The 144,179-nt window shown below is 40.0% G+C and overlaps 8 protein-coding genes and 1 long non-coding RNA gene across 17 annotated transcripts; 5 read left to right on the plus strand and 4 right to left on the minus strand.

Annotated features, from left to right (window-relative positions):
• The first annotated feature begins 275 nt into the window (after positions 1–275).
• Positions 276–1,754, plus strand: LOC143174711 (uncharacterized). Of its 2 annotated transcripts, none has more exons than XR_012998942.1 (3): positions 276–365; positions 738–1,268; positions 1,362–1,754. It is a non-coding gene; the product is annotated as an uncharacterized LOC143174711 (long non-coding RNA). The 2 variants fall into 2 exon arrangements; XR_012998941.1 differs by having other exon boundaries at positions 283–365; positions 663–1,268.
• A 35,698-nt stretch (positions 1,755–37,452) lies between these two features.
• Mcad (Medium-chain acyl-CoA dehydrogenase) lies at positions 37,453–42,031 on the minus strand. The gene is made up of 11 exons (XM_031990904.2): positions 41,671–42,031; positions 41,424–41,502; positions 41,146–41,313; positions 40,958–41,058; positions 40,790–40,870; positions 40,562–40,692; positions 40,376–40,484; positions 40,150–40,290; positions 39,782–40,057; positions 39,058–39,704; positions 37,453–39,000 (listed from the first exon to the last, which is right to left on the minus strand). The coding sequence occupies exons 1-10, from the start codon at positions 41,683–41,685 to the stop codon at positions 39,552–39,554; spliced, it is 1,254 nt and encodes a 417-aa protein (XP_031846764.1). The 5' UTR covers positions 41,686–42,031; the 3' UTR covers positions 37,453–39,000; positions 39,058–39,551.
• Positions 42,032–42,319: 288 nt separating this feature from the next.
• Positions 42,320–44,242, plus strand: LOC116433133 (metallophosphoesterase domain-containing protein 1). Of its 3 annotated transcripts, none has more exons than XM_076369067.1 (6): positions 42,320–42,658; positions 42,742–42,814; positions 43,022–43,166; positions 43,238–43,514; positions 43,608–43,834; positions 43,896–44,242. In XM_076369067.1, exons 2-6 carry the CDS (start codon positions 42,743–42,745, stop codon positions 44,021–44,023), a joined length of 849 nt encoding a protein of 282 aa, XP_076225182.1. In that variant the 5' UTR covers positions 42,320–42,658; position 42,742; the 3' UTR covers positions 44,024–44,242. The 3 variants fall into 3 exon arrangements, with proteins under 3 accessions (XP_076225182.1, XP_076225181.1, XP_076225183.1); XM_076369066.1 differs by having other exon boundaries at positions 42,343–42,658; positions 42,742–42,865; positions 43,896–44,158; XM_076369068.1 differs by lacking the exon at positions 42,320–42,658 and having other exon boundaries at positions 42,801–42,946; positions 43,896–44,234.
• A 1,412-nt stretch (positions 44,243–45,654) lies between these two features.
• On the minus strand, positions 45,655–53,129 carry Prps (phosphoribosyl pyrophosphate synthetase). Of its 3 annotated transcripts, none has more exons than XM_031990929.2 (7): positions 52,966–53,129; positions 51,319–51,526; positions 50,424–50,607; positions 47,831–47,854; positions 46,479–46,702; positions 46,086–46,419; positions 45,655–45,998 (listed from the first exon to the last, which is right to left on the minus strand). In XM_031990929.2, the coding sequence occupies exons 1-7, from the start codon at positions 53,030–53,032 to the stop codon at positions 45,906–45,908; spliced, it is 1,134 nt and encodes a 377-aa protein (XP_031846789.1). In that variant the 5' UTR covers positions 53,033–53,129; the 3' UTR covers positions 45,655–45,905. The 3 variants fall into 3 exon arrangements, with proteins under 3 accessions (XP_031846789.1, XP_076225179.1, XP_031846790.1); XM_076369064.1 differs by lacking the exon at positions 47,831–47,854 and adding an exon at positions 49,050–49,121; XM_031990930.2 differs by lacking the exon at positions 47,831–47,854.
• On the plus strand, positions 51,667–56,085 carry Ubc4 (ubiquitin conjugating enzyme 4). Its single transcript, XM_031990932.2, has 6 exons — positions 51,667–51,844; positions 52,079–52,490; positions 53,520–53,672; positions 54,036–54,118; positions 54,199–54,362; positions 54,426–56,085. The coding sequence occupies exons 2-6, from the start codon at positions 52,428–52,430 to the stop codon at positions 54,560–54,562; spliced, it is 600 nt and encodes a 199-aa protein (XP_031846792.1). The 5' UTR covers positions 51,667–51,844; positions 52,079–52,427; the 3' UTR covers positions 54,563–56,085.
• Rfwd3 (ring finger and WD repeat domain 3) lies at positions 56,013–59,163 on the minus strand. Of its 3 annotated transcripts, none has more exons than XM_031990928.2 (3): positions 58,831–59,163; positions 58,160–58,306; positions 56,013–58,078 (listed from the first exon to the last, which is right to left on the minus strand). In XM_031990928.2, the coding sequence occupies exons 2-3, from the start codon at positions 58,287–58,289 to the stop codon at positions 56,595–56,597; spliced, it is 1,614 nt and encodes a 537-aa protein (XP_031846788.1). In that variant the 5' UTR covers positions 58,290–58,306; positions 58,831–59,163; the 3' UTR covers positions 56,013–56,594. The 3 variants fall into 3 exon arrangements, with proteins under 3 accessions (XP_031846788.1, XP_031846787.1, XP_031846786.1); XM_031990927.2 differs by having other exon boundaries at positions 58,928–59,155; XM_031990926.2 differs by lacking the exon at positions 58,831–59,163 and adding an exon at positions 58,556–58,779.
• Positions 59,164–59,184: 21 nt separating this feature from the next.
• Positions 59,185–65,303, plus strand: LOC116433151 (uncharacterized). The gene is made up of 20 exons (XM_031990934.2): positions 59,185–59,333; positions 59,414–59,607; positions 59,899–60,273; positions 60,474–60,586; positions 60,652–60,848; positions 60,930–61,090; positions 61,174–61,445; positions 61,507–61,683; positions 61,870–62,189; positions 62,264–62,299; positions 62,367–62,563; positions 62,719–62,955; positions 63,432–63,485; positions 63,547–63,778; positions 63,847–63,995; positions 64,069–64,170; positions 64,230–64,439; positions 64,583–64,765; positions 64,831–64,980; positions 65,077–65,303. The coding sequence occupies exons 2-20, from the start codon at positions 59,572–59,574 to the stop codon at positions 65,278–65,280; spliced, it is 3,405 nt and encodes a 1,134-aa protein (XP_031846794.1). The 5' UTR covers positions 59,185–59,333; positions 59,414–59,571; the 3' UTR covers positions 65,281–65,303.
• Positions 65,304–65,422: 119 nt separating this feature from the next.
• On the minus strand, positions 65,423–71,218 carry LOC116433145 (uncharacterized). 2 transcript variants are annotated; one of them, XM_031990922.2, is made up of 6 exons: positions 70,869–71,218; positions 69,464–69,829; positions 68,864–69,394; positions 66,232–68,726; positions 65,925–66,133; positions 65,423–65,842 (listed from the first exon to the last, which is right to left on the minus strand). In XM_031990922.2, exons 2-6 carry the CDS (start codon positions 69,813–69,815, stop codon positions 65,710–65,712), a joined length of 3,720 nt encoding a protein of 1,239 aa, XP_031846782.1. In that variant the 5' UTR covers positions 69,816–69,829; positions 70,869–71,218; the 3' UTR covers positions 65,423–65,709. The 2 variants fall into 2 exon arrangements, with proteins under 2 accessions (XP_031846782.1, XP_031846784.1); XM_031990924.2 differs by lacking the exon at positions 70,869–71,218 and having other exon boundaries at positions 66,232–68,357; positions 68,625–68,726; positions 69,464–70,218.
• Urm1 (Ubiquitin-related modifier 1) lies at positions 70,541–73,370 on the plus strand. The gene is made up of 5 exons (XM_031990933.2): positions 70,541–70,739; positions 70,816–70,880; positions 70,940–71,021; positions 71,408–71,456; positions 73,136–73,370. The coding sequence occupies exons 1-5, from the start codon at positions 70,696–70,698 to the stop codon at positions 73,202–73,204; spliced, it is 309 nt and encodes a 102-aa protein (XP_031846793.1). The 5' UTR covers positions 70,541–70,695; the 3' UTR covers positions 73,205–73,370.
• Positions 73,371–144,179: the final 70,809 nt, after the last annotated feature.

Here is a 144,179-nt window from a genome sequence, read left to right on the forward strand (position 1 = left end):
TATTTCTCCGACACTTGGCCCGTATCTGCGACAGATGCCGGGGTGGCAACAAACAACGATGCGGTTCAGGTAGTACTGTCGCAGTAGCACATGTGTAGAACAACAAGTCGCGAAATTATTCAGGACAGGTAGAGTAACATGTAATGGCTACGCCGTGAGCAGTATTTCCCATCAGTAGATAAGTACATTCAAGGTCAGCCGCAGTGCAGCAGACCGTTTCAACGTTACACGCTTTCCCCGACGGTGGTTCTTTATCGACTGCTTCAGTCAATAATCGGTCAACACACGGTATACTGCTTAAGGGAGCGAGCAGGGGTGGCTGGGGGTTGAAGAGGACCATTCCGTTTCAATTCGCTGGTAACAAGGTACGTCTACATGAAACCAGGTTCGAGCTAAGCGTAACGGAAAGTCTAACACCTAAACGAGCACGGAACAAACACTGAAAAAGAGACTTCTCATTTCGACTTTGTCCTCTTTTAACGAATATATAATTATAGTCCCACGCAACAAGAACTACAATGAAGATTCGATAAACTCATTTCCTTTGTAACGAAGTACCATTAACGACAGAAAATGTCCACGTTCCAGTTTTATTATATAACAAGCTTCGAAGGTTGCAGATTCGCGTGGAAATCAATAGTTTGATTATGAAATGATTACAGCTGAATGAATAGAGATCAACCCCTTCGGTGCGCGATATTTAAATGAAACCGACTCGAAAGAATTCCATCCCACAGGAAAGTGAAGGTATTAAAGCGACAAGTTGAGTGGCTTTATTAAAACGAGAAACGCGAGTGGATGAATGAGTCCAGCGCCATTGAAGCTCCGTCGACGCAACGAAGGCTAGAGATCGCGAGGGATCGGTGAACGATGATAATTTTCACGGCGTGCCAGGTCCTATCAACGGCGAAAGGACCGTTCCGCGAGGCGTTCGATCGTCGCGCCTCGCCGACGCGCAAGAATGGAGCCTGATCCGCTCAATGCCTCCACGATAAGCAGTCCGATTACCGTGGACTATTTACGCGAAGTATCGCCCCGCGGATCGACTTATTTATATCCTTCAATGTTCCGTCCGTTTTCGTTATCACGGCTGTATCGTCATCCCATTCTTGCTTTCGAGGGAAGCGGTGTTTACAACCGACGCGGCGCGCGTCGCGTTTATCCTACTACCGGGTTTAAGAAACGGCAACTATAAGGCTGTTGATACATATGAGCCACGCATTGGACAAATCGACGAACTACGCAAAATAAAGATTAATAAAAGTGATGCAAGTGTTATTATACATATTGATTGAGACAATTTTGCCTTGAATGCGAAGTCGAATCGTTATAATGGAATTTATTTTACTTGATTGACACAGGTACAGCTACCGTTTAACGAATATGGAAAGTACATGGAATAATATATTTTTAAAGCAACTTTTATTATTGCAATTTTTACATGATCGAAGAGTTTTTATTATTTCGTGGCACCGAACAGTCGTAATGAAATTTATATTAAATATAAAATGTTACGAGCAGGTGAAGCGCTTTAATGATGAAATCTTGAAAAATCCAAAAAGAGGAGTTAATTAATAATACTTTGTGAAATAGTTGGTGGTAATTGGTAATAGTGTAACACAAGAATTTTGAAACCAAGTGTTAAGATTAATTAATCAGTCTTTCTTTTTATCTTTGCTACAGAAACAATAGGTGCTACACAAAACATTGATATTTTTTCAACGTGCCAAGAATATATAGGAAACTTGAAACAATTCTGGAATGCCTTTGGAAAATGTTGCAACACGAACTTTATTGTTATCCCTTCTTCCAGGCACTTTCTGTATGTATCTATATCCATAGGATATTAATAAAAAATATTTTACTCGTTCAATAAATTTTGATTTCGTTGCTAAGATGGATACGAATGTTACTAGTCATTTGAAGCACTTAAAACACGAAGTGAAACTGTAGAGTTTGAAGAATGACATGCCTGGATACAGAGAAATTTCATTCATCTGCATATTCGTTTCAAAACATTGTAGCATTGCGCCAATTGAATTCCTAGCAACCAGCAGATTAAGCCGTCGACGTAATTGCCATAAATAATTAAACGATCATAATGAATCAGGCTACGTGAAAAACACTCTGAAAAGTTTCGGAAACTTCGAGAAAGTGTACCCGCTCCTAGCATGACAAATCGAGCATTTCATGTATAATCTATCGGCCGAGTTTCGCGGACTCAAAGTTGCTTCGTCATACGCTATAGCTAACGCAACTTCGACTTCCCACGAATGCGGCGAAGTGTAAGTTCACCGAGCACGGCGCAGAAGCAGCGCGGCGCCTTTAAATCAAGACGCCCGGTGCTAAACGGTAGGAAACGTATCGTTCGCGGGGAAAGCCGGGGCTCGCTTGCCAAAACCGGAACTTATTCAACAACCTGTTAGCTATACGTAGAGCGGAACGGTGTATATCAGGAAACTACGGGGGAAGAAAGTTCCCGCGGCCCGAAACTTCGATAAATATTCGCAGTTCGCACATCGCGCCCGGCGCAATTTTCTTATAGGCCGCAATTTCGCCTGCGTGATGCATGATTCACGATGCCGCGGATTGCGTCTTGCTACTCCGGTTAACTCCTCGCCCTATGATTTCTTTCCCAATTGCGCTGAACAGGGATACCTTATTGTTTATAATTCATTAGACAAAGAGGAACATTCTGCAGTTATTCTATATCTACGTTTGCTGGGAAACGTCATAATTAAGACTAGAAAAATAATATTCAATTCGAACTTGGAAGGAAGTGATATTTATATTTGTTGAATTCTATTTGAAATCTTTACTACGAGTCTAATATGATATTGTAGGGCAAGAAATTAAACCTTTTGCCAATAAGAAATAGGTGACCAGCTTGTATCGTAATACAATACTATGTACCCTATTTCCACAAAATTGATTAGTCAATCAAAATTTCTATTATTTCAGTTTCGATGAATGTTGTAATTATATTAATGTTCTTTCCTTAATATTAACACTATTTCTACCGAAGGTGTCAAAAGACACCTTTTGAAGTTTGAATTTAAAATTATTTTCTCAGTTTAATAATTTATCCTCAATTGAATTTTGGACATTTCCTGTAGTTAATTTTACAATCGTTATTGGAAAAGTCGAAAAGTCAATTCAGAATATACGACTAAACTCGGAAAATAATTCTGGTATAAAATTTCAGTTGCCATTTGACACCTTCGGTAGAAATAGTGTTAAGAATGTTCGGTATTGTATGAGGATTTGTATAAATCAAATGTATCTAACCTCTGCAGTAGATAATGAAATAAATAATCATTGTTATGTTAAAGATTGATATACGTTGAAATTGGTATAGTAAATCGATCACAAGTATCGATAGTTACATTGTCAGATAAATTTCTATCTTCACGAGCAAGTGGATTAACAGGTACGAAGTAATTGTTTTTGCATCACACTGCGCAAGACTCGCGTGCCTCGTAATCTATTGACGCCGCACGTAAAACGATTACGTTGATCGCAAACAACCGGCCAGGTGAAACCCGGCGGAGGCACGGCGGATCATCAAAATTTCTCGCGACGCTCGCTGTGCATTCGGCGGGCAGGCATTAATCTTTTCCCCGGTAACGAGGGCTCGGTTGCCGCATCGGAGGGTCTAACCGTGTCACGATCTAAAGGTCAGCCTCTTTCCACGTAGCGTCGGATCGAAGATCGTTGTCTACGTTTTCGACTAATAACAGCCTGCGAAAACCGCCGTTTTTTCGCGTCCCCTCGCGCCGAACAATGGATCATCGAAATCGATACCGCCACCTCTATTCAACGATATCGCATGCTCATAAATAGGCAGCTAATAAGGCTTCAATTTTCCTTTCGGTTCGCGGCTAAGCTGTTGGCTCCTCGGTAATTCCCTATAATTAGCGAATCTTTATGCACTTACAGCTGAACAAACCGTTAAAAAAGAGACAAAACAGAGACAAGCAATAGATTCTGTATAGTTCCAAGTGAATATTCATTTTCAACACTATTTAACCCCAGAACTACTAAATACTCCAAAATGACCTATTTCCGAATTCTTACAATTATTGAAAAGACAACGGATGCTTCTTTAAGAAATTACTAAAGAAATTTAATAACATGCGACCTGAATCATAAGCTAATTGAAACTTTAGCACTTTTAGTATCTACAAAAAAGTTTTCGAGAGTTCGGCAACAAGACTTCGAAGAATCTTTTCCACTCCTTAGCAGTTCTATTGAACACTGTCTGAAAATGCCCCTACACACCAAAATGGTAATTTGCTTCAAGATCCACAGTCCACTAAGAATAAAAGCTTCCTTGAATAAAGAGCAGAAGGGAACACGGGACGGAGAACGGAAGCGCTACCAGGTGCCTCGAGCTCGGTAAAAGTGGCCAGGTAAGGTGACAATCGACTGGCAGACTCTGGCAAATTAGATTTCCCGATCGAGTAGGTTCCGAGTGCGGAGGTCGCACGCTAAAGGAATAAAGCTAGGAAGGAAGGAAGGAAGGAAGGAAGGAAGGAAGGAAGGAAGGAAGGAAGGAAGAACCGGCGGAATGAGGTCGTGTTAAAACTGGGCCAGGTTTACTCGGTAACTATGTCACCGCTATTGATCTGTCATCCACCCACAACCTTCTACCGTGCCACTTATCGTCGGCGTAGCCCCGCAGAGCAAACTGTTGCGATAGTTTATTTTCATTTCCTATCTTTCGGTCGTGTCCCAGCGTAATCCTTTGTAATTTTCTACGGCGATCCTGTCATAGATCTTCCTAAAGGGCTGAAGCGACGAAGTGAAAAGACCGAAAGCGAAGAATTTCAGACGCTGGCCACGAGGCAGGTTCTCAGACACGCGCGCAACCGTTCCCTTATTGGTCAACGGGTCTCCTCTTCGTTTCCTCTTTGCGCAACGGGCTTAGGAACCGATTTCTCTATTTCGGGTTTAGGAGTTAGGACAGCGTCGGCGTCGCTCTTTGGTAACACCGGCATGAGGAGAGGGGGGAGGGGGACTACGAAACGCTCTCTCGGCTACTTAACTATGCCCTGTAACTCTTACCTAGTTTCCTAATTGTACGACTCTCGAGCTTTTTTGGTCGCTGGCCATTCCGCCGCGACCCGCCATCCCGCCCGTCCCGCTTTCCATTCTCCTGGAAACGTGTTAACGCGGTAATATCTTCGGAAACCGTGCGCGCTCGCTTTCACGGCCCGTGGAATCTTTGCTCGTGGCTCCACGCTCGTGCATTATCTAACCGGTGGTTGTTCCATTGTTCTACTTTTGAATATGTCGGAAATACGACTTCTCGGTGGATTTGTCTGTAATCGCGTGGAAGCCGTTTCGAGAAGAGTTCGACACTAGGACTATCAGAGGGGTCAAATGATCTGTTCTTGATTCCTTCTTTTTGCGATTATTGGAGAGATAACAAATACTGCTATCAGGAATTACCGAAGAAATCGATTTAGCGATACGCAAATTGTAAATTAATTGAAATCTGAATAGACGCACTCTAAGAGTTTCCATAGATGAATTTCATAAAGTCAATTTGATTAGTTGTAGAGTTAAATGAACAATAATTCGAAAGAACCTTGACATTTTCGAGATAAGATCTTTTCAAAATTCAGGTTTTCGTTCACTGTTCAGTGAAAATGAGAATGTAGAAATGAGAGATGTAACAATCGCAAATATAATATCTATATAAATAAATAATCACGGCGTTCCTCGCATTAAATAGTCCTTAAAACCGAAGCGTTCCGCAATCTCGTCTTATCGCCGTCCGATCGGCGAAAGATAAAACCGTTTTCTATCGTTCGCGCAATACTTCTAATGTTCGATAATTTTTGCCATCGGCGCGTTGGTTACGCGATCGGCAAAAGGACATGGAATCGGAATAATTTCAATGAAACGGGTCTCGACCGCGCGAGCACCGGCCGAGATGTTATACATCTGTTTGCCACGCCCTTCGCAACACCGACGGAGGAGATTAACGTCGGAGAAACGTCGACTCGATCAATCGGTTTGTCATAATGGCATTTTTCCGACGTCGGAACGCTTGTATAATTGACCTTTATTTCAATGTGCACGTACACGCCGCATTCCGCGGCGTAACGAGTCGCGTAAAAACCTTTTTTCTTTTTCTTTCCGTTTCGTTCACGGCTACCGCTCGCGGTGCGGCCGCGAGCGCGAAACAACCGTAATCCTCGAAACCATTATCTCGTTACGGTTTTCCAATCGGGTGACATTTCCCTTTGAAGCATGCGACAATGGCGCGGTACCCAGGGACCGTTGCACGCGCGCCCTGCCATTCATAATATCTATAATTTACCACGGCGAGCCGACACCTCCGCCGGCGAAAACGACGCTCGTCTTGTTCCGCGGTGGAGATTCGATACCGTAATTACGAAAGGTCGCGAATAACTGCACCAAATGTTGCCCATCGGTTACATTGCACCCTCTCCGTTGCGCGAAGAACAATAGGCAATATTTGCGCCTTTAACTGCTGCCTCGTGATACGTATATAGTCTAGTCCTCGTCTCAATAAAGGCGAATATCATTCATTTTTAACCCTTTGAGCGGTGAATACTATGTTGAATCCATGTTTCGCGTGGACGGAATAGTTATTTGCATGGAGATCGATGAATCATGTTAATTTGTACAATGAAGTTGTAATTGAATTGTAATCGTAATCCTTTCTTTACGTGGAAAATCAAATGAACGTTATAGAATGTATTTTACTTTATTATTATAGATATAATTATATAATATGAAATAATATAATCTTTATCATTATATCAATTTTTATACGATCAAAAGAATTTTTGTTATTCCACAGTAGTAAGCCTACCAATAAGAAAATTAATTTTAAACATAAAAGGTGAGTCGATCGAGCGCATCGACAATGAAATTTCAATAATTTCAAAAAATTCAACTTATTTGAGAAACTCGGTTATCGTCTTGTGAAAACGAACTTTCGGATAGTTCTTATTTGCCGCGAAGTCCTCGGAGGAGGGTAGTGTCACGATCTTTCGGATCGCTTCGGCTGGAACTTGTCTATCCAGGAAACTCGATGATTGCTCGGTGAAACGCGATGGAATATTCATCGGATTCCGAGCTTCTTGCGGTGGTTTTTGCCATCGCGATCAAAGTCGCGAAGGCGCGCTAAAGATAGCGCCCCGAGAACGTCGTCCGCACGAAACAGGAATAAAAGCCGGCTTGTCGTAGGTGTGATTTTTTTTCTCTTCTCTTTCTTCTTCTTCTTCTTCTTCTTCTTCTTCCCTCCGCCGGCGCGCGGACACCGTTTTCCATGACATAAGTGTTCCAGTTTACGCGCCGCGCGTCCTCAAGACGCGGTTCGCCTTGCGCCGCGCTTGAGGCAGGTCGGTAATGTTAGCGCGTTGCGATGTGCATACGTCGCGCGCGCGCGCGCGCGCGAGCCTGCATTACCTTCGATCCGGCTGGCTCGATAACGCAGCGAGAGGAGAGTCGCGATCGAGGCGAGTTTTTCGTTTCGGCGACGGACGCGGTCTGCTTTAACGCTGGATCTAACACTAGTACTAAACATTTAATGCGACTCATATGTAATCGGTATAAAATTTCGATTATTTTCAGTTTTTTCGGATATTCGTTATATCATTCAAGTGAAACCATTTATTTCCAAGATCATTCCGAATGTTCGATGCTTTTAAGGTATCAATAATTGCGAAACGAGAGAATCAGAACCAGTCAGTTTGTCTGGTACGTAGTTCTAGTGTTAAGGATTTTGATTGTACGCTTCGTTGTGTACCTGGATCTTGGAAGTGGAGCTTCGAAACAAAGGACCAGTGTACGAATCTAAAATCTAGTATTACTTCTTCTTTCTGAATTTATCGTATAAAATCTGTTACGTTTCTATAATTATTTGACAAAGCTACTTGGGATCTTCATTCTTTCAATGTTTTCATTCCGATTTCTCAACTGAAAGGGAAGAATTCATGCGAAACAGTACCAAGTGTCAAACTGTAATTAACACTAAACGTACCGACTTTGTACACATCCACACGTAACCAGTCAAATAACAAGTTATAAAATAAAGGTAAACAAGTTAAACAAATGTTTTTCGTCGAAAACAGAAACAAAAGGAAAACGGAAAATTAAGAAACCGATTAATCGGATAATATAAGAATCGATTTAATATCAAACGAACGACGAAAAGCGGAGGATTTTAAATCAATTTCCTTCCACTCTTATACTCTCGTTCAATCCAAAATAATTTCAAATTCGAGCAGAAGAAAGTCGCGTGTAATGTAAGTGTGTTTCTAGTTTTTCAATAATATTTCGAGTGTGCGGATAAATTCAGAACCGCAGCAGGGTTAATGAGGGAAGATAGAGAAAACTGGTTTCGCGCGCGCGCTCGCGTCAAAGAAATCGAAAGTCACCGCACCGGCGGGAATAAAGGAAAAAAAGAGTGAGTAACGCCGGGAACGGGCCCATCCGAGAGACTCTTACCCGGCGGATCGTTCTTGCGGTCGAAGCCAGAAATGAAACGAAACGAATTTTTGATGTCCCAACAATCGCCGACGATTTTACCCCGCCGAACTTCTGTGCTGGAAATTACATATTGCGTTGGCTCGTTGTACGTTACACCGGTTAGGTCCGTTGGGAAACGTGTAACGAGATACTCGTCCCTTTTTCTTTTCATTTTTTCACCGTACGAAACCGATGTTCCTCGATCGTTTTATTGATATAGATTCTCCTGAAAACGGACACTGTCACGAAACGGCATTGTCGTTTTCTGCGGACGACGCGGCGACGCTTCTTGCGGTCGACTCGAATTTTCGTGTTTCGCTAACCAGCAGCCGCATATTTCGGCTGGAACTGTGCATTGAACATTCTGTACACCGCGTATTATTATGTCTCTTTATATAGCAGTCGCCGCGTTTATCGAGAACCGTGTAACGAGGATCTCGTTCCTTTTTTTTCTTTTACCTTGGAAGTCGCGTTCTTCGACTGATTTACATACCGCTACGGTTTCTCGAAAAGAGAAGTTGCTGCAGAAACATCATCGGGCAACACGGATATGATGAGCAAGATGCGCTCTTCTCGAACGAACACAAAATCGTACGAAAGGAGAGCTTTAATTGGGCTGTAACTTCTGATTCTTAGAACGCGATGAGACACGCGAAGTTACCGATGAGAAATCACGGCGTATGTCCCGGTGATTTTGAACACACAAAGGAGATACGAATCGAGCTGTAACGATCTACTGAATTTACCAATCCCGATATTCCCGCTTCTTTCGTCATAACGCGTTAACCTCTTTTTATAATCACTCTGAAATGAACCGTTTACATCTACGCATCCCGTGTTTCCTAATAGAAAAAAGAGGGAATTAGAAAATACTATTGATGTTGCCTTCTATTTTACTTTCGTTTTAATCAGTTTAGCTACTGTGTTGCTGAGAGACCTCTACAGCTGCAAGCTACCGGCTGATCCTCTAAAGAAACTCTTATCTTGCAGTGTTGTTTCACACTTGTAGCTTATTTCGAATAGAAATTGGCAAGTGCAAATGCTATTCCAGTCCTTCGAAAATTAAATGTTATCTTTCTGTTACGAACTTCTTATTTTTAAAGCAAATGCAGACGTTAGAGAACCATGGCATACTATTTCATTTCTAGTAAATTATTTATTTTTACGGTACACAGTTTAACGCATATCGAATTTTATAAACGTACTTTCGTACATTTCTTTCTACGCCCTCTTTGCAAACATCAGCCACCTTTATGCTCAGCCACCTGGTTTTAAAATTTGATTAAAAATATTACGTTTCATTCCGTTCATTTAACTTTCTATCAATTCCTATATTTTCCGATTAATCAGTTTTTCAGTTGTTGTCTCTCCTCTTGCTCCTATTCCCTCTAAGAAAAATTGTACTCGAACTTGTTTACCTTTATCTTGTAGCCAAATATTTGACTGATAACGGTAGGAACATACATAAACAAAGTTTCGGAACAGTCAGCGTTAAAGAAATTTACAAAGATAAATAGTTCTCTTATGTGTACAAAGAGGTAAACAAATTTGTTAATTACAGCCATCGGTTTCTTAACACATTACGTACAGGCTAATTTTCAGGAAACTGAATTGTGCGGATGGCAATTTTCATCGAGATCAATTTATATCACTATACATACAAATACTCAGATACCATATTGTCATGTAATAAATGTAAAAAATATTAAATTCGATTCGAATTGATTATCTATTTAAAATATATTACAGGACAATATGATATCTGAGCTTTTGTCTTTATAAGGTGTCTTTATATACAAACGAGATTTCTCGTTGCCAATACGCAATGTGTTAACTGCTGCGGCGCAGCCATAGTTCGTGTATGACCGGTGATTCAGCCTGTCGCGAACGTGTTAATCGCGAAAGAAGTCCTGGATCATGGGGTTGACAAGATAATTTCTTTTCGCGCGTCCGCGAAAACAGGCTCGGCGTACTGAACAGCCTGTAGAACGGGTGAATACTGTATAAGCACGGCGGCGTTAAGTGGCCGTTATTTTTAGATCGCACGGCCGAGTCAAACGTTCGGGTAATTGAGCGGCGGCGGTGATTTCTGTGCCGTGATTTGCATAGGTCCGCTCGCTTGCTCGCTTGCTCGCTCGTTCGCTCGCGTGTTCCGCGAAAGAAATTCGCGGGTCGAGTGGCCTGATTCTTTTTCAGTGGCGGCTGACCGGTCGAAAAACCGAACGCGGATCGGCCGCCTTGCGTCAGAGACACGTACAGTCCGTCTTATAGGAGCACATCGTTGTTATCTGTGAAACTTAATGCCTAACGAGAGAGAGAGAGATTGTGATAATGTAAACAGTTCTTTCAAATAGGCATCACGTAACGTCTCACTTTCCGATTGAATCGGTGTAAAGAACAATCGAAGCGAAAGTATCGAAAGAATTGAATGAAAATGATTGGTTCCTTAGGAGGAATAGATTGAAGGGAACCTGTTAACCCTGTAAAACCTGTGTAACTTCGAAGTCACTACCAATGTACTGGCATCTTGTCGATTGATCTCATTTCACATAGCAAAGTGGCGAATCAAATGAAGTAATTAATTAACAGAAACTTTTATACGCTCAGGCGTGAAAGTTCAATGTCACTGTAATTTCTAAATTACAAGGTGTACTCGTTTTGATAGAATTATTCAAACTATTGGACACGTTCTTAATTTGTATTTGCAGGATGATGTTTGTCAGTTTTATACTCTATACATTCTTTTTATAGTCACAATGATTTCCTACAGTACAACTGTAAAACATGATATTTAATATTGTACCCCGTATAACGCATCAATTAGAGAAATATTGAAATAAAATAGCTTCGTTCCTCAATGTACGTGTGATCTCTCTTGAAATTAGTTTCGCAAAATATCTTTATCTCATCAGAAAATGTGAAAATATTTTTAGTGAAAAACGTCACAGTGCAAAGGGTTGAATATAAGAATTGTAACTGTAATCGTGTTCGAAAAATGTGGAGTTATTCGTATCGCGCGCTGGATTTGTAGGAAACACGAAAGTTGTCAAGTAGTAATAGATAGTAATAGATAACGGCGGAGATTAGATTAATTGTTAGGTAAACGAGTACCGGTATTTTACATGAATTTTCCACAAGAAATTCGTTACATATTCATCGATTTTTTCGGAAACACAGTCGGTACGCTGTTCATAGACAGACTATATATCCCACGCGGCCGCCGCGATTATGACGTTACGCTTTGGCTGGCTGATCGATTGCGTTCTCCACGGATGGGAAAAACGCGAATCGAAAACGGTATCATTACATCAGGGTTCTGAATAAAAATCGTATGCTGGCTGACAGTGATTCTAATTGATGGAGGTAACTCGCAGTTAAATGCAAATTATCGATCTCGAACGATACTTTATTGTACCTTAGACCTCGATATACACGTTCGGCGTGGAAGTTTAATTTCTAGATCCGATGATAACGCTGTCTCCTTTTTATCCCCCCGAGCGAAAAGATGAAAATAAAAGAGAGTGAAAGTTACGTCTCTTATTTCTTCTTTTCCTTGAATCCGTGGAATGTTTGCCGAAGGAAACGAGACCGAGGATATTTTTTCGATTTGGTTTCCGCAGCTTTCGTGGCTGCCCGTGTTTGTTGGTTTAGGAGAGGAGGATGGGTACGCGCGCCGGCTGCGCGGGATAGATTAAAACACAAAAATTCAATTACGTTATCTCGTGAGAATGGATTTCGGATTGCAATAAACCCGAGACAATACAACACCGTCACAGAGGATCAACTTCAAACCGCGATAAAGTTTCTCACACAATGCAACGCGTATACACAATCAATGAGTCACTTAGAAATCTAACGGGAAAAGAGAATCTAGAATACGGCTCGCCGCTGCGCACGCATTAGAGAATTACGATCTAGGTGGAGACCGAAGCCGACTCGTCCCACGAGGATCGAGATCGGATGCTGGGCCGGTGTCTCCATCGATCATTGAATGCTATAATTACCGTCCGAGTAATAAGAAAACGGCAACGATTTTTCCATGATGCAGTTGTCACAGAAACTCTGATAAGTAGCATGAGTCTTTTCTATTTTCAATCCACGTTGTTCTTATTGTCTTAAATATCCGTCTAAATTCAAGTGAAACATTGAGCTCCAATAATCTAGCAAAACCTTTCTTGCAACCAATCTTATAGTCAATTGAAAAGTTACAGTATTATTACAAACAAACGGAAAAATGTGGAGAGTGGTATAAATAGGACATCCAATATGCACATCTACTAAATGTTAAATCAAAATATTTTCGAAAACCAATTCATTACTCTTCCAGGTTATGAAGTGACTGATCAAATCGCTCTCTTTTCCCTTCCGCCGCAATTCAATTTCCACTAACAAACATAATCTGGTACAACCTTCCCCTACGATACGATGGAAACAAAGGGTAGAAATTTCCGAGGAACGACGCTCGTAATCGCGATCGGTCGTTTCGAGTCAGTGGGATATTTGCCTGATCTGGGCGGCCGAAAGTCCATTTTCAAAATTTTGCAGTCTAGATAGGATTTTGTTTAAGACAGCCGAATATGTGCGGAACATTGTCTTAATAATTTTGTTATCGTTGGAGCACTCGAAAAGTGCTGAGCTCCCCCGACAATTAGGCATTTTTCGATTACGCGTTTTACGCTTGAAATTCCTCGCAGTACTCTCCATATGTTTTATACACTCCGGGTAAATGTACAATTATACCTTTAATAGTTAATTACCGTTTTACCGTGAATCTTTATATAAATATTCACATTTTAACATAGACGATACATCATCGATATTTCTTACAATTGCACAACTTGTACCTTTTTCAAGCAAAGTTATACTCAGTAAGGTTTTGAGATTGTGACCCAAAAATAAAATGCAGTGTTTCGGAAAGCCACTTTCTAAGGTAATTAAGCTTAATACTTCGAAACAAATTTTCATATGAATTCATATTACTCTGAATACTACAGCAATTTACTAATTCCTTTGACTTTCCTACCTAGTACACGAAATTTACAGAAAATCAATAAGTTAAACAATTCTACATTATTTACGATATACATATTATATACTATATTATTGTACACTACATCATACAAAGTATGATAAAATATGAAATAAATTTATTCTCATTGTACCACACGATTGCATATTATTATGTATCATTATATTACACTCGGATACTTTCTTGCAAAAAGTCGATATAAACCTGTCTTTAATTTTGGCCGGCCAGATCGAACAAATACCCCACTGCGGCGCTGGCGATCGTGTTTCCCTGTGCATGAAACGAGGCGAGCCCGGTCTCGCGCGTGCCTACGCCGCTGACAAAGACTCCCGGAGGCGAAAGCCAGAGACGGGGACGCGTTTCGCCGCGGTGGAAGCGAGGCGGAGATAGAAACGGGACCGAGAGGAAAAAGGCGGAGAGGCCGGAGCGCGCCCGGGCACTCAGCTTTCGTTTTCACCCAGCCTACTTGTTAATCCGGTGAGTCAATAGTTGTATAACACTGGAACTACGTTGCGTAATACGGCGTTGGTTTCCCTCGCGACCTACTTGCCCACTAAACTAGACACACATTCTTATCCACCGGTAATCCGTCTCTCCCTGACCGTTTCTAGGCGTTCCGCGCGCTGCCCGGTGTCAGCCGGCGTGCTCCCGCTGAAAAACGCGACGCGGATTGGCCCCGCCCTTTTCCCATCCTTGCCCTGCGACTTTCTTCGAACCTGCGCTCGCATTTCTTCGAAAAGTCTACCGTTTCGTTGTTAATAGGTAACTAGGAAAAAAGAATTCTATACTCGTCCTAGGAGTTACGTTTATACCCTAAGAATGAGAATTGAGCTTAGACGTTGGAGTACGGGGGGTTGTAGAGGTTGAAATGTGTAAAGTAAATTTTAAATTGAGATTTTCGGTTGGTCAATGTTGTCACCATTGTATTCAGGACTTAATGAAAATAGCGTTCATTGTAGGATTTACGTTTATACCCTAAGATTAAGAATTGATTTAGAAGTTAGGGTACATGACGGTTTAGAATATGATATGTGTAAAGTGAATTTTAAGGTGAAGCTTTCGGCTGGATCATGTTACTACTTAAGACCTGATGAAGGGACCGATGGAATTGCTTTATCAATTCAAAGTTTTAATGATACAGGCATCCTTAAATTAAGTCAAATGGAAATGCGAGTTACAAGATCGACTTCTGAGCCTACCAATCTATAAATTATATCTATATTAATTATATCTAATTATATCTATAATTTCCTCAAATTTTCCATTAACGAATACCACGTTAAAATCGAAACAAAACTCAACTGTTCCTCGAACCGTATTGCCTCAGTGTAGACAGAATGTTTCTGTAAGTAGCTTGTCGGAAATTCTTGCGGCAACGAGGAGTTCCCCGGTGTTGCTTCAATGAGGATGCGGCTTTAGGGACACGACCCGCCCGTTACGACACCCGCCGGAGAGAGCCCTTAGCCGGCACACACCGCGCGCCGCGACCAAATTTCGCTCGATCCCGAGAAGAAAATAGATTACGATCGGGCGGGGGGAATTGGGAACGGCCGCGGAATGCGATGGAAATAAATTTTTCGGGGGTCCCCGGTTTATTGATGGGACGCGCCGTATACGTGGGCTGTTTCGTCTGAACGAGAAGTTTTCGGAGTATACGGAGTTCGCTCTTCCCTTTCAGCCTTAGAGATAACTTCTTCGACGAAACACTGGACTTTCATTGTTCAAAACGTTTAATAAATTCCAAACGATAATTAACTTTCGTCATATTCCAATTAATACTTTACCTTATCTATCAAATAATATAGGACTCGTTTATTCAATTTTCATTAACGACTTGCATAAATTCAGACTTCTTTCGTATCAACGTTGAAATTAATTCCGAAACCCTCTTTTCCATTTCCCACGGAACACAGACCGCGAACACGATAACATCGAGCTGGACGAAAAAATCCATTTCACAAAATCGGATAGATCCTATCTACGGAAAGTATAAAATGAAAAAAAAGGGGGGAAAAACCAAAATTTACGATTCGCATTCGATAGAGTAGATCCCGAGCGGTCGGCTCCGTTTTCCGCGGAGCACGATGAAAATGCGATAACGCTCGGTCGGGGATCGAGCGGCCGATACACGATAATGCGGCACGATGGTAATCTGAATTTCATTCAGACCATGACCCAGGGTAAGAGTGAAAAATTATCAACGGCTTCCATCCGCGGCGGCGTGACTATATTCGCCGCTGCGTACCGGCCGCCTCAAGGACCAACGCGACGCGCGCCGGCCGGCCGGCCGGTCGGCCCGATCGCCGCAAAAATTCGACTTCAAGGCGGAGATTTCACGACACGCCGAACCTTCGGCACGGTTTCGACGGCGACGACCTTGAGCCCGATCGCTTCGATCCATTTCGGAGATATCGCGAGACGCTTTTCAGCGCCGATTGCCACAGACGCGGCAAAAAGCTGCGTCGCGTCGCCGCGCGATTATCTCGGCGATCGGCGCCCCTCGATCTTAACACATTGCGGCTAATTTTCAAAAAACTGAATTGTGCGGACGGCGTTTCAGTAATATCAACTTATATCACTGAGATCAAGTTATGTCACTGTAGATACAAAAACTCTTTTCTCTTATCCCATTTTCATGCGAGAGATGCTTTGTAAATTCTTGATGACTTTTCTTTTAAAGCGGGAGAATTGGATATTGATGTGTGAGGGAAGTTTGAGTAATTGTTTCGTTAAACTGAGATATAATTAAATGCATTTCCTTTTTTCGAATGAAACGGATAGGTAGTAATAGATTTTCATAACGAATTACGATTTCTGTAGATAAATAAATCCTTGAGATTATAGGCTCTCAAGCAGCTTTCTCGAATGATCTTCTAACTCCGACCCGATTTCTGTTTTCACGGAATTCGTCGAAGCCCTCCAAGGACTTCGAAATCTCTGAACGAGGTGTCGATGATTCATTAGAGGCGGAACTATCCTAATGATCCGAAGAGAAACACGGTTGCGCATGGGTATCCACGGACACTTTTTCGTGGTACAGTTGACTAATTATTAATCAGAAAGCCGGACGGATATATGATCGCCTGCGAGCGTTCCGATGTCGATATTTACGATTCCTCGGAAATCGTAGCAGGAAGTCGGCCACCCAGAACTGGAGCTATCGAAAGGAAAAAATGCGAAGGGAATTGGCTGCGAATTGCTCCGGAGAACGAGAACTATGCGCCCTGTCGGCAGAGTGAATATTCAATGAACGCGATAAATAATAGGAGCACCGGAAAGCGTTCGATCATCGCGATCGATTCATCGCGATCTATCTTAAGCTCGCATTCAAATATAGAGCCCGGTGTTCCATAGTCAATGGTCGTCTCCGGGTTCGAAAAATCGCGAAGTCACGAAATCGATGGCGGAACGGGGTCATCGTGGACACGCAATCAAATCGACTGGATAAGCGATAAACGCAACGCGCCGCGCCGCGCCGCGCCGCGCCATGGCCCGGCCAGGATTACACCGAACGAATGAATTTCGCGGCGATCGATCGGTTTACCAAACGGCTGGCCAATCAGAATATTTTTCACGGAAATACTTGTGAAACCTGCTAAATTCATTTCGCAAAAAACTGATCAGGGGAAAAGTTTAAAAACACGGCTCCTATAAAACTTCAATCTTGATTTCTCTTTTTTTCGTAACTGAACAACCGTCTCTGCCAGTTGTACATGGAACTTAACGGATGATTTTCACTCGCAACTGTCGAGGCTCTACTGTGATAAATAAAAACCACCCTTTGCTTCTCCTAATTTCAAGATTAAACTCCAAACTTCGACTTTTGCTTTCCAATTTCCGTCTCGATCGTTTCTACCAGCCCTAAATCGAATTCGGCGAATTATTTCCATTAGCAATTATCGAGGTGCTACTGTAATAACACCATTCCCTCCACAGTTCCGATAAAATTAAAGTCCAACCTTGTCATACCCTCGTTCTCCATTTCTTAACAACTTAACGATCATCTCTGCCAATGGCGAGTGAAAAACAAACGATTTTCACCGACAATTATCGAGGCTCTGCCACAACAGACTTCGTTCAACGAGCATATCGTCTCGCCAGCTGAAAAATGGACTCGCTGGGAATGCAGGTCGCGTAACGAGAATAATACCGGAGCGGTAAGGAAGAAAAACGAGCGAAAGGGGTGCGGGGGATGGTGGAAGAAGAGAGACGAGTGAAAAAAGCGCGGCAAGAAAATAGGAACGCGGAGGAAAGAAATAAAGAAAAGGAGTCGCGTGAGTCTGCGCCGGCTGACTTATTAACGTCGGTATTGAGATTAAGTTTATTCAGCAACGAGTATGCCATGACACACTAACCAAGTGGTCGAGACCCACTTAAGCTACCGGGTGACCTCCATCGAAATGGAATGGATGGGGTGATAGTGCGTGGTGTATTTTAAGCGTGTGCTATACGCAACGCTCACGGAAAGCGTCCCGACACGAGGCCGTCCGCGGCTGTCCTTCGATTTTCAAACGGGAAGACCATTAATTGCCTGCACCGTGCCGCGGCTCGGATTCGCGTTGGACCTTCGAGGAAACGACGGCTCACTCTCTGTCTCTCCCTCTCTATCTTTCTCTGTCTTACTCGGTTTGCACGCTATGTACACACATACACGGGCGTGCAACACGCGTTTCGCAAAGGCGAAAGATCGTTTATGGATCCTTCACCGTGCGCACCGCGAAAGAAAATATCACGCGGTCCACGTTTCGTGATCGCGAAGGAACTTTCGTCATGGTGTAACGCGGATCTTTTGGCAGCTAATAGGAAAGAGGCTTGCGACCCGGAAATTCGAAGTTTTAGTTGAAACTCGTTACGTAGATGGATCTAATATAACGCGGATGGATAGTTCCGAAGATTTTGAATTTTTAATTTTGAAAACTTTCCTTTAATCTTTCTCGATTAAATCCTTCATGTTTAATCGTTCCTTGAATCGCGTCCTATAAGAAGTTTAATGTTCCACTGCCAAATTTCATTCACCAAGTCGAAAGTATGTTTATTTGTGAATTATGAAACATTTTTATCTGAAGGATCATCGGAAACTTTAGGGGATGATTTCATGTTTAAATAATCAATTTCTAGTGGATTAGATTTCGTCTCGAAACCCGTTCGAGTAAAACGTCGTGCGTCGTTCGTTTCAACGAAATTTTGCTGAAGACCAGCGCGTATTCAGGCGCGGGCAAAAGAGGAACAATTAGAAGGCGAAAGAGGAGAGTTTACGAGCACAGATTACCGGGTCGCTCGGTTTCACTTTCAACGGGGCGAGCGCGCGCGAGGTTTCGGGCGCAGAAATCGGGCGCAGCCGGGCAGTTCCGAGGATCTTTGGAACGAGAAAGCGGCGATAGTTTCGCTATTTGAAGGTCCGGCGAAATTACGATAAATTTCTGGCCTTTTACGTAATCCGTCTGAGCTGACAGCGGCGCGGCGTTATTTTCAAATGGCGGCAAACCGCGAAATCGGCGAGGAATCGGACGAGCCGAGCACGTCGCGACCGACTCGACGGCTGAAGGTAATTAGAGGATTATCTACACAAATGACTTTATCGCCCGGTAAAATACCCAGCACTTTAGAGCCTTCAACGTGATATATAAGCCAGATATCTACGCTAAACGGGCACCGTTACTCGCCGTGTTTTCTTTAAACGGCGTTCACTGTTCAATGCTCGCTGGAAGGTCTAGGTTCCGCGAAAATCGTGATCACTGTATCCTCCATTGAAGATCGAAGTCGTTGCTTTCATTCAATAGAATATACCATTGGCTAAATCTAGTTCACATATGATTTTTAATAAAATCGAAGGTTTCAAATTGTAAACGAAATAATTTTAATAGTTTCTTTTTTCAGTATTTTCAAACTTCCTGCTTATTTTTGTTAAAGATTCTTTGAGATAGTTCACGAAACTGTATCACGACTGGAAATTTGGATAAACGATATTCTTTATACATTTACGACAATGAAACCCGAGTTATTAATATTTTTGATTTCGTAAGTGGACGTTAGATGTGAGAAGTAGAAAAGGTTAACCACAGCCAGACATATGGACTACTATCATGCTCGTTGAAATACTCGGTTTTATTCGGAGAATGAAATTTCTTGCAAAAAAATTCAATTTCATATTTTCAATTACAGCTGGCGCAATGAATGACCGCGCGAATGATTGTATCACCGTCACGGCCACACCCAGCACACGGTCACGCACCAATAAACGAGTCGGCGGTTGAAAATTCATTCATTTCGCAAGCTCATCGTAAAACTCATCCAGGCCACAGAAAAAACCGGATCAAACGAACCCCGTAGAAACGTCGGGCGGCTTTAACCTCCGCTTAATTCCCCTAATTGATCGAATTAGTCAAAAACTGATCGGTATGCGAGCGAAGTTGATCGTTTCGCAACGGAGCGTAATTGCTTAACGAGTCGATTCGTTGGAAAAAAAGAGAGAAGAATAAGAGGACGTTAAAATAAAAGGGACATTGAAAACGGTGTCGGGAAGGTGATCATTTTAGCGCGTGGACATGGTAATCGATGTTAGTCACTGCTATTTCAATTTCAAATGATCGCAACGAACATTAAACGATAACATGTTCTATACCTTAAACGCCGCACACTTTAAACCAAAATAGAAAATATTTTATACTTTACACCATTCCAACCTACACATTAAAATATTACTCGATCCAACCCCTAATACCAAATCAAACTTATACCAACTACTTCAACCTAAATTGAATAAAACCAACTGCTACTTCAATCAGCAATATTCAACGACTACAAATACAAGATTCCTCGTCCGTACGAACTACCATCACATTGACATTCCAATTTCAAATTTTATCTACCAACATGTCATAAATCCCTATGAAATCCCCACCCTGTAAAACAACGAATCGACGTATCAGTGAACGGAGCCGAATAGGAGAAGAAGAGATAGCCTTTTCGGATCCTTAGGTATCTTGTCGCGGGGTGCATTAGCTAACCGAATACGTGTACATTTCTTACGCAAACTAGCGAAAGTAGGCGGGAGCCGCTCGGCAACGGGGGGAAAAGAGACACGGGGAGGCGGCAGTCGGTCGCATAGCCGCAACGTGGATCGCGTTGATACGTGACAGCGCGAGCGAGTGTGCGTTTCGGAGCCGATCGTGTTGGGGAAAGGGTTGCGAAAGCCTGCCGAAAGCGACCGGCTCGCGCCGAAAGCGAGAGTGGAGAAGCCTGGGCCCGGGGAGCCACGAAACGGCCCGGCAAAGACATATCTGGGCCCCGGGTACCTATATACCTACGCTCACCGGTCAGGCCTTAATTAACACGTGCTCCGCTACGTGAGTTATTTATATCGGCAACGATACATCGAAAGGAAGTGTGTAATTGGTACGCGGCCACGGGAACCGTTTTTCGTTTCGCTGATCGATAACCCTTTTGATCATTATTTTCACCGTTTACTTCTTTTCTTCCTCATTCGTCGCGCTAGCTCCCGAGAACGTGGCAAACGTGGCCCGTCAACGAGGCAAGGTACTTTTTAGTCTTGAAATTGAGGTGTAGGTTGGTTTAGTTTAATGTTAGTTTTCGTTAATTGACGTTATTAACGTAATTTTTGAATCGAATGGATGTTTCGATTAAGTTTGGTCTGGTGGTGTATCTTTAGGAGTTGATTGTAGTTCCCTTTTATACTGAGAGATTATTTACACGTTGACCGCCACGGTCATCGATGACTGAAACGTCCAAATTACTACGAAAGATTTACAAGAAAAACACTGATGTTGAATTAAAATGTTTAGTAGCATGAGTAAGGAAATAATAGTATAACTTAAGAACTACGATACTAAACCATTAATAACTAATGCTAATGCCTTTTGCCTTTTGTATGATACGATAAGTAATGTCATCAAACGCTTTAAATTCTCGTGGCGATCAACGTGTTAATCTTTTGCACTTGAGGATGTTTTTCATTATAAATATTTATTACTTTCTGATGAAATATCGGCGATACTTTTTGCAATATAAAGGATGATCTTGCGTGAATTAAGAGAGAAAAGCAGTTTATTTCATGCGGTGTTACATTATATAAGATTTAAGTTTGCAAAGAGTTAATGATTTTTGTAAATTTATATCAATGTTTGTTACAGAAATTTTTATGTACTACAATGACGCTTGTAGACTCGTAGTTCGGGACTGGACGTGTGATTATAAAGAGGATTGGACGCGATTCTGCGAGCGTTTCATTGGTTAACGTCCCTCCCCTCCAGCGCCAATAAGAAAGAGCGATAGGAGTACCAGTGAGCAAGTGGTAGGAGAATGACTCATGTATTTCATTGGCTGTCTCTTTCTTTCGCTGTAGGCAAGGTTGAAGCAAGACCTCAGTACTGTCAATTAACTTCGTGACGTAGCGGGGATGACGAAGTCATCGCGAAGAGGAAACGCGACGTAAGTTCGAATCTTTTTCCCAGAATGTAGCGATTATTTAAGAAAAATGTAGCACAACACTTTCATTCAGCAATAGTGAATTCGGAGATTGTCTACTTCCTTTCCTTCGAAAGAGAGGAACATCGATGTCCAATTACAATCGAACTTCCCTTCGAGTTTTATCGACGCTCGCGTTCCAGACGCGTTCAACAAACAAAAGCCGAAGTACTAAACACTGTCTGCAAATAACGACGGATATCTTGCGCACGACCTTGTTGTCTATCCTGTAAGCGCTATCTAATAACATTCCGTGAATCATTACAGTCCGTTCTGTTGACACGGCAAGGTGGTTATTTTGAGTAACGATGTTTGAATGTCGCTAGAACTAGCGATTACATGAAAATTGAAATACTTTACACGACCGTTTACCCGCTCGTTTATTTCAAATCGTATTGTTGACACTTTTACAAATGAATCCTACCTTCAAAACTCAAGACTAAAACACTGCGAACGTCACAATTCTCTCACCTTGTCCTATTACCTCCTTCCAAACTCTCATACGCGTATTGGTAGTAACGACTTCAATTACGACACTAACCGAAATAACATTCGAACAGCCGAGAGATTCATTAAAAAGAAATACTCCCACAATTGCAGCGGATCCAAACAAATTACATCCCTGCAGAAACCAAGTAATCCCAGAATCAAATAAAAATGGCAGCTGACCGGCGCAGCGGGTCACGGCATTAAACGAAAATGAAATTCCCGGGCCTCTCGAAAGCCGCGCGCGCTGCCCCGGAGTAAAACACACGTGCGCGTGGTACGAGGTCCGGGCCCCCGTGATAGAAACCCGTGGGCAATAAAATTTTTAGAGGTGCTTCGGTATCTCCGATTTACGAGGAACGATGTTGCAAGACCACGGATGGGCTAGCAGGAAATATACGGCGGAAATTAGTCGGGGTAAGGAGCGGGCGCCTTAATTCGACCTCGTTAAGCACGAGGGACATTAAAGAAGAGAGACGACCGCTTTTTATCGCCGCCCCCTTTTTTCTTCGGGCGCGGGCACGGCTGGAAACCGGCCGGCCGGCGGGTTGGGCGAAAAGAAGAAAGTGCCGGCATTGAAATCGCCGCGCGCGGAAAGGAAGCAACGGAACGGGGGAGGATGCGCCGCCGCCACCGCGGTTTAGATCCGTGGACCATGACCAAGTGATAGTGACTTCGAGAATCAGCTGACGGCGTGCCGCGGCGCGCGGCCGCGGAGCTTACGCCGCATTTAAATGTGTTCCATTTTATGACGGTGCCGCGGAAACGGCCGCCTACCCGGCCCCGGTTCGACAGTCGCTTCACGTACCCGGCCGATTCGCTTGCATAAATCATTAGAAAGCCGCTCGGACGAGCTACCATGTGCCGTGATCGTTTTGTAATACAGCTGAGCCTCGATTACTCGATTTAGTCTAAATGCACGGGAATGGTTTGAAGTCGAGTTTGCCGCAGGGATGATTGTTTTGGACCGATGTGGAGAATCATCTTGCAGGGTTGTTTGCGCATGATCATTTTTATGGGATTTATGTGGATGATTGTTTTGGAGAAAATATATGACTGAAGTAAGTTTTAATATTGAGCGAAAAATGGTCAAGGTCAGGCTTCTGAATGGAGTACATGTTTGATGTAAAAGCGAGGAACGTTTTACTGATTTCTTGAAATGTTGAATACCTAGGCACAATAACGATACTATGCGTTTTGGTAATGCAAGGTGAGGTTCTGGAGTAAGTTCCACACAGCTCTGCGAACACGAGGATAATGAATCCTTATGTAATTTGGTAATCATATATAACTTAGGATGTTCTATTGTAGTTAGTTAAGCTCCGGGGGTCTTGCAGTATCTTCACAGAAAGTCCAATAACCTGTTTGTTCAGCAACTCTGAATTTGCGAACTTAAAGTGCTCTAGCTAAGAGAATTTCGCTTAATTAGCGAGCTAGAAGGATGACGACGAGAATTTCCCTATGTGTTCGACGTCGGATGATGGTGGAACGGTAAATACAACGAAATGTTACTCTGATGAGAATAAAATACCTAATATCGCGTTGGACACTATCTAACTCAAACTCTCAACAAGTACCCTACAAATACATCCCCTATTTTTCTAGTGTACCGTACAATTCACCCAAAATTCACCTTCAAAAATAGATCCCCCTCCAAACTACCCTAGTCATCTTCTACGCAGTTCCTTAAGCATCAGTGAAAACCAGTAACGAGAGATTCATCATTGTTCGAGTTGAAAACGGCGAACGTTACCAAGGTTCAGGTAACAAAATCGCCAAAAAGGGGTTACGATGCGCCCGGTCGCCCTTCGATTGCTTCGTGTTCGGCCAGGTCGTCGGTGACCTTTGTCCCGAACGGGGATACCCCGTTTCGCGTGCAGCCGCGGCAGCGAATGCACCGATCCACCTACGTCCCCCCGCCCCTCGGCCGGGCGAAAAGATAAAAAGACGTGGCGTCCTCGCCGGGATCCGCGCGAAACGGCGGACAACGCCTGCGCCAACTGCGGGAGAGGTGCGAGAAGGCGCGAGCTACGTCCACGTACGCCGGCCGAGGGAGTAGGACGGAGGGAAGGTGGGGGAGGGTGAGCCCCCGGTGGGAGGCAAGGATTCGTGTCATTGTCAGTGGGTAATCAGGTCAGTGGGCCAGTGGGACGACCACTTTCAATTTCAGTCCTTCTAGCTGTGCAACTCGGCGTGCCGCGTCGCGTCGCGTTATCTCGCGCGCGCTCTCGCTCTCTCCGTCTCTCTCCCGCTGTCCTCGATGCGTTCCTCTTTTTTCAGCCGGGTCCGCGGATCGCGCGAGCTTCTATTGCCGCGACCGACCGGAGACACTCCGTAAATGCGCCACCTCCCGACCGTCGCCCGTAGAGATGGGAACGATACGCTCGTAAAAGCTCTGCTCCGAGCTGATTTTTTGGGGAAAAGGTATGAGTTTACGATAAGGATGGCAGATGTCTGTTACAGGCTAAACACGCGTAGCTATATTGTCAAAAAGGACTGAAACTATAGCTGAGATAGCTAGAATGCTAGGTATTTGTAGGCTGAAGTTAAAGGCTGATAAGGGAAGCATAACTTGGTTACCGGTTTAGGATTTGCGAACATAGTCTGCTTTTCGAAAGAGGACGGAGTATTTTGTGTGTTGATCAATGCATTGCTTTGAAAAGGTGACGTGAGGCTGGTCGAAAAGAGGAAGACATCTTTGGCTAGAAGTTCAGCTGTAGGTCGCGGAAGATCGCTGGCTGCCTGACATTTATGGAGATGGTAACAAACCTTATAGAGAAGGTATGCCGCGAAGTTACCAATAATCCGGGTACTTTTGATCTCGGTTCGATCTTAGAACATAGAACATTACATTGAATACCTCGTACAAAACCAAAAATTAAATACCCACTCAAGCACAGGTGAACTACTGGACTAAAACCCGCATATTAGTCATTCACCAAGGTACTCGCCAGGTAACCAACTACTCAAGGATTCACTAAACTCCAAAGAACATTACTAATCGCATTCAAAACAAATCCATCATCCCCCAAACAAGCTTTACCCGTTACAAAAGGTTAGCCGAATACCCGCTCATTGTAATGCCAATCAGGGACTACCGAATAATTACCGGGGTCCGGTATCGATTAGAGCCTCGAAGGCGGTAATTGAATCGGTCCCAACGGTGGAGCAAGGGAAGAAGACGGGCCTCGGTACTGGCCGAGGCGCAAGGGTGGGGGGCACGGAGGCCCGGACACGCGCCAATCGCGTCACGGTACCACCGGTTGCGAGCGAGCGAGCGAGCGAGGGAGCGGGTACATCTGAAACGTGTAACGAGCGAGAGTGATAGGGAGAGTGACTGTCGGATGGACGCGTACATGCGGGAGAAAGAGGGGCCTCCGGTGAGAGGGGGAAGGGGGAGGAAGGGATGATGCACGCGCGATCACGCTCGTACACGTTCGGCTGGTTCGGCTCTCGCTTGCTCTTGCACGCTCGCGCGCGAGCAAGCGATAGCGGAAAGTAGGACGCGTATTAAAAACCACAGACCGTGTCCCGTGGCGTCACTTCTCGTGCCTCGCCGCGGCGCGCCGGTATTACCCAATCGAATTCATCATAACTGGCACGAGAAACGAGCGAGCGGAGACCGACGAAACGAACGAAGGGATGGCTTGTCGAATTGGACGCCGTCGTATAGGGGTGGGGAGAACTACGCGGTATAAAAGAGAGAGGCTTTTTCGGCGATAGATCGGCAATCAGCGCCGTAGCGCGGCGATCGACGGAAACGTCGTCGCCTAGCCGCTCACGGTCTATGATAAAAGACTTTCGATTTCGGTGGTTCCGGATGTGTGCCGCGGGATACCCTTATGCGGGTACAGTCGGATTGGAAAGTATTTCGGTTGGACAAAGACTTTTCGGTTCTATCCTTGTCTGATGTGATTGCGTTACATCTGAATGGACGTTGTCGTCGGATAAATGTTGTAGGAGATTGCTAATAGTTTCTGAGATAGGTGGGTAATAAATGGTTCGACCAGTTTTGAAATTGTTCCACGAGCTCCTTTGAAAAGCTGGGGATCCGTTTTTGGATCTTAGATCTGTTTGATTTATGTATTGTAGCTGTCTATTAAAAATTATAAAATTTTCATTGAACTGTGTAATATGGATCACACGTACGCAGATTATGAAATTATTCAGCAGAAAGTAAATCATATTCTTCTTTTAAAAGATTCACAGGAAAACTGAACGACCACGAATCGTTGTCCAGCTCGTGCAAGAATTTTTTACACGGAAACTCCAAAGAAATATTACCCGGCCGCTAAATTTAGCGGGTGATCGAAACGAGAGCAACGCCATGGCGTGGCGATCGCGGGAATCAGGGAAGGTGCGAGCCGCGGCCGGCTACCACTCGAATCGATGATCCTTAATTATGTTTGAAAATTAAGCTGACGTTAAAACGTCGGCTACTGAGCGAATTAATTTTCCTAAGGAATTGGGTCGCGGCCTTGAAACCCGCCTCGCAAAAGCTCGAAGAATGTCCGTTAACTATATTCGGCCGATCGATCCTTCTTTAACGATCAGATAGGCTCCCCGCGATACTGTGAACTATTTTATACAGGGTGATCCGTCGGCAATGGCGCTAACGATAAGAACGAAGTTTTATTAGTCGAGAACGTCGAACAAAATTTTCTCGGGCAGATCTCCGTTCTCCAAAGAGCCAGATTTACTACGATCATAAAACAGCGTCGCTAACTCTACTCCTTCATTTCGAAACACACCCTAAGCTACACCCCTGCGCAAACAACTTCTCAAGCAAATCGATACGACTTAAATCGTTAAAAGAATTTCGACAAATCTAGGTTACAACTGCCTCGAGGAGTTAAACTCAACAACGATCAAAGAAGGAAATATTCTCATTAGGACGAAAGTTACCTAATTAACCGTTTGCACTTGATAGTTTTTTACTGGAAATATTCAGCATTCTCTCATGAGATCAAGAAACAAAGTTATTCTATATCAATATGTCAAATATCGGTGCGTTATACAAAGTTGAACGTTATAAGAATAGAATTCTCTATATCGCATCAAGTTGCGACTAAGAGTACCCTATCGAGTGCAAAGGGTCAAGCAAAACAAAAATTCCAATAAAGCCCGCATCGACTACAATATTTCCCTTTTCTAGCTAAGAATAGTTTCCATGCGAACCAGCAGTTCCCTCATTACTTTTCAGAGGAACCAAAAATACACCCTCGACGAACGGATTGAAATTGTCCACAGGATCGATTGCCACGTTCAAGGAACCGATTAGGGCGAACAAGACGTTCCGGGGGTGGCGTGTCGCGGCCCCGTAAATTTTGAAATGATGTCGACCGATCTGTCGGTCGATGGCGGAGAAGAATCGTGACCGTTGGGTGAGCCGTGGAGCAGCAGTTGATCGTCGCCGGCCCGTTTGAACGGCGCATGGTTGAACAAATCGAACCGTTTCCGTAATGCTAAACATTTTAACACCCTCGTTCACGGCGGCGACGGCGGTGGCTGGTATTGTCGCGCATGCGTGATGGGATATAGCGATTCTTATATGCGGCGATCCTTTCGGCAAGCCTTTAGACGTTGATACCGTTTGGGGAGGGCGCCACAAGTTAGGAGAAGCAATTTGGCGATACGGGAGATACATATATGGTCTACTTTTCGTTGCCGGACGCGATGCAGTCACCGTTCCCGCGACAGAGAGGGAGGGAATGCGGAGAGAAAGAGGGAAAGAGAGAGAGAGAAAGAAAAAGGAGAGAGAATGTGACTGTGTGAAGTATAAATGCGTTTCGTTTGCATTTGCAAATACAATGCAATTATGCAACCGCGCCGCATGCAATTATATGTGTTCCCAATAAATCAGTAATGACGAAATAATGATTACTAACCCCTTGGGAATTCGAGCCTGGATATTCTGGTGTACTTTTACCAGCGGCGATTTTAACATAAATTATACTTTTAAAGTCAACTGTACAACGCGGGTATATCGGTGACGGATAATTGTAAATTTTCCTCTCTTTTTCCTCTTTTACTCTGTCTTTCTGTTGGTAAACACAATCCCTCGGCCGACGCGCTGCATGTTTGAGGAGCTCACACGAATTGTGCTCGCGCAGCTGTTTGCTCGATTAAGATTTCACGGGACAAATATTGGGTTGTTTATGACAGTGTATTGTTTCTTTCGTTAGCGCTTCGGATTCGGCTAGCTGCGGCGTCGATCGAACTTTACATCCTCGGGAAGATGTTGAATCAACCCCTAGAAGAGTCTCGAAAACTGGTTCCTCTTCTCAAGAACCCAAACATTTACCCAAACGAATATGAATACTTAGAAACCTCAAAAACATGGTGCAATAACTAATTTTTTTGAACTCTTTCCCAAACACTTATCCTGAACTAAAAATATAACATATTTCTAATATTATATTAAAAAAAAAAACAAATTAAAATAAATGATTAAATACAAAAAAATTAAAAATAACAAGACTCGCAAAGTCTTTGCCGAAAACGAGTATCGCGATGTCGCATCGCAGCGTCATTAGGATGCAAGGGGTGTGCGACGGCAGGGTTGGGAGGGTCGCGAACGCAGGGGGATGAACGTTCTAACTGATAAATTGGCCGACGTATCTACACCGGTGCCGCAGCCTGCTGGGAACGTTGAATAATAATTATTGTTGTTGGCTGGGCTTGGTGTTATTGAGTTATTCCAATGCGAGTTTATCAAAGTGGGTCAAGCGATTCAATAGCGACCGCCGCGGAGGAGAAACGACCCATCGTCTTAACGTGGCGTGGGAGTGTACGTACGGCCGGTGGAGCCACTTACACACCGCGCCACGCGCGTCACCGATTCGCTACACACTGGCGCAGACACGGCGCGAAACGAAACGAAAAGGGAGCAGAAAGGAGCAAAGGGTATAAGAGAAAGGGAGAGGGAGAGAGAAAGAAAGAGACAGACAGAGAAAGAGAGAGAAAGAAAAAGAAAGAAATATGACGAACGCTTCCAACCGTAAAAATTGCCGCTACCATCGGGCACATTTTTTACGATCGCGACGACTGTCCTCTCATACCTTCTTCTTCTCTTTTTCGTTTGCTCCGGGGCATAAAGAAGAAAATGATTGTAAATTATATTCCTCTCCCGAGATTATTTTTTCTCCAAGAGTTAAGAACCGTGTCGCGCCGAAACATCGACCTAACCAATACGACTCGTGCGTTATTCCCCCGGTTTCGGTATTCGTGACGAGTTTGCTTTCGTGGAAAGTATTGAACACGTTGATGCTGAACACTCCGTGGAAGTATTCCAGCTCCAAAGTTCCAATGGTCGGTTACGTAACCGTTAATCTCTCCAATATTCGCATTCGATACATTAACGGATAGATAGTGCCGTTCGAAACTCCGCAGACTCTGCCAGAAGCCCCGAATAAACCAGACGTTATCTGATTAAATAGAACGCATGAAGGGAACAAATGTTTATTCGAAGATTCGGATGCATCAACGGCGGGTCGAATTGAATTATTCCGACAGCCTTGTCCGTTTCGTACGCTTCTGTTTCGTACGGCGTCGCGCAGGATGACTCACGCGTTTCCTCTTCGACACTGTACACCTCGGACCCGTTAATTATCATAAATCTGACTATAACCACGGTGCACAAGAAAACGAAGGCGCAGGTCGGACGACACGCTGCGCAGAAACGGATTTTCTGCGGTTCGCGACTCGTAAACAGAACACGAGTAGACAGTGATGCTAATTGAAACTTTTTTTAGCTACAATTTACGTTTTCTAAAATTCAATAAGAAAAGAATTTATATTTTCAGTGAGCTCGTTACTCTTGGAACAGTTAATTCTTAATTCCAAAGTGTTTAAACATATTTGAAATAAAAATGGATATTCTTCTTGCCCTCTGAGTCGAAATAAAATGCTACCCTTATTTCAGTTTCTCTCTTGCAGCAAACGAGTAGGATTAAAGTAAGTAAAATGTTACTGCAGCAATTGCTAGAAGAGTGTTGCAATTAATTTCATACTAGAAAACCGCAATAGTTGGAATTGTGCTTGGCAAAAAACAGGCAATGGTTAGAGAAAATGGTTGAATCTTCATGGTTTGCAGGCAGCGCGCAGCAGCCACGCGCAAAATGGTCGCTGGCTCGTAGGATTTTTCGCAGGTAGCTCGAAAGTAATTATCCGCTTTCCATTAGCGTTCGCAACAGGTAGGAACGCGCGCGACCAGCCATAAATTCCCGTAGGAAAGCGAGCTCGACGGACGACGTCACTCCCGGTGAGAGTTGGGACAACAGTGTCAACGGTTGCACAATGCGGACAAACGGAACGGAGACGCGCCGCCACCCTCTCCGGATAAATAAGCTGTACGATTTAAATGAGTCCTCTCAGAAGCGAAACGAACCGTCGTCGAAAGCCGTGAAGACGTCGAGGTCGGAGAGGAGGGTCGCGTGGCCATTGTTGGACAACTGCCGTTGCCGAAGTAATGGAGAAAAAGGAAAGTGAGTCTTCTGGAAACGATTTCAGCTGCTTTACGTCTTTCGCAGGACTACGCTCTGGTCCGAATAATTGAGGGATTGTTCGTGAAAGACGGTTGCTTCATCCTCTTTCTCCTGAAGATCTCTGTGACCGGTCGTTTACGAAACTACCCCTATTTAGAGAATGGCTGGGATTCAACTATAAACATTCTGCAATTTTATTTCGTATGATTCGTCAAACTTTATGTTTCTTTTTTCAACTGATTATTTCAATCGCTTGCTAATAGAAGTCACTTTACGAGCACTGTACAAATGATCCAGAAACACTAAAGATCCACTGTCTAGCAGTAACTCTTCCACCAGCACATCTCCGATCGTATCGGATTTTCTCTTACGTCGAAAATGTACGGTCTAAAAGAAAGTGTACAAACAACCCTCGAGTCCACTGAAGTTTCCCAAGGGAGACCAATCGCGACACAAACCAAACAGAGAAGAATACCGACGCTTCAGTGAAAGTCAATATTTACACGGTTACCTAATTTCCAATTGTGTACCCGGCGCGCCTCACCCTGCTCGGACCCCAGAATACCTTGCCCCCCGGCACCTGTGACCCCGTCCCGGTTCACGGGCCCGTTTTCGAGCCCCCGACAGAGCGGATCATCATGATTTACTGTGCACAAACTGCTGCCCGGGGATCCCCTGTCAGCAACAAGTGCATTTCGGCGCAGCAGGTAGATGTTGACGTGACCCGTTGTCAAAGAGGGGTGCGCAACATCCCCCGAAGGGTGGGCCCGTTTATCCTAGCGACGGATTGCGTACGATTCGTGCCGGGCACGTGCCGGCACGCTTACGAAAACTGTTTTCCGTGAGCGTCCCTTTTCCGAGGCACGGTCCGCAAAGTCGCAGTTAGCTTTTACGGGGCTAATATTTCACCCCTCCTGGAGGGAGAATTGCACTAGTCGTGAATTGCGCTCGCAATATCTTCCTCTGAGGCCCGGGAATTGTCCCGGGTGAAATACGAGTGTTATAAAGCAGTAGAAATTATTCCGAAGTGTACTCTAACGCGAGGATAAACGTGACGGTCGTTTTTGCTCGGAGGAATGATTGTCCTCCGTCTTGGCCGCGAAATGGAACAGTCCGGTTGTAATAGTTTACAACTATTTTCAGTGCGAACAAAGAAATTCTCCATTTTAAGAGTAAAAGGTGTATCGAAATGTCGGTGGAAATAGAATATGGAAAATGCGAAAATCATTTTCATCCATTTTAAGATTGAAACATTCTTTAGCCTATAACAAGCGGTAGCGCGTTACGATATTACATTCATATTATTTAAACACTATCTACAAACCGACAAAACCCGAGAACCCTACACGATTAAACGCCACACGGAAGTGCTGCAATCGAGACCGCGGGCGACGAAAAAAAAACCAATTATCAAACAGAATTTCATCTCCATCCTCTTCCGATCTTCAGGAACGATACAATCAGCTGTAACTCGATGCACGCACACTGAAATTAGCGGTGCGCCAGATAACATGGGAAACGACACTGCATTATCAGCCGGAAGTATCGTTCCGACTCGTTTGCGGTGATTTGATAACGTAACTTTCCGATTCGCGGCGTTTTTCGCGATCGGGCCGCGGAACGATCGCGATCGCGGGATGATCGTTTCGCCCGTTGTTCCCGATCGCAGGTACCGCGGACGCAGTCGCGTGCTGTCCATCCTCGGGAGTTTATCGAGCGATTATCGCGCGGCCAAGGGAACAGGTTGTCGGAGACGATTAAAAAAATGGGTCTATGTTACGGAGACGCGGGAACTTATTACGGAACCGCGTTGCATCACCGAGACGTCGTCGGTGAAAGCATCCCGCAAGACTCGCGACAAGGCTCTACAAACGCGTCCTCTCGGCAATCTCAATTTCAATGGCTTGTCTTCAGTTGAACATTGAACGTCTTAGAAATCAGAAGAAAATGTTAACGAAAATCAGTAAGTAATCCTTCAGACACTGAAACAGATTCTACTTTTATTTTGATTTATATAATGAAACAAATATCGTGGGGAATCCATTTGAGTGATGATTGCGAATACTGTTCGCTTTTAAGGAGTTCATACGCACTGGGTTACAAAATGAAACATTTTAATTTTAATGTGAACTTTAAAATTTGCCTTCAATTATCTACATGACACATACCGCAGAATATCGTGTACACTTTTACTTTCATTTAGACGAACACGAGAACCACTCTCAAACGAAACCGATCACGAGACCTGGAAATTTCTCTCTGTATAAACAAAACGTCGCGGCGTGTTTTGACTTCCCCGTTAAATGGAGAAATTTCGGAAACTGGCCAAGTGGCCGACCCGAAATGGCTCGTTGCTCGTCAAACATTGGGAGTGTATTCAACATGCGTTGACATTTGTTTAATATAATGACCGCGTCGATCAAAATGGACATAAGCATTTACGTTCAAATAATCTTAATAAAATTTACTATACGTCACATTAACGCGTTCCGTAAGTGTTAAGTCTAGAAAGACCCTAGAATCGGGGCCACTAAAACGACAAGCGACTGAAAGGCACCGCAACATCCCCATCGTGACGGTATCTTGAAAGGATCTTGTGGACAGGGGAGAGGGGTTGTGTCGGCCAATTCTTCGCGTTCTTTTCACGCGGCGGACCACGAGGCGTGTTGCGTACGAATCGCAACGCCACGCTTGAGCGGATTTAACGGCAGCTGCGTTCGGTAGCGGTAGCTGCGGCGATTGTCGTATGACGCGCGACAGGGAGAGGGACGGTCGAGAAAAACCGTATTAACGTCCGCTACACCTAATCGGCGAATCGGAGAAAATGGAGTGCGAACCGCCCTTGAGTCTCGACGGAGGAGCGCGCTATCTTGTAACGAGCCCGCGTAATCGCGCAATGCCAAGCCGCGGCTAATTATCCACGGTTAATGCTGGCGAGAGCCATGAATATTCATACTTGACATCTTTATCGCGGCCGGAGGAGGAGCGGTGGTGCAGGGGGGTACGGCAGAAATTGGAGCTGTTACACGAGGGTCCCTTTTTGACCCACCTTCCGCCGAATCGATTGCCGTGTCACGATTGAGGAAATTGAACCGCTGCTCGACGATGCACTCGTCCAAAGGTGAGTATTGTTCCGATAATAAATCGGTTCGTCTAAGCTCGTGTGTAGGCTGATCTTTGCGAATGGTTGTTAATCTGTTAACGGAGGATGATGAGTGTACTCGTAGTCGCTGTAGGTTCAACTGTGTTTCTTGTATCATTGTCAGTTTTTAAGTTACGTTGTTAAGTTCGCAGGGATGTGAGTTAAAACATATTTATAATACACTCGTTGTTGGAATAATTTATTTGTATCTTTGTGAGCAATCATGGCTGAGAAATCAGGTTAATATGTCGGTTTCATGACGAGTGGGTTTTTGTGGTAGATGTTCCGTTTACCGCCACTTTCCGTGGAACAAAGGCAATTGTAAAAATCCTTTACAATCGACAAGCAATACCATTCGAGTCGCAAGCGGTCCCGCATTTTTACAAATTAGAATATTTTCAGCATACTTTCCCCCTTGCGTAACAATCATTTCCTACCTCGTCCTACTGCTGCGCAAATTACCGCAGCTTAAAGCTGCCAGCGTTACGTCGTTTTACCATCAGGTGCTAACAATAAGAAAGTCTCTTAAGGCTTTAGAATACAGACGCACAAAGATTGTCCAATTAAACCGTGGATTTCGTCACAGGTTCTAACAGTGTTATTTGACTTTAATTTTCGATTCAAAAACAAAAATTTCCCTCGAGTTAAACGACCTCGGAAAAAGTGAAATATCTTTCTACGCAAATTTCATTTCGATACTGTTGCAAGAAAAATGCAACAAGAAATTGCTTCGATCTGGACCAGAATGGCGGCCTAGTGGTAAACGACGAGAACCAACCACCGGAGACGCGCGAAGTCTTTTCCGAAGCGGGCAGCTGGTCTCGGGAGGCGAAGCGACTTGTTTACCGAGTAATTAGATATTCTTGCCCGCCGGAGCACTTTGACACGGATTCGTGTTCCAACGGGACGAGGAATGGCGAAGAGGGAGGGGGTGTCCGAGTTACCAAGTCGTGGAGTACTTTTACGAGGCGATGCCTTCGAACCCAGCGCAAATGTAGAAACGAGACGAAAAAAAAATTGAAAGAAAAAACAGTCGTCGACTGATGAAACAGCGAAAAAGCAATAACCGTGTATTGTTAACACGTTGTATACCATGGGGATCACCGGTGACCCCGAACCAAATCAAATTACTGTACTTCACTAAATTAAATGTCGACTATTTTAAAATATTTCTATATCATAAATAATGCTACCTAATGTGGTGATATTCACTTAGATAAATGTATAATAATAATAACGGAATTCAATCAAATGATTTAATATTATATTTTTCCCATTTTGTGTATTTCGCTGTATGAAATCGTACGGCGTTCAACGTGTTAACTTTACACTCGAGAGGTGACTCACTCACCACCTCATTTCATATAGTAAAATTATAAAATTTGATATTCAATATTATACCTTACATAACGCATCAATTTGAGAAATATTGAAATAAAATAACTTTGTTCCTCGATGTACGTATGATTTCTCTGCGAGTTAGTTACACAAAATATCGTCTTTAAAATCGTTACGAAAACGTTGAAATATTTCTGGTGAAAAATTTCCGAGTGCAAAGGGTTAAAAAAAAACTCGTTTCGCGATTTATTGTCGATGTATGCATAATTTGGAGCGTGGCGAAGGGAGAGCAGAACGAAGGGTCGAACGGGGCGAGAGGAAGAGGGGAGGGGCAAGAGGCGTACGCGTCGCCGACGTAAATAAAGGCAACCGTTGCTCGTTTCATCGAATCGCTATTTTGTCCACGAAGGGTCGGTGCAACGCTCATAAAGAAACACTCGAAGGCTATCCGTTCTAAATCTGAGGCAGCGGGACGCCCGAGCCCGTTCTCGCCGCACCGCCTCGGAATTTGCGCCGAAACGCCTGTTGCGCATACTGCACGGCGCGGCCGCCGAAACCGCGAACGTTTGAATGGCCGCGTTCGAAGCGTCACCCCTCGCAGCCGGTTAAATTACATCGTCGGCAAGGGAACGCTTTCTTTTTCGACATAACACACGTCTGCAGGATTCTTGGCTCTTCTGATGTTTTCAGGTAATTTTTGGAACAGTTGGTAAACATGATTATTGTTCGACAGAAAGGAAACAGGTTATTGAGTTTGTCTTTCGTATTGCATGTTACGATTAATAATATCCTTCCTACAGTCTTCTGTTCGAGCAGGTCTATAGATCGCCTAAAAAATTCATGATCCTTCCCCGAATGTTACGTTTACTTCGACCTGCACTCGAGATCGGGCTTCCTATCATCATCAGTTTTGAGGTTAGTTTTTAAGGTACATTCGCCGCTAAAAGTTACGGGGCGCAAAACTCGTGAGCCCCGTGACAGTCCGCTAACCGATCATCGATGGACGAAACTCATTCCTGAAAATTTTATTACACACAAGTGAGGATACAGAGTACGGTGTGTCAATGTGTCCTCCGTTATTGTTGCTCCTCGCGCGCGAAGTCGAGGAGACGTACGGCTCGCCGTGGCTGTCATGGAGATTACGAAGTGATGAAATCGCTTAAAAGAAAACATCGTGCTCACACGTTGCGGCAATGAGGAAGAATAAGACCGCGTGTAGGTACCTGTAACTTCGGAAGTGGACCGAGTCGAAGGAGCGAGCGAGATCGATGCACAGTGGAAACGTGCGAGGAGGAAAACGAAAGAGGCGGCAAGAGCGAGCGGGAAAAGAGATGTTGCGCGAACGAAGAAGCGAGAAGGAGAACAATGTGGAACGTTGGCGGGAGAGGGAAAGGAAGAAAGGACGAAAGATCGCGGGACACGGAGATGGAGAGAGAGAGGGAGAGACAGTCGAAAGCGAAAGCGAGAAAGAGAAAGGCTAGCAAGAGAGTGAGAGTGAAACAGAGATAGGGCAAAGCCAGAAGAAAGAAGGGAGGTTTGGCAAGCGGTACGCTCTACGGCAACAAAGAACTCGGGAGAGCATAGAAATGAGTTGTTGAGGTTACCTGAAGCATCGTTCGCTGGCGGTAGATCGGTGACCAGGCTAACCCGTGGTCGTGAATGTGATTGCTGGTGCTGCTGCTGCTGTTGCGCCTGTTGCTGCTGTACCTGATGAAGGCCCGGCTGCTGAGGTCCCGTCAAAGGCAGATTGGCCGCGGTGGTGTTTTCAGTGAGGATTGTCGGTACCGAGGAGGAGGAAGATGACGATGATTCCGTAAGGGCCGTCGCGGTGGTGTTCTCGAGGGCCGTGTGGCCCCCACCTTCCCCTGTCCCTGTAGCCATTCGGCCCTCGTGCATTCCAGCAGACAGACAGACGGGGGTCCCTCCTCCTGCACGTCGTTCCCGAGCGCACGCACTTCTCTCGAGGAACACCTACACTCTCTTACGTGTCCTCGCTCTCTTTCTCACCCCCCGTCTATCTATCTGTCTGTTTCGTTTTCTTTCTCTCTGTCTAGCCGAGAGAAGCGCGCGCTCGGTCTTGTTCCTTCTTCCTCTGTCTCCCTCTATTCCACGGTTTCGTCCCTCTCCGTCCCTCTCTAGCCGTCTCTCACTCTCACTCACCCTCTCTCTCTCTCTCTCTCTCTCTCTCTCTCCCCGTCTCTCTCTCTCCTTCTCTCTTTCTTCCTCCTCGTGTGCGCAAGCTCTCGCTATCCTCCTCTCTTTTTACTACTACGCTCCCCGCGCCGGCCAGCGCCGTCTGAGCGTACCGAAACTACACCGTCTCTTTCAACCAAACATCGGTATATCACACAACAGCGACATCACACACGCCCGCGGAAAAATGAGCCCCGCGCGGATTATTAACCTCCTGTCCGGCGGCCCGAAAAAAATCGAACGTTAGACAAATGTAGGTCTGTAGGCCACTTCACTTACACTTTGCATCGGGACGGGCACTCCCTTAGTCAAGCGAGCGTCCGGCGCACCGTTGCGCTCTGACAGCACGAGTTCCAGGACCGTACCCTTGCCTGAAAGACCCGGGAATCGTTTTCCGTATCACTGCCACGGCCCGAAATCACTTTCCTCGGTGATCGCCTGTCGATTGATGCCATCGTTCAACTACATCTATGAATCCGCCGATTTCACGGCCTTGCGTTCGACGTTAATGCAGTGGGAAAATGGTTTTCGACTGTACTGCCGTACCGCAATGTTATTTATATTGTGCACGTTGTATTTGTAAAGTTCAAACTGAACGTACGGTACAAATGTTGAGTATAATATTTTTGTAATCTATTCATTACTCGATGGTACTTTCATTTCTCCTTATACTTTGAATATTTTGGTGTGTGAATTCTTATTGCTGTGAAAATATTGTTTTTCTCGACCACTGAAAATATTTTTCTGGAAGCCTTCATATATTAAGACTTACATAAGTATTAATTGAACGTAATATTCGTTGCACATGCGATCATAATTTTCAATGAAAATAGTATTTTTATTATTCGCACATGTGTGGTGTTAATATTTTGAGGTATCTGTACATAAATTCTTAACAGTGTTTTAGAAAAATAATCTATGATCCGCAGATTTTGATAACAATGCAAATACTTCCAATGTATAGGATATTGCTGAAGATATTTGCACCCGTTTTGAGATTCGCAGGCACGGTAGTGGGTATCGAAAGGGAAAATGCTATATGAATGTCATAAATGCCACTTATCGAGACGAAGAGTTTGCAAATGTATTTCGTCGCTTCAAATACAAAGTCTCAAGCGCTCGTATTGCTTCGTAATTGTTCGTTTTTAATTATCTGATATCGAACAAGAGTAGATGGGGGAAAGTAATTCGAAAGAAGGAACGTATCGACCACAGTTTTATATGGGTACCAGACTTTACTAGTCACGGCACTGTGTTCCAATAATGTATCGCGGAAAGACGCAATTTCCGAAGGATTTCTCTGCTCTCTCGTGTTTGCAAGCATTTAGAATCTGCAAATTGAAAGCCTGTCAAATGTGTTTTTCGCGTTATAAATGTTGTCAATTTACCACTGTCTTAAATACGACGATACTGTCTAAGTAGGTCAGGTGTCACAATATCTGGACGTCCTATTATGGGGCGCTTTTACACCGAATGTTGCATAACTCGTCACGCACGACTTCACCAAATATAACCATGTAAAAACTATGGCCTGACGGACATAATGCGATGTAATCCCTTTTCATTGTACAATACACTTGACTAACGCTTTCGGACAACGTTTGCAGCGCTATCTAGCATGGAAAAGCGCGAAATATGAAACACTGAATTATCATATCACACATGTAATATTTTTATACTATTTTATTCAACAGTAATGTAAATAATGTGAATATGGATAAAATGTAAGTATTGCATTACAATGATATAAAAACATTTAATTCCAATAAAGAATACATACATTTGTATAAAAATATATGTTAATACATTGCAACAATAGTGAAAAGCTTTTATAATAATTGACAATAAAATTCAGTACTCATAATTAACATTAATACATCTGTTATGCATTTCTTTGTTTAGCCGCGGAGAGAAGAGAACGAGAAATAATCAGTCTTTGAATTTGAGCTGTACCCTCATATATTTGATAAATTTTTGCATCTCGCATCAGTTTCTCTACCGGATACTCAGTATTAAATCCAGCACCACCAAAGATCTGTAAAACGTCCGAAATATAAAATAATGATTTTAAATCAAGTTAATAAATATATTTCGTTACGTGTTGTTACATACCTGTACAGCATCCGTTGCACATTTGTTAGCTACATCCCCACCATAACATTTTGCAACACTAGCAAGTGTTGTTGCTGTTGGAAGTCTTCGATCAGCTGCCCAAGCCGCCTTCATCCAAGCAAGTCTAGCTGTCTCAACGCCAATCATCATATCTGCTAAAATAAACGCTATTGCTTGATGATCTGCTATTGGTTTATTGAACGTTTTACGTTCCAATGAGTATTTTGTAGCTTCATCCAGTGCTCGTTGAGCTAAACCAACAGATGCGGAAGCTACCTGTGAGAATAATAAAAATAATTAAAGAAAAACAATATTTAAACTACTTCTATATTATTTATCGTTTAAAAATGCATCATTTTTTATTATACCGCTGGTCGAGTCTTATCAAAAGTTTGCATTGCAATTTTAAAACCTTCGCCCGGTTTGCCTAAAACATTTTCTTCTGGAACACGTACGTCCTCAAATGTTATCATTCGTGTATCGGAAGCTCTTTGACCCATGTTAATTTCCTGCACGTACCAAAATAAAATTATTTCATAACAAAAAATAAAATCATCATAAATTTAATAACTCTGATGCGATGAAAATATTCACCTTGCGGCCAGGTGTTAAGCCTTCACTATTTCGTTCAACAATAAAAGCTGTAAAAGCTTTACCAGCTGGAGCTTGTGGGTCAGGATTTGATCTTGCTAATACAAAGTACCTGAAAAATTGTTAAATACATTGTAAATATTGTAATATCATTGCTGATATTGTAATTTTGCGATTAACTGATTTTACCAGTTAGCAACACCACCATTGGTTATCCACATTTTTGTACCATTAAGAACCCATTCGTTTCCTTTCTTTTCAGCTTTTAATTTAACACCTGCTACATCTGATCCAGCACCAGGTTCAGTAACACAATAAGCCTATAATGTTTACAATATGAGAATAAAGTTTCATGCCTTCCTAATGTATACAATTAATTTAATTGTTAACTAATTCAGTTATATTTAATTATCATACAGCCACAAGTGGTTCTTCAAGAAGTCTTCCAAGATATTTTTTCTGTTGCTCCTTTGTCCCAGCTGCAATTACTGGAGCTTGCTATATATAAAATATATGTTACGTAACATATAAAATATGCTTCTATTACTAAAATTAAGTTCACCATTATTATGTAAGAAGTCTTACACCTAATCCTGAGCCTTCTAGTGCCGTTGATATTCCTGTACAACCATAAGCAAATTCTTCAGCAACTAAACATGCAGTAAAACATCCAAGTTCCATTCCTCCTATAATAATAACGTTTTGAACATTAATAATTTTTAAACATTTATACATCACAGATTGATTTAATTTCTAAAAATTTATAATTATACCACAATGTTGCGGAATCTCTTTATTTAGAAGTCCCAAACTCCATGCCTTTTTAATAATATCCCAAGGATATTTTCCAGTTCTATCATGTTCAGCAGCAACTGGGATAATTTCTTCTTTTGTAAACTTTCGTGCTAATTCTTGCATTTCTTTTTGAACATCTGTCAACTCTAATATAGAAATAAAATATATAAGATTAAATTGTTATAAGTGAAACAGTGAAATCCAAAGAATATGTTACTATAATGCAATACAATTACAATATATTTATTGCACTAACCAAAATTATATCCTGTAGAATGTTCTGATTTTGATGAAAATGGTCGCATCAATTTTTGACATGTTACAGTTTTTAGTATCTATAAAACATATGTGTTCTTAATATATTAGTAGTAGGTAATATATGATTACGTATACATCTTTATATATATTGATAAATACTGTATTGTAACATTATTTATGCGAAAGACATTCAATTGTTTTATTAACTTGATTTTCCTTTTATATTTTTAAAGTGGTTTACTTACCGATCGCGAAAACATTTTTGCAATTCTTTCTTTATACTGTACTAAAAACGTTCTTGAAAACGAACTTTCTACAAACCAGATATATTTTGATATATGACCGGATTGTAAAGTACTTATATAGGACACTTGTTTTATCAGTTATCACTAAATATAAAAACGATGAACACCGTTAACTCTTCAGAACTCCAGAATAACAAATAACAGATGCTAAAGTCCAGGCAAAAGTTTTGCTGATCAAAGTACAATTTGACGTTATTAAATTGTGATCAGTGTCATATACACTTTTTCCTGCATGGACATTTCAATTCAATTAATATAGAAAATCACTTTCCGTATTACACGTCATTTTATATCTGTGTATACATATGTATATATATACATATATATATACTTAAGAAACCTTATAAATTGCTGATTGGTTACTGCTCTGATGATCTGATTTTACAATTAAAATTGATATTTCGATATTGAAATTAAACGTTTTATTAACCAACCGAAAAAATAAAGAACAAATTAATAACTTAATAAAATTACACTTTTTTCTAATCATAAATAATTACGAATGATTCATAAATACATACATTTTTATTACAGATTTTCAAAAATTACAATTGCCTTTCAATATACAAAATCATTTTTTTATACTAACATATAATACTAATAATTAGATTCATATATAAAGACATATTGGCCTATATAATTTACGAAATTCGGCGCGAAACTTTCGATTATATTTTTAAAATTTGTATATTTTTAAAACTCTCAACATTGTTCTAAGAATTTAAAAGATGAGGAGTACTTAATAGAAGAATAGTTAACAGTAGACAGTATAACATGTAACAATATCAAGTAAAAATTACGCATTCGAGTTATAATAAGAAGGCAAATAAATGAATGTAACCCAACTTAATATAGTCGTTGATGATATAATCGCCAATGTTTATGAAATACATGTATAAAATAAAGTTAAATTAATCTGTTTATACAAGTAATTTACTATAATATTAGTTAATTTAAACTTATGACTTGAATAACATTGGAATTGACAATTGTATGTTATAATCGTTTCAGCATGAAGATAGAGATTCATCCATTAACAAACAATCCTACGGCAGCCTGGTGTGAATTGTCAAAAGAACAAAAAGTAATTAAAATAAATGCTAAGCTTCCCACTACCGAAGCTCCAAATGATAAGGTTAAACTTTAAGATTACATTTTATCGTTATAACGTGTTCGCTTAAATCTAACCTAGAAGTATTGACATGTTTGTCCTATGGTTATGATCATATTCATAATAAAAAGGAAAAATGAGTTTCAATGATTAATAATACCATTTAATTTTATATTTTAGCTTCGTGTTGTGTGCATGAGTGATACTCATTCTTTAACACCATTCATAAAATTTGATATACCTATGGGAGATGTTTTTATTCATGCAGGAGATTTTACAAAATGTGGTAGTTTACAAGAAGTTATAGAATTCAATAATTGGATTGGTAAGCAATTAAAAAATTAGTATATTTTAAAAATTTTCTATATTAATATATTAAGCAATTTTTTGGTGTAGGTAATTTGCCACATAAAAATAAAATTGTTATTGCTGGCAATCATGAACTTAGTTTCGATTCTACATTTACTCATCCATTTACCCTACATAACAGTGGAGAACGTCAAAAACACACAGGGACCAGTATTTTGGATAACATACCCACATTGGGAATGTCTAAAGATACTTTGGCAGAAGCCATACAAACCACTAATGTTAAAGATTATTTGACGAATTGTACTTATTTAGAAGATTCTGAAATTACAATACATGGAATAAAAATATATGGTACACCATGGTAAATATATATACGTACTAATTTCATGACATGCTATTCAATAGAAAAATAAAATATCACTGGCATTTTATAGGAGTATTCTTTTCTTTTCAGGCAACCAGAATTTTGCAAATGGGCATTCAATGTACCACGTGGAGAAGCCTGTCTGTCAAAATGGGACATGATACCATCAGATACAGATATTCTTATAACTCATACCCCTCCTGTGGGACATGGAGACTTATGCTGTAGTGGAGTACGAGCGGGATGCGTAGAATTATTGTCTACAGTGCAAAATCGAGTGAAACCAAAGTACCACGTATTTGGTCACATTCACGAAGGTATGTTTAATTTTGTTGTGGTTGTTGTTAAAATGAAATAATATACTCCATTTTTTAATAGGATATGGTATTTCATCTGATGGAAAAATAATATATATAAATGCATCGACATGCGACTTAAATTACTTGCCAAGTAATTTACCAGTAGTATTTGATATAACACTACCATCTGGTTTTGGTAAATCATAAAAAAAAAAAAATGAAAAATATAGTAATTAATTTCATAATTGTTTTCCACGCGAATAATGTTAAAGAAATAGGACGTTTAACTTATTATCAGTATATTTTTATGATCTTTTCTACAAATTATGTTTCTTTTCTATACTAGATGTCTTATTTTAAGAAATGAAAGTTACAAAGCAGATTTAATAAATTATGATTTTGTGATAGCAGCATTTACATTGTGATATTAAGAAAGTACTGAAATTGAATTTGTCATATATAGCGTTTTTTTTTTTATAAATATAAAAATATCGTGGTCATTATAGTATTCTTATTTACATAAGGTAGTATGTAAATAGAATATTTTTAATACTTAAATAGAATTTTAATTTATGTTAATTTAGAATATTTTTGACAATGTGTGTTCGAAGGAATTATAGGAATCTTATAAGACTTGTTTTATAAGATTCTTATAATATTTTGTTAAGTCGTTGCACATAATACTATAAATTAAATTATTCATTATATTACACAATCTTACTGATTTGGAAGCTTACATGTAAGATCTTAATTGTATCATTAATCGCACAAAATATTTTATAATGCAATCGCAAATACAATTTAATAAAATATAATAAAATTTGAGTATTATAGTGCAACAAATAGATCGTAGATTAATATATCTAGTTAATAGCGGAAATTGAACTAGTCTATTAATTTGATAATCAACTAATGAAATTATTGTACTTGAGAACACTTACTTCAATTACATTTCATACGAAATTGTAACTTCTATTACAATAAAGTATTTCTACATAATTGAATATGGTAAAAGATTAGAATTATGGCATTCAATTAAGTTAATTTTATACTAAAGTCACACAATAATCCTGTATATAATTTTTCCAATATATTAATACAAAATTATAATTGCATTTTTGTAAAGATATTTATTGTAATACCAAATTCTTTAACAAGTGGTATTGCTTTTCGAATTAAAAAAGGTTTGCATATAAACAATGTTGCATGTATATTGACTTATATTTCCATATTATATTGGTCCAAAGCTAACTGAGTAGGTGACTGTAAAGTCGGATTTCTCTGTTAAATGAAGACAGAGTATATTCTGTAATAGAAACATGTTTGTACAAATAGCATATTTTTGTTTCCTTAACAAATTATGGTAGTAAAAGATACTCGAAAAAAGATACGTTTTCTCAACATTATTTTTCTATTGAATACGCTGTAATAGATACGATGTATTAAAATATAATACCACATCATATTAGAATTGTAAAAAGCTAGTCTTATCGACATTTTATATTATCATGTGAAAAATTTAATATTGCAAACTGTTTGCACATATTTGTAAAAATGAGATATGCCTCTAATGGCGCAATTATTTTGCATGAATGTCCAGGTACATCCATGGAAATACTTTCTATCCTGAATTATTTACTCAGGACGAATGTAACGTCAGTTCACATCACGATAATAGATGTATTTCATTTTTAACGTCTCGAGTATCATTCAAATTATACTCTAAACCAGGTAATAATGTATTTAGCACTTTAAGTACCAGCCTAGCGAAAATTTAATTATTTTCAAACAATTTCATTCTGAGGATTCTTGTTTATAACTATTAATTATCAACTTACTTCTGATCAAGATGGATTGTACATTTTATCTATCTAATCTCTTATTCCCTACACACATCTATCAAAAACAAACAAAAAGAAAAAGGAGAACATATGATTCACAATTCAAAGAAATAACACTAGTACCTATTTCAAGACTTTTGCTGTGGGCAAATTATTTTAAACTAAACTATGAATAACAGTAAACACATTTGAAAGGAATACGCTCTCCTTACACAGTTTCATAGAGTACATTTTTAGGAGATTTGTGTCTAATACGGTACATTTGAAAACAGGTACGATACAGATTCACCATTGTGAGTCCGTCTTACAGCTTCGGCAAACATCATTGATACATCAATGCACTAAAAGAGATATGAATTATATATTCCACTGAAAACCCCTATTATTAAAAAATACACGTTTCTTTTGTTAGTCATCATCTATCTTACCTGTATTTTTGGACAATCTTTCATATGACCATCTTGAGGAATAGTATTTGTTACTACAACAGCTTCGAAACATGCATTATTAATTCTGCTTATTGCTGGACCACTGAAAATACCATGTGTCAAAATAGCATAAACTTTTGTAGCACCGGCCTCCAGCAGTTTTTCTGCTGCGTGACAAATAGTGCCACAAGTATCAGCCATGTCATCTACTAGGATGGCAACTCTATCTTTTACATCTCCAACTAATACCATACTGGCAACTTCATTTGCTTTCTTCCTTTCTTTATGTATAAGCGCAAACTCAACGTTTAATCGATCAGCGATGGACGTTACCCTGATCAAACGAAAATCCGTTAATACATTTATTTATGAGAATTGTAAATTTTGGTGTACCTTTTAGCACCACCCGCATCCGGAGAAACGATAATACTATTCCGCCATTCAACAATATTTTCCTTAATCCATTTTAACACTGCAGGTTCAGCAAATAAGTTGTCAACTGGAATGTCGAAAAATCCTTGAATTTGACTAGCATGCAAATCCATTGTAATGATGTGATCAGCTCCTGCTACCGAGAGCATATTTGCTACCAATTTTGCAGAAATAGGTGCTCGACTCTGGAAAACAAATAATTGAAGATTTCAATTTCATAAATTTATGCGAGTCTCTCAAGTCCATTTGCAACTGGAAATTGATCCTGCAATTTGAAAAAAATTGCTGTTAAAAAATATTTGTAACATTGCAGAAAAATTATAAATCAAGAAATAAAGTAAAACCCAATACATTGTCTATAAAGAAGACACATCAAAGAACAAAATTCGAAGAATTAAGTCTTTAGAGGGGACAAAATATGAATACAATGGCTATATTCAAAAAATATTTGTTATAAGTAGATTGTACATGTGTACGTAAGAAAAATTAAAAGAAAAACAGTACGTTGCAAATGCACCCCAGTTAGACTCAACAAAAACTATAAGTAAAGCAGAAATCAAACTTATAAACGGAAAATGGAACACAGTGCATTTTGATTCTTAAATTTTATGTAAGGAGATTTTAGGATATATGGAATAATAGAATAAATATATCTTCTTGCAAGTTAAAATTATGACAAAGGAAATAACAAACAGATTAATAAATAATTATAGATAAATCTTATAACAAAATAAAGTGCACAGAATAAATGCATTGTGCTCAGGGAAATTACTTCAATTAGATCATTTTAACCAACTTGTCTGTTGAGAGCATAAACTTCACAAAAGCCGACTAACGTTAACACCTTAAAAAAAAATTGTGTTCACAAATCATTTAATTGGCTTCGCATACTATTAATAAGGCGACACAATCACAATTTTCTGTTGCCAAAGCACTATTCTGTTAATTAGATAGGCAAATTTTTTATTAGTATGTTTGGACAATAACATTTTTAGCAACATAATAATTAGTACCCATATAACATACAGTTGTGTACCCCGTTATATGTACATGAATTATTAAAAATATATATATAATGCTATTATATTAATATTTTGCCCTCTCATTCAAATATCAATACGCTTTGACCAAATATTTCATTCATTCATTCATTCATGGGGGTACCATTGTGCCATACAGCAACAATTATAAGTTTTGTTAGTCCTACAAAGAAAATTCTGTAAGAAACTAAAAAGTGATATTACAAATCGAATTGTTCATCGAGTTATAGTTACAAACGCTTCACTCGACAATCTAATTGCTCTTATACTCACTGTAGAGAGGTCGGGCACAAAATCCTGAAAATACCCAACTATTCAGAAATTGAATACCATGTATTACAAATCTTTTATTAAGAAGACATATTTTTAATAGTCTTATAATACAATTAATTAGAAAACTATGTTGTATTTGAAAATTTATTTGAAAATTGCTTGTCTAAAGCCAGGGTTTATATTATTTTATTTGTAAATATTTAATGTATATTTACAACGTAATTGCATTATCTTGGTAGTATTGCATGCTCTATTAAATCTTCATAAAATTCATTATTTTTCCTATATTTATCTTTTTAAAATATTGTATCATGCGGTAAATAATATTTTATATGAATCATAATAATAATTCGTTTAATTGACAAATTTAATAGAACAAAACATATTCAGTATGCAGTGATGTAGGTCTTACAATATCAACGCACTTAAGGCCCCCCTCGATGAATACTGATTTTGCAATGTTCAAATGGGTTATCAAACTTCTGATAACCCCAGATTATTTACCAGACGCAATGCTTCAGCTTATAATGTATTTATTGTTTACTGCTTCAGTAATTTGATTTTCAATACTAGAGATCAATGTTGCTCTTTAAAAGAAATAAAAAGTACTGTCCAGAATTTCAAGATGTTTCATTATAATTCATAGTTTCTTTTACATGTAAAATATAAAATGAAGCACTGCAATAATATTAGATGTATGAATTAACTGACATTACTGTTTACCAATTATTAATTCATGCATATACGCGAATGACTGAAACATTTTTCATGTTGAAAATTGATTTCCAAATTTTTAGAATGGTTTCTTAAAACTTTTTTAAATGTACAGTTAATTTTTGCAGTATGATGAGTACCCATAATTTTCTGTGTGCATGCTATACTATATTATCATTTCAATAAATACAACAGTCAAACTGATCCCACTGTAGAATTGCGTGTTACTTCTTACATAATATAATTTCCAAGTTGGTTCTTATATTAATATTTGTTAGCTACTTTTTATAGAAATAATATCTATTATACAGGACACAATGAATATTGTATAATTTAATTGTATCATATGGTATATCCCAATGAAATAAGCAAGAAAGTTGCAAGCATATTTTATGTGATGATGAAAAATCATGTTTTGCGTTCCAAAAATGATATTGCTCCATAGATCTGTTGCAAAAGCTATATAAAACAGTAAACAGAGCATAAAAAGACCGCTACAAGTTACCCTGAACTTCCACTCGTTTGACTTCATGACAATTTGATTCTTAGAATTTGAGTTGTCACCTCCATCACCGCCCTGTGAAGATATCATATAAAAAAAAAAAAAAAATTAACTTCTTCTTAAACGTTATACCCATCTATATCCAGAGATACTCACATTTTAATCAGATATGTTTACAGACAAAAATTAATTAAATTATAATCTATCAGTATTATTGAATTTTTGCAGTATACACAGAATATGAATATTGTGTCAAAGACATTTATTTAAACAGATGAATACACGAGAAAGATAAAATTACAAAAAGATATGGCCATGTAATATGAATACGAATTACAAATCTAGATTAGAGGCCAATTATACTATTTTATAAAAATTTCAATTGTATTATTGTTTTTTTTATAAATAGCCATTTCATTTACATATAGAAAGCAGTTAAATTGTACAGCTGACCTTGGATTTACACGGGATTTTCTTTACGTGAATTTCTTTTTTAGGCGGTAGTTTCTATACACAATCTGAATTTAGTAACACCAAATAAAATATTCTTTTACATTCTGAATTTTTCATTCACATAAAACGAATCCAAGTAGAACGGATATTCGTGTAAATCGAGAGTCTGATGTATTAATTAAAAGCATATATCAATGCAGGACTATTGAATACCTAGAATATCAAGTACTGAAGCACAGTTTTTATCTACCAGTTGTTTAATTTTACAAGTCTTTTATATTCTCACAGTTTCTCAATTATGTTATAGAATAACACTGCAGTATATTATCATTCTTTTTTTTTGTTTCATAACAGTATTAAATTTTCTTATTAAGTTAATTGGAAAAATTTATATGTATATATATATATATATATATATTTTTAAATAGCATAATATTAAATGATAAAAGAAAATATATATAAATGTGTGAATACATGTACATATAGATGAATACATATATAGGCATTTATATTAAAACAGATAACACATGTAAGTTACATCAACTGTAATAACAATAAAAGACTATGACACGATTCAAGTATGATATTCATTTACATACAAACTTTTCCTGACCATCAAATTGAAAATAATAGAAATTCCCAGGCACAACATTTTAATAATTATTTTACTACATTGTGGTAAAAGTACATACGTGTGTGCGTGTGTGTGCATGTGTGTGTGCGCGCGTGCGTGTGTGTATGTGCGTGCGCGCGCGCGCGCTAAAAGGTACCATGTAAAGGATAAAACTGTAAGATCATAACTAATACAATTGTAATTATATTAATTTTAACAAATTATTCTGTTAAGTTTTTATGATTATATTGTATTAGATCAAAATAATACAATAATATATATTAGGTTTAATACTTTATAAAGCAGCTTACCTTATCCTTCTTATCTTGTCTCGCGTATGGGAAACAGGGAATCACTGCTGTTACACGTGATGCTGAAGCAATTTTACATGCATTGATCATAATCAACAGTTCCATCAAATTGTCATTTACTTCTCCACTTCCACTTTGTACAATGTACACATCTTCTCCTCGAACGGATTCTCCTATTTCCACACTGTAGTACAATTTAATTCCAAATAAAAATATTTATAATTAAATTATTTATAATGAAATATTTATAACTAAATTATAAAACTAAATAATAAATATTACACAAAAGTATAATTAATTCGAAACTGCACGTATATAAATAGATTTCAAAATTTATTTATATTTAATTTATATTTTTAATCTACTTATGGTTAAATATATATTTTATGTACCCAATAGTATATTTTATTAAGTAATTACTTTACAAGCTGTAAATTGGTCTTTGTTTCTTATACTTTCAATAAAAAATGTACTACATAATGGAAAGAAATAAAACATCAAATTATGATGTGGCAGTTAAACATTTCTATTCGAGTTACGTGCGAGATATGCTCTTCAACATCGTGTCGTGATACTCATAAAGATTCATTAACGTTAGAATTCATTGGAATCATGTATTAATAATTGTACTAGTTGACCTTCAGCTTAAACGTCGCGGTTTATCAGTATACGGGGAAACCGGCCTAGCGCGATGGGGTTGTTTGTACACTGGTAGGGATGATAAATTAACGAGAATATTAACAGTATAACGCCAAAATGCTTCAAATACTCTATCCATCGGGAAAAAATATAGTAGAAAGAAAGGATATAAATGAAATATCAGATGACACGTGGTCGAAGGCTTAGTTTAAGGCAATGACAATAACGTGGTTATAGCGGTGAATGCGACCATTACCATGTTTCGAGGTTGCTAAATTTCTTGGTGACAACTTTTCCAATGTCTATACCGAGCCTGTCGACGATACGCTGAGCCAAATCCGGATGCGACGTGCCACTAAAGACTTTGATGTTTGGCATTCTGCTTTGCAAAAGACGTCCGCGAGAATTTTCTAAGTTTGCGCGTAACAAACTCTTGGCACGCACTGGCTGGGACACAGGCATCACTAAAACAGAAACCACGGAGAAACTATCCAATCAGAGAGCATTTCTGAAACCGGATGTGACGTACTACTATGTTCCGCCCACTAAATGTCGAGCATAATGCGTCTAGAAGAGTCCTCTGTGACCGCGTAAACGTATTTCTTATCATATGTTTTTTATTCGTTATTGGCTAAATAACACAGTGAAATAAACAAGCTAATTTGGCAATACGAGGAAAATTTATAGTACCTCCATAAGTAACATCAATTACGTTTGTCATGATCAGAGCAACACTTAATCACACATTTGCCAGCGTTATCAACAGTCAATTTTGAAATGAAGTAAAAGTTCAAATTATATTTTTTAAAATGCACGCATATAGTAGATTTAATTAACCGTTGGTTATTTTCTGTAACATTTGATGATAACAATTTAGTATTCTATTACATTATTATATTTTTCTACGCTATACGAAAATAAAAATGTAATTAAGTTTTCCTTAAACGTATTGAGGATTTTTATGCAGTCTTTTTTTTGTATGTATTTATGTAAAATTTTTGTTTTAAATTCTATAGATAACCGAAGTCTTTTGGAATATTAATATTTAATATTTGCAATTTGGCGCCGTTATAACAACGACGTGAACGTAGACGAAATTCAAAAGGGTGAACACGAGCGGGTGACAGACAACTTGTTCCATCAATGTGGCGCCGGCGGTGATTGAATGATAAATTGGATGTGTCCGTGAGCGGAGATTTTGGCATAGAGCACGAGTTAGAACGATCGTTTTTCTGAGTAGAAAGAGAGAGCAAATTCGAGTACGATTACCTGAAAAGTTCGCGCACGTTGACGCTCTCAGAGAACTTCGTTAATCTATTTGAATGACGATGACAGTGTGCTGACCGTCTCACCGATACGGGAGCTATGGCGAACATTGCGGCGCAGAGAATCAAACGCGAATTTAAAGAGGTTATAAAAAGCGAAGAGGTGAGTAAATATTAGCTTCGCACGATTTTAAGAAATACGATTAGTCTTTCGTCAAATGGAAACATTCAATTCACTTAACAATATTTTTTGATTGTATGATATTGTCCCGAAGAAATTTGTATGGCGTGATAAAAATGTATCGCAATTCATTGGCTGATAAAATCACCGCGAACAAAGCGTAGGCACCTGTTGTATGGTATTTTCGACTGTCATTTAATTTAAAAATTGTTATTTGAATATACCGAAAGGACGCGTGTATTGTATTACGTTAAACGAATTTTTGTATTCATTATTTTCAGTTAAGAAGAAATATGACTGTACATAGCTTGCCTGCACATTACAGAGATACTTCAATGAATTAAAAGATAATTTAATTGTGCGTATCGGCACGAATTTTGATTTCTATTTAATTTTGTTGTTAGCCATCTCTTTCCTCTTCTATTTTTATTAAATCTTTGTTTCGAATGGTACGTACCATTATAATTCAGTTTCTGGGAGCACTGGCATACTTGTTTGGTCTTACGTTGGTCTAGGAGATCCATTTTGTATGCACTCTACATATGTTTTGATATTAATGTTTTCACATGTTTATACATACACACGTTGCGTCAATATGTCACAATCTTCATATTATGATCATTTTCTCAATTATCACTATGAAACAGTACGTCACTTTTCTTATCAATTGTTGGTGTCAATAGGTCAGTGGTTATATTCTGTACACATTTTGAAAAAAATACAATTCTTTATAATTTATGATAAAAACTTCTTCACTAATATATCAAATGATAAACATTTCAAGAAAATATATAATGTATATGAAATATGTATAATGAAGTAATCACATAATTTCATGGATCTTTAGTTTCAATTGTTTATATCAGATGAATTTTGTGTTATGGAAATTATTGATATATTCAGTAATATGAGTTCTTATTAAAAAAGATCAGAGTCAAATTGAATATATAATAAACAAACTTCTTAAGAAAATATTTTATGTACTAATAATTGTTGTGAATTGTGTTGCAGGTTGCAAAATGTGCGATAAAGGTTGAATTAGTAAATGATAGTTATACTGAATTAAAAGGTGAGATTGCTGGTCCACCAGATACACCGTATGAAGGAGGTAATTTTGTACTCGAGATTAAAGTTCCCGAGACATATCCCTTCAATCCTCCTAAAGTAAGCACTTTGTAAGTCAATATGATTAATATATGTTAATGATAAAGAATCAGTTTTGCACTGCATAAAATTAAGGAGGATTAATATAACCTAAAACATGACAAAGCAATTTCCAAGTTTTCTGTTCTAAAGTGGACTATGTTTGCAACTATTTTTTATCTAATGTTATTTACATAATATCATAGTATGTTTCAAATGTTACAATATTGCAATAATTAGAAACATTTGATGTATAATTAAGTTTTTTTCATAATACTTTCATTATTTATTAATTACATGTAAAGTGTAATAAATTAGTATAGATCTATACGTCTTTTATGGAATAAATACTATGTATCACTAAATATTTAATTTTTCTTGTAGGTGCGATTTATAACAAAAATATGGCACCCTAATATATCTTCGGTAACAGGTGCCATTTGTTTGGATATATTGAAAGATCAATGGTACGTAACTACATTGTATAAACTGTAATTATTGTTCTGATAGTATAAATATATATAGTATTTAAAATATTCCATTGAAGGGCTGCTGCTATGACTTTACGTACAGTACTGTTGTCATTGCAAGCTTTATTAGCTGCGGCGGAGCCGGATGATCCGCAAGATGCAGTAGTAGCCAAACAATATAAGGAACATCCAGAAATGTTCCGTCAAACTGCCAAACATTGGACGTTTGTATATGCAGGTGGTAAGTATATATGCTCTTTAAACATTGATAAATATTTTAGTCTAATAAATGAAATAATTGTAGGACCAGCAAAGATGCCTGATTTAGATGACAAAATAAGGCGACTAACAGATATGGGAATTGAGGAACACAATGCAAGAGTTGCTTTATCCTCTTATAATTGGGATTTGGAACGTGCCACTGAGCAGCTTTTCAGTTAGTGATAACTGTATAGTTAATCTGTCATATAAAAGCACTGCTCATTTTGTCATTACAAAACTTCTGTAATACCACACCCAAGTATTGATACCATAGCAGTTTCATAATCAAATTCAGCACTTGTAACGACAATATTTCAATGGAAAAAAAACATTCACGGGAAATTGATTTAATATCCTTGAAATAATAGTCATTTATTTAACTTGTAAGATAGGCATGAACAACAGTAATTAATAAAATCTGTTAAGTCCAACTTGATAGCCACAGTTTAAAGTCAAATCTCATCAAGTAAAATTTCATCTTTCGTTTATTAAAATTTTAAATAATGTTATTTAAGCAACGAAATTTTTTATTGTTACAAGGAAGAAATAATGCATTTATCAAGATTTTTTTTAACGGGAAAAAGATAGATTTACGTGTTAAACATTCATTAAATCTCTTTGTATAAATAATTATATTTTTACATCTTTCATTGGCCTTTCCTTTTATTTACAAAGTTACATTTCATAAATGGGTTCATTCGTTTTCTTTTTTCAAATATTAGTAAAGACGTAAATAATTTTTGCATAGCGCAGTATTTAGTATTTTTCTGTGTTTGTAGACAAGTGTCTATGCATTATGTCCTTTTATATCAATAGGAAAATAGTTATTATTTTGTAACTTGATTATAAATTTTATAATTTTCTTTACATCACTTAGAAGTTAATTAAATCTGATTGTACATTATTGAAATAGACAACAAATAGTTAGCGTTACATAAACTTTGTAAAAAGAATCTTAAACATAAATGCTGTATTATTAATATTTAAATTTGTACATCTTCAGTGATCAATTATAATTTAGTGCTCTATACTTTATTATATCAGTTCTGTATAGAAACTGGAGATGTACATTCCATGTTTAAAAAGCAAATTACACTCTCGCATTATTTGACTTGCAACTGATCATAATAAACATAACAATACAAAAACTTTAAAAAACATTGTTTTGCAAGTCACATTGAACTTTCAGTTTGAAAATTTCAGAAAATACAGTTTTATATTTGATATATATGTAACAGTATTTATAAAATTGTATGGTTTGTGAAGAACTACTGGTTTATAAATAATTTAAGGAGAAATTATGATGATCCATAAACTAAACAATAAAATACCAGCACATGTAGGATACATTTCAAACTTGTTTAAAACACTATTTGTACAGCATTATGCATATTAATTCCATACATGTTACATAGATTTTTTAAAAATATAACTAAATAGTATCATGTTTCTGGCAGTGTTAAAGAAAAAGTATTATAATTTTCTTTTACATCTTTTTATAATTTATATGGAGGCTGTGTTACAGATGTGTTAATAGATAATGAATTCTAGTTAAAGTTTGATTTAGAATTACCCATTTTAAATTAATAGGTATACATGGGTTGATTTGTGAAAATAATTAAATACAATCTTTAAACATTTCAAATGTAATTTAATATTTCAAAAATATTAATAAATAACTTTTTCAGTACTAGCATTGAAAATGCTTATACAAAAGTTCCCTTTTAACATATTGATTTTTACTATATGAATAACAATTATCTATTAAAAAATATATACATGTTAATCTTAAGTTCAGTACATTTTTAAAGTTATTATAAATTACATTACTTACATTTATATATAAATATACTTATTTTTATTATTATCTTATTTTTAAATATTGTTTGCAGTAGTCATAAAAAAATACTCAGTGCAGATGTGTATTATTATAGAATGGTAACTTGTAAATTTATTTTTACTGTCCTCAGTTTAAATTACACGCACGCACACACACATATGCATACAGAGAGAACTTTTGTACTATCAATAATAAAAGACCCAAACTGTACTTGTAACAAACTTTCATTTTTAACTATGTACATCAGTTTCTATCACATCTTTCATGCAGAGAGATATTATTCAGACTTTAGATTACAAAATGCATTAAAGAATTCAATACTGGCAGTCAGATTGTTTTTATTAAATTATGATTTCTATGCTATGTTGATTCTTATCCATGACTATAAATCCTAACTTTTTTTGCAGAAAGTGTTGATAAAAATAAATTACTATTAATGTCAACTGCACACATATCGATAACAGGGTCAGACACAGGTAGAGTATTCACTTGTTTTCCAGTAGACATACTCCACAAAGATATGCAGCTTGTGGATTCTTGATGTGCAGCAACTAACGTATCATTCTCAATGTTCACGTAACATGGTCGAGATAATAATTGCTGAGAATTACCAGCATGGAACGTGTGTACAACATTACAAATGGTCGATTCGTCGTTACCCTTTTCTATGGTACATACTATGTGTCTAGCATGAGGTTGTCTTGCATTTGGACGGGAAGATATTAAAGCATGATTATTTTTTTCATCATAACATACAGATACAAATGGTCCTTCAAGAAATATTTGTTTAGGTATATATTTCGACTCTTTCTGTTCATACGCATAACATGTATTTAAACGACATGCAATGAATCCTCCTCGACTGATGCCACTTCCAGGATTAGAGGGTACTGTCGCCAGAGAAACTACAGGCGATCTGTCGCCTGGACTATCTAAAGTTTCTATGGCTCCAGAAGTTTGTCTGATATCGAATTGTGTTATAGATCCGTTTTGTGCACCCGCGAAAAATATATTTGAATTATCACCTGACCAACAACAACTCCACAATGGAAAATCTGTTTGATAAGTATGCATGATAAAATGATTTTGAATGTCCATTAATTTCGCGCACTTATCAAAACCGACACTAAGCAATATTGACTGCTGGGTTGTATTAAATGTAATGTCCCTTATAGCTTGCGAATGTAGAAAAATAAATTGACGTGGTTGAAATTTGTCGGCATCGATTTTTTTAATCCCATAACCCGAAAATAATGTATTTACTGATTTCTGAGAGACAGCTAGGAATCCATGCCATGGATTGTAGTCCAATACTCGACAACCGCCATCCTTACATATTTCTATGGATCGATCTAAATGAAACTTTTTAATCGCATGTTTAGTAATACTCTGACTGGAATGCACACTTATTTCTGATTGCCGACTTTCTAATTCAGATATACGGTTTTGCATACTAACTACTTGTTGCTCAAATAATTTTTGTCTAAGCATGTACTTTGATAACTCCATTTCTACGCGATTTTTTTCAGCTGTAACATTATTTAATTGTTCTTTCAATTGATTTAATTCAGCAGTATCTATGGATGTTAATTTCTTGGCATACAGCATTCTAATATCTTTAGCAGCAGCTTTTCTATTGCATTGAGGGCAACGACGATTTGCACTAGTACAAGAAGTTTGTAGCCACCTTAAAATGCAACTATATCCAAATAAATGTCCGCAGCGTAAACAACACAAACGATGCTCTCCTGAACTAGTCCATAGGTCCATACATATAGGGCAAGATTGATCAGAATCAACATCAGACTCATCTATAATTTCTTCTTTTGCTTTCTTTGCCTTTGATTCGTCATCTTCTATAGCACCAGATTTATATTATATATTGATAGTAGGCTATACTAAGCTAATATATACATATTAAATATGAAATAACTTACTTGTGTCTTCTGGTTCGACTTCAATCTCTGCATTATTATCAGCATTATCATTATTATCGGCATTATCGTTGTCATTGGCATTTTCATTGTTATCAGATTCTTCAGAACGATCTTCTTCTGTTCCTTCCATTTGAGGTGCTTCTTCACCTATAGTATTCAATGAAAAATTATAAAAATATTAAATTTGTACTTTAAATTTCTTGTTTATATTTAAAATCATTAAAACTTGTACCACAGAAATTATTTACAATACTTAAGATTTTATAACATAAAATTATATAAAGGTAGTTTAATAATTTCTATGTATATTTATAGACATTTGTAGACATACTGACAGTACAATCACGATATTTTGTTATAAATTCTACGCATAACTGGTTTATTGTGAACACTTACTGATCTCCATAACCTCCATTTTATAAAAATGTAAAACACAATATATACGTATAAATTTGACAAAAAATGTACGGTTTGTAAATTGATTAGATTTCTTCTTTAAGGAAAAGACACCAATATCTTTCTTTCTGTGCAATGAAAATGGTATGTCGTTGACAACAACAAAGTTGTTTACACACAATGGAATTTTCGCATGACCTTTTCCGAACGAAAGTAATATGTTAATCCGTTCAAAACCCTACATTCACGTCTTATACAATAAATGTACTACTTACACTATTGTTTATATTTACTATCAATTTATTTCCATAAATTTTTATGTCTTAATTTGATGTATTTATATCACAGACTTCTCTTGATGCTTGTCCTTACCTTCTTAAAACTATGAAGTTTCTTACGACATGTAAAATAGTGTAATTTATTACAATTAACTAAATAATAGGATATATTGCCTCATTTTACTTAAAAAAGGAGAAAAAAAAACATTCTTCTAGGTTATTTAGCTTGTACCACTGAACGACGTAAGCATTATTATCAAATCCAATACACATGTGTAATATGACATGTACTAATTATCAGTTATCTAAAACGTTAAAAAAATTTCCTTAATTACTTGCTAATTCATTTAAATATTTTCTGGATTTTAAAATCTTATTTTTTCTTGTTAAAATTTTGATACAGGAAAAACATGTACACACATTAATAACTCGTAATCAAATACAAAAATAAATGAAGCATGCTTAATATGCTTATTTGAAGAAATTGAAGGTTTCCCTAAGTAAGTGACACATTCATTTAAAAAAATGTTTTTATACTTTCGGAAAGTTTCTTAATAATTAATACGAATCTATATTATAGTACAAAAATCATATAAAAATACGATTTCGAATAAGAAAACTGGGAAATCGTTCGACGCTATCTCGATATCAACACCGATTCCTCATCAAGTAGACGAGAGGAAAATAATATCATTTCCTAACTTGCGGTAGTACCGGAAGAAATTTCGTCGTTGTTTGATGCAACGGTGTTGTTTCGAAGGTAAAATAATGAAGGTAAAATGTCTGTTATTGTTTTTACAACATTGTAATTGTATTAATATATATAAAGCAAAATGATTTTTGCCAGGAATTTTTGGATAGTTCAATTTTGTTTCGTTTCCAGAAAGTTGTAGGGACTAAGAATGTGATGAGATTACAATACTATTGTTAACTTTATAATGTTCATAATGAAAGAAAGAAATTTTCGTGTAATTCTTACTCTTATATGTTAACCTAAACAAATTTTAATGTACATCCAAGTTCACAATGTATACATAAATAGAACATTTTAAATAATGATTTTAGAAGCAACGACCGTGCACGTGGAACGCATCCCGTTCAGCAAGTTTACCGTCATCCTTCCTTCAAAGTTCTTCTGTTAAAAGAAAAAATCTTCACGACCTAAATCATCGCCGTTTGCAGCGGTCGGGTCCGAAATTACAAATAAAAGCCGCGAAATACAGTAACCAATCGGTTTTGAAGAGAGATGCATTTGGTTCGTTGGAATCTTTGTTCGATTTAAAGAAGCCTCTGAATTTACCTGAGGTATACTCATTGGCGGTCGAATGCCATCAAGAGATTCCTCCGTTTGAATCGGGAAATCTCAAAAATACAAAAAACTTGGTGGAATTTCTGCTGTTGCAACAAGAATCTGACCTCGAACCACACATTCTCAAACAGGTGTGATGCTATTATTATCGGGAATGATTTTCATATGATTTCAAATGATAAATTTTACAGAGTTTTAAAGAAGTTTCTTTATAGTTTAAACTAATGATTCTTAATCTCTCAATATACTTATTATTGTGCAATATATTCTAACTACAATAAAATATTTATATTTAATAGTCCCTAAATGATTAACATTAAATGTTCTGTAGACTTATGACTATCATAAAAATAAACCGGAAGCGGTCAAAGAGCAGCCTGGCGTTGATTTGACTGAATTGACAAAAATTATAAGTCCAACCACTGTGAAAGAAGAATCACCAATGTAAGCTATTTAATTAAGATTTCATAATGTTAAATCATTTGATTACTAAATTGATTTAATCTCAGCATGGCTGAAAACGAAGTAGAGAATACAATGGAGAAAGAACCTGAATCTGAACCCGAACCTGAAGTCGACCTCGAAGCAGAAGGCAACGAAGAAGTTACGGAAAAAGAGGCCGAATTGGAAGTTCAGGATGTCAAAGATTCAGATGTACTCTCAGTGCAACCTCCGGATTTTCCACTTCCTCCTGGCGTTGGTGAAGGTATAATAATATTAACAATTTCTAATAATAATATTATATATAATATTAATATTATATTAATAATTTTAATTCTTTATCTAGGTGCTCCCATGAAACCTGGCGGTCGACGGGACTCTGTGTTGAGCTCGTCACTGTTGACCGATCCTGCTGCATTGGAAGAGATGAAGAAAGCTGACGAGCGTTGCGCCGCTATCATGAAAGAGATTGAAGAATTAAAGCTCGAAATTGTTACACTCACGGAAGTAATTGTCCAAAAAATGAAGCTCTAAAAAGCTGTCGAATTTCGAAAGATTGCTTTTAGCTCTGTTTCCAACATGGTTTGTAGAAAAAAGAATTGTCAGAAGAGGACACGCTGCTACTTAAGACTAAGCAGGAAGAAGTAATGACAAAACTGGCAGAAATCGAAGAAATAACGCGACAGCTGCAGAGGACATTGGGTCTGACTGATTTCTCGAGCCTCACTTTCAGTAAAATGTTTGACATGCTGCCGTACCCGCATTCGAAAACTAGCAGGATAGTAGAAGACCCGGTAGAAGATAAAGCACCAAAGCCAGAGGATCTCTTTGATTTACCTCAAATAGATTATCCCGAAGACAAGTGCGTCATAAAATTGTTATTTCGAAAAATTATAAGCTATTCTATCTTGCCATTCGTTTAGACTACCTAGAGTAATTGTCTGCGGGCATACGGAAGATGAAATTCCAAAAATCGTTGTGGCGGACAGCAAGAAGAGGGGAAAGGATAGATCTTTGAAAAATCTGACAGGCAAATTAACCGAATCTTTAACCATGCAAGAGAAATTAGTACTAGAGAATGCTCAGCTCGAAGGCGGCAAGTAAGTTTCTCGCATTTACAGTCTTTCTATTTTAAACACCCGATATGAGATGAGAAATAATAGAGAATCGTGAGGAAAAATACATGAAAATCGTATCGGTTTACCCTGACAACGAAAGCGTAGACTTTAGCAAAATTATGTGTCCACATCAGTCAAATGATCATGATGAATACATTCGATGCGTAGATACAAATTAGAGGAAGCATTATTGGAGAAAGACACCGCTGTTGAGAGTCTTCAGAGGAAGGTATGCGGGCTGCAAGCTGAAATGCGAATAGTCGTGAAGGAAAACACGGAATTGACCCGACAAATAGCTTGCTTGAATCAACGTATCACCAGTCCTTGCTGTTACCCTTGTCCAGGTGGAAATCAGTCTCCAAGATCAAGCCCATCTCCTTATCGGTCGTTTTCGTACACCACAACGGTACAACAGGACGACGACTATTGTCCGTGCAAGTGCTGTCTACAGACTGACACATCGACACCATACGGCAATTCCTTGTGCGGTAAATAGATACCGAACGATACTTCAACTTACAATATTAAAAATACAATTTTCTTAATCTACTAAATTTTACAGTAAGAAGAAATAGTCAAACGTTTTTGAACAGTGCTGGTGAGTTATGTTCATTTACACAGTATTGTTTCTTTTATACTAATTAAAAACTGGCATGTGTCTATAGATTCACCCAGACTCGCAGGTGGCGCGTCAAGGACAGGTGCTTTAGTTGCAAGTAGTGCTTCTTCACAAATCAGCGAAATGTGCTGTCGGAGTCCTGCTGCTGCCAAGCAACCATGTCCACCGCAACCACCTAGAGGAATGTGTCCTGAAGAATTAGAGCATCAGCTTGCATCTTATGCCAGCAATAATAAACAACTAGTACACCCAAAAAAAAACATAATTTAACTCTGCTTTAATGGGATGCACTTAGAGGATTGAAAACAAAATATTAGTCTTTGATGTGAAGTTATCATAAAGGAATAAAGTATGTCAATACTTTCTTGGCTCACTGTGCAGCTTCAGAATGGTTTTAGGAACAGCAACTGGGCAACATGGAATGCGAAGTGCGTAACATGCAGATAGAACTTGCCAATGTGCAACGGGAACGCCAGCAATTAGAACAGCAACGTAAGTTGCTGAAATGCACCGGTCCTTGTGCACCTTGCGGTTGCTGTCCACCTCCTTCGTCCATGTCCCATCAAACTTCCGGATCGCCACCTTACGCACCGCCTGTTCCAATTCTACCATCGCCTTCCATACCTCTTCCCAAGGTATCCGTACAATATCTTGATCAACTTGATCACGTGAATCCACAGAACAAGCTATTTCACAGTTACATCGATAGTCGTAAAAATTATGTTGCCGTTGATCAAAGTCGATGATAGTCAATGGATTCAGATAATTGTTCACCCAAGTAATGTTACAAAAAAATTTTGTATGAAATAAACATATTTTAGAAAAAATCTAAATTGTTTTTTTTCGACCATACAACAAGGTAGCATTATCCTGTGCGTAATTTATAACTGAAACTTTACAACTTCCGTTACATTCTAAATATGATTATTTCATATAAGATTTTATATAAAATTAGTACCTTAAATTATGTACAGTATAATGTAGACATTTATTAGATTAGTAGTATACTATATGACACGAGCTGCAATAAGATCCCTTTTTTTTTTAATTTTTCGTTTAGCTCAAGTTTCTCTTCATCTCCATAAAATGATATGTTTTCGATCAGGCACAGATGCCGCCCGCGCCTTCTTCAACTTGCACCGGCCCTTGCGTGACTGCGCCTATGGTAAGACTATAACTTTCTGCGAAATTTTTTAACGTGTATTAAACCGAATATTTAATGAAAGGGCGCTAGCACGTGTCCTCAGCAACAGCTGCGCGACCTTCGCGAACAGTACGCACGTCTTCAGGATGATTACAAAAACAAATTATGCGAGGTTTCGTGTTTAAGAACAGATGCCGAGAAACTGAAGCAGCAAACGCGCGAAGCAATTGAAGAAAGAGAAAAATTAGACATCAAACTAGTAGATGCTCAAGAACGTCTAAAAGCGATCGAGGCTGAGAAAGATAAATATGAAGGTGACCTTGCACTTCATTCGAGTCGAAAGTTGTAATTGCTAATATCTAAACGTTGAAACCAATGACAGGTTTCAAGGAACAAATGATCGAACACGAACAACAATTAATAGTAGTCAAACAACGTTTCCGGGAGTCGCAAGACGAACTGGAAGAACTGCGATCGCTGATCCAAGATCAAGCCGCCCAGCTCGAAGATTATCGCAATAAATACTTACAGGTCTTTCTTGTTGATACGTGTTATTTTAATGGTGTGCTACAGGCATGTATGAAAATGATAACTGAAACGACAGGCGCAACAACAAGTGGAGGAACAACGGCGGCAGCTTGATCTCATGGAAATGGATAACGCGCGAATGAACGAAAATGTGACCTTAGAAATTGGTCGGGTCAAGGTGCGCAATAGATTCTAGACGTCCATTTGCGTATATACATTCGATTGTTCTCTTCATAGAATCAATTTCAAGAGAAACTTGCCGAGCTCGCGCCATTGCCGGATCTATTAAAGCAGACGCAGGTGAAGCTGCAGGAAGCGCAACAGATGCGGTTGGTCGCTGAGCGAAATTGCGAGGATCTATCGCGGGATCTTATAGGGTACAAAGATAAGGCGCAAACATTGCAAAATCAGTTGGATGTTCTGCGCGCCGAATATCAGACTCTTCAGGTTATTGTCTTCCAGTATTATAAAATAATTTACTTGATTAAAATTTGTTGAACCTTTGTACAGTTCATGATTCATCAAATACTATTCATAAGAAACATTCTACAATTATGTACAGCTTCTAACTCATGAGTTATACTTAACAGGAGGAAAGAGGAAGTGGCACAGGGCGATTCGAGGAACTGGAGAAAAAGAACTCGGAATTGCGGCATGAGAATGAACGTATGAAGAACACGCTTGCCAGATTCGAAGAGCACGAAGCGCAGTTGCAGAAACGCATCGATGAGAAGATGCATGAGATTACTCAGCTAACGGCGATGCTCGATCAGGTATGATGTTGTATTTCCGTCCTTATGAAGTAGAAAATAATTTTTTATGTGCTCTTTCTTTAAAGGTTCGAGAAGACTCGGCAAGACAAGTGGCGAGAACGAAAGAGAGATGTGATACTGTGAGAAGATCGATGCAAAGTCAGATAGCAGATATGGAGAGGCAGTTGGCTCAATGCAGAGCCACTGCGAGAGCTGCGCAAAAGGACAGGGATGAGGTAAATTTAATTTGTTTAGAAATTAGCAATGTACAACTTAATGTTTAAGACTTACTTTCTTGGTTGTCAACTGATTTTCCACTTGATCATTTATAGATTAGGCAAAAGATGCAGGGTCAAATAAATAATCTCAACGAAGCGTTTGAACAGGCCCAAGGTCGTATAAGATCACTGCAAGGCCACGTAAATTATTTGAAGACATCCTACAGTAACATCTTCAAGGGTCAAGGGGAGGCTCCGCCTGGTGTTTTGCCGGGGGAGGCCGGTTCAGGATTCGACTCCTGTGACTGCAATTATTAATACGAAATTAATCAGTGTGTTTAACAAGGTTCGTTTTGAGCACCACATAAAATTTTCGTTTTTATATGTAAATACGACTACACCACTACAGTTAAATTTCTTGTTGTTGAAAAAGTGGTACATGTCAAACTGTAATACGATATAAAAGAAATGATACGAAATTTTATTTCAATGACCAGATGCTTTATAAATTGAATCGCCGCGATACAAAACCATTCACTTGTATGGTACAATGCAGTAGCTTTCTCTTTCTTTAGACGTGGATGCGTTTTATTTAATAAATCGATCACGTACTGTTTATAGGCAATGAAGTAACCAAGGTAAATAAGAATGTTTGATCGTAGTGCGTACACCTTGACTTAACGAAATTAAGAAATAGTGATCTGTACAAGGAAAAAGCACTTAGTTTAAGAATGATAATAGTTTCATTTAGTTCATATCAACAGAATGAAGCATATTGAGCATGTCGAGAATTGCATCTGAACGTGATCGCACTCTTTCCATTTCAATTCGGAATTCTTCAAGTTGAGATTCGATCCGTCTTGCGTATGCATGACAGCATCTACAAATAATTTCCATAAATAATAAAGATACGTTTTTAGTAATATATATTTTTAATTATTTGAAAATTAAAATTAATTTACCTATCATTGCATTTGGTGGAACTCGAACATGTTGGCTCAGGCGTACGACTTGGAGAAATATTAATTTGCCCATTCGTCATGTAAGTTTGTTTTTGCTGCAGACCACTTCTGTTAACATTTGTAGCTCCACTACGACAATCTCCACAACCCTTTAAGAGATCCATAAGAATGCCTCGCACTCTTTTGCCACTTAATCGTCGCTGCCTTGTCTGGATATAAAAAGTAAAAGGCGAAATAGTTTTTGTGGATAAAATGTAACTATGATTATGTAAAAGATTGGCAATCTAGTTATTTTGTATGTACTCACTTCAGATGTTTCATTCGATTGCTTTACTGGAATTAAAAGATCTTCTTCTCCATCATTTAAAAGACTATGACTACATGATTGTCTTTCAGAACAATCATGATTATGTGTATTATTCAAAAATGATTTACATGTACAAGTAACATCTTTACTCGTGTTACAACATTGTGTTACATGGGGACTACCGTTACATGTATTTTGTACGGAACGTCGACACGTTTTATTGTACTTGCAAACTACTTCGCCCGTTTCGCAAGTTGCGTTTATGATGTTTTCATGTAAATGATTACTCGATTCCGGCGTAAATGCGTTCTTGCAGGAATTTCTTCGTATTCCTTTAACGTGGAACTTATCTTTACTATGATTAGGACTATCGTTGTACACCTGTCTTTCATGATATGAACCGCAGTTACAATCTTTGTTTACGAATTCTGCGTGATGCGTACAACAGGAATGTGATTTTTCTTGTGAACCCGAAGTATTTTTACACGTTGACCATTCTTTCCGATGTTTTATGGAATCGCAATTTTCGCAAGGAATTGCGCAGCTGCTTGGATTTGAATGAATATAGCTATGTCTCTTATTACTTACTTCATCTGATAAGAGAGGTGATTTTACTGTATTTGACGACATAGAGTGGCAGCATTGAGAACCACTGGATTTAGTCAGCCTTAATGGGAGCTTCTGCTTTTTATGAGTTGAACACATAAATGGACTACCATTAAATCTAATTTGTGGTGTTTGTTGAGAATAAAGACTCGTCTTCTTTTCTCTGGATTTTATAGACACATCCGTGTCATCTTCGTTATCACTAGACGATTCCTGAATAATCTCTTTACCCCAAACACTAATTGTACCATTTATTTCAGACATTCTTACTTCAAGATTACCCAATAAGTATGGACCACATTCTTGGATGCAATTTTTTTCATTTTCTAATGCATCCTTTGTTGGTTCTTCTGCTTGTATTAAGAAACTTCTATTTTTGCTATTTTCATCTTCTCTATATATGAAACACTTCACATCATTGTCATTGTTAGTAGCCCCTTCCTCTTGAATGTCCATAGATGAAGAATCCTCACTGTTTCTATTGACAGATGAATTCTGTGATTGCTCTATCTTTACATTTGGCTGTCCTTCTGAATATTTTAACTCCATATTTGATGCATTAGTATTTTTCTTTTCAGATTCTATATTTGTATGAGGTATTTTAAATGGTTGAACAAAAGTGGAAGCACCAAGCATATCTGCTGCTTTTCGTTTCTTAGAAGTTGAAGCATGCATTGAAGAATTGTATTCTAAATTCAATAACTGATCCATTGAATTTTCACTTGTCCGTTTCTTACAATTCCTAACCAAAGGACTTTCAACTTTTGTTTTGCCTTGTGTTATGTTGGAAAGAGTTTGTAAGATTCGAGATGAAGTAATAAATGTTCGTGACCATGGATGCGGTAACTTTCTTGGAGTACCATCAGTGAGTACCATACTATCATCAGAATTAAGAATTTGTGTCAAATCTGGCGGTTTAATGGATATACCTGAACTGCAAGGAGTTTCTGCCCACTGATCAGTACTTATTGTTGATGCAACACTACTGGTAGATATTTTATTATTTGTATCCCCTGCAGTTACAATTACTTTTGGATTAGATCCAGTTTCTACAATAGCTTCAGTTTGCACAGATGCAATTTTCATTTCACGTGTTTTGCTCTCACTTTCATATTTTGCTACCGACTTCTTTAAAGCATCTAATTCTTGTTTCATTTTCATATTTTCTGCCAATGTTTTTTGATACGCATTTCGTATTTGATTAAGTTGAGCTTTAAGTTGCACATTTTCTGCTGCACTTGCTTTCGTAAAATGTAAATTTTCTGGTTCATCTTGCATTACTCTGATACTTTTAACATTTGCAATTTTTAACGGACAACTGGTATTGCTGTTTTCCATTTCTTGTACACTAATCATCTCTGTGTCATTATATGTTTCAGGCTCATTCATTTTTCCTTGAATGTCGTGTTTTTGCTCGTTCAATTCTTCCTTTTGTTCAGAGTTTGATATACCATGCAAGTATTCTTCGTAGCTTAATGTACGTAAATTGAAAACTGTAGGTGCTTGCTGATGACCGTTAACTAAAGAAGATTGATCCATATTATTAAATTTTACGTTTTTATCTAATGTATTTTGATATTCAATATGATGTGCATTAACATCTACAGAACCATTTCGTTTTCCTAATTTATCATCGTAGTTTTGTGCACGTTTTTCATTTTGAATATCACTGAATGTATTCATGTTACTGTTTCTTCGAATATGTTTAAGCTGATTTTCAGTTACTTTGATTTCAATTTTATTATCACCATTTTCTACTAGTTGTGCTGAATTATAAATTGAATTACCATTTTCATTATTTTCTTCGAGTTGCAAGTCCTTAATAGCCTTCTCTGCATAATCTTTTATAACTTTGTTTGTTATTGTTGGCTTTAATGGATCGGTGTCATCTGTAAACGAAAAATAAAAATTATATTTCTTATATATTCACTGTTAAATATTATTATCCATGAAAAATTGTCTTATTTTTAACTTTCATTCCAATATATACAATATCCAAAGTCTAATAACATGAAGATTCCCTTACTTTGATTCTCTTCGTGATTTTTATTCGTCAAACATTCTAGCTCTTTAATCCGCTTTTCCATTGACTTCCTTGTTTGTTCCTTAATATCTCTAATGTATTGTTTTACTTTACTTTCTACATGTTGATATTTAAGCGGAAACATGTGTCTTTTGTGAGCAGCATTAAATGCAACAGGATTCGGTTGTAGGCCTGAATAATTTTGTCTAAAGATATTTAAACTATGCCTCTTCTTATTATAAGGAGGATGTGCATTATTTTTAGTGAAACTTAAATCTTGTAGCGATAAACTTCTTTCTTTGTGATGTTGCTTCATTCTAGTGTTTAGGACAAAATCATCCGATGCTCTATCACAATATTCTTGTTCATATTCTGTTTCAATATCCTCATCATCATCATTGTGTAATCTCATACGATTTCGGTCATTGTGTAATCTCATACGATTTCGATCATCGTCATCCTCCTCATCTTCATCTTCTTCATCTTCTAGCATTAAATTCTCATGATCATTTTCAAGATCCATCTCATCCATATCTATAGAAACAGAAATCAACATAAAGTATATAACCATCATGTAAAGAAAATTCTTTGTTGTTTATATACCTTCACTGTCTGCATACTCATCTTCTTCTTCATTATTATAAGGATGATTACTCTCCTCCCCGGAAGATAACACATAAATGCTGCCTCCTCCTTGATCATCACTAGGATAAGGGCTTCGGCTGTGATCCTCTTCCACTGGTATCCTATCTTGTTTTGTATTAACATCCGAATCTTCGCGCCTTGATGGGGTTGATACACTAATGTACGACGGCATTTCTTCATCTTCTAACATAGGCTGTTCCGTTTCATTGTTTAATATACTTGCTTCATTTTTACATTGTTCACTACTGCGAGTTTCAGCATTCATTTCTGTTTCGGTTTCTTCCGAAGTATGTTCGTTTTCTTCCGACATTGCGGATGTTGATACTAAACACGTGATATATTATAATAATATACGTCTCTTATAATCACAACGATTTTAAAACACCGTGGATTCGTACTGAGGGTACACTACTTGTTTTAATAAGCATTTAACGCGTGCGATCATACTTTCCCGACGACCGCCATTACAGCTGCCGCCGATGGCACCTGCATTTCAGTCCGTTCGCGTATTCTACATTTTTATCAAGTCACTTTTATGGTACATTCATTTAGATGAAATCAAAATTTTCCGAATTAGGCTTAACCAATAAATCTTGTCGTTGGAACAATAATTATTAAAATGGACAACTTGCTCAGAACGTCGCAATTAAGTACATAATTATTGCAAGACTAATGACCTGCGAACGTACAGGGGTGTAGTTATGTTGTATATAAGGGGCACTTGCTCTACATTTCATTACATTTCTTTATTATATACTAAATTAATAATAATTTAAAATATTGTTTATTTACATTCTTAAGTACAGTAATATATTTGTAACAAGTTCTACACCACTTAATAAAAAATATTACTTTTTTCTTTGATATGCACAGAAACACCGGGTTGTTAATTACCATACGAATCGTGTGCGCATGCTTTCATAAAGTAGAATAAAAATTTTGAAAAAAAGAAATAATATCAAAATTTTTCGAGCATAGTACTTCCTTTAATGATTATTGAATATCAAAATTAATATTTTGCCGCGTTGAAATCGTACACTACTGATGTCTTGAACGGAAGGAATGTGGAATTGAACCGCAATGTCACTCACGTTGTTTCTATGCGTGTTGAACAATTGTTTTTTGTAATCGCATGTAAATAGGTGGTAATATAACTATAAAGTAATACACCGCAGGAAAAATTGAATAAAATGTCTTCAGAAAAAAGTGAAACTTCCGTCAGCATTGAATTCGGGTAACGTTAAAACTATATATAACCCAACTTTTCTTACAGTGGTATCGAGTCTAATAAATCACCCGCTAAATTTCAGGGGAGGGGCAGAACTACTTTTCGATAAAAAGAAAAATTATGAGGTGAACTTACCTGGTAACGACTGTAAGTTTTACAGATATTTTATAATAGGATTTTTTAATTCGCCACTTTAAATATTATAGGGACTATACAAAGGTTACTCTTTTGGATGAAAGATAACCTCCTGAAGGAACGACCGGAACTTTTTCTACAAGGGGACACTGTGTAAGTTCTCAATTCATTCGATAGTTTCGTATTAGTGGCGTAAATATTCCATGCAACATTTGCAACTGTTGCATGGAAAAATTTCCTGTGCAGCACGCGCAAAGTTTACTGTGACACACGTATAGCACCAACAACACAATACGGTATATTCCACTAATTCGGTCTTGCCAATTCGACCTGTATATTGCTAAGATGGCGACTGGCTAAGAAGTCCAACGGTAGTAATTAAGATGGCAGCACAATTCAGTTTCGGTACTAAATATTAAAAGAATTCCGGTTTCTTAACTTGCTCCTATTATTCATTTTCAATTTCGTAGAATTACGATTCCAACAAATTAATCATTGAATTCGCACACCATACATTATATTTTTCTTTATGTACACAGACGACCAGGTATCTTGGTTCTTGTAAATTCCACAGATTGGGAATTATTGGTGAGTAAAACAATTTTATTCAAGATCCATTTATTTTTTAACTCTACATTCGAGAAAATCGAACCTTTATTAATTAAAACATTGTAAACTTGGAAATGTTATTGTCATGAAAAGAGGTGACATTCAATCGAGTTTGAGGATGACCTTAACCCCTTGCCGTACAATGACGAGCGAGACTCGTGATGAAGATTTCTAAACCAATTTAACAACAATCAATGTTGTTCATTACCCACGGATCAAAACAAACAGCTATTTTGCTATTATCAATTTATTATCTTCAAACGAAATTTCCATTTCAAGTAGAATGGAAATTTTTGCTGCATTTCTTCCAAGTTGTTGATAGCAAAATTTTACACGAGCTTAGTAGCGGAAGTAAATAGTACATCAAGGGGTTAACGAAGAACCTGTTTATATCATTACACATATTCTCTCGAACCATATAATTGCGTTGCCTTTGAATTTAAAACGAGTACAGCTGTATTCGTTTATGCGGTTCACTCCGTAAAATGTAAAAGTTTTCCCAGACAATGCGGAGTATCCAATTCACCCCGCGCGGGAACCCGGAAGCGGTCCCGCGACCCGTTTCGCCGTTGGGAAACGCAATAACGCGTTCAGCGTAATCGCGGGACACATCTGCGCGCGACATCTGACAAACGTCCGGTGAAAGTATCTGCTCGTCGAGTTTTTTTGCGAGTCATATAATCGACCCACGGTGTAGTCGGCCCGTAATATCTGCCGCCCTGTTGCGGGGGAGGGGAAATAAGAGAACAACCATGGACGCGGTCGTGAAAGGGCGCAAATGACCCGAAGGCACGCCACACCCACAGCAAAATTATCATTTTAAATTTGTAAATGTACAAAACGCGAGTGCTATTAGGATGTGCTTCCTGAAGCATCCTTGAGGAGAATGGGGCTTCGCGGGGCGCGGACAGGGGGTGGTAGGTGTAGAGAGCAGACGCGGGAAAGATGATGGCTTTAGCCATTATTATGATAATACCAACGTTTCCCGAAGCTTCTCTCGTATTCCTCAACCGACGTGGCCCGACTCCTTGCCCTTTCTTCCTTTTTCCACCGCCGCGTTTTCGCAGCATTATCCTTTTTCCCCGGCTACAGCGTCGTTCGTGAACCTGCTTACTCTCGCTCCGTTTTACATCATTTTCGGCTCGTAAATTAAAAGGGAAAGCGTCGTTCCGACTACGGGCTCGCGCATTTTCACCGGCGTCATGTCCCCTCTTCGCGCACCAGCTTTTTCGCGATTCGTCAAGTTTTCTCCGTACAGCGGCATTAAATTCAAGTGGATAGACTGTTGTTCGTTAAGGGTCGCCGAAAGAACTTCTGTGCATCTATGTAGAATCCTAGTCGCCTTCAAGAAAGAATTTAGAGTTAAATGATCATGGGATCAAACTGCAAGTTTATCAAATTAACACTAGAACTACCAGATGGGTCAAAATGACATTTCTGAGTTTTTTTACAATTACTAATTCAGTAATAGCAAAGCTGAAATACAACTCAATTGAAGTCTTAGTAAACGCACGCTTATAGTTTTCATAAAGAAATTTGTAAAAGTCAGTTTAAGTGATTGGTAGTTCTAGTGTTAAACGTTCCAACTGTTTCTGATGTTAAACTATTATTTTTGCTACATCAGGGTTTCTCACTAGTAACTTTATCAACATTTTCAGGGGGAAGCGAAGTACAAATTATGCTCCGGTGACTCGATACTGTTCCTATCTACGTTACACGGCGGATAGGAGGAAGTGAAGGGAACGATGGCAGCGGTCAATGAAGAGGAACCAGTTCGAGCGCGATCCTGTCTCAGTTTGTTCGTGGAAAGCAAGAGTCTTGTATGCTGCTGTACCTAGACGCGGCTCGCGCGAGTGGGCGCAACGTCGCGAAATAAAATGATCATTCGCACTACTTCGCAGGTCTCTTCACGATGCCCCGTTGTAACTGGCTGTAATATTACGGCTGACACTTTGGCCGTTTTCCAAGGATCCCTGTATTATTGCTCCACCCTGGCTCCGTCTTCTCCCGCGTACCGCCGATGAGCCGCATCCTGTCCCTCGTCTCCGGCGAAGCCGCAGCTCGTCTGTGTCGGTGCCCGACTCCTACGGTTTTCACGCTCGTACACAGCTTTGCATGCATTACTTCGTAATTAACATTCGCGGGTAGGCGGTGGTGGATGAGGAACGGTGTAAGTTTAAGAAGCCCGTGGCCGGCTGTAATTCAATTCGCTGATGGGCGGCTGTAAATTTCGAGGCTTGCGTTCCCCGTCGCGAAACTTCGGCTTCTCGGCTGCCCGATAAAAACGGAATTAAGTTCGCGTAGTTGCGCCGGGAAATTAGTTTCAATGCGGCTGGGATTGCGCCGGCCACGGATCAGACTCGTCGAAATTTAGCTGTTGCTCGCCGGTAAGTCTATTAAAGTAACGGACCGTTGCGCCGCGAGTTCACGGGGAAAATCTTTTCTGGAGAGCAGCAGGGTCAAAAAACCGGGGAAACAGAGAGAATAAGAAAAAAAAAATGGGAAAACTTCCGCGAACTTTGTATAATTAATTACCGGCCGTGGTTCTTTACGGTACACGATAAAGATCGTATCGAAGGTCTCCCGACTTCCGGCAAAGTTAATCAACCCCTGGGTTCTATGATGTCTGCGATTCCGTCGTTTCCTCATCGATCGCCCCGGCCAGCGCTTTCAACGCCGGACTCACACTCCGATTAATATGATCCGCGGGCTACGACGCCGCCTGCGAGCCTGATTTCGCGATATCGAAGCCAATCGGCCATTAGGGGATCGATCGAGGCGCCGGTCCGTCGTATTATACACCCGACGATAAACAGTGGCACCGATTAATCAAGCCTGTCAAGCGCCGGGAAAATGAATGAAAAGTGGTTGATCGGCATCGAGTGGGAACGAGCTACGATCCTCGACGTTCACTTTTCAGGCTCGTTTGAAATATATACGATCGTATAAAAAACATTTCAGCGAAATGTACTCGATACGTACAATTCGCCGACGAAATGAAAGCAAGTTATCATGATACAAATGGGTTTTCTTCTTTAATATTACAAACACGTTCTGGACCACTCGATCATTGATCTCTGACATCTAGATATTGCGACGTAGAAAATTCTGTAAAACCGAATAACTCACACATTCCTGTTCGTTGGCTCTGTAAGTGGAACTAAACCGGAACTGAAATTTATAATAATTTGGAATATTAACTTTTCATTTGACACATATTAAATTTACCAATCGATTGATTGGATAATTCTGAATTTCGAGGCGACAGCGCGCGTATGCGTATTACGTGCACGAAATACATTGTATTTTCCGGGGAAACGCATGGAGATGCGAAACGCATCCCCCGTGAACCGTAGTGTCTCGATCGCTAATGGTTCGGCGGGGTTGGATGGTCCAGTGATTAATTGTGTCAGCCATGATTACATTACAGAGGACGCAGTTCCACTATATTATATGCGATCGTACATGCGTGTATCTCGCGGACGGTCTGTTACACGCGCGTCGAACGCACTCGCGCGTGTCAAGTGGACGTCGTAGGTGACTGGCTTGTACCTACACATCAGGCATGTAACTAAACCCTTTGCACCGACGCGTTAGGAGACGCGGCTGGAAAACGTTTGAGGACAGCTTCGCATTGCAAAGTGTGTGCATGCATATTACAGGAGCGCCGGTTCGCCATTCCTGATGGCTGATCCTCAATTTTCCGTTCGTGGGGCCTTGAAAGTTTCATGCCGTTTCTCTCCCCCTCCGCGTTTCCATTCGGATAACTGAAGCACGTTCAATTACCGAGGGGAACGTATACGAATTTCTAATTAACTGCTTCCCGGTAAAAGCGTTGTAAATACAGCCCCGATTTCGTAATAGAAGCTACGGTGAGCTGGCACTTCCGAGGTGGCGCAATTCAGATTCTCCTCGACGAGGATGTAACTAGAATCGCGCGTCGCAAGCAAATCGGTGATTTAGCATTGAAGGAAATAAGGATGTCTCACTCAATATGAATATTTAAATTATTACAAAGTCTTCTAACTTCGTATTAATATCTATTTCTTATAATGTCACCTTGTATTCTACATTAATCGTTTGCTCTCGGAGCTTTACTAGAAATATCCAACATTTCCTCCTGAGATGTAGATGATATTTTTCAAATCAACTTAACCGAAAGTCACACATAAGCCAATTAAACATTAACCTTTATAATCTTGCTTTGGCGAGTCAAGTGGTGATCGCCAGTCGCCATTCACGCCCACTGCAACGTTCTCCAACACTCGCGATTCAAAGTGAAACAATAAAAGTTGCTAGGGAAATTCCAAACGAAGCGAAGATCCAACGTCGATTCCTCCCGCGACTTACCCCATTAGCGTCTTAATTTCCCTGGGAGCCCGGCCCCGGAACGTTCTCAGCTAAGAAATTTTCCAAATTTCCCGATAGTCATGCCGAAGTTCGCGTATCTCCCGATTCGGTCGCAGGAATTAGGGAACGAGGAGCACACGCAGTCCCGCCCCGAAATTAGGCGGGTATCCCGCGAAGATGAAATCGGACGGGGTATCGTGGGGGAATTAAAGTTTCGCGTCGCCCGGTAACGGTTGTTTCACTTTGAAACGTGGGTATAATTTCTGTTATCTTCGAGCGGGCCGTTGCCCGCTGCGAAATATAAAATAATAAAGGCCACAGCGAAACCGGACCGCTGCCGGGGAAGAACTTTGGCTATTACGGTGAAACAGTTCCGCGCAAACGCGTCTTCAACTTTTAACGGGCTCGCCAACCCTCTTATTCCTTTCGCGGCTCCGCTCCCCTCATTTCCCTTCGCTGTCGCGAATTTATTTCTCCCCGGCGATCGTTTTCAATTGTGTTCGGAAAAGGGAAACGATTGCCCGAAAGTATTATCGGTTTGTAACGAGATGGAGATACCAACTTCCAACCTCCCGGCCACTTGCCTTTCCCCCTCTATTTCTTTTCCGCCGTCGGTTGGAAATTACTAAGTGCTTAGTCGCATAATTACATTCACCTTCTTCCTCTCGCGACGCCATATTTATTTCAGTTTACCGTCCGCCACCCCGCCATTAAGGTGCTAATCCACTTAATTTCTTCCAGGCCTGGTGGGCACTGTTTTATTCTCTTTTTCTTTGTGTCTTGACGCCTACGCGTAGGTACGTTGCAATTAACTCGCCCGGCGAATCCGCGAAATCCTATTTAGTTTAGCCACCTGGCGAAACTACGGCCCGGACAACAATGTGTCCCGGTTTAGGGTCGAGGCGAGGTGACTGCGCGGTTTTCGTGGGATTTTTTAAATGCCGCCCCTCTCTAACAGTGATTAATGTCGTTCGGTGATTACGTTGTCCGGGAAAAACGCGCGGCAGACAGCAGCGACGGGTGGTTTGTTCGATACGTTCGCGCGCGGTACTATAACTTTCCTATAAAATTTTCTTTGAAAGTTTACTTCTCTTCTCTCCGTTTTTTACTTTCCTTTGAATCAGAGAAGTCTGTGCACAGTTTCGCTTGATCCATGAATTGCAGGTATTTTTGTTGCTCGGATGTTCTGCAAACTCGCGTGTTGTGTTGTTTTATGGTGCACATTTCGGCGGTGTCGTATGAGTTATTTTGGTTTTTATGCCCGCGTTCAGAATAATCCTAAGATTTAGGATCTGCGTGTTCCGAATATTTTTTGTGGGTGAAGTTTTTGCTGCAGTGCCCCGAATATGGCTGAAATGCAGGTTTTGTATCTCCCATGGTGGCTTTGCTGTTCCCCGGAATACTATTTAAAGCAAAAATGATTTTCCTAGCATTCAGTGATGTTCATTCAGAGGATACTTCAATTGTAGCAATATGAATTACCTAGAGATATTGTTACTTTCTCCCGGCGCAGGTTAATTATATAAGAATAGATACTCCCGAACGATATATATATATTAAAATCAATGATCAATGACAAATCGACTACCAGTAAAAAAATACTCGCAATAGTCTACTAGCAACGATTACAAGAATTCTCTGCACTTACCAATCTTAGAATCCTACTCGAATTCTGCCTCTAACAAGTTCGTGTCGCGCATATCAGGCCAACGTAGCGCCAAAGAAGGATTCTCGTAGGTCGGTTTAAAATTGCAAGCCCGTGCCAGCTAAACGATGCTGCCCTACGTCACGTACGCTTTCGTTTCCCTTCCTATCACTCCCGGAAAAGAAATCGAACGGGATTCATCAGTGAAAATGAAGAATCCCTCATGGATAACACCTGCCGTCCGCATTTGGCACCGACGCCAGGATCATCGTCGAGAGGAACCAGCTCGTCGTAGCCTATATACTCAGCCTTGTTTATTAGATGAGCCCTAGAAGGAATGGTCTAATCGGCTAGCTTTCATCTTTTCTTATCTCATTTTCGGTACTAATCTGCCATTCGTCAATGCAAATACGCGTAACTACACTGAAAACAGTTATGACATCAGTTTCAGTCCTTGGAACAGTTATGAAGAACCCAGATTGAGTCATAGTTGTTATTGGGTATATTGGTTCTGAGCTACACTGGTTACAGTCCCTCTATAACTGTTCTCCATAACTGTTTCAATCAAACAATAGTTTCAAACAGTTACTTTCTGAACCTTTTCCATACCTATATCAAACCAATCAAAACTATGAACGAAACACACAGATAGAGACCTCTTTTGCACCTGTGCCGTCCCGGGGCACTTCTCCTGAACAACGCTGAGTAGTGTTCTTTCACTTGGCCGGCCAGCCTCGGCTTCTTTCGTGCTCGTTTCTTCACCTTTCCGCCTCTTCCTTTCCACCCCCTTTTCTTCGCGGCAGTGTCCCCAAGACGCGCGGCCCCATCAGCATAAAACGCGCTGTTTTATGAGCCGTAGCGGGTAGACGGTTTCGTGTTACATCTTCCTCAAATGATCCCTCTTGTTGCCTCCGCTCTATAACCGGGGTCCTTATGTTCGCCGACTCCATCGAGAGTTTCGGCGATGGCGTTGTTACCGTTGGCCCCACCTATTACGCGATTCCCTCTTTTCATACGGCCCCACCGTTCCACGGGCGGCTCACGAGTCCCATTCGAGCCGTGTTTTTGTCGCTTATCTTTAGTCACTGGTAAATTGTAGATAACCGGTGGCGCGGAGGGTTCCATGGCGCGCGACACTGGCGAGCAGAGAACGTTCTGTCGGGGAAAACTGAATCGATAATGTAGATTGAAATTGACTGAGTTAGAGGCTTGTTTGTTTCGAGCTAGGTTTTGGGGGTTTATTAATTGTAGACGCGTGATCGTCGAGTAATATTGCACGGATCGTTATGAATTGGTCATCAGATCAATTGGTGTCCTTCGATAGCCTTTGATATCCTTGGACATTCGATAATGTTCATTGACATACGCGAACGTCTATGGACATCTGTTGAAATTGCTTTTGGTGTTCACTGTGATATCACTTGATATTCTTTAACACGTATTATCGTTCAATTGTATTCTGAACTGTAATCATCGATGTTTCCGAAATTTGAAGATCTTCATCTGTATTTGTATAAGTTATACGTATATATGTTTTAACGTTGACCTGAATTCCTGCATTAAAGGCCCCTACGACCGGACAAGGGGAGAACGCAGCGCGTATTCATAAAAGTAAGGTCGTTATCGTGAGGTTTTACATCGCGGCTCGAGGATTTAAAGGATAACGCTCGCGTGGTAATATAAAAAATTATGCATACAATAATGAGACCACTGTGACGCGCGTATACTCGTAGTAAATCGTGCTTTCATAGGGTTACGGGAACAATATCGTGGGAAATTATTTGACCGGAGGGTTTACGGGGTCGTATAAAGGGATCCTGACACATCGCACGTAAACTCGGCTTAATTTGACCCATAAAGGAAAGCGTTTACGTCGGGCCCAGCCAGTGACCTTGTTGTCTTGCTCGGTTTGCCGCGTCTCGTGGTTTGTTACAAAAGAAGGAAGAAAAAAAAAAAGAAAGATTACGGTTCCCTCATAAAGCTTTATAACGCCGTTGTCTCCATTCTTTAATAAGACCGCCGGAATACAAAAGTTTCACTTATAAAATATTTCAGAAATCCAAAATTAAAAGGATTACGTTACATATTAAAGACGCTTAGCGCTTGATACTCGTTTAATTACACAAGAAAAGATTTACAATAAAGAAATACAGGATTTAACACAACCACGTTCTACCATATTCGCGACCTATCCCTTTCATACAAACAATCCAAAATTCAAACTAACAGAAGCCATTCTTTATCAGTTCCAAGAACAGTCCTGGCAGTCCTTTTTAAGACTCCTCGAAATTAAGTAAATCGCTTTATTAAAAGCATCGTTACCGAAAGCTTAACTCGAACCAAAGGAAACGATCTCGTTGGAGATAACGATTCACCTGTAACCCCACGCACTAGAAGCCACTAGCTTGCCCATCGGCGCGGAAGAAAGCGTAGAATAGCCACGAGGAGAAGGAGAGCCTAACCACGTCGAGCCGACGCGAATGGAGAAGAAAGAAAAAAATTCCTTCCCCCAATATCTTTCGATCTCCCGTCGAATGCACAACCCTGGCAAATTGGAAGGAATATACCCTGCCCTTCCCCCGGGTGCAGCCTCTTTCTGAAACCGCGTAGAATGAGAGCGACGGCTGGGACGGAGTGCAGAGGGATGGACAAGGGTGGCCACTGGGTGGAGGGGTGGCCGGATTGCACAATGCACGAGATTTCGTACAGTCCATCGGGAGTCCCATCGCGTCCCCATAGGCAGCTATTAGGGCGTGGGGCTCCAGGAGAGGGATTCCCACAGGATGGCTGGATAGATGGATGGTTTGGAAAGGCCGAGAAGGGATGGGGTAGGTGGATAATTTGTCCTGCATCCATCCCCGTCGCCCGCTCGCCACGCCGGCCGACGTCCACGTCGATTCCTCTATCCTTCTTTCCTCTTTCTCACTTCTGTCCACGCTTTCCAGGAGAACCGGGTAGGACGGAGGACGGTCCTGCGCTGCTGACCCGAATCTCAACTAGGTGTCCATGTCTATTTTACTTATTCACTCTGCACGGTACACAAAGCTCGGACAATGTACACCCGTCGCGACACTTGTCCGGCTTACCGGGAACAAATTTTCACGAGTGCCGCTCGCGCCAGGAACCGGGATCGACTGGGCATTAAGCCCAAGCATGCAGCCGCGAATAGGCCCTTGGTTGTTCGCGTTGTTTGCTTGCTCGTTTCGGATGCTATTCATTTTTTCCGTCAGTTTTTAGTCGTCGGGACTGTGCGGACGATCGTTAGTAGTCTCCAGTTTGGGGAGTTTGTTTGGCTGGAGATTTTGAAGCTTGATGGCGGACTTACTGGAATCTTGATGAACCGGTTATTGGAATTTTTATAAGACTTTTTTTATAGGATTGACTCTTTATTTCTAATCGAGGAAGTTTGTTGACTTTGGAGAAGGTTATCATAGTAGGATTAATATGTTCTTAGTGTTGAGCATCTCAGTTGGTTTCAAGATGGAATATGGAAGACTAACCTAAAAATTGTGGGGAGATAAGAAAGGATTTATAAAGAAAATTTCATTAAATAAGGAACTGAAGTTGCTGGTCTTATATAATGGCGTAGGAATATAACAAACGAATAAGTCATATGAAGTTGACAATACAGTGTAAGGGAATGTTCGAAGTGGTCCCCAGTGGTTGCAAATGTCAGCCATTTTGAATATTTACTGGGACATAATGTTACGATACGGACATATCTAAAGGTCGAAGGCAAATTGTGTTCACGTTCGTCTTTATTTGGATGTTTTCCCGAAGAATGTACGCCTGCACATTTTGTGGCGTTAATTTATCACCAGTCTGTACGGTTGATAAATCTTCGCTTCGTGATTCAGCTGATTCTCGTAGTACCTCCTAGAGTGGCACAGAAGTTCCCCAAAATCGATTGGACTGACTATGTCATATTAGGTTCGTCGAAGCCAGGGTTTGATCCAATTATGTTTGATAGAGTTTGTCCAAGTGTTATAATACATTACACTGCTATAACTATATTAACTATGTTACTTCACAGACACATTGTAACCGAAACAGAAATTTTCAATTACTCGTAAAATTTCAAATATTTAAAAAGGAACGTAAGTATTTTTGTTTCATAATTTCTTCTATAAGTCCTTGACATTTTTACTTTGCGTAATAAATTCTTACAAAATATCCTTATTAATCAATATCCATATTGATTCCCAAAATTGGAGCCATTAACATTAAATTTTATACATCAATATTGACTTATTCGTGTGTCGGTGCAGATCACAGCAGCATCAATTGGAAATAGACTTCGTCAAACGCAATACTGACCTAATAAATACGAAGGCTTCAGGAAAATTTGTACATTTAAGAGTCACTCAATGCGCACCTTATGACTCATTATATCGAGTAATTGCAACGAAGCAAATTGAATCAATGCGCTCGCAAAGTATCCGCAGCGCAGCCATCGTTTTCTCGATAGTTGTTCTCGAATTAAAAGCGAATCCGGTTAGGTCGTAAAGGCAACGGCCATTTTCAGATGGCAGTCGTAGCACGCATAAAAATTGGTCGCTTTAAGTAACCTAACTTGTTGTTTTAAAAGCGGCGCGCCGGGCAAGGACCGGCTCTACAAAGGTTTATGGAGAAGAGAATTAGGGAGAAGAGGAATGGGAGCGAAAAACCAAGTTACGGTCGAAGCTATCAAGCTGACTTCTTACTTTGGTAATACCACTCTAGTGTCTGCTTTCATATAGCTACGTCTCCCGCGATATTTCTGCAACACGGGGTTGCTGCGCCCGTGCCGAGGCTGGCAAACGAGTGAGGGGGTGGTAAATGGCACCGAGGAAAGAGGAGGCGAAACAAAGAGAGAGAGAGAGAGAGAGAGAGAGAAAGACAGAGAGAGATGACTGCTAGAGAACAAGGGTAATAGAGTGAGAGGGTCTCTCTAGTAATTTGTATGTACAGTAAGCCTCTGTAATTGCCAGACCACCTATCTCCCCGTGAACGCGCACCGACCCCTCGATATTTCTACTCTCTCGCGAATTTACATATTATAATTTATAGGTCAAAGATATCGAGGCTGGGCTGCCGGGGGATGCTGTCGACATTGCTTTTCTCTCTGGAGAGATGCTCGAATGAGAACGCGATTATCAACGATAATTCTGTTTTAATAATAATACGAAAGAAGTTCGTATCTACATCGAGTTCACACGTTCGAAGGTAGTACAGATTAGATGGGAGAATTTCTAGGGATGAATATAAAACAGGGTGAAAGACGCTACAATATTATTTCCCTTTATCTTCGATATTTCCTCTCGAACGCGATATATTCTAGAAATTCGATCATTCAATTCATTTCGTAAAACTGTTTCCTTCGTTGGGTAACTTCACCCTGCTGCAACAATTAAAATCGAATCGCGATAGAAACAATCTGGATCCCGAGCGTATATCCCGTTGAAGCTTCACGGATGAAAACTCCGGATCGCGTTTTAAACGATTTTTTCAATTAAATCGCGAGCGAGATTATTCCCGCGGAACCGGAACGTCACGGCGCGTCCATTAATAACGAAGCTAAATGTACCGGCTGGCTGATGTAAGACCGGCCGGTTCCAGGAATGATGCCCCGACAGTGAAACACGCTGCGCGCGGTGATAAAATCTAAGTGTTTAAGAAACGACGGAGCGAATGAAGATGTACGAGCTGAGGGTATTAGGATACGGGGCCGTGCGGGCGGCGGGGTGGCCAGGGGTGGCAGAAAGGGTGGCTTTCACCGAGGGGTAACTAAAACGTACTTAGCCGCGGGGTTAAAAGGTGGAGAGTCATCGCGTGATCGTGGAACGTTATCCTAAAGCACATAACCCAGCCACCGGAGAAACAATCCGAGGGTGGGGAAGGGTCGGTGCCGGCTTTTCTCTCTCTACGTGGCGCGATGGAGGCACCGTCGGAGGATCAAGCCACCCCTTGAACCGTTACCGGGGATCTCCGATGATTCTCCATTTAGATATAGTTACATTTAATTTTCCGATGTCTCGTGGACACGCGACCGCAAATTAATTGATCATCGCTCTAAGTACCGATGACTGTGGCCCCTATCTGAAATTGTTTCTTAGTTCCAGCAGTTATATTTGTTCTCCTTCTTTTATGGGAATTGTCCCTCCGGAAAATGGACTAATCTATAGAAACCAGGATTGAGGACGAATGTATCGGACGGAGGATTCTAAGGTAGTTTTGAAGATTACGGAATGTAACGTAGCTAAGAATCTTCAACAATTCGAAGTTTAACCTGTTTGCATCGTTAAGCGGAATAATCTGCACACAATTACTTTTAGTTGCCTATGTGTTACTCGGCTATATCAGGGGCAGATTAATTTCAAAAGCTAGGTAGACTTTCGAGCATATGAAGATGCGAACGAGTTAACAGATGAATTTAGTAGAACATTATTAATCCTTAGTCTCGAAGCTGCTTGGACGTGACGCTTCCGCTAAGACAGTTTAATTTAAAGTACAACTGCGCCTGGTAAAAGTGTACGAGGGCTCCGCAAACAAACGCGATCGACATGAATATTATCTCTCCGGGAAGAATACTCGGCTCGTGAGGTAGTGTTGATAAAAACTTAACGATCCCGTTGAATTCGTATCACGCGCCAGTCGGTTGTAAACGCTCGCCGTTTCCCGAACTCCCTTAATTCTTCTCGCGCAAATGAAATTACTCGCGAATGAAGAAGCTGAGGAAGCAACCGAGAGGGCGGGAAAGGAGGTCGACCCTTTGTAATTCAACCGAAAAGAAACGCGAGGTGTTTAATTTAGAAATGTCCCTGGCACCGGCCGCGGAGGCTGCAGGATGTAATGGTGGGGCTGATGGTCTTAGCAATCTTGCTGGGACAATCTTTGTTAATTAACACCTAATGGAGGCCGCGTTCCAGGCACCACTGCCGCCGCTTCCGCGCCGAGTATTAGATATTAATAACGTTATTGGACGGGCACAATAGTCGGCGTGGAACTTTTGGCACGAGTCACGGCTTAACGGCGTAAGCACGCCGCGGCTAACGGCCCCGCGCCGCCATTACGGATCTTTATTGCGATTCTTATTTATCTTTTCGCGGGGACTCGCGGTCCGTACCACCGGCGCTCAATCGCCGTCGACGGTTTGCACGCGCAGATGAATGCGTCTCGAGAGCGCTCGGTCGGAACGCAGAAATATGTTCATATTATGCATCGATGGGGAAGATAAACTAACGGCGCGTGAAATGTTCCACCAGCGTGGCGGGCAGCGTCGTTGTTTCACTGGGAGGAAGAGTTCGCTCGCGAATTTTACCTAATCGCATCATCTGACGAGCCGTACGCGCTTCAAGTTTTTTCACCATATAAATTATACCGGCATATATAAATCGTATAATCATATATAAATCATATAATCAAATGCAAATAATATAATCATAAAAAAATGTTTACTGGTTGATTTTACATGATTATTCAAAGATTTTATGAAGCTGCTAATTACGGTACCCTACTATTAGGCTATTTAAATCAGATTCTACTTGCGGGGATATTTAAACGTGATGCGAATAGGTTAATACAGTCCAGTCTTGGTAATTCGAGGACTTGAAGTATAAATAAGGACGTTCTATAAGTCGAATTAGTTATATGGTGTGCATTTCACTTTAACAATTTAAATTTGGAAGAAGACCGACTACAAATGAAAATCCATATTCGTATACGAGTAGAAACCTTTACAGAACCTCCATAAATTGAATCGTCATTTGTTAAACCTATTTCACTCGAAAACTCGATAAGACGAAACCTCTGTAACTCGAAGATCTTGTCTTCCTCTAAGATTCGACTTATCGAGGTTCGCTGCTGTAACATATTTCGATAAGAAGATTGTTACGAGCTACGAGCACATAAGCTACGAGATAACCCATTTCACTCGGAAGTTTTTCACTAGAAATATTCGATAGTGTCTGATGAAATATAGACGATATTCTTTCGAACACATTTTATTTCGGTATTTCATTTATCGATGCAATGTACAGAGTTTCATATTAAACATTAAACTTCATAATTTTTTTCAACCAGACCAAGTTGTGACCGCCAGTCTCCTATCGAGTGCGAGAGTTTAATTAGTCGCAGGATATAAAGTACACTCTCGCAAGAAGGAAAGTCAGATAAATTAACCCTCTAACTGCGGGCAACGTGAAATCCGCGTCGCTCGAATTTTTTAAAAATTCCTTGATTTACCTACAGGCCCATAGTTTTAACTATATCACACTCAAAAACATATTTAACACTAAAATTATAAACAGGCTAAAATGACCCATTCGTAATTTCTTCTTTTTGCAATTACTAAAAAGACAACAGATGTTTCTCCGAGAAATTATTAAAGAAATCAATTTAGCAATACGCGAATTGAATTACAGGTTAATTAAAGTCTCAATAGATCCTGGAGTTTCTACAGAGGAATTTCAAAAAGTCGATTTAACTGCTCCGTAGTTTTAGTGTTAATGACAAATATATTTCCTTCATCTTCAATTATTTTTATTACGTTTCGTATTCTATTACAATTTTTTTCTGTAATAAATCGGTACGACCTTCACCCGCTTTTCTGAAGTTATCCGTGGCTGGTGGGTTAAAGCCCGGTGGCCGCAATACGGAATAAAATATTGCAGTCAACGATAACAACGATTTCAGTCATTCGCGATTAGACCTCCCAGACGTGAATACGCTAATAACAAAAAGGAACAAGCTGATCAACGATTGGGAACAAGGGGAAAAAATAGAACGGTAATTGGGTTATACAAATAAAACGGGTCCGGAAAATTACGACGGCGGAGGGGGTGGACGGGGAGTGAAAACGGATCGGCGAGCGCGGCGCAATTCCGCGGAAACACCGGGGCGCGGTGAAATTCTACAGAACAACCGCAGAATAGAAACTTATTATTCCTTCGAATTGAGCCAGCGTGAAATTCATACAACGCGCCGCGAAAGTGCCGGGAAATATTAAGGAGACTCTCCGTGTATATAAGCGGCGCCATTGAGGGTGTGTAACGCCGTACGTGTGAAAGAATATGCGCCGAGAAAAGGTTTTATCCAGCTCCGGGGGAATCGATCATCCGGCGCATGGACGTAATACTATTCAAAAAATCGCGATGGAGCCTTTTGTGCGGCGGCGTGAGTGTCTGAGGAATTGTAAATGGAATAATAAAATATATATGCACGGCCGGTCACAAAAGTCCGCGCACGAGCCTCGAGGTCCGCTGGATCGTTCGATTATAGTAAATCGTATAAGATTGTGGAAAATTTGTTCAATCTAGCTGTGCCGATAAGAAACACGACGGATCTTATTGGAATCAATAGAAATGTAGACTGGCGTGATATTAAATATTATAAGATCTTTCAAGATTCAATCATATGTCCATACGAGTAGAATTTAATTTTATATCATACTTAATACTACGTTTACGAAACGCGTCAGTTCGACGTGTATTGAATTATAAACTTCACCTAATAAATATATAGGACGATTTTGACTAATTGTAATAATGCAAATCTGTATTTTAATTGACTATCTTTAAACTTCTGATTTCCTAAGTCTAAATGGACGAACATCAATTTTTCTAAGATCCGTTAAGTGAACTCTACAGTAAACGTCCGTAAACCCAATATATCAATTTTACGAGTATATAACTAAATATATAATATTTTTCATCATATCTGAGATTTATAGATAAAACTTGCCTTGCTTGACCGTATATATACACAATATCATTAGATAATTTTCTTGTCGAGGAATTATTCGAATCACCCAGGTGTCAAGCCAAGTGTTACAGATATCGGGGACTCGAAAAGTCATCCCGTAAACAAGAACCAAGGCAACGAGGTCCCCGCGAAAGCGGCTAGGCCAGGACGTTGTTCGGGATATTCCGGGCATGGATGTAACATTGAATATGCATTAGCGTCAGTACGTCGATGGTTGCAGCCGGCGAAGGAGGGATGAACGGAGTCGACGGTGACTCACATTGTGACCGGAATAAGCAAACTACCCTTTAAGGTCCTTCTCCTTGTGAGGCCGGCAGGGGGGTTCCCTACAGTGCCCGTTGTCGATGCGACAGCACGACGAAGATCCTCGATTGAATTATCGTAATCACGCGTTTCCTTGGGCGGCCCTTTTCTTTCGTCCAATCTCATTTACGCTTCGCCGGGGGGAAGGGGAGGAGATGTTCTTCGTGAGGTGACTGCTTGAGAATCGCACGAAATCAGGCTCTCTCGGGCTGCAGGTCTGACCCGGGACGGGGGCTACGAATAATTGCTGAAACAGAAGTTCCTTTGTTAATCTCTTCGCTTATTATAATTGGTTGGACCTGTCAAGGGCTTTGCGATTATGATTTTACTTATTTCAATGAATTCGTTTATGTGAAATTTGCGTTGGTAAGGATGCCATAAGCAGCTTTTTCCTTTTTTTATTGATAAAGGCCATAACCTTAGTAGGTCTATTAGCCTCCTGAGTAGCTTTAGTAGAATTGGGTGTCTAACAGATAAATAGAGGCTTGACAAGAAGTTTCTTGAAGTATACTTCGAGGAACGTATGAGTCGTTCATAAGCCAATTCAGTCGATTTTTCGATATTATGTGATTTTTGTAAATTTTAATGGAATAAAAAATATTGTTTTTAGTTATTCAAGGATTCACCCGTTTCTTCGTTTCTTATAGCTTAGAAACCCCTTCTTTTTATAGATTCAGAAGCAAAACATTAATTTTTTCAATGTTTCTTTTATGAACTTACCGCATTGGCTTCTGAGCGATTCGTATCGATATAAGAACTCGAATCATTGAATTCCAATTCGAAACTCTAATATAATCTAGAACACAGAAGTTAAAGACTTGTTCCATCAAGGTACTATTGAGAGATCCCTTGATAGCTAAGCTGAGAAATGGTATTGGTCGATTTTCTTTTCCCGTCTGATTGTCAATACCGTGCTATTCGCCAATGCAGTTACACGTAAGTAATTAAAAATATAAACAAAACACGAAAGACTCAAGACATTAAATCATCTTCCTACAACGGTTATAAGTATGAAGAAACGGACTGCCATAACGTGACGTCTATCGGGTCATTAATATCTCGTCGTTAATAGTGGTTAATTAGGATGGCGCGTCAATACCAAGGGTGTCGTCAGAGAGACAGAGGGAGAAAGAGAAAGAGAGAGACACAAATAGACAGATAGAGCGAGCCAGAGGGTTGCTAGAGCTGTAGGGGTAGCATAAAGGAGTTAAGCCACAACGCATCAGGCTCACACGTGGGCGTGCGTGATAACGAAGCTTACCCATCGCGATCGACGATTGTGTCTTGCACGTGCATGTGCATAACACGCGCACCCTGGCTTGCAAGTAGACGCGGCCGACAGACGCGTGGGTGGTTCCGGGTGGAGCCTCGAAGTTTGATATTACCCTGGCAAGTGTCCATGGCAATCTTATAACTCAAGTGCTCACTACCTATAATGCGTGAAGCGTATCCTGCTGCACGTACACGTGTGCCCTCGCGCAACTTGCACGTCTACACGTAGAACATCTACGGGGTGTCTCAGGAGGAAATCGTGTAACTTGAGTAATAGGTTTAGTAGGTTATTCCGAATGAAAAGATTCATAGGTTTTGGATCAGTTACTTTTTTATTCTTCTTGATTGAACTTAGATTGGAACTGAATAATAATTTTTTATTTTCCATATATTTATCTTTCTTAGTCGAATTTTTTAATAATCGTGGACAGTACATTCTAGTCATTTTATTTTTGATTTTTTTATCCTTTTATTCAGTTTTTTATTCTTCTCGAAAATATTGGAACAGCGGAATAATTCTTTATTTTCCATATATTTACCTTTGTAACTCGAAATTTTAATAATCTTTACCGCTACATTCTAGTCATTTTATTTCTGATACCACTCGTATTCAAAGTTATGCAAAATATAACGATTCGATTAGAATCTTCAATTGACACTAATATACAATTGCAATCGAGGTAAACACGGTGAGTTCTACTTAATAACTACCAATGGTAACTTGCCAATGCATGAAAGTTCCATTCCAATAATTTCAAATTACATTTTGTCTAACCATGATCAGGTACTCTACAAAGTGAACAAAAACTGCCACCGAAACGACCAAAGTGTATATAACTTTCTACATTTACATTACCTTAGCAAACGTATTCGTTAACACTAAAACTACCGAGCACTTAAATCGACTTTTTGAAATTCTATAGAAACTCCACGTCTGCATCTATTCAGACATTAATACGTCTCTAGAGAAATTTCCAAGGCTAATTTCACTAAAATTTCTAATTTCTTAGAGAAACATCTGTTCCCTTTTTAATAATCGCAAAAAGAAGAAATCAGGAACATGTGATTTTGAGCCGTCTGGTGGCATTCGTGTCAACTAACTCGATTTCCTCCAGGGACACCCCGTACATGTACACTGCCATCCCCATGCGGTAGCTGTCCGCGCGGATACGAGGTAACGCGCATTCAGATCGCTCGCTTGCGCGCGCGAGTTTCTCGTAATACTTTTGGCAGCTGCCGTGATACGAGTTAAGTTTAAGTTTAATTAACGTGCCACATCGGATTCGTTCGGAATCGTCGGGATCCCTTTAAATTGTCACGGTTCCGAGCCGTACACGGCCGGGCTACCGCGTCACACGTATGCCAGCCAGTCGGCACCCGTTTGACGCTCGTGAAATTTTCTCCGATCGGAACCAGGCCGCATTTCATTCTGTCTCAGCTGGGAACGAGTTATTAGCTCGTCATGGTAAATCATTTTTCTTTTTACCCTCGACCCAGCTAGAATAGGCTAACTAGTTTCGAAGCGGGCGATGAGCTGGGCCCTAGCGTTAACACTAGAACTGCTTGACAGATCATAATGACCGATTTCAGACTTTTTACTTTAGAATTCTTGAAGCTCTAAGCGCGCATTTCTTAGACACAATAAAATAAATTAATATATTTACCATGACTAACATTTCGACAACTGTATCTTCGTCATTTCTATGGGCAATTATGAACCAGTCGCTTTATAATTGGACTGCTAGGTCCATGCCTTTCAATTAACGAGAAGAATATCTGTGAACATTGAATTTCTTTTTATTCTTATTTCATGGATATCGAGGAAAATGGTTTTCTCTAGGAATTTTGCGATCTTGTTAAATGTGGATTTTTATACGAAGGTTTTCGAATTATATTTACCTTCTGCTTTAATCAGTAGTTTTAAAGTGTTCAAGTGATAACAAAAGTTGTTTCAACGTTTTCCACGATCCTTGAATAAATCTGGTGGTCGGTACTCCGTGTGGTTACGAATTCTTGAAACTTATATCTTTCGCAGATATAAAAAAGTGGCGCAGGCCGTAGTGGTGTTTATTGTTTGGTATTTCGTACAGGGCAAGGAAAACTCGATCTCTGCTTGGTTATATAAAGGAAAACACGGCAAATAGATTTAGGCAGCGCGGGGTTAAGATTCAAGTATCCTGGGTTTACGAAATGGACGCGTAACGCTTGTTATCGAATTTCGATACATAACTTTTCGACTAATTGCGCGCCGGTAGCACGGCAGGATCGAGCTGGGAGAACTGGCGCGTTGGTAATTGCGAATTTTTAGCGTTCGTTTAATAGACATCGGCTGTGATATTTCTTCCGAATGTCATAATACACTACAAAAAGAAGCTTTTATGGTGCCGCCTAAATTTATCAGTAAAAAGTCAATATTATTTACAAATTCAATTAAAACAGATTACCGTAGAATCTTTTTAAATGAATCCTATTAAATTCGCATTCCGAGTTGTTGGAAGCATGAAATTCGTGTTTCACTCTGTATGATTTAATGACGAAAACAATATTGGTCGGTTTTAATATGAAAGCCTTGTGAAAGGTATCGGTTTTATGATAAAATGCGGCAAGCAATGATTAAGTAGGCACGCTGTTACCCGTAGGGTGTATCGACGTTGGCTTTGATCGTCTTACAACAAGCAACAGGTCGCCATGTTTATACTTGCCAGACATATTGCAAATAATACAAGAGTTATGAACTTCTGCTTCACGCGTGGCTTTCTTTGGTACTTGGAGTATAGTTGTTACACCAAGTTTTATCCATTGAAATCATGCCTGAACGTGGCTAGTTTAGAAAGAATACTTTAAATTGTAATCTTGTTTATTTGTAAAGCGACAGCTGTTAATATTCATATTTCAAATATTACCAGTGCAATTAAATTTAGACTTCATACAATAATCTTGTATAATATTAATAAGAATTACCAGCGCATGTTAACATTTTATTTTTTCATCTCAACCATCCCTTACAATGATATTCCTAAAAATCTGTATTCCATACTTGAAGTTCCTTCTAGCTTGGAATATTTCCTATTAAGAATCAAAAAAACTTGGATCTCGTTATGTCTGGATCCTGGAACAACACAAAGGCCAGATATCATATTTCAAAGAATGGCGTAAGGTTTCGCCTGGCAATCACTTCCGTTCGGATAGCTGCACACGCAAAGTTTCTTTTAGGTTACCCGTGGCTTTCAAACTTGTTTGCTCTGGAATATCTTTAAAATTTCCCCGGCCAAAGTTCGGGCTTAAAGTTCCTTATTGTTGAGTTTGAAATAAGGATATCGTCAAGAAGTAACTTGGAACTTATATCGCGCGGCGGCCCCGTGTGGGATAAGGACAGACGAATGGCCGTTAGAAGTGGCGGGAAACGAAAAGTAGTTTCGTCCCCAGGCTCAGCGCCAGGGAGCCGTGTTAACTTGCCTATTGGCCTCATTATAATAAACCACGGGGGCTAATCGCTTACAAACTGCGTCTCTCGGTGTTGGGCGATCGTTAAACTTTCCTCGAAATTATTTCAAGTTTCCCACTTGGAACCGTTTCCTCTATAATTCCTTTAAGTTACAGATCTTCAAACTTTACTACATTTCGATTTTTCCAAATCTCATTCAATCTTAGAACCGTTTCCTTTATGATTCCTTTACATTGTAAATCTTCGAAGTTCACTAAATATTCATTCCTTCTCAAATTTCATTCAATTTTAGAACTGCTTTCTTTATAATTCCTTTAAATTTGAAATCCTCGGAGTTTACTGAATTCTGATTTCTCTCTGAAATTTTATTCAATTTTGCAACTGTCTCTCTAGAACTTCCTTAGATTGTTAAGTCGTAAACATTCACTAAAGTTTGATTTTTCCAAATTTCGCTCGATCTCTCCATAAGATTTAGTACGGCACTTATCCACTCCTAACACGATATTTGACTCGCAAATGAAAATTAAGCCTCGCAAGTGGACATATTATACAAAATTAACATATTGAAAACCCGAGAGATTCAGGATGGTATAAAATTGAGAGCTGTGATGAATCCCGGTTTATAGGTTCCCGTATTATTAAACAGAAGATTTTATGTATATAGGAGTTTCATAGGCAGACGTATCGGAGAACACGTGAAACACGCATCTCCGCGATCCTCGTACCTGTAAATGTTTCAAAAGTTCCCCTACGGAAGACACAGCGTGTCCTCCTTGAAAGTTAGTTGCGAACAAGCGGCGGGAAACCTTTCGGCTCGTAAATTGGACGAGCTTCTAAATAACCGCAGCTTCTTGCGGATTCCTGGAGCTTCCTGGTGTCCCAGGAAGGGTTGCGCAAAGTTTCGCAGTCGAGAATTGAAGAAACGTTCCTCGGACATTGAAATTAAACGCAGTAATTACGAAGTCTTTTGCATTTCAATCCTGAAAGCAGTTGTTGAGCTGTAAGACTGAAGAGCTTTCGCATGGGAGAATGTATTCGCTTATTCAATAGCGTTCGTAGGACGCGAGGATAGATTGTTTGCTTTCTGGTATTTCAATCACTATAATTGAGAATCGCTGTTGCTAGATAGCGGATGTTTATGCAAATACAGGCTCTAGAACGCCCTTTCATAGACGTTGGAATTAAACAGACATATTCCACGAAGACTTCAGTTCCAAAGCAAACACCTTATTCAACTCTATTCTACTTTAGAGTTTCGAGAAATGGGTCACATCCTGAACTTTCAAACTCATTGACACTACCCATACATATACCCTAAAAACGTATAGTCCTCAACAAGTGCTTCGATTATTACTGCTACACGCAAAAAGTTCCAAAATCTCATTACTCTAATACCAACCAACACTACCAATAAAACCTCAAAAACCTCTCAATCGCACTGCACCGAGTCTGCAAATACGTACAACCTTGCTCTCCAAGCAAAACTACCCCGATCCACTTAAATTCGGCGAGCCGCAACCCGACGATGCGGGTCCCGTGTCCATTTAATTTCTTCAAATTAGTTGAAGCTTCTCATAACGCAACGCTCGCGCGAAAAAAATAGGAGAGTTTCCGTAGCGCGTTAGCACCCCGTTCCCGTTCCCCGGCCGCGTTTAATCCATTCCATTCCGTTGCCGCGGATAAAAGATTAAACACGCCGCGGCGCGCCGGGTCCGTGGAGCTCCTTGTTTCAAGCTTCTTAGTCGAATTGTGAGACTCCTCGGTCGGATTCTAGATGGGTTAGGAACGTAAAGCGTAAGGTAGATAGCAAAGATAAGGTGAATTGAAACCCAAGGTGTTGGGCGAACAGGTTGAAGTGGTATTGAGGGTGTTGCTAGGTTACTGGCCCGGTCGGGTAGATGAGAAGGCGGGTGTAGGCAGCCCGGGGAAGGTTTCAGCGTGTGTATCTTCGATAGCAGGAAAGCCCCGACTGCGGTACACCTCAAACGTTACGGTCCCCCTTCTTCGGCGTCGACTTTAGGTCTTAATTTTCTTCTCATTTCCGCCACTCTGTCCCGCTCTCGCCCGCCTCCGACCGTTCCCTCCTACATCCGTTCGCGCCCGTCCGCGTTGTCCTTTTAATTCCGTCAGTTTGTCGAAGGTTATTTGATCCTGAAAGAGTTACGGGCGCCCGAGCGCGATCCTGTGCGCGGCCTCGCTTCCTGCACCCTACATTCCCACCTTCGACGCCCCCTAACCCCATTCCGCCGGCTATGTAAATGCTCGAGCGAAACGGGCGAACGTCGGGAAATAAAAGGTCGAAGCTAATTTTCGGCTTGTCAATATTTTGCCCCGGGATAAAGGGTTTTGCGCCCTGAGAGCTGTAACGACGGGGGTTGATGTTTGCGCTTCAATTTTCGGATGTTGTTTCGCGGGAGGAAGAGGTTTGTTTCTTTGGTTGAGTGTCGGATACGAATTTTGCTTCGTGTAATTGTGATTTGGAAAGAAGATTGTAGTTGGAGCCTTTCGTTCCTCCGAATACTCTATAGAAGCTGATGAAACGAATAATTAGTCAACTTTTGTAGTGAATTATCGTATAGTATCACGTCTATCAGAAATCTCGTTTCTAACTCTTGCGAATCTCAGTGACGAATCACGGAAAAATCGAGGATCGCCGTTTCGAAATTCAGATGTCGCGCGAAGTAATTTGGACCAGGGCCACGGTTCTTCTTTTCCTACAATTGCGCTCGCCGCTAAACCGCCGCGGAACGCGCTAACCGGCGAATTACATAAAGAAACAATTTTACAGCGGTTCGGGCCGGAACAACGGCATGTTTAGTTGCACTTCGTGTCGGCGTTAACGAGCTCTTTGCTCGGCTCATTTATCGCGAGTGTTCACAAATTGATCGCAATACATTCGGTTAACAGCTGGCCACTGTATCCCGGCCCCCGGTAGAACACCGCTCTGGTTTCGGGAACGATAACCAACAGCGAACCCCTTCGACCATGCGGCAAGCCCGATAGATATACTCGCGATCCGTTATACCAGCCCCTCTTGTTTCGGCGTTGCGGTTGCATTAAAACAACCTGTTACCTCAGAACAGGTAGCTCCCGATCCTAGTTTTCTAATAACAAAAAACAGGGCCGGTAGTTAACCGTGGAAATTACACAATGCGGTTCGTTCCACCGCGCGCTCCTTCATAAACGCGATAAATCGCGATCGTGACTCGCCGTTCCGTTAGCGGGTACGGTAACGACTCGATGGTTGTCTCGCCTCGTGTTTGCTTTAACAGGATTTATTGCGCCGTGGACAATTTCGAGTACGATTGATCAGTTCGCTGTGAAGTACGGCAGTCCCATGTTACATTTTGTTTGCCCCTTGTTTTATGTCGCGTCAAACTCGTGACGAGGAATTCAAATACTGTTTAATGGATATAAATATCGTTCAGTCCTTCTGAGTTTTAACGGAACATTATTTTTCTTGTTAGCGATCTGCATGGTTTAAGGGAAATTTAGACATAGAAAGGGCATAGGATTTTTTGTTTTACTAGTACATTATTGATAAGTAGTTCTAACAAGTGAAACTGAGAAACTAAAACACAGAGCAAGGGATTAGTTAATTGTTTCAGACAAGAGATAGTTAACAGTAATCGGATGTCTATCTAATCTGATGACTATTACGATTTACAGAATACTTTATTACTTGTCACGTTCTATACCTATTTAATTAGTAGTTCGTTTGAGATTTAGGGAGTTGATAAATTCTTTTATAATACACATGGGTTGACTGGTAGCTATTACTAATTACGATGATGCCTCGGTAGTTGTCAGGTCTCTTGGCTATTAGTTATGTTTCCGGAACCCTGTACAGATAACAATGAATAACACCCGAAGATCGTATCTACAATTGTCAAGATGCAAACCGAAATCCGACAAAATCATGGAAGTACATTTGAGTATATTACAGAGATTGCTCTGTTATTTCAGGAATCTCGATGTTTTATCCAATTTGAAGCAGGATCGATCGGCCGCGCGTGTATGTTTATTTAAATCGAATCGAGGACCGTCTGGACTATCGCCAACCGTAACGAACACGTGTTTGCACAAAGGTGGGTAGCAGATGGACTAAGTTAGATAGGACAATGCCATAATTCCCGCGCGATGGACGATGGAACTGTACTGCGGCCCTAATTTGTGCGAAATCGATGCACAGCGATCTGTCTGAATAAGTCTTCTCCGTAATCTTCGATAATTTCACCAGTTAATTCTGGAATTTAATTTTGTACATGAAAAATGGAATAAACATCATTTTATAATAAAGCAACGACTGGTATACAGATATAGGTAAAATAGACATTTGATATGTTTTAAATAAACACTAAAACAAAATGAAGACTTGGATGTTTTTTCGAAAAAATAAATAATTCGTTCTTGAAAAATTAGTACCATTTTAGGTTTTAAGGTGACGCGTTAACGCAGCTAACTGGTTCAACGATTGATACTCAGGTAGAATTTTAAATGGAGTATCGAGATGGATGAGTCATTCTCATTCGATAAAGGAACACTCAGACACTCGAGCGGTTTAACTGATTAAGGAAAGAGGGTCAAGCGTCACTTCGACACCAACCGACGAACGAAGTCCCCTTTTTACGGCGACATTTTTCAGAAAAGTAACAGGCCGACGGTGAAAGCCATTTCGGCCGGGGCCACGATAGTATGTATCGGTTCAATTTTCATTTCCCTCCAATTTCCCGCGACGCTCTCGACAGCCGATTCGAGTGAGTACATACTCGAGTTAACGACTTCATTCGTGCTTCGGTCGCTAATCGGCTGTCTGGCGGAGAGACGATTTTAAGAAACTTCATCGAGCCGGAGTCGCAGGACCGCAGTTCGAAAATTAATTAATTCCTTCATTAGAATCGGGAAAGAATCAATATCGCCGAAGAGCTGCGTCGGCCATTTTCTTCACCCCGTCTTGCCGAACGTTAGGCACCTTCGAGTCTTAATAAAAACATGTTAACTTTCCATGGAAAATACAAAAATTTAGAATTGAACATTTATATTTAACTCTTTGCACTCGGAAGCCTTTCATTAAAAATACTCAACAAATACTTCTAATGAATTATAGACGACTTTCTTTAAAACGAACTACATAATAGAACATACGTAAGTTAAACAAAGTTATTATCTTAATATTCCACATATTTATAGATTACACGAAGCTTAACATTGTTTATAAGATTTTATAATGTTAGTACATCAAATCAAACGGTGAGTCACCTCTCGAGTGCAAAGAGTTAAGCAAAAATACTAAACTTTCATTTAAACTTTTGGCGATACTTAAAATTTAAAACTTAAATTAATTTAACCTTAATTCAATTTAAAACGTAACCTAGATAATTCTAACCATATTTCCAGCTTAGATGTTTCCCCTGCAATTCATACAAAATTTTACTTCATACTCCCGCGAAATATCGAACACAGTTTCATCGACACTGAAGTTAATAAGAAAACCGTCCGCAACAGTATCCACGTGAAATTAAAACGACGCGCACGAGCGATCCCCGTGCGTATTTGTACAGGTGCGAGAGGAACCCGACCCGTTTCGATCTCACCCTATTAGTCCCGGGGTTAATCCGTGAAAATCATATTGAAAGTCGCCGCGGAACCGATAATGGACCCGGCGAAACGAAAAGCCAAACGGGAGTGGGAACGGCGAAGGAAAAAAAAAAGCGACGGGGCTCGGGGTGAGCGCGGGAAATCAGATTATCAGATTCGTAACAAGGCTCGTTTCAAATTCATGGCGCGTCGAGCGGCCACGTGCGCAGATAACGGTAGCGCGTTTTCTGTTGCTAATGGAAAACGTTGTCTGGCTGCCAGTCACTGTCTCGGCGACCGATCGAACCGACCGTAATACGAATTTCCTTTGCCGCGGCACGATCGAATCTGCTTATTCTCGCGAGCGGAATAATGTAACGCCGACGGAGCGTGGCCTCTCGCAGAGACGGGATATTGCGGAGCTGTTGAATTCGGGCGTCGTCGATGCGTACGCTAAGGGTACGTTTACAGCGAACTGCGACACTCGATCGAGGCACGATGACAGCGTACAGCAGGAACGTTAGGTGTCGAAATTAACGTTGGATTTATGGAATCCGTCGATTCGGTGGAGATTCAGATCTACAAAGACTATTTGGTAGAAGTTGTGTCAGTTCTCATTGGAACGATTGTAGGAATGCGAAGCTTAGAGGTTATAGAATTTTCTAGAACTTCTTCTAATTATTTTGTAAAGAAGTTATGGAATAGGATCGAAATCTAAACAGAAGTTAAGAATGTATAGAATTTAACTCTAAATAGAAATTATAGAATTTATAGAATTCAAATTTAAATAGAGGTTTATAAAATTTATAGAATTTAAATCTAAGCAGAAGTCATAGAATTTATAGTGTTCAAATTTAAATAGAATTCTCATAGAATTTATAGAGTTTAACTCTAAACAGAAGTTATAGAATTCATAGAATTCAAACTTAAATAGAAGTTCACAAAATTTATAGAATTTGAATCTAAGCAGAAGTTATAGAATTAATAGAATTCAAACTTAAATAGAAGTTTATAGAATTTATAGAATTGAAGTCTAAACACAAGTTATAGAACTTAAATCTGAACAGACATTACAGAATTTTCGAGAACTTTCAGTTCCAATTTCTAAGATCTGTATAACCGAAAGCCTATTTTTCTAAGAACAATAAAATAAAGTATACAATAAATATCTACAAATATAGGTTTTAATTCGCTGCTGTTTCATTAATTCGATTGCCCACAGATTTGTTTAGAAGCTGAACATTTACTTACAATTTTGAGGTTTACATTGGAATACACAGTTCTCTTAGCTTCCATCTCAGCTCCGCTGTAAACGTACCCCAACACCGTGTTCGCGTTTGCATCCCTTTTCCACCCCCACTGTCCCTGTACACGGAACCATGTATACGAATGCACACCAATGACTCCTCTCTCCCTATCGATGCATCCATCCCCGCGTGTCCGAAACTTGGAACGAGTTTCCGCTCGGAATGGCCGTGGGGGATGCTTCCCAGTAGCTCGTTTGCAGAGATATTATGCGCGGAGCAAAAGGCAGCGAATGTCAGGACAGGTGCTGCGTGGTAGGTTTACTTTCTGTGCCCTGAAAGATGATAAGGCTCTACGCTTCGCTAGTCGCTCGTGATTAGGGACAAAGAGCAAGCGTCTATGGGGCCAAAGTATTTAAATTTAAGAATTTGATGTGAAGCATTGTGTGAATGTTTGGTTTGGAAATTGAGATGGATTTATGAGGAACTAGGAAACGCGTTTAACACGTTGACTGCTACGAGTATTTCTAGCGTTCTGAATAGTAATGCTTTAATAACAAAGGCATATGATATTGGAAATAATTATTAATGGTTTAGTACCACGGTAGTCATATTACGCTGTGATCTAGCTAGATATGTTACGAAATATTTTTATTTGAAATCAAGATTTTTATTGTAATTGTTCTTCAGCAATTTGGAAGCTCCGGTCATCGGTGACCACCGTGGCAGTCAATGTGTCAAATGCTTTCTTAATTACTTAGTAGTTAAATTTTAGTAAGAATGTAAATTAAAGTATTGTATTGGCTGGTTTGGAGACTTTACTGGAGTACTGAGAAATATTATAAAGTCTTTTTAATTTGTGCATTGTGGAGTCTAGGGCTGAACATTTAGAGAAGCAGGGTATCTAAATTTGTTACAATATTATATTAACATCTAATTTAGCGACCAGTGCGCAGTAATTTCCCATTTATTTCATTTTATTTGATACAATTGAACGAAACAGGGTATCGATTCGCCTCGTTGTTAAATTCAAATGGAACAATAAATATTAACGCGGAAGCGTATCGTGCTAAAATCAATATAACCGACAACCAAGCTGCTCGAAATAAATGAATATTGTTAATGGAAAAATGTGTGTTTATAAATCCTTCGGGTATACTTCAGACTCGGCTCCCGATCCATCATGCGTGAGTTCGGGAATGTTCAAATACGACTATTTGCGCAGGGATAGAATGGAAATTTTACTATCAAAATTGTCGAACACGCTAACAGAATTTAAGAAGAACCACGTAACGACTTTTAGTTAAAGAAAGTAGACATCAACTTTGTCCAACTTCACGTTACAAAATCCAACATTACCACCACATTATCAAAATTAATATTCCCAACTGCATGCCAAATTGAAGTCACCATTAACACATTATCCACTCGCAGTTATTAAACGGTTTACTAAATATTAGTAACTCAACCTACAGTTTCCTTAATGAAATGTTCAATCCTCAATCACTAAATCGTATTGACTAACACAATTCAAATATTCCACGATTACTGTTCAAAGAAAATTCCTAAACCTTCTAATATAAGACTATTATAGTATATGGTGGTGGTTTACTATTAGATGATATTTGAAAATGTGGATCTTTAGTAAAAAGAGAATTAGGAAAACAACAATATATTTAATAAGATAAAGGAAACAATACGGACAACACGTAAAATACGACACACGACTCTCGCACCAAAAATGTTCTACTCCGCTGTCGCTCACCAAAATGTCCCCATGCACGCATTTCCACTCGCTTTTATCACACACCCCCATTCGCTCTGTCTTTCTCACCCTTGCACCCTTCTCACTCGCATCTTTCGTCCATGGTCAAAATTCACGCAGTCACGTACACGCTTTTCTCACGGTTCAGTCGCTCAGTTCCAGACACTCTTCCTCGCATTCTTTCAGCCACTCGAAATTGTCTAAACGCAGTCACACTATTTCCCAAATATCCCGGCGCCGGTCCGTCGCAATATGACCTGGTCGCCCTTACGCACGCACAACAAACCATTCATCCTACAATAAATATTCTCGATACTACACTATAAATCCCTAAACAGCCTATTGATCTTTTGCACTCGTATATCATGCTGGTGATGACAATACAAATTTGTTATAGAACCTTAAAAATTGTTTGAAGAAGTACAAACCACACGTTGAAAGATTATAAAAATTCAATTCCATTATAATAAAACAAATGAAATAAATATAAAACGTTGAATTCCGCTAAATTACTTTCATTCAATTCCCTAAAAGTAAATACAACTTTACAGCCAGTAACATTGCAAATAAATCGAGTGCAAATGGTTTAACCCCTTGCCCTATGATTTACTTCCTAAATGTAATCGATACATGTACTGTACAGTTAATGATTTATTAAGAAAAAAAATGACAAACTTAAACATTTACTCCAAAGGTTAACACGTTGACTGCCACGGTGGTTACCGGTGACCGGAGCTTTCAAATTGCTGGAAAACAATTGCACTAAGAAGATTGATATTGAATCAAAATATTTAGTAACACGAGAAGCTAGATAATAGTGTAATATGAATACTATAATACCAAAACATTAATAGTTATATTTAATACTATTTTCCTCTGTTATAAAGGAATAAATCTTACTGTAAGAAAATGCTCAAAATTCTCGTGGCAGTCAACGTGTCAACGATTAATAACAGAAAAGTAATATTTAATTTACTTTCAAAACAAATAAATATCACTTACATTTCTCAAATTCAGTTTAAAATTTTCGTCACGAGCCTGATACGATATTGTAGGTCAAGGGATTAACAGCTACTCACTATGTAAACTGTCAAAATTCAGTAACCGCTCTTAGCCAAGACGCCGTTCCCAAGACAACGCCAAGGGTCGATCAAGTCTTAATCACCCCCGCGATTCGCGTATTTCTGGAAAGCCGCGGAGCTAATTTCGTCCTAGGAGCGTCGCGGTTCCCGCGGAACGATTATCGTTCCGGTTATGGCTATTTTACAGGGAGTCGCGGAATAGCGGGGAGGAGGCAAGGGTATCGCGCGAATCAAATTCCACGGAGGTTGCCTGGTCTATCTGTAGGTACGTAGCTGCGAGAACGGGCATCGCGGAGGAGCGATAAGAGTCGGGAAGCAAGGGAAACGATGATACTCGAGGAAAAGGGCCGGCCTGAAAAGCCTACCGCAATCATCGTAAGGGGATTCGAGGATCCCTTTCGGCCGTTGCGTCATCCCGAGCCATCCACCTTGCCGGGAAACGCTCGCCCTTTTTTCTCACCCCCTCCTCGGCAACCCTGTTTCTCATTTTTCCGTCTTCTCACGAGCGAAAAGCAGAAGTCGCTTTAATGGCTCCACGGAGGACACAGCGGTCGGCCGAAAAAACAATTCCACCGCCGGAATCTCCTTCGGAGTCCGTCGAATCGGTCAGCGATTCCGATGTTTTTTCTTCTCGCCCTCGTTTCCCTTCGCTCCTGCTTCTCTTCGTTTTTTTTTTCGTTTCCCTACGTTTCGGGTGATACCTTTTTACGAGCGCTTGTGTAATCGGGAGGGATACGTTTCTTTTTTAGCACTGAAGTATTTGAGTCGCTCAGAAGCCAATGCGGTGGAGTAGATTTTTTTAAGTTTTCTGATTTTTGTCAATGTTAATGGAATAAATAACGTTCTTTTTAGTTATTCACGGATTTTTTTCTAGGTCGGAAAGTTAAGTTTCTCTATGTTTGTTTTCTGGAATTAACCGCGTTGGCTTCTGAGCGACTCATTTATCGATCAAATCGAACCACTTCTGAATTCTTCTTTTAGAATTATTGAGAAGGTAATAGGATCTTCTCTGAGAAATTGATGAAAATATTGATTTATCTATATATTAAGCAAATCGGGCGAAACATGAATTATCTGTAGGAACAATTTGGAGAACAGCTGTTTGATACTTCTAGTGTTAAGTTCGTATTTTCTTTTTCTATTTGGTTCTTCTTCGGGATATTGGTACCAAGATTATTATTCCTGTTTAATAATTCTTTGATGTTCTACGAAAGGCGAACACCGATACACCCGAGATTATTTCCACGCCCGTCGATACGGTGCCCTTATTAAACGGCTTTTAATCTCTCGTCTATCGGAAACGTATTATCTCCGAGAACGGCTCTACTACGTTCGAAAGGACACATTAAATTAACTGCCGACCTGTTTCTTCTTTCTTCTTCCCGTTTATTTATAGTCGCGTCAGACGTTTGTCTGGGTTATTAGTGTCTCGAGAGAACGAAGGAACGTCTATTGGTTGATTCGGTATATTTTTAGTAATCTAAAATCTCTTGTATCTTTTGTCCACCCGTGATGTAACTGTGTATATTGCAGTTTCCATATTAATCACATTACCCAATTATTTCATCAATTAATTACACAATCCTTAATCTTTTCAGAACTTCAGCAGGTTAGACATTTCTTGCTGTTCACGATTACAATTTCAATCTATTGTGTTCCATCTCACAAAACATTACAACGTCGCAAATGATTTTTTAATCTCGTCTCAATTATAAAAATTGACCTAGTTAAAAGAATATTACAATCCAAATCTATCGTGTTCCATCACAGAAAACGTTACAATGTTGCAAATTATTTCACGACCGCGACTCAACTGTAAAAATTAAGCGAGTTAAAAGAACATTTTAACGAGCCACATAATCTTCGTTCCAACCGTAATGGTCCCGGCCGCGTTTTACATATACTTAACCAGATAAGCTTCGCTATGCCCGGGCAATTAAGATCGCGGTCCCTCGATATTTTTGATTAAGCTGCGATTCCACTTTCGCGTTTCACGGGGGAAACTCTTGGCACCGTTGAATCCCGAGCAGATAAGTTCTCCCGGCCGCCGGATTCGGGATTTCGAGTCATGCATTTTCGTGGAAGCGTACAGGATAAGGAGAACAGGGGAGTCTCGAGGGTTGGAGAGAAAGAAGAAAAAGGGGCGGAGAACGCGGAGGGCAAAAAAGACGGAGAGGGACGGGCCGGAAGGGAGAGAGTGCCGGCGTCAGGCAGCCAGGCAGGGCTCGCCGCCCGCGAACTTTTGCAGATATTGAATATCTTGGACCATCAATCACTTCGGTGCGGCAATATCCGAAAGTATTGGCCCTATATTTGTTTCTATACCGAGGCTGGATCTATGGCTTGAGCACGTCCTTCCGCTCTGCCTGCGGGTAATCATCGTCTTCGACCCTTTGCCTTACGATTTATTTCGACTGAAATTTATTTGTTTATTTATTTATTTATTTGAGTTTGCTTTAAGGTGGTCGCAGTAACAGTAGAGTCATTAGTGACCGACATTTGGATACATTAACACGGTCGCTACCAGCGTCACATATTCGTGACGGCCGTAATCCTATATTTTACATAATGAAAATGAAATTAATCTACGACATTATATTTAGAAACTCAATGACTCGTTTCAGTTTCATTTTTCTAATATTTTATTTCGAAGACTTAGTGGATTGAAGAAAATTTTATAATTGAGGAGACCACCGATTATAATTACGCTGGTTTAACCCTTTGTGGACGAATATCGACGTTTTAGCTAGATGAAATGGTTGTATTTGGAAGATTAAGTCGCGAGCAATTTAATTAGTCAAACAGCAGGAGGTCAACACGTAGTTACAACACAAGTACTAAGAATTTTCGTCTGGAATGGGTTGAAATATAAGCAATCAGAACGACATTATATTACATTATTATTTAATAATACTTATTACATAATGACTTATTGTATAATAATATATTAGCCGTGTGAATGATAACATAGGATTTACGGAAGAGACGTATTTTAATTATAATAAATTTAGTAGGTTAATCTGACTGAAAAACTTTACCACATTACGGATACTTTTGGGACCATTTAGGTTTGTTCAATTTGAATATCTCTGCTTACTTAATTTCTTTGCGATTTTATAGATACAGTTATTGTAAAGAGTATCGAAGATGAGAAAATCATTCTAGATGGAAATATAAAAGAGGAAATAGGAATAAGGAAAGCAAGGAAATAAGAATAGAAGGTACTGGGAATATTTATTGCATTAGCTGAATTTTAAGTGTAGCAGTTGTAGTTTCTGAGCTGGTATCTAGAAATGAATGGATTCTATTATTAATGATTATGTTTCCGTATTTCTTTTATTAATTGTATCATTATGAAAACTTAAGAAATCCAACAAATGTGATCTGACATGATATTACCTTCCCTAGTGTATCGACGAGTTCGATCTAATTTCCTTAGATTAGTGCTTGCTCTGATTAATCCGATGTCCGATGCGATTTCTAACGGCTGCCTCGAATCAACTGCAGTTTGTTGCGCATGATTAATCGGATCTCACTTGTACTGCATCCGAGAACCGAACGGATCGGTCCCGTGTTTTCGCGCGAACGAAATTGATTGGGGGCGGAACGTCGTCGCATGGAAAACGGCGCGAGTTTAATTTTCTTATTCCCCAGCGCGCTATGCACCATTGAAAATCTCGCAATTTATCTGTCACTGAAGTAACCATTTGTTCTCCACGTTTGTTTTCTTATGTTCACCTTCTTTCGTCGAGCTATTCTCGTCGCCGTCGTTCCCGCTCGTATCTTTTTCCAAGGTATCAGCGTTTCTTTACACGCTTCCGTCGACGGATCCTAATCCCCCGTCTCCTCCGGTTTTCTTCCATCCTTTCGTTTACTTTTTTCTCCCCGCGACACGATTCCTGCGACGATTCGACGAGTTCACGCACGCAGAATCGGTGCTGGCTTGTCGGGATCTTCGAAACGATGACGAATCATTTTGTAAAGATTCTCCATGAAGGGTTGTGTGTTTTTCAAATTGAATTCCAGAGAATTATCTCGAAAAGACTTACAGTAGAAGTCTAAGCTTGCTTGAAATTTAAATTTCGAAGTTTTGTGATTTCTTTATGCGATAACTTAAATATTTCACGTGGAAATAGTTAATAGAATTATATTGTTATAGAATACCATCGTATTGTAGGTATCAAAGGTGTAACTTTGTTTAAATATTAAGATTTCACTATATAAAACCAAAATTCCTACTCTTGATTCTACTTTAGTACCACGACGTTGAGCAGAATTTAAATTTTCGTAATCCACTCCAGAAAAATGTCTCCATTCGCGGTAAAACGTGGCTGCCTTAGAAAAGTAATTACAAAAGACTAAGGGGTAGATAGGGATAACCTTCTTGTGAACTTTTTCAGGACACATGTATAAAAATTATCAACTAAGATCTCAGACCATTTTTGAGGGGTGTTTTATAAAAGTTTAAACGAAGGTAGCAGAAATGAACTACATGGAACTATTAATGCAACTTTAAGAAAATGTAAAAGAAAAAATAACTAGCAACAAAGTATATTTTATACATACATATATAAAACTATTTCCATAAAAGATACAAAAATTGAAATATAAATATAGAAAAAGGAAGAACAACGTATCAATATTTCGTTGTTTGAATAATCAAATTACTCGTTTGAAGCTTCCAATTTTGAATATCAAAGCTCGACGTCGCTGTTATATTTACTGATTAGTACCAACAGAAGATTCGTCTTTCCCATTCTGGTTGTATCGTTCAACTCTTCTAATTGCAGCGAGTACAAAGCCGGAATCCGTGAAAATAAACCACCCCCGAATAGCTGTTTCGTAACGGCGTCGCGACGTTGGCTCAGACGTATTCGCGAAAGCAGCTTGTTTCATTGTCGTGGACGGCGATAAAGAAACGTTGGATCTCGACGACGCTTAACGGTTTTAATACTCAAACTTTAATGCCACCGCGCGCCCCTCCGAACAATACTTCAAACACCATCTTCCCGCACCCTTGCCCGGGCAAAGATAAAAGGTGTCGCGCGTTTTACACATTCTTTATCGACTGAGAAACTCCGTTCCCATCTCGCGGCAATAAATTTCTATCCGTGGAAACCTTTGCTCGCCCTCCACCGCGGCAGTTGATTCAACATCAATATAAAGAGCATGCAGAGGGCAATAAAAAAAGTTCAGAACTTCAACGAAGGATACTCCGTTGAATGCAGAAGAAGTCTACAATGAAAGCGTGACGACAGATTAATGCTCTCAAAGTTGTGATCTGTATTTCGTTTCGAAGCGAACGGCTTTGTTTCAACGATTTGCTAGAAGAAAATGCAACGAATGGAAGAACATTCATTGTGAAATTAATTACAGAAATAATGATAACTCCGTTTCGACAAACGAAGACTCTAATATTAACCCCTTACAGGCTCGTATGACTTTGAAGTCACATACCATTGTGATCTTGTTGATTTAATCAATATTATACCGCAAGGTAGCGAACGGTATTAAGTAAACTTTTATCCGCACATGCGTAAACGTTCGTTATAACTTCAAAGTCACAAGAAATTCGTCACAATAAAATTATGAAAAATACTGAATATATTATTTTATATTTACAGGTTGATATTTATTAATTCCACGCTACATAACTGTTTTCATAGCCGTACAAAAAATTCGCTCTAAATAGGATTGAAACATCACGTTTAACGAAAGAAGAAATTCATCAACCCTCAACCCCCTTGAAAACCTACAGAAGTGCCATCATTAAACGACTCCACACCTGAATCTCCCGAAAACACCTCGTTCCATCCGCCCGAAACACAAATTTCTAACACCGTACAATTTTCTAAAAGCCCAATGAACATCCCATGCAGCGAACAACCGGAGTCCATACGAAAGAAGAAGAAGAAGAAGAAGAAGAGAAAAAAAAGAAAGTTCTACTCGCGAATCGAGCCTCCCGCCTCTCAATTTCCGTCGACAGATCGTGGCAAAGTGGTTCGCGTGTAGACACCGCGGTGCTCGATAGGGAGCCGGATCTCTCAAGATGGTGCACCTTGGCACTTTGCTGTACGAGACTTTTTTCCCCCGTCGCGCGCCGACCTTTTCCCCGAGACATATACGCCAAGCTGTTTCTTTCAGCGGCGGACTGTTAGCCCCGGCCAGCAGCGTTGCCCCCGTCCCTCGCTCGTCGCGATGAAAAAAGAACGGCTGCGCGTGGAAGAGATATGGCGGCCGTGGCGGGGGAGAAATGCGAGAGACAGGGGAGTCCGCTGAATGTTCCAAGTTTCTTTATTAGATCGGGGGTGTCCATTCGTCGGGAATGGACACAAATATCCTGCGCTTTAGCCGGCGACCCCAACCCCCGCTCCCCTGTAGCGTGTTTATACCGAAATGCAAAATCTCAAGTGGGCGGAGGGGTACGAACGTAATATGGACTAAAGATGAAATCTTGGAGGAGTTTCATAGGTTCCCTGCGTCTCGGAGGCTCTCCAATCCTCGTCAAATATCCTACTGTATCGAAGATTCGCAGAGTTGTCGACAGTGACCCGATATCGCTTCTGTTTTCCGGCGATGGCCCCGCGTTTCCGATGGCGAGCGCATTCCGGCAACGTGACGCCGATAAAACGCTGGGGAATCTCGGGTCCGCGTTTCTGAATATTAAGCACCGTGGGAAGAAGAACCGGAGGTATGCCGGGCATCGGTGACCGCGGATAACTCGCGGGCCGATCGTTGTTTGAGCATTCGATACGATTGGATGTTGAATCGAAGATAGAAGAGATAGATTGTTTCGGGATCTTTGGGTAAAGGTTTTCTTATTAGAAATATTGGACATGTTCTGACACGATACGAACATTCCTTGAAAATAATTAATGAGGTATATAAATTAACACTGAACTACTGAGTATTCAATGCGACTGATCCCTATAAACTTTGTAACCATAGATTGTTTTCAGTTTCTTCGAACATTCGTTATATATCAAGGAAGATAGTAGAGCAATCGTTACGAAGAATCTTAATTTTGTGGTTCTCACTTTATTAAGGAAACTATTTCAAACGCATAGGAGTTTCGATGAGTGTTTACTTGCAGCGAAAGTGTTAAAGGAGGATATATGCTTCGGGAATTTCATTAGTAAATGTTTCCCTGAATCGAAGACAAAGCTGCAGTTTAATGGCGAAGTTTTCGTCGAAGGTAGAACATTTTTCTGTTATTCTGAATTTAACGAATTTCCTTCTGTTGAAATTGTGAAAATAGAGGCAATAGGTGATTAAAGATAAAGAAACTGAAGCTGTAGAGTAGTTCGAAGCAGAATTTTTCGCTCGACAAATGAATGTGATCGAATGTACCTTCCATTTTGTCAAAAGCGAGAATCGCCGTGTTTTCTTTGGCAATATCTGCTTCGCGAAGAGGTTAGAACACGACTCGAGCGACACCAGCAGCCTTTTCTTCCTTGATATTTATTTTACCGTAATTCTCTTTCCCCCCGTCGCGTGTGAGTGGTTGTCTCGTCCAATTTCGAGTATAAGAGGAAATATTTTCGCGTGTTTGGAGAAGTTTAAAGCCACACTATTCTAAAGATCGGAAAAGTACCATTCCTATGCTAACAAGAGCTTCTTCAATTATACTTTGTCCCCGGCCTTCGCGAATTGTTATTTGCCCTCCCCTCCTTCGTCCTCGACGCCGCTGCTTGATTCTCCCACCCGACGCTTTGCATAATCTAATTTCGCCTTCTTACCGGTTTCGAGCGTTTACCTTTATTATAATTAGTTTATTTCCGGCAGCGAAGTTTACGAGCGTGTCCGATCGGTATCGAGGAAACGGGAACGATTATTGTTTGCGCACTGATGATCCGTGAGTCATTGGCTTTCCTTAGAAATGGCGACGCAGTTATTGTTATGTTATTTGGTTTCCATGGAAAGCGCCTGTACTGGAAAAAATTCGGTTTAATTGTATAATGTGATACTTCTGTTGATATTATTGGATCATTTCAATATTAATCATATAGTATTTCTATGGTAGATAAACGTTAAGGTAAATGAAAAATTGGGATACGATTTGAGCGAATAAAAAGTATCGAATAGATGAAGATATATTATAAAAAGATCTTTAATGAATATTCTAATTAATATATAATTTTCAAATGTAGGAGGCAGAGGTGATGTTATCGTATAAATAATTTTGCTAAATTAATGAGACACTTCGAACTCGGCGACGAGAATGTTCGATAACTCAGGAATTCGACGATTTTAACAGATTCGAGGACCTCACGTTACTTTCATTTCGCAGATTTTATCCTGGCCACGTTGTTAAAACGGTCTGGTAATTTTCATCGAACCTGTGTATAAAACTGTCGATGTAAAGTGACGCCGGGTAAGAAATGATGTCCAGAAGTGTTCAGCCACGTGTACGCACACACTACGCTCATTCTTTTCGTCGCCTATAAAGTCATGACGTTCCAACTGCACGGAACGCTGGGATATACGGTCCTTTTATGGGGGTTTTTATCGCTGTGTAAACTATGCGATATCCTCCCATATCCGTTTCCGCTTTTACGGATGGCCCCGACCTTTTATCCCTCGTAGAATCGAGTTAGCTTTTCCGGCGAAGATGAATTCTGATAAATCGTTCGATTCGTTCGAGATCGTTAAATCCTTCAGCCCTTGATTATATGTCCAATACTCTTTCAGCCTCCGCTTCCACTTTCTTTTTTACTGAGCCTGCACTGTACATCAGCTACATAACCTCGAATATGAATTTTACAACATTCTATGAACACGTTAAGCGCCACGAAAAATTGAGTTACTTCGTTGTAACAAGAAAAAGCAAGTACAATGATTAACTATTTGCTTAGCTTTTCTGCTAATTCGCTTAATTATCAGCTTAGTCACGTTATTAAACATTTTGATTCGACATCGATTATTTTCCATGTTACGATTGTTATCAAGTAATTCAGAAGCGTCAGTCATCGGTGACCGACATGGCGCGTAACGTGTTAATATAATATAGAAAAATCTTGTATTAGTCCCTTACACATCAAAATATTTCAAAAACACTAGTTTTCAAAGTGTCGAAACCTCATCCTCCTCAAAACAAACTCAAACTATACATCCAACAATTTCCTAATACTACAACATAACAAATTTTATCTACTATAAAATTATAAAATCCCAATTTAAACTAACCACTGCCAATATTGCTCCCATAACCTCGCACTAAAACAAACGAAAAACACTGCGGCACTCGAACATTCAAAATTCGAATACTCAAGATTCTACTGCATTGTATCAATCTACTCTACGAAAGGTACTAAAAAGAAACTGTAACAAGCTTCTGTATATGAAAAGATATCTATAAAAACGTATACAGTTCCGAAGGGTTGAAACCGGTAGCACAAAACGCCCAGTCAATCAGTCCCAATCCCGGCCAATAGCAATAACACTTGGACTAATAAACAGCGAGCCGAGTGGACCGACTCGGCAGAAGTATACCGATTTCCGTGTTACCGCGGTGTAACGGTCAATAATTGGTCAATTCGCCGTCGGGGTCTCGATTACGGTGGGCGTCGCGGTAGACCGCGGTTTTACGACTTTTCCCGCGTCACTGTAGAAACCCGGGGCCCCATTAAATCGACCGTGGAAACAGACGGATCCGGCTAGAATATTCACCGGCGTGTCGCTCGTCGAAATGAAGTTCCGAGCCGCGGGATGAAGTCGCGTTGTTCGAACACAGTCAGAGGGGCGAGGGGTTGCTCGCGCCAACCCCCTTTCTCTCTCTTCCTCTTTCTCGCGCCGCTGCGGCTAACAGTTGCGGCGAACTTTGATAATCTATATCGCTTACAGGCCGTGTCTCGACATCCGGCCACCTCGACAGGAAACTTTGGAATCCGAGGGCTGATGTTTCCTCGAATTTCTTCCACCCCCTCATCGGCGTTCTCGCGGATTGCAATCTCCCGCGAACTCGTTACCTCTTGTTTCAGCTATTTTTCGTGGCTCGATGCGGCTAATTCTGCGGGATTGTTTGATGAACAGATAGGAAGTGGAAGTCAAGATCTTTTTATTGGTTTCGAATAATTTGGACGTTTCAGGAGTGGCGAAGAAAGAAGAATAGATTAGTCTATTGTTCATAGAAAACTACTAATGTTATTGATCGCGGGAATTAGAGCTTCGAGAACAAAGAGTTACAATGTGTGTTCGCATTATTGAATGGAAGTCGACTCAAGCTGTCGTCAACTGTTTGAAACGTTCGATATCCGTCGAATTGACCGTTTCCGTAAATCTAGTGTTAAGTTTATAACAACGTAGCTTACTATGGGCAATAGAAAATTCGTTAACGCCGTTGAGTTTATAACAACGTAATTGTTACAATAGTCAAATTTTACGACATACCTAATTTGAGACAACCCGCTTTGTTTGATAATATTTAGTTATGTAGATAGTTATTACCTCGGTACTTTTATTTTCCCGATAAAGAATCTTGATAATTTCTATCTATACAAAATATCGACTAGCAATCCGCAGATTCCGCGTTTATTAAAATTCCAACGGTAAATAACTAAACTCAACTAAAGGCCTAACGATATTCGTCTTCCATTTCAATGTGCGGAAACCGTCCGCCGTCGTTCATATTTATTCAAAACACACCCTTTACCGCCGGACATCTTTGCGCCTCGTTTAACCCAATCCGTCAACGTGCAGCCCCTCCGCCCGACGTTTATTCGCTCATTGAGTATCATCGCGATCTTTTTTTTTCGCCGATATAATCCGATACAGGAGAGCGCTCCTCTTAAAAGGCTTATCCTCGAGGTATCTTAACGTTCTTGCCTTTACGCGTTTGATCAAGTGTGCATCGGTTCCGTGATTTTTCCTCTCGATGGAATATCGTAACCGACGGGGCCCACTCGAACGCGACGCGGCTCGGTTTCAAACATCGCCGGCTACCGTCTGATTTCTCAATTTTCTGCTCCCGATATTCCCGTGCCAGAGCTCGTTACCATTATTATTCGATACATGACTCGGCCGCGGAATAATGCAATATTCCGCGCTGGTGGGATCCGTCGTAACGAGTTCGACGTATTCGAGTTCTGTTCCGTCGACTCTCGATGCCCGCAGTATGCGGGGACAAAAAAAAGTTTGGAAATCAATTTTTCGTTGAACCCGGTTTATTGGCGAGGTTTCGATACGTGAACTTATGAATGTTGTATTCTACGTTAAATTAATGAGAGACGGATTAATAAAATAGCATTACAGTCGATACCGCTTGAAATGAAATTCTGTTTGATGTTCTTTGCGAATCAATGTTTCTAAGTTCAATATAAGTATGTCATTACTTTAATCCTTAACGGCCGAGAACTTTTTTTGTAATACTCGCCCATGAGATGTTACATTAAATATTTTTTGTCAGTGCATGATCAACAAACCAATGATGTAATCAGTTGCAATATTCTATAAAGAAAACTACAGTGATGATAAATAAATGAAATGAAAACGTGCTGTGTCCCCGTAGCAGGGCCTTTCGGTCGTTAAGGGTTAATATAATTTGAATATACTTTAAATAATATTTGAAATTAATAATGAAAAGTGAATAGGCTTTAATATAAGTATAACGTGTTTGTTGTTACTTATGGTAAATAATACAATTTATTTTCGAATCTTTTGTTAACAAAAAGGAACTGTATAAACTAACAGTTTGGCTTTGATTCTAGTGAACAGGATTAGACGCGAGCGTACTCGTGCGCGATAAGGGCGAGATAATGAATGGAAACTCGATTTTAATTTAGCTTCGATGCCAGTTCACCAGGCACGTCGTTTCAACATATTTATGCAGGTCAGCGTCAGCTGCGAGCCGACTGGCACACGGTGAAAAATATCCTCGATAAAGTACCGCGGCTTAGCACGCTCGGAAATAATTGTAGCCTGTAGTTCGCGAGCCTCTCGATGTGCCTTTGTCAGTATTTCCGGCGGGATTATTACCAACTATTACTGCTTTATTAATCGCTCTCCCTGTACTCCCTCCTCCCACTGCTTCGTACATTAAACTCGTAATAGATATCGCGGTCTAAATTTCATAGTTTGATAGTTACAAATACACCGAAAAAGATTTTGCAAATCGACACTGTTACGGTTAAATTCAAAAAGATTGAAATTAACATGTTAATTCGTATGTTCTCTTCGTTGCTAACCTTTCTGATGAATTCAAAGTAAAACTACATTATATTCTATGAAATTTTAAATACTATTTCTAACCGTTAACAGTGTTCATAGTCGTTGATCAATTTCACCTTAACATTAAACGTATTGTGTGATAATGACCGGTTTCAAATTTAATTGCATTTTTGTATTTTCTTTCGTCCATTTAACTTTCTATCAATTCTTATATTGTCCGATTAATCCAGTTTTTGTCTTTAATTTGGTTAAGTTTCTAGGAAAATTGTTTACCTTTATTTTATAACTAATTGTTCACCTGGTTACAATGGAAATAATTACATAGATAGTGCTGGTACTAGTGTTAACTCCGCTGCTACAAATAAATTACCAAATATTTACGTTCACTTCAATAATCAAATTCCCAATGACACGTAATTAAAGGTACAATAATAAAGCGTTGCTTCCGCAAGCAAAAAGCTAGACAGCGGTCCTCCACAGTGCATAAATAAAATGGCCAATAACGCTCATCCCATTTTCAATTACCTTTCAAAAGCAAACAAATTGCCCCGCCGCTGTATATTTTATTCGGAATCCACTTTTTATCGTTCAAATATAAAGACCGGCATCCACGGGTCCGAGGAACGCGGCTTATCCGGGCTCGCCCGCGTCCGAAATTTCAATACGATTGGCAAATGGTCCGTGAACGTGCCATCCAGCGCGATGCGAGCTACGGGATGCGCGGGATAGAATGATGAATTTCGGGTCTCTTTTTGACGGATACGCTTCGCGATTGAATCGCATGCGGACCCGCTCTCAGTCAATCTTATTTCTATCCGCGAGGATGCTTTTCTCTATCCGTATTCGGAGGTAATGCCAGTCGCGTATACGCTATCAGCTAGGCCAGGGGTCGGCAACCTGCGGCTCTTTCATCCGAATTCGGGGCTCTTCGGACTAACCGGAATAATCAAAATTGACTTCAACTCCTTGCCTTATGATATATGTGGTATTAATGGAATTTAAATATGTTTTATTTAAAAGAAAACATAGGAATAGTTAATTGAATAAAATACAAACAAATAGAAATGATATAGCTCGCAGTGTACAGGTCTCCTCTCTTCTCAGGTCAACGCAACTCTCTAGAAAATCTCTCACCATCCACACTTAAAAATTATTCTCCCCTCCACAAGCATTCTTCTTAATCACACTTCCAACAAATTCTCAAACACACCCTACTCTCACCACCACGCACTCATCATCCTTGCTTACGTATCCCTCGGGAAAACCCACTAACCCTTGGGCCTAGTCTCCATGAGTCCTTTTCTCTTTTATGGCCCTCAGAACACTCGCTGTCCCACGAGTATAATTGGTACAACAGTTTGTCATTAATAATTTACTGAAATAAAGTGAAAAATTCTAGGCATATTCTATGCATATATTTGCTACATAATATAATAATTAATACCCGAAGAATAATGTCATTTGAATTCAAAGGAATCGAGTAATAGTTATGTGTACTAAACTTTGTTTAAAATGTTCATCACGAGTCTGAGACGTTATTATATGGCAAGGAGTTAACACTATGTGAACGCATCGACACTTTGTGTCCTATTCCTAGTGTAATCAAACAACTAATTGTGAAATAAAGAGAAACAAATGAGATTATCAATTTTTCTTAGAAAAATATAGAAAGGCACATTGAACAACTGATTAATCCCTTGTCCTACAATATCGTGTCAGACTCGTGGTGAAGATTTCAAACAGAATTTAACAAAGAAAAGAATATTAATCAATTTGTTTGAATGCAAATTGTATATTATTTTTCTGTTATACCTTAGAGCATACATTGACATAGAATAAGACTGGAATTTTCTCTTATTTTCAATAAATTATGAGTAACAAAGTAGTCGGTTGGATCACAGTTCAGAAGAAATCATAGGGAAAGGGGTTAATGGAGCAATATAGGAATCGATTATAGTTATATAGGAATTATAATTCTATAGTTATAGTTTCCAGTTATTAACAGGGATTATACTTATATAAATACAGGATTGACGTGAAGTTAGAACGAAGAAACGCAGAATTTTAAGTCGAATTTTAAAATCGGACGTTTGACGTTCGCGAGACGCGTGGTGTTAAATAATTTCAATTTAACACATTGACTGCCACGATGGTCACCGATGATCGGAGCTTTCAAATGACTGGAAAACTATTATACCTCCTGAGATAACTGACATCGAATAAAAATGTTCAACAGCGTAAATAAGTAGATAATAATGTAACTTAAGAACTGTAGTACCAAGTAACTGATAATCATTTCTTTCTACCTTCGCTATAAAAGAGAAAATGACACACAAAACGTTGAAGCTTTGTGTGGGAGTCAACGTGTTAATATTCCTTATTTACAATTTCTCCCTTGTAGCTCTTCGTAGAGGCTTGCAAATAAATTGAAGGAAAAATGGCACTTTATCGAAACAAGGTTGCCAATCCCTGAGTTAGGATGCCGATATCCAGCGAGGAGGGTCGGGGGAGAAAATAGAGGACCGTTCTGGGATCGTACTAGATATCGTCCTCCAATCGTATTCCTCGTGTCCGCTTATCCTATTCCGCTCTGTCCCGTCCATGGTCCGCGGCACCGGCTCTATCCAACATTCATCGGCCGCGTTTAATACCCTCGCCACCGCTATTCCGCTCGGCTGTCACCGCGCGCACGCGCCCCGCTCGTGTTCTAGCCGAACAATAAAAAAGGGAATATGAATAATCCGGTGCTGACGGGTGTCGGCGATCATCCGACCGAGCGTTTCTGGCGGTTTGCACGCGCACTGGCGTACCGAGATTGCTCTGGAACTGATTATTCGATTGCGAGACTTGTTCGGATGAGTAACGCGCCTATTGCTGGATGGCTATACAACGTCGCGAAATATAGTAAGATTACAGTGAAGTAGCGTCTGACGGTAGGGTAAGGATGTCGGATTTTAATGTAGCTATTTTCGTAATTTTTGGATTATTATGTAATATAGGAAAGCAGGGTAACAGGCGAAGATGAACGAATGAACGCTGAGTAAAGTTGAGAGATTTGGGGGTCGATTATTAAATGGACCCTGGAAACACTAAATCATCAACCCTTTGCACTCGAGAGGTGACTCAGTTATTATTTGATTTGATGTAACAAAATTACAAAGTGTTATATATAATATTAACTCTTATATAGTGTATCAGTATGTGAAATATTTATATGAAATAGCTTTGTTTCTTAATTTACGTATGCTTTCTCATTAGTTCAAAGTGTCGAATGTTTTTAGTAAAAAGCTTCCGAGTGCAAAGGGTTAAGCTACGAGTCACAGAGAAGCTACCTAGGTTGGTCATCCAACAATATTTACTGCTGCATGGATTTTGTTTGGTGTTAGCGTGGACAGTATTTTTATGTATATGTATGTAGTAAACGTTTGGTAGACCGTATTTTTGCTAGCTTCAATGTTTGATCGAATGTATCGTTTGTCTTTGTGAATTGTATCGTTGGTTAAGATTTTACTGTTTAGAGTACAGAATGTACCTATATTGTGAAATTCTACGGATGTGATGGTCGTCTTTAGCAGTAAGAACGTACTTGGGAAACGAATACAATAGGGTTTAACACTAGAACTACCAGATGGGTCAAAATGACTCATTCTTCATTTATTCTTTCGTAATAATTGCAAGTATATAAATGCTTCTTCAAGAAATTATTAAAATAATTGACTTATTAATATACAAATTGAAATATAACTTAACTGACATTTTAATCAACGAACTTCTATGGTTTCTATAAATGAACGTTTAAAAATCAGTTCAACTGCTCGGTAGTTCTAGTGTTAAACGATACCGAATGACGAGTAGATCGCAGGTCCTCATCGATATGAACGTTAGCCGAGCGACAGACTTTATCATAAATAGAGACATATGAACGATGGAATTGCCTGAACGATGAGCCAATAAATCCGCCGTCACGCGACACAGAAATTGCGAGCGGTGCTTTGTACACTTTACACCCGTCCTTTACGTTCAATCGACAGAATTTACAGCCAGTCTCACTTCGAGCCTCTATTCAAATTGCCACTGTAACGTTCGTTGGTTTACTGCGTGTATCGGAGAATCATCTCTGATTGTTCGGAAGACTTCGAATTTCTGTAGGCAATACGGTTTTCGATTGATCCGAGCGAAAGCATATTGAAATTGCTCATTGTTGGCTGTGTCTAGGCAAGCCTTGGACTTTAGGACCTCATCAGTGTCTAGTATCAAGTCCTCCAGACTTCCGGATCCTTATTTTTCTTTCAACGACACCTGGATTCTATAGACCGGACTAGTTTGGAACAATTAGCACTTCATTCGATCTATCGGTTAACTATCTGAACCCTTTGGCTCAATCAGACCTTCGTTCCATCAATAGCGGAGAGCCGATATCTTCGGGTTATGAACGTTCTCCAAGCTTTCGGACTCTATTTTCATGATACTAGGATATGCTAATCTAGTTCAATTTAGTATAAAAAATCTGCTCCTTGCTCGAAGGCAATAACAGTTTCGTTCCACCCATCGCAACTCAACAAACAAGAACGCACTTGCCCGAGGAAAGTACTTAACACGAAAATCACCGGTTCCACGGCACAAAGAAGGGTCGTTTCGATGAAGTATAATTTTTGTAACGACGATGCCGTTGTTTCCCAGCGTGAGGGGTACGCCGAGGACAAGAATTCCCGTTTATTGCTCTCAGCCGCCAGCCTTTCAGCGAAGGAAACGTCGGCACCGGGCACAGGCGCGTTTAGCAGATTCTTTGCGAGCTCCAATGCGAGCAAATTAATTTGTAATTACCGGGCGATTCGTTAATTTTGCATGTTTCCGGTAAAGGTAACGCTCGAGGTTGAAGGTGGCGCCGGGCACGGTGAGAAGCTGCAGGAATTCAACGGGGAAAACCCGCGGCAGCATTGCTTCTGATTAAATTGCGATTAAATTTCTTACGTAATAACCGCGGGGTATGCTAATTGGTTGGCTACGCGTTCGTTTAGCCTTTCAATTTCGTTTTCCTCTGGCGACGCACAGTGGGACGTTCGCTCGATTAGCTCAGACAAATGTGCATTTTACAAATTTTAGCTAAACCGAACAATCTTTGCTGTTTCACATAGCTGGATATGCTAGGAACAATGTCCTACGATGGACTTTTTATACGTGAGATTCATATCACTTTCAATTTCAGCTATTTTTCACCAGAAATATTGCGATCTTTTAATTTTGCTCGCTTGTATAGAGAATTTGCAGAAAATCAGTAAATTAAACAATTATATATTATTTATAATACACTAGTATTTGTTATATATTATATTATTGTATATTACATCGTGTAATATATGATATATATAAATATATATTTTATATATGAATTTCAATAAAATAATAATTCTATTATTTTTATATTTTTATGAATTTTTTATATGAAGTTACATATAATTTGTATCAAGAAATTTATTATTATATGCTATACAATTGTATATTATTGTATATTATTATATTACATTCTCAAATTTTCTTGTAAAAAGTCGATACAAACTTGTCTTTAATTTTGGCCGGTCAGATCGGGCAAATACTCCAATACCCACTGTGCTTCGATTCCCTTCCGACGGATCGCGTGGCCGGCGACGCGTGCCTGATCCGAAAAGCCCGGTAATATTTAATTTTAATGGTCGCACCTAGCGCAGCGCTGGCTGATATACGGCCGTGTCGTTACGGCGAACGCGTGTGCGCCCGACATTATATACACTCGCCTTTTGATCGAGTTTATTTGGCGTCCGGCCAGTATTTCGGCCTTGTAACCCCGGGGCCTTGTGCACTGCCGCCATTTTCGAACGATCGCGAGCGATCCATCCATGTTCTTGGTTCTTACTTCACATTTCTCAGGTTCACGTACTATGTATTTATACCTCTATGCATAACTAAGTGTTTGGATACCTGGTATGATTTTATTTAAATATTTATGTGTTTATAGTAATACAATGTTATTAAATATAATAGGTTATAGCAAATACACGTGGTAATAAATATTATATATCATAATGTTATACATTATTATAGTTAATATATACTATAATAGCAACTATATTAGAACTTCCACACTGTCATAAATATTTGAATACTTTCTCATTGATAGACACGAAAGCAAGGTAACTCTTTAAATAAAACTACAAAAGATTATAATAAATATTATTCATCATAATATCATACATCATCATAGTTAATACATATTATCATAGCAACTATATATATTACAACTTCTACACTGTGATAAGTATTTGAATACTTCCCCGTTGCTACACATGAAAGTAAGGTAACCTTTTAAATAAAACGTTTTGATATAGTTGTTATTACGATATCGATTATTTAGGTGATGATATTACAATTTCTAGTATTATGGATAATATTGTATTATAACAAAGACGTAAAGATTTTATCGATTTCCTCTTTCCGGGACAAGTACCGCGTATTATTCGGTTATTTTGTCGTCCGCACACGTCGAACCTCGGCCCGAACCCATTCCCGGCATGTGTTTCTCTTCGTCGACTAGGCACGAACCCGCGGAATTGGAAGGACAGCGCGCGGACCTGTTTCCAGAGTAAGTACACATCCCTCGATGGAATATCGAGGGAGAATAAGGAAAATCGTCCCGCGTCTTTTGCGTCCCGCACGCGTGACCACATTTCGTGCCTTATTTTTTGAGAAAATGTTTGGATAATACAATGAAGGAAGGTAATTGTATGTTTTGCTCGAATTGCGAATATTTTGTTGTTTCGAGTAGGTACAGTGTTACTAAGTAACGATGACCGTAGTTGAAATGATCTTAATTCAAGGATGACATATCGGCAGACGCGATTATCTACCCTAACGTTAGAGTACGCCAATGTTTTTTAATCAATGCTCCTTATTCCTTAACCCTTTGCGGACGAAGGTTCTTAGAAACATACAAAACCTCCACCAGATGAAATTAAATTATACATCAATTGCTTAAACAATAGAAAAAAGGGAAAACTTGTAGTCTTCCAAATACGAAAATTTCATCTCGCCGAAATGTCGATATTCATCCGCAAAGAGTTAATCTTCGTATACTCCAAAATGCATATTTCTTCTTTCAGAATATCGTATTGCTTAACTAATATCGTAAACGTCATTAGTTTCTACTCATATTCTCCATATATCAACGAAACAAAGTACCGATCGTTCCAAAACCGATGACAATGAACAGTAAAAATTACGATTGTCAAAGTAATCACCATCGATCAGCATCATCTCTCGGTTTGATCATCGGCAACGGTACAAAACTCCCCGACGCTGTTTCGTATTTTATCTCCCATAACTATCACCCATAACTCTCCCGATCGGGAGGCTCCCAGTGACTGTTTCAACTATTCGCCAAGGAGAACGGAATAGGAATCGGTCGATAAGGTCCGCGAAGATTTGTAGGATATAGGTACGACGACTGAGTAACGGCAATGTAAGTTTCCTCGTTCCAACTGGAAAAATATTATTCGCCGGATAAGTCTTTTATCGTCCCCTGAAAAATTCCTAGGCGACCATCCTCCGCCGAGATTCGATTGTCTCTTTCCGCCGGTTCGCGTATCAAGAAGGAGAACGAGAGGAGAAGAGAGACGGAACGAGAGGCAGCGCGAGAGCGTGCGACAGAATAGGTGGGAGAAAAAGAGAGGCAATTTAAGGGGTGGTACGATAGGGGTGGGCATGAAATACGATGGACGAGTACGGGCGGTAAGAGCACTTCCTTCGCGGACCTATGAAAACATAGTTTTCTCTGCGCTCCTGCACACGTACACGCGCGCCCCTTGTATACGATGTACGGGATATCCATTAATATCGCCGCAACCTGCACGTTTACTTTAATACCTCGCCAGGGGCAGTTCTGACTCACTTAATGTTATTTCTATTGAGACGTCGGCCGAGGGAATGCTCGGCTGAAGGATAGAGGAGCGCAGGGGCTTACTTTCTGATAGCGGCAAATACTTGAAATCGCTCGACGATATTTTTGGCAAAGTATACTTTGATTTCGACAATTTTTCTCTTACTTTAAACGATCAGTTTTGAATATTTACAGACTTTCTGTTATTCTTCTCGTACACTTTGTCGTGTTGGTGACGCTATTACATTGAATGTCTAGATTAACACTAGATTTACGGGCACTTTTTGTATAGTTTATACTATTGCTTTTAGAGAAATTGATATTCGTTCGTTTCAATCTTGGAAATTAGAGGCTTAAAACTAGGCAATTAGCAACTAGCATTTACCAAATAATGTTTATGAAATTCAATACGAGTCAAATTGACGCGTTTCGTAAACCTAGTGTTAAATACTTTAAAAATAAATATTTAAAAAATAACGGTTTTATGGTAAAATTATTGAGTTATTAATTAAAAGAAACTCTATTCCGTATTGGATCCAATGGAACGATGATTAGACAAATATAATGGAACGTAATTACACAGATGGAAGAAGGTAACCAAGAGATTTCCAGCGTCCACGACAATCTTTTCGATTCCTCCCGCTCGTTTCTCCACTTCGGAACGACCTCGCAATCGGATCTAGTAAAAGCGTATCGATCCCTCGGAGACAACCGTCTCCGTTTAGCGCTTAATCTACGTCATCCGTCCGTATAAGTTAGCTTCCTTTAAACTCGAGCGAAGCCAATCCCCGGCGAGGGACGGGGGGCGGTTCCCTTCGATAGTCAAACAAATTTTCATAAGGCAGAAATGATCGGTTAGTTCAATCTGGCGTCTCGTCTTGGTGGCCGCGGCGCAGCGACGCGGAGGGGAGGGCGAAGCGTTTCTGAAGCTGCTCCGGGGGTTGGGGCGGAGATCCGATAAACCTCTTGCAATAGCACGAAGGCAGCGACAACAAGCTGATATCTACGGATTACGGACACACCGTATATACTTTATCCGCGCTTCTCATACATGTATAGCTGCATACGGGGTGAGTCACTTAGCAGTGTTAAATTTACTTCGAAACTATTTATTTTGTAAGAAACATGTTCCTGAAACTTCTTCGACATCAAGCCTTTACGAAATTATAAAGTCTTCTATATAATATTAAGCTTCATATAACGTGATAACAAAAAAAAAACAAAGCTATTTATTTCGGTATTTCACACATTAATGTTTATAATTTTGTAAAGGCTTGATATTAAAATATTCTTCTATATAATATTAAGCTTCGTATAATGTGATAACATTAATGTGTGAAACACTGAAATAAATAGCTTTGTGTTTTAATATCAAAGAATGCCGATAATATATCATCGGAAAATGTTAAATACTGCTAGCGGAAAGCTCTATGATGTAAAAGATTGAGTAAAATGTAAGAACTGGTATATCAATATTAGTTATCAAGATATTAAGGTGACCTTCAATTTACAATGATTATTCGACATTGTCATTCGACGGAATTCCAACCAGAATTTATTGTTCTAACGTCAAATACTACAAATCGAGCACAAACATCCCTCCGCACTTAGATAAACACTCAAAGCGCCAAGAACCCAATTACCACATTGTACAAGCTCAGCGCGAAAGATCTTCCGTTAAAAACATTTGCCACGCAGTAACCGGTTCATATCTGCATTTCATACTATCAAATGACCCACCCCGTACATACGTATTCACGGTCGCGCGAACGTGCACCGTACACACGCTCGGGACGTACTCAGACGTAGCACACCTACACACTCGCGCAGGCGATTCTCTTTTCGTATCCTGTATCTTTAGCCAAGACGCCGGGAGGAAGGAGGATGGGGAGAAGGAAGAGAGTGTCTAGGAGTTATGAGACGACGGCCATCTTTAGGTATCCTTCCTTCCTATCCCGTTTCCTTCCTTCTTTCCTTACGGTCCGCCGGGGGAGCCTCGGGGCTTCCTCGGGAAAACGAGGTCGTAGCGCGCGGAGTCCTCGCGCCATAACATTCTCTATCGTTGAGAGCCATACATCATCATCGTGTTCAACGAGAACCGGGCACCTCTAAGTGCCTCGAATCGACCTTCGTGCCTCGGTCCTTTTATGCTGGATTCATCCTGGCTTTATCGCGGACCTCTTACCCTCCCCCGGCGTCCCCCGTTTCATCCTTAGCCCCTCGTCCCCTGCCGCCCCCGCAGATCCCGGCCGCCTCCTAGGAGACCACACCTTACTGCTCACCTCCGTGAAAAGAGTCTCCACGGCGCGGTACTTTCTCGTTCCCCGATTTTCGATGTCCGGTGCACCGATGCGTTCACGTATCGCCTCCACTCTGGGACCCTCCCGCGGCGACCCTTATGAATCGTAAAGCCGGGTTTACGCGAGATCGCCAAGATTCCTGGCAGCTGCACGTGCGACTGCGTGCTGCCAGCTCGGGGAGTGGCCCAGGTGATTGTTTAATTAGTGGGATTATTGGGCTATATAAGTAATGGGGGTAGTTTCTGTTTTTGATGACGGGCAGAGGAGAGTTGTTCGAGTTTGCGGAGGTTTTGCTGGATTCGGATGACGTCTTTGCGAGGAAGAAGTCGTTGAACTCTGAGGGTTTTTGGCTGGTTTTTATTTGATCAGTGATGGTGTGGTTATAGTAATTGATATTAGGTAAGTGATGACATTGTTTTATTCGGAATTGTGAATAATAATGTTTTAGTTGATAATTATTAACCCCTTGCCTAATAACGCGTGAGACTCGTGAACATTTTAAATAGAATTTAACAAACATGAATACTTCTAGAGCAAACATAGACGTAGAATATGCATAGAATTTTTATCTTTTGTCAACAAATTATTACTGACAACGGTGTATCGATCACGGTTGGAAAATTAATTATAGGCCAAGGGGTTAATATTAGTGAATGAATAAGAATATTTTAGTTAATAATATTTTGACTAAAAATTACGATCATTATTTGTAGTAAGTGACCAGGAGCAATTTTTTTCATTTCAGTTGGCAGCACGTCGATGGCACGATGGTCTGTAGTCACCGCAAGGGCAGTCGGTAAGTGGAAACAGTTTTATCGAAGTTATTTATCTCTTAGATAGATCAGGATCGCGGGAATCCTGTTTGATAGATAAGGGCGGCGGATTAGAGGGTGCGTTCATCGTTCGACAGGTCGCAGGGTGCACGCGACCCGATTGGTGCACGCTAATTATACGAGCCAGCGTAATTCGATTACCGTAATCGCATCGTAGCCTGGTAATTGAACGACTAATTAGATTAATTTAAAATTTCGCTAATTCGACCGGTTCAATTAGTAGATTACATCGGCGTAGGCGCAATTTGGGTTCGGTTCCCGAAGAAATGCTCGGGAGACCTCTGTACACCAAGTGAAATGTTGGTCGTGACTTTTAGTATGCAATTCCAGTGGTAGCTTACGAACATGTATAAAAATAATTCTTGTACAATTAATTTTACGCTTATCTTTACATTTATTCCTGAATTCAAACGTGAACTTTCTTTTGCAATTCCAGACTTCAATGCAATTACAGACTTCGAGCTTCAATTTCATATATTGGAGGTTACAAAATCTTCGAGTTGTCCAATTCGAAGGAACCCTTCCCAGGTCAAATTTGAATGTTACTCGAATAACATTTCAAATAGTTTCTAGAATAAACCAATAAACCTAAGTTATTCAAGAATAATAAATAAATTCTTATTTGAAATTAAAAATATGAGACGGATCAAAATGACTCAATCCAGATTTCTTCTTTTTGCAGTTATTAACCCTTTGTACTCGAGAGGTGACTCTCACTCACCACTTGATTCATACAGTAAAACTCTAAAATTTGATATTTAATATTATACTACGTATAATGCATCAATTTCAAAAATATTTTAATAAAATAGCTTTGTTCCTCGATGTACGTGTGACTTACTTTCGTGTTAATTTCACAAAATATCGTCTTTATCTCATCATCAAATGTCAAAATATTTCTAGTGAAAAACTGTCGAGTGCAAAGGGTTAAAAAGAGGATAGACATTTCTCTGAGAAATTATTAAAGAACTCGACTCAGCAACACGCAAACTGAATTGTAAATCAAGGTCTCAGTAGATGCATTCTTGGAGTTTCTATATAAGAATCTCACGAAGTCGATTTAATTGCTTAGTAATTTTGGTGTTGAATAAAATCGTTATTTGCTATTTACAAATAAACTCTACCATTCTATTCGTCGTTTAAAATCAAATTTGTCCAACGCTGATCAGTCCGATTCTAACCAATTAAAGTGTACCCGTGTGGTAACAAGGATTTTGACATAGGTACACAGCGCCAGGTCATCGCGCGCGATAAGAAATCGGTGAAGCAAGAGGGCGGGAAAATTCAATTCTGTCTCAGCGTCGTTGCGAGGAAAGTGCGGCGTAAGGAGGACGTGACGCTCCCGCGAGTAATCGACGCTGATTAAAATTCCATGGAGAACAGCCGCCCTTCCATTCGCCGTAACGTACGTGTTAAAATGGAAATGCCGATTCCCGACCTCTCGGCCACTCTGACCGGAACACGATTATGTCACGGGCTCCGCTGCGAAATGTTTGGATTGCGTTCGTTCGATCGCGAACTCTTGTTTGCGTCCAGGGACCGGAGAATCATGAATATAGCTGACTCCTTATGGGATTTCTCTATAAAAAGAATCCTATTCGCAAATTTTGTGCGAGAAAAGGATGTGTAAAGCACTCTGACTGTCACGAGCACTTCTGAGTATATGCTGAATTTTTCTCGAAGGACCACACAATCTTGGGACTAAAAGTTCTAATTACTGATTGACTGAACGATGTACCTCCCTGAATGGAGATTTTCTGAAGTGTTTCTAATTTGTTCCTGAATGAACGTGTTCCTGTTTCTAATTCTCAACTGATTTTGATTCTGGTTTGTTTCGAAACTGTGTTCTAACTGTACTGATGCTGTTTCTGGTCTGATTCTAAATTCTGACTGATTCTCAACTTTCTGAAGAGTTTTTATAATCCTCCTGGGCCCACTCCCTCCCTCTCGATGTACGAAGGTGGGCCTCAGGGACGGTTTTTCTATCCCTTCCTAAGTATGACAACCACTCCTGTATCATCCCCTTCCAGTACGTCCGTAGCGCGGTATTTCCCTGGAGCGGAGGTGACGTAGTTGATCGCTACGCTGGACGAATGTTTGGCAACGTTGGGGAAAATCCGTTAGGTCAAGATCCTTGAGGACACTTTTTTCTGAAATTCTAACGGTCCCTCTGGAACACGACTTTACGATATCTGGGTTAAAGTGAAAAAATAGACAATGGTTGATCTCTAAGCTGAACCCTTATGTGCCGCATGTTGGCTGCAGGCCGGCCTGCTAAAGTACCAAACGGAAAGTTAACGGTTATGAACGTCTCTACGAATATTTTCCCGTATTGTAAAATTTTCCTCTTGTTATCCTAACAGGATGAAACATATGAATTCTAAGATTTGGAGCAAACTAGACGTCTTAATGGAGAATTTCTTCTTGGTCAAAAATATCGATACTTTAGGATTTTTCATAAACAAAAGTGTAACATTAATTAATTTGAAACTTTGTATATGTGTTTGTTGTACTTTCATTATGTGACATAAATTTTCTCAGTTCGGTTCACTTAAGAATAAGCTCATATCTCGATTACTTAATTTGTTAGTTTTGTAATAACTGTTGACGAGATAGACTGACTAATTTGTTTGATTTAATTCAGGTACAAACTACTGTTCAGTTTTAATTTATTTTATAATATCAATACTGGTAGGGTTACCCTGTATTTCTACTAATTTATGGAGACACCAGTTATGTTTCGACTCGTTCCATTTTTCCTAGCTTCAATCTGATAAATTTGTAATTTTCTGATTGCATCTTTGTATTCCATGTGTCCTAATAATATGAAACGGGGAAAGTTATAGCGGTACAATAAGATATCTATAAAATTCATTGTTTCCTTTCTTCGAAACAACTCGTGTGTTCGATCGAATACTGATATCTATAAATTATATGTCTCGTTATTGATATATTTGCATTAGTTTTATTAATTAAGCAAACTTATAGAAAGTACTCAATAAAGAATTCACAGGCATTCCATCCGTTCGAAAAGTATCCATTTCAACATCCCGACGGAACGTTCGTCAAATTATGTTTATTAGGCAAGAGTAAACATCTGTATAATTAAAACATGAAATAATATTACACTATTCATCGTTTCTGACTGTCTCGTCTAAAAGCGAATTTAACCGACACTCGCCGGTATATATCGATTAATATTGGACGCGGTTAAACACTGAGGAATTCCCCATGCACCGAGTGCTTTTGTGCACCTGTATTAATCAACCGGCCGGAGGATCATGCGACTAGCAATAACATATGCCTCTTGGAACAATAAAGCATACCTGCGCTAATGAACTCTGTCAGTTGTGCCGGTAGTTATACCCGGTGTTTTCAGCGTTACAAAACCTTATTAATCGTCGCGTTCCCACGATCCGAAAATCCCGCGATGACTCGTTAATGGCTGTTTAACGCGTTCCACTTGAACCCGATCCGCGGACGCCTATTGTGAACCGTTCCTCGTTGATATCAATTAGCACGTCACCGATCCCACGCGTTACCGGACCCCGTAACAATACTTCTTGCCAACCGGATCAATTGTAACCGACGATTCCTGTAATCGTCAATGGTATCGCGTTTCGAACACTTACCTGTAACCACGCGGCTCTCGGCGAAACGAGTAATCGATAGGTCTTCTAACCGGCACAATTGACAATCGACGGTGAAACTCTTCAAAGAAACTGCGGAGCACGTTCACTTTTGAAGTTCTCGTTGAATTATCGATTCCGTAGACTTTCCGTCGAAGTTAAAATGGTAATAAAATGGAAAATTTGATTTCTGTAATGTTACGAAGAGGATAAAATACACATGAAGCTTCAATTTCACTCTCAGATACTTCAATCCAACTCTTAGATACACAGTTTCAAAAACAACACATTAAAACCGGTTAATTCATATAAAAAGTCACCAGAAAAATAATCTTCAAAATCCATTACTCCCTGGAACTCAATTCTCTAGCCGTTCACACGTTAAACGCCGCACGATTTCATAGAGAAAAATACACAAAACGGAAAAAATGTAATATTAAATCATTTGACTGAATTGGATTATTATCATTGCACGTTCATCAAACTGAATGTCACCGCAGTAGGTAGCATTATTTACAACATAGAAGTGTTTGCGAATAATCATCGTTTAATTGAGTAAATTATAGTAATTCGATTTGCTTGTGGCTTACCGGTGACCCCCATGTCATTCAACGTTAATCTTCTACCAAAAAGCCTCAAAGTTCCTATCGTCAACTTCGAAACTACTAAAACCAACATCAAAACTCACCCCGATTTCGCCAGCATCCACGAAGGCAATCAACGAAACGAAGGAACAAGCCACGTTTACGTAATTACTTCCGAAAGCGGGTCTTACTTGATTTTCTTATTCTAAATATATATGTATATATATATTTGTATTTATCTGTATCTATATATATGTGGGAATGGATGTATTTGAGAATAGATATACTGATGAGCGATGAATCTGTGTACAATAGATGAATGACGCGACTGTGTGTGTGAGCGTGTTTTGAATGAATGTTGAAAGCATTGGAATATTCTAGACTAAATTGATTTTCTCTATATTAATTTTTATAGTAATAATGTTCGTGTTTTATGAATCTATAATATTCCAAATATACGTGAAGTTAATGCATGGTAATGAAAGAATGTTGTAGAAAGTGTGCGAGTGAGACAAAAGCATCTGAGTGTGTAAATAGTGTGCGCGTTGTTTGATTTGTTGATTGTTCTATTGTGAGCTGTGATAAAATAATTATACTGTTTCAAATAAAATTCTCTTTCTCTCTCAATACAGTCAAACCTGTTTTTGTGCGGTTCCTTTCCATACGATTTCTTTTTTATGCGATGTATGAATTCCAACGGTGTTCTTCAAGTGACGAAAGCGACTTTGGACCAGTTCATCACAAGAAGATGCGCGTTTTGAACTACGAGTAGCAGTGAATTGTGCGCATTGTGAAAATTTCTCCATGTATGAGAAGTTAAATTTTCTTACAATGATTCCATGTGTAATTTAATTATCTATTTTGTTTGAAAGCACTTTCTTGTATTTCGTAAATTTCTGAACATTTCTTTTTGTGCGGTTTCTGTTATGCGGTCCCTATCTACCGTACAAAAACAGGCTTGACTGTATATATTCTAAAATCAATACATATGAAAGACATATATATATATATATATATATACATGTGATTAATTCGGTGATTGTGTATAATTGCCGGTTATTACATACAATCAGCACTAAGTTTGGTAAATGTGATGAATTCTTGAATATTTATCAAATTAACCGGCGAGTTTATATAATTCCCAATTCGTAATGCATATATACGTATATATATAGATGACATAACGTATACGCATAGATAACAAGTGTATTATGCCACATAAAATCCGGGATGCATAATGTATCCGGGTGTATCTGTGTCAGCTACCAGCACGTAAACTTATCCGAGCGTGTTCGCACATAGCCACCGGTTTGCCGTTGCGCTCTTCCGTCTTCTCTACCCCTCGCAACCCTCCCTCAACGGAAAAGGTCTGCATACATTTACGATATACGTGTGTACACAGGCCTCGACGCTCGAGCATCCACCCTCCGCAGCCCAGATATAATACATAGTCGCTCTTTTACCAGTCTTACCTCGCCTTATTTTCGTGGAAGTATCGTTCCCCGGCTCCAACCCCCTCCGCCCTCTTCCGCAGCGGCGTCTTCGTTTCGCCCAACAGATTACCCGGCTTTCGAAAGTACGTCGTACATAAAATATGATGTTCAAAAAATAGATGGTCCTTTATCCAGCGTGTAGAAGGATTTTCGTATCAGTGCTCCTATTTCCCCGGGTAGGATTTACTGTTTATTACGATTACACACAAATACGGAGAGCACCCGGGAAGATGGATTTACTGGGATCGTCGCAGTGAGTAGTATATTCATGGTTTCCGGTGCTCGGATCGGTTCGTTTAATTTAGTTGGTTCATTCGTCGTGAATTTTTAGCCGCTTCGAGTTTTGGAGGTTAGGAATTGGGTGCAGGGTAGACCTGACAGTGGCTGGTAACTTTAATTCACCGATTAGATAAGTAAATATGAAACTTCGTAAAAAGGAAAGTTACCAGAAAATTGGCGTGCTGGAAGACACCAGTACTCGAAATCAAGATAATTCAATCGTACTCCCATTAAATTGAAACAAATTGTAAATAAATGTCTCTCGATGCGTGGTCCAAATGATCGTTGTCCATCTACAATTTAAACAACTTATCATACGACCACGCGAAAACCTTGTACCGCAATTCTGGATTTCCCAGAACGCCAGGGGTCCGCCATGACAGCGCCGCGATTTCCGATACACCCTGTACAAAAATGGTACGGGCGGAGCGTTAACACCGGTAGACAATTGTCAGACGACGCCGGGCATTGTTCCTTTTTCCGTCGGAAAATTATGGTCGGGTCAACGGAATTTCTCTCCTATTGTTATGGCCGAAAGCTCGTATGGTTAGACTATTGAATCTCCGGGACTGGATTTTTTCGTTCGCTTTTAGCCGGTTCGAACATTACACCCAACCTGCGCCCTTTTCCCGGTCCCTTCGCTCCTCCGGCGTGCACGTGAAAGGGAAAGAGAATGGACCCGGCCGAAGAATGGGTTCTGATTCCGTTCCCGGTGGAAACGGAGGTGCTGACGACGCCATTTGTCAATCCCCCGTAACTACCGATCTGCTCATACTACTTTTACCCAGGTACGAATTCATACGTGTGCGGGATACGTCCGCAGGAGGAGTCCTGCTGAATAATGATTTCTTGTTTATAACGATATTCGAACGATTCTTACGGTTCCACGCGTCGTTTTGTTATCGATCTTTGTCTTTTCAGCATTTTATCTACCGCAGGCCTGTTAACACATTGTATGCGGGAAACGTAAAAGTACTATCTTCGTGTACCGTGGTACTAAAGTACTAAATAAATACTTGCATAACTTCATTAACATTTTTGACAAAAGTAGATTCCTTTTGATGATTGAAAGTAGTATAATTCCTATTGAAAGTATTTGTATTTGTAATGGAAACTCTCGAAAATATGTTGAATAATAAATAAATGAATTGAATGTAACTGATATAAGTTGAAATGAACAAAATGGCCGGCATTAAAGTGAAATTAATTCTATAGATATTGTTATTAGAAATTACAAACTACGACATTATATTTAGAAACTCAATGATTCCCTTCAGTTTTATTTTTCTAATATTTTGTTTTGATGATATATTGGATTGGAGGAAATATTATAATAGACCGTCACCGATTACAATTACGCTGGTCTAACCCTTTGTGGACGAATGTCGACGTTTTAGATAGATGAAATTGTATTTGGAAGATTAAGTCGCGAGCAATTTAATTAGTCAAACAGCAGGAGATCAACACGTAGTTTCCTTTTTCTATTAATTAAGTACTAAGAATTTTCGTCCGGAACGGGTTGAAATAAAAGCATTCAGAACGACATTACGATATTCTTTTATACTTTTATATTTGGTTGTAAAATTACGAAGCTTTGCTAGTGGGAATATGCACTCCCATGCGATGACGAAAACTGTATTGGTAGTTACTGAGTGCCTCGATCAGGAGCGGTAGATAAAGCGTTAAGTGTCGCTGGAACTTCTCCAACTTTTATTTTTACTACATGTTTTATGAAAATTTCAATGTGGAATACTAAGGAGTGAAATTCTAAGTCCAAATCACGTTTACAAAGTTATTTGTTTGAACCTAGTAACCTTGTTCGTTCATTTGGAATGTAATTATTTACGTGAAAGAAAATTGTTCGTTCTAGGAGAATAATTTGATTAAAGAAAGAGCAATCCTCAATATGGAATTGAGGCTTTCTTTACCTGTTTACTTGAAATTTTGAAATTTCACTGACTTTCCGTTGTGGAAACTTCGTCTAGCCTTCGTCTATAAACTTTCACCAATATTAGTTTTGTTTCCTCGGTGGTGTGAAAGTTTCTTTTTCTCTGTTTCGCCGACTTTTTATCGGTTTCGCGCTATGAGTGTAATAAGGATAACGATAACAATTAGCGGGACGTATGGATAGGTTCCTCGAGTGGAGGACACTTGCGGGTGTATATAGCTCTCCTTCGAAACGTGCTCGAAAGTTCGGTCGGTGGGTCGCCGATATTGGAACGGATATTTCGCTTCGGTCCGCTGTTACCGAGTTGAACATGCTTGAAAGTATAACGAGCTGCGCACTGAATGGCGATCCTGTGGTTAAGTGTAATCGGCGCGGAACGGTTCTAACTATGAATCAATCGTTTAGTTTAAGGAAGAGGTGCATGTTGCTGTTACTAAAATCAATAAATTATCTTATTTTATTTTTAATTAATTTATGAATAGCATTTTCTCCATTTTATTTTTATGACGACAAATTTACCAGTCTACGAGAGAAACTTTCCTTCATTTACATCTCACTGTAGCACAATAATCAGTAACATTTAATAGATTCATTCTATTTACAGCTCAATCATATTCACATAGAGAGAATTAACGTATCCTAATTTTTGCGACATACACGAGAATTACCTAATATTTACGAACATATCTTCCGACCTCTCAGTTTTATCATTTTCAACGCATTAAATATTCTATAGTCAATAACAAAATCCTCATCAACCACTGAATAATGACAAACATTACAATATTCATCTCGACAATATTAAATATTGCGATAAGTCGCTCAGAAGCCAGTGCTAAGTCGATTTTTTTACATTCTCTGATTTTTGTAAATTTTAACGGAATAAATAATATTCTTAGTCATTCTTCGTTCTTTCTCGAAAGCCCATCTTACAGCTTCTGAATGCGTCGTATAATAAGTTCAGAAGCGAAAACATTAATTTTTTCAATTTTCGTTCTCTGGACTTCACATTAGCTTCTGAACAACTCATTTATCGATCGTCGCGCGTAGAAAGTTCCCTCTCGCCGTACCGCAGAAAAGATGATTCGTCCGCAGTCGACACGCGCCTCGAGCGCTGATGTCCCCACACAATTCTTGATTTCGTATCGTTTAGACAAGAATTGCGTTTGGACAATCATAGCCTGAGACATTCAATTCCCTGGGGGCGTTCAGCGTCAGCATCCAGGCCAAGAGATTACGCTCCGTGATTCCCCCGGTCGTAATCCAGTGTCCGTAAGCGCTTGTTCCCGCTGGAACGATCGGGCTCGAAGGAGGCGCCATTGTATATTTATTTCGGATTATTCCCCGTTGAACCGGTCCTGCTTCTGCAACAGCTACTTACCTATCCGAGCTTGCGTCTCGCTTCCTGTAACCAGTTTATTCCAAAAGAATCTACCAGTAGCTCGTGTACTATTGGATGCTACAGCTTTCATTTTATAGGAAAGAGTATAGGCGAATGCTTAAAAAATTCATACTGATCTTGAAAGAAGGGGTTGAACTTTTTTATCGTGTTCTACTCAGACCGCTAGTAAATAATCTAAAAAGAACCGCGAGGAAATTAACACTAGGTATTAATTAACTAAGTGTTAATTACTATTCTATTGTACCTAAAAGAATTGATGTACGTTTATTTAGATTGTCGGGATCATTAATCGAAATCGGAGGAAACATTTACAAAATAATATTTATAAAATTTAATAAGCGTCAAATTGACGCGTAAATCTAGTGTTAACCCTTTGCACTCGAGAGGTGACTCTCACTCACCATTTGATTTCATACAGTAAAACTATAAGATTTGATATTTAATATTATACTTTGTATAATGCATCGATTTGAGAAATATTGAAATAAAATAGCTTTTTTCTTCAATATACATGTGATTTCTCTTCGAGTTAGTTTCACAAAATATCTTTGTCTTATTAGAAAATGTTAAAGTATTTCTAGTAAAAAACTTCCGAGTGCAAAGGGTTAATAGTTTACTAGCTAATTGCTAAAGTTCTCATAACAGAGTAACGAATCACGATACTCACTGTCGTTTTCTATAAATTCAATAAGAAATGAAACACAGAACGGAGGACGCAAGAAACGCCATTGCCTCGTTACCTTTCCATTCAACCATCTTGACACACTTGCGAAAGAGGCATCATAGTGTATTTACTTCGGATTATTTCACGTTCAGCCAGTTTTGCAACAGCCACTTACCTATCCGAGCTAGCGTTTCCACTCCTGGAACCAGTTTCTAGCAAGAAAAATCCACTGTTAGTTGATACACGTTCAAACTTCCTTGAAAGTTCAAGCCGGACGCGCGAAGAATGGCCCCGATTCGAATTGTCGATGGAAAACGAGCCGCCATTACCTCGTTACCTTCCCATTCAAGCGTCCTGATACACTTACCACGTGTCCCGATCCCTTATTACACTTAGCCTCTTTTTGCCTTCATTTCCCTCGCGAAAATAGTTATTTCAACCGTGACTGAACTCGTCGATCCCCTTTGATCAGCGTCCCCGTGAAAGACCGGCGGAACTCGAGGACTCGTTTGAAAACTGCGCCCCGCGGTACTCTGCCGGTGTAGCGGCGGCAGTGGCGGCGGATCTCCGGGATACGTAATTGCGTTACTCCGTCTTGCTCAATCTTGATCAATCAACTGCTATTCAGAGCAAATTAAGGGAGGAGGAAAGGCTGCGTCAAAGGACCCGCCGTTCCCCGCCGCCTTCTTCTATTTTCCGCTTCCTCAACAGCCGCTTCTTTATTTTTTTCTTCCTCCCCTTGACTTTCTGCATTTCAATAGCGGCCTCGCTCAATCATGCGAGCATTCTTCGCGGAATCGTCGCGGAACGCGTGACCGGCCGTGCCGCGACAATATTGGCTTAATTAATCGCGGAATCCCGCGTTCGATCCCCCAGTGTCTATAGACGCTCTCCGGTCCCCGCCAATTAAGTTTCCATTAAAAAGTTAATACCGGCCGCCGACGTTCGAGATCATTTCCATCCTCTTCCGCTGTAATGCCCTCCTTTGTATTCATGGGCCACGCGGCGAAAAACCTAACGACGCGAGTCGCCGCGAGGAATCGCTCTCGAGACGGCTTCGTTGATAATGAAGACGCGGTTGCCCTCGGAACGCGGCGATGCTGATAAATGGCTGCGGATTGGACCGTTTAGACCGTGGAGATGGTTCTCGGTCCATCAGGCTTGTAGGGTTTGTTAAGAGTGTGTTTTATGGGTTATTGTACGTCTTATTGTTGTCTCGTGAATGGTACTCGTTTTGCTTGTGTTCGATCGCGTAATTAGACTTTCAATAGGTTTTTCGAGATTTTCTGGAGAATTTCGAATAATATCGAGAATTATGTTTCAGTTAATTGATGATAGAACTGTTCTGTTTTATGAATCTTAGATGCTAAAGGATTACTTAGATTATAATGCGATGGAACTGTGGATGTTGTATCATGTAAAATACTACGAACTACGACTTCGAATGCTCGATTAAACTTTCATCGCTTGTCTGATCGCTAAGATTGCAATTCTACTTGGTGAGATAAGAACAATTATTACAACACTCGTTCAGCCAAGGATGACATCTATTTAACAGCAGCCTGCACCCCATTCACTTGCCAAAGCAATAACTGTCCTCTTCCACTTGCTTGACCCGCTGGATGCCCATGGCTCGTTTCTCCGGTCAACGATGTCCTCCACTCGACTTGTCTGACCATGTCACCTATCCCGTTCCTTTCACCAGCAACTATTCAAGTTCCTCAATTCAACCAATCCCTCCTCTGGCAATGAGCATCACTTCACGCCTGATCGCACTCGGTATCCATACTACTTGTTTCGTCATTGTCCTCGTTCCACTTGTCTTTAAGTACGCTCAAAAAACGATTGTTGCTGTATGCAATTGACAGTTCTTTGTATTCCACGTGACCGATGAAAAATATTCATTAGCCTAGAAAGCTTCAGCTCATTGGCCCAGGTACTTAATGGATTCGTTGCAGCTAGTAACGCGTATCACCTGAAACTGAATCGAATAAATATTGAATATTATCCATCAAAATGATAGAACTAAATAAGTTAACACGTCGACTGCCACGGTGGTCACTGATGACCGGAGCTTCGAAATTGCTTGAAAATAATTGCAATAAGAAAATTGATACGGAATAAAAATTTTTAGTAACATAAGCTGGTAGATAGTAGCGTAATATGTGTACTATATTAGGTTACTGTAACAAAACGCTCGGAATTCTTGTGGCAACTAACGTGTTAATTAAAACCGAATACAGTAACCAAATCAAAATAAGTTCCTATTTCAAGTACCCCGATAAACGATCGTGCCAACAAAAACCACGGGGAAAATGTCCATAGACGAGGCTGTTGCAGCGCGGTAAATGGACGTATAGACATCTGTGTTAGGTAGACGCGGTAGCGGCGTGGTCGAATGATTAGGTTAGCCTCTCCGGATGTAACTTCGTTACCCAGGCAAATGAACAGACAAAACCGATCCGCCCTTCCTTCGTCTTTCCGCCGTCCACGCCGCCCACCTCTGCATATCCGGCAGCCGGGCGGCCACTTTATCCTCCGATCAAAGACGACGCTGCAGGCTGCAGCGCGGGAGGTGGTACCCTAGGCGGTTCAATCAATTTTCGCTCGATCGTTCCCGCTGTTTCTCGATCAACGCGACGACGAGCCGTTACGACCGGCCCCGATAGTTTCAGCGCAGAGTTTCGGCTACACGGCACCTCTCCTGGGATATCGTGGTTTCATAGCTACCGAGGGGAAAGGGGGAAACGATACGCATGATAAATAGCCCCTCGCTCAGGCGACCGCCTGACGAGTGTCAATTCGGATCTATCGCTCCTAAGGCCCCATCGACATTGATTCGTGATCGTTTAATCCCGGAACTCGATGCGAGGGTTATAATGGAAGGCGTGCTGTAGATGTAAGAGACGATCTGGCTGGAAATTGGGATTTCGTGGGCGATGGTGCTCACTGGTCGCGTTGATCGACGTGTTTCAACTTTGGTCTGTTTGAACTGAAATTTAGTGGCTTGTTGTTTGGTGAATTAGGATTTTGGAATGAGCGATTAAGGATTTTGAGGATGGTCAGCTAATCAAGAAAAAATATTCAGTTTCCAAATTTGTCTTCGTCAACCGAATTCTCAGCTCAAACTTCAAGCTATCCCCAAACCTTTTTCGATGTCCAATGACTATCTCCAACGCGTCGCTGGTTTTGAACATAAGAACAATCCAGTTCCAGTGATCCAGTTCCAGCGATTTGCAAACATGCTCTTCGAAAACCTATCGAATCAAAGCGATGCGCGCTAGTCGGAGAGTAAGGATCATTCTTCAGCGGTGAAAAAGAAGAAAGCTGTCGGGTAGCGGAGGTTGGCGAGTACGAAAAGAGGGAAACTGTAGAACCAATGGGTAGGATAGACCAGGGCAGGTAGACAGATAGACGGATAGATAGTTAGACAGAGAGAGTAAGCTGAACTTTTGCGACATCGAGTGGGTGGGCGAAGATGACGATAGGGACGATGGAGGCAGAAAGAGGGAGCTACCGAGAGAGAGAGAGAGAGAAAGAGAAACAGAGAAAACCAGATAGACAGGAGAACGAGAGAAGACTGTCGGTAACATTGATCGGCCACGCCACAGGATTCCTGGCGTTCTCTTTAGCATTCGATAGGTCTTCTCCGAAGTTTTGGTGAACTGAACAGGGCAGCGCGTTGCGAGCAAAGGAACAGACATAAACGAAACAGTACATCTGTAGCTTCCGCAGCCAGAGAAGTTATAATCATATGAGGCTTTAGGAAGCAAGCCTTGTCAAATAGCAAAGTTTTCCCAACGTTTAATCATTGCGGCTTGCTTCATCAGGGATCAAAGACTTGAAAAGCCAAAAGCCTTACACGACTACAAACATTCCGGGGCTAAGCACACCGAGTGGGACATATAGCTATCTAGGCCACACCTAAGTTAGCTACCGTACATCTTCGCGTTTATTAGCCAAACAGATTAGACCATAGTTACCAATTCTCTAACTGACCAGCTAACCAATGAAAATAATTGATGTCCACAAAAATACGGAACCTGGTATATTTCATACAATCTGCGATACTAGGGAAAACGTCGAAGAACCATCAAGAGTAACAAATTAAGTAGTTACCAAACAAGCATCTACCAGACTCCATGACCCGAGACAAACCGTCGCGTATAGAATAGTACTTACCGGATCCGCTCGATAACGGAAAACGATTCGCGTAGGAACCGTCCGTTGGACCCAAACGGAATACCAATGGCGGCTCCTTCAAAGCGGCTCTCGGTGTTTTTTCACGATAATCGGATCGTTCCCGTGTAGGGTGGAGAACGTACAGCCTGGGAGTTTGGGGGACGAGTTTCCAGGCCATAGACGATTCCTTGATCCATCATGGCGATCTCCTGTGTCCGATATCGTCGGGAGTATCTCGGGTGGAAGTGACGTCGTTTGCGGGCCCTCCTTGAAATTCCGCTTGAACTCGTTGCGACATTCACGGTAACGAGGCTGAGACATCTTCGGGGTATAAAGGGGGACCGAGCAGGTGGGGAGGGGGGACGCTGGGAGGACGCGGCGCGAACGGGGTGAACGTGGAACAAAGAGATCCGTTGAGAGGAAGAAAGGAAGCGGAAGAAAGGAGGGTCGTAGGATCGTTTCTGGTCGATTTTTCAGGAAACGGGGAAGAGGAAACGTCGACTCCTCTGCGAGACGTGTAACCGGAAGCGGGAGCGTTGCGGTGACTCCGCGAGGGCTGCGGTTGCCAGGTGTGGTGAGGACCGGGGGAGAAAGGTGAGAGGAGAGTGACGGAAGGATAGGGTAGCGGAGCCGACGATGATGGCTGGCTAAAAAACGAAGGAGACAAGGGAATTGAAGCGTGGCTGCGCGCCCCGCTCAGAAAGGACAGGGAACGAACGCTTTATAATTGAAAAGGTTCGCTTAAATGGAAACGTTTTCTCTCCTCTCGTCGAGGTGAAGATGCCGCGCGATGGACCGAGGTAAACGAATTTATTAAGGGTCGTCGCTTGGTTGTTTCGAGTTTTCGTGGGCTGTTTGGTGTATTAGTCTCCATCGTGTTGATTGGTGATTTGACGATTGTTTAATCGCGTGTGATGCTGTTGTTGTGGTTTCGAAGGAGGTTTGAAGGTGAGTTTCCCTTTATCGAGGTGAATGTTACTCAAGTATTTACCATTTTGTTCTATAAGTTTGGGTATACTTTATTGGGCTCGTTGATTTGGAACATTATCGATTTAATCTATATTAAATCATGCGTGGGTTTTTATATTCCACTGGCAGACTATTTGAAGGAAGATTTCTATGTAAGGTCACATAGTTTCCCAAAGTGTTAATCGAAGACACAAAATTCTCAACTCCTTCGCAAGTCTGACCAATTCCGAACGACTTCAACTGCTTCAAAAATAACATCTGTCAACTGCATCCCCTTCGAACAGTAAGAACCGATTCCGCGTCTTTCAAAATGGCAATGTTTCTAGCTGGGAGCACAGCCCGACAACATTCTGCGAAGACTCGATCAACTCGGTCACCTTGTTTTTCCTGTTTTCGCCCCCTTTTCCCGGTCGATGGATTCTTTCATCGATGTCGTATCACCGACTTCCTATCAAAGACCCTCCTGGCTTTTATCTCGGTTTCTTATCGTCATCAAGCCGCGATTCATCATCGTTCTTTGTACCAGAGGGTGACTCCGGTCCGAGTCAACCACCCCCACGTCAAACCCCGTCCGTCCATCTATTGCGAGTTTCTTGTTCTTCCATTCTGTTCGCATTACCGGTCGATTCTCAGCGATTCCTCCTGATCTCGTGCAAACGATTCGTTTCGGGGAAAGCGAGAAAGGCAGAAGGGGATGAAACGAACACGGTCTCGAGCTAATCTTTCCGGTAAGAAAGTGTTGAAAACGGTTCTCTGGATTACGTTCTAAATTTCAGGGATTTTTCAATAACGAGAAGATATTGATAGATTTCTACGATGAAATAGGATAGCAATTCTTTAAATGATACAGTTTTGTAGCTACGAGTACCAATAATTCTACATTTAACTGTAATCTCTAGATTCTATATTATAAGATAACGTTTAAGACAACTGTTCTCTTCAGATTCCATATTTCAAATAACTGTCATTACTTTTTACACACGGTATATCCAATTTTACTTATTACACGCTTAAAACTAATAACCGTAATCACTGTGAACTACTTTAAACTACTGCGAACACTCTTTTCAAGCAGGACCCAACGCAAATCCCACGCAATTTTGTTCGCGAACAGCACGAGAGTAACGACCACGAGGAACAAATCCTTCAACCGGGACAGTCAGCGTCGGCGCGCGTCGGAACGAAGCATTTTTTACGAGAGAATTCCGAATGGGTCGTACGGCAGACGGTATTTTCGACTGTTGAAATTGAAAAACGTAGGCGCGGCTCGTGCCAGCTTGGCTCGGGACTGCCTTACGCGCGGCCAAACTGTTGACCCCGTAAATTGCGAGTTATTGCCTTTATGGGTCTACGGGATCGAACGGGGAGACCGGTATAGGCTCCTAATACGGCGGGGCGATAAAAATCGCGCAGGTCTATGTGAAACGCGTTCGGCGCTCCCCGCCACCCGTTCCCATCCTCGGAAGCGGCCATCAATTTGTTTCGTATTACAGCCGTTCAAGAATACCGTGCTCCTCTGCACGATAGCGCCGCTCAGTCGATGAAATTGGAAACTGTATCGAGCATCAACGTTTGCCAGGATCGTTTCCTCCTGCGAACATTGGGATTCAAGCTGTTGTTAGATTCAAACTTCTTACAGATTACCTTAGAATCTTGGGAAACTTTATTTTCCTCTAGGAATAGATATTCAATGTTTTTAAGCGTTCGGGGATGAGACATTGAAACTGCGGCGTAAGTTATAGATTAAAGCCGTTGACTGTTTGAGAGGAAAAAGAATTTTCCGATAAAAGTGAATGCAGGTGAGTGAATGTCAATAATTGGATATAAATCTGGGATTTTTAAAATTAAGTGTATTGCGATGATGAAGTACTTTATTTAGTCGGTGATCGTTACAATGCTCTCTCTCTTTCTTAAATCGGGCTCTTTAAAACTGAACTTCTCCTGACCTGTTTCGTTTCTTTTATTTTGGTCATATTACATTCGTTCACACACGCAGGGGTTATGGCACTTACATTCTATCGCACTCATTTTCTAACACTCTCTCTCTCTCTCTCACTCAGCCTTGAGGTCGTTCACCTGTCCTTTGGTTGATATTCTGAATATGCGACGCTCGCCGTTGCTGTCGCCGATTTACAAAAACATGTGACAAGCAAAGAGAGAGGGCACGCAAAAACGCGTGACTACTGTTTATAAGTTTAACCGCCGGTCGCGATTGCCGTTTAAAATTATTTTACTCCCATATAAATGAATTTAGTAATTACGTAATTGAAAGAATAATTGACACTGAAGTAAATATGAAACTCGACTGAAATTCTCATTTGAAAGTAATAATGCCATTTCATTTTTATTTTATCTACAATCCCGTCGAAGCGAACACTTATGGAAGCCGCACAAATTACGGGACGGTTCGATATCACAGAGACGTGAAACGAATGAACGACGAAAATAATTATGAAAATTAGCGATTCCCATGCGCGATTGTTACACACGGTCCACGCGGATTATCATTGTAATCCGTGCGCGAAGAGTTCGGATTCGCCGATATTGCCGGGCGAAATGCGAAAATTACATGCAGCCGGGACGTGCTTAATAAAATCAAGTATTTAGTTATTGCGCGAACGGCGCGCGGCCCTCGTTAATTTCACGCGTAAATATCATCAAGACTTTATCACCGACCGATTCTGGTAGCGACAACGGCCCCCCGGTTGTCGCGATTGAATCGCGCGTCTCGTGCTTTGCCAGGTCGTATTGCGTGTCGTATTGCGTACCCGCGTTTGTGTATCGAGCCGATGATTTGCGATCGGCAAATTCCGCCTAACAACATTTTGATCTCGACGATGGGTGTCGCGCTGCGCCGATACGCGTTTGATGCTTGCAAGAAGGTATATGTATCGAATTGCTTGCCAAGCACACATGTCTCGCGTCAACATCATTACCATGATAATTAGTATAGGTAAATTAGAATTTTGTTTGGCATATCGATTGATTTGGCGATGCAAAAATAATGCAATAGGACTTGCTGAATAAACGGTTTGGTCTATATTACCGAAACCTGAAACCTGATTTACTCTATCACTCATATCAGCAAATTACCTTCTCTACATTCTAACTCATAAAAGGTCACAGAACATCATCAATACTTCTTCGAAATATGCAAAAGCTTCAGCAGATGAAGCTGAATTGTCCATAAATTGCTTAATTACATATAAAAAAAGGAAACTAAGTATCGATCAGTTGCTGTTCCAATAATTGAATCATTCGTCAGCGACTCAGTCTTCTAAATGTAGAAATATTATCTCGCCGAAATCTCGACATTCGTCTGCAAAGGGTTAAACCAGTTTCCCCTGTTGAAACTCTAAACATAATATCACCCAGCTCTATTCAACGAAGCCACAACCAAATTCAAGCGCAAACCAATAAAGAAAGTTCCTATGAAGTCATCCCTAAAATCGCTATCCCCTAGTATTTACCAGCGACCAAACAAATCGAATGATATTCGTAACCGTCGACAGGATTCGCAGTTGCAACGGCACGCAATCAACAAAGATCGTTTGACATTCGTTAGTAAATAGCGCCGGGAAATTAACAAGGACTGATGGGCCATGGCAAAGGTAGAGATTACACGGCGCGTCTAAAATGGCCGGCGTGAACAGCGCGCGGCTGGTGATTTGTGCGACGGATCCGGGCCAATGAGATCGCTGGTGTATATTTCGTTTCCTGCTTTCCATCGGGTGTACCAACTGTTTTCCAATAACGCTCGGTGTGTCCGCGCACCGGTCGCGTTGTCTATGCGCATATTCATGTAGTATACATCAGCCCGCGGAGGACTGGACGCGAACATAACCTATAAGGCAGTTGTAACGGTTTATCGTCCGAACCTGGCAGGGATGGGGGGGGGGGGTTTAGGACAAAAGCCCCGGG

This window comes from Nomia melanderi, chromosome 7 (assembly GCF_051020985.1).
Source record: "Nomia melanderi isolate GNS246 chromosome 7, iyNomMela1, whole genome shotgun sequence".
Lineage (NCBI taxonomy): Eukaryota > Metazoa > Arthropoda > Insecta > Hymenoptera > Halictidae > Nomia > Nomia melanderi.

Bases quoted from the DNA above. Each gene is read 5' to 3' on its own strand.
- Mcad (XM_031990904.2), bottom strand. The intron at 41,059-41,145 runs GTATAATTATAA...TTATTATTATAG, and splicing joins AGAGATTCCGCAACATTGTG to GAGGAATGGAACTTGGATGT. The intron at 40,693-40,789 runs GTATGATAATTA...TAAACATTATAG, and splicing joins TTGAAGAACCACTTGTGGCT to GCTTATTGTGTTACTGAACC.
- LOC116433133 (XM_076369066.1), top strand. From the start codon at position 42,743: ATGAAGATAGAGATTCATCCATTAACAAACAATCCTACGGCAGCCTGG. The intron at 43,515-43,607 runs GTAAATATATAT...TTTTCTTTTCAG, and splicing joins AAAATATATGGTACACCATG to GCAACCAGAATTTTGCAAAT. The intron at 43,835-43,895 runs GTATGTTTAATT...ATTTTTTAATAG, and splicing joins ATTTGGTCACATTCACGAAG to GATATGGTATTTCATCTGAT.
- Ubc4 (XM_031990932.2), top strand. From the start codon at position 52,428: ATGGCGAACATTGCGGCGCAGAGAATCAAACGCGAATTTAAAGAGGTT. The intron at 52,491-53,519 runs GTGAGTAAATAT...ATTGTGTTGCAG, and splicing joins AGGTTATAAAAAGCGAAGAG to GTTGCAAAATGTGCGATAAA. The intron at 53,673-54,035 runs GTAAGCACTTTG...TTTTTCTTGTAG, and splicing joins ATCCCTTCAATCCTCCTAAA to GTGCGATTTATAACAAAAAT.
- Prps (XM_076369064.1), bottom strand. From the start codon at position 53,032: ATGGATCTCCTAGACCAACGTAAGACCAAACAAGTATGCCAGTGCTCC. The intron at 50,608-51,318 runs GTAATGGTCGCA...ATTGTACTACAG, and splicing joins TTTAGCAACCTCGAAACATG to TGTGGAAATAGGAGAATCCG. The intron at 46,420-46,478 runs GTACACCAAAAT...TCGTTTGATCAG, and splicing joins GATGCGGGTGGTGCTAAAAG to GGTAACGTCCATCGCTGATC.
- Rfwd3 (XM_031990926.2), bottom strand. The intron at 58,079-58,159 runs GTAAGTTATTTC...CTGGTGCTATAG, and splicing joins AGTCGAACCAGAAGACACAA to AAGATGACGAATCAAAGGCA.
- LOC116433151 (XM_031990934.2), top strand. From the start codon at position 59,572: ATGCAACGGTGTTGTTTCGAAGGTAAAATAATGAAG. The intron at 59,608-59,898 runs GTAAAATGTCTG...TAATGATTTTAG, and splicing joins TCGAAGGTAAAATAATGAAG to AAGCAACGACCGTGCACGTG. The intron at 62,564-62,718 runs GTACACCCAAAA...GAATGGTTTTAG, and splicing joins CCAGCAATAATAAACAACTA to GAACAGCAACTGGGCAACAT.
- LOC116433145 (XM_031990922.2), bottom strand. From the start codon at position 69,815: ATGTCGGAAGAAAACGAACATACTTCGGAAGAAACCGAAACAGAAATG. The intron at 68,727-68,863 runs GTAAGGGAATCT...TTTCGTTTACAG, and splicing joins AAATCACGAAGAGAATCAAA to ATGACACCGATCCATTAAAG. The intron at 66,134-66,231 runs GTGAGTACATAC...TTTTATATCCAG, and splicing joins AATCGAATGAAACATCTGAA to ACAAGGCAGCGACGATTAAG.
- Urm1 (XM_031990933.2), top strand. From the start codon at position 70,696: ATGTCTTCAGAAAAAAGTGAAACTTCCGTCAGCATTGAATTCGG. The intron at 70,881-70,939 runs GTAAGTTTTACA...TAAATATTATAG, and splicing joins GAACTTACCTGGTAACGACT to GGACTATACAAAGGTTACTC. The intron at 71,022-71,407 runs GTAAGTTCTCAA...TTATGTACACAG, and splicing joins TTTCTACAAGGGGACACTGT to ACGACCAGGTATCTTGGTTC.